Below are 121,896 nucleotides of genomic sequence, written 5' to 3' on the forward strand. Positions count from 1 at the left end.
GTCTAGAGTTTCCTTGAAGCCTTTCCTTGATGGTTCCATATGCTATGCTTCATATTTTGCTCCCCCACTGCTGAATAACCCAGTGTGTCTGAGATTGGCTGTCTCCACTGATGATCATAATTTGATGCTCAAACTTAAGTGGAAAGTCAGTGAGTGGGGTTCACCTCATAGCTCCTCTGTTACCTGCCCAAGATCAAATGGCTAGAAGTAAACAGAGGAGGCTTTCTGAGCCTCAGTTTCCTGACCTGTAAAATGGAAATAACACTTGCTACCTCATCAGGTTGTTATATGGAACATAAGTTTTTGTATTATGTTTTTATTTTAACAGAAAATTATGTGGAACTTTTAATTTTTTATAGCATTATGTGAATGTGAGGGAGTTTTTTGATCCCCACATCCTTGGGGGCTGGAGTAGGTCTTTCTAGTCCTGCTGAGCCCAAGACAACCAGTGACATGCTCAGGGTCCTGAGTTAAACCTTGACTCTTTTCCTAGTCCCACATCTTTCTAGTAGACCATGTTACCTTCAAAATGGAGACCTTCTTCTGGCATTTTAGGTCCTAGGGGAAGACTGATGAGTAGCAACCTTTTGGTACTATAACAGTCTCTCCACATTTTCCTTAGCCTTGCTCTCTTCCCTACCCATGCCTCGGTCAGAACTGTGGGAGTCTATTTCAGGCTGCAGATTTTCTTATGACTTGGGTTGCTGCCACTCATCTTTTATTTGTATGCCCATCTATAAAATGGGAGCAGTAGTTTCTTGGTCTCAGGAAACAGCCTGGTTTTGGTGGGGGAATGGAGGAGAATCAGGCATTGGAAGTATTGAGTGCCTTGAGATTAGATGTCTGATTGGTCTTGCCCTGCCATATTCACAAAAAAGGTTAGTGGCAGAAGGTATGTGGTGTAACAGATTTGGGTCCAGTCTCTGCACCAGCTTATTGCACTGGGCAGGTCATTTCCCCCATGGGCTTTAGCTACCCTATCTATAAGTTAATGGGTTTGAACTGAGCCTCCAAGGCCCCTTCCATCTCCATTTGACCTCCAGCTGCTTACAGCTCTCTTCCTCCCTTCTCATACAGATTCAAGGAGAGAGCCAGGGGGCTATCCGAGCTTCCTCTACCAATGCCCAGTATCGGGGTGTCATGGGCACCATTCTGACCATGGTGAAGACTGAGGGCCCTGGCAGTCTGTACAATGGGCTGGTGGCTGGGTTGCAGCGCCAGATGAGTTTTGCCTCTGTCCGCATTGGCCTTTATGACTCTGTCAAGCAGTTCTACACCAAGGGATCTGAGCGTGAGTATCCCTAAATTGGGGCGCTGAGCAGGGGGAGCTGAAGTCTGGATGTAGAGGGTGGTTGAGATAAGCTCTGAAGGCCGAGTTAGCTGCACAAGGTCCAGAAGGAGATTTCTTGCTTCAGTCTTTTTCTTAGCCTGAGTAGTAATTCTCATTTCTAAAGCACTTAAGTCTTCTAAGCTTTCTCTGCATGCCTGTGAAGCGCCCTTCACTAGGGAAATGAAGCTCAGAAAGGTTAAATGATCTCCCTGTGGTAACCCAGTAGATGTTGCAGCCAGGATTAGGAGTCCAGGTCTTATGGGTCCCTAGGAAGGATACTGGCTGGTTTAGGCAGTCCAAGTGTCATTTTATTGGGGGAAGGGAGAAGAGGGGCTGTAATCTCTGAATCCAAATGATTTCAGGCAATCTCAGCTTCATCTGGTTTACCCAATAGATGCAGGCATCGGGAGCCGCCTCCTCGCAGGCTGCACCACAGGGGCACTGGCAGTGGGCGTAGCCCAACCCACAGATGTGGTGAAGGTACGTTTCCAGGCCCAGGCTCGTGCAGGTGGCAGCCGGAGATACCAGGGTACAATGGATGCCTATAAGACCATTGCCCGAGAGGAGGGCCTTCGGGGCTTATGGAAAGGTAGGTATAGCAGCCAGACTTTACCCTCCCACTCCTCACCTCCACCCCCCCACCCCCCCTTCCCTGGACCAATGCAGTTCCTCCTCTTGTCCAGGAACTTCACCTAATGTTGCCCGCAATGCTATCGTCAACTGTGCTGAGCTGGTGACCTATGATCTCATCAAAGATGCCCTCCTGAAGGCCCATCTCATGACTGGTAAGTGACAAGTATGGGGGGTAGGGAGGAGAGAGAGGAATATCCTCTTTACAGCTCTTCAGATGGGGGCCTGACTTCATAACGTCATCCTTCTGGCCATGGAGCCCTGGGCTTTTAAGGAGATTGGAGCTCTAGCCTTGGTTCTTGAATGCCAACCAGCCCTTTGAGCTCCTAGAAAAGTGGAAATGATGTGTGGCCCTTCAGGTGTGAGGACCCGGATCTCTACTGTACATTGTAGACACACCTCGACATAGGTGGCTGGCTGTCTCTAGAGTAAGTGCCCCTTGTGCTCACGGCCTTGGGGAGGTATCAGTTTTAAATACGGCAGGGGGAAATCCTGGGAGATGGATACCCTTTTAAACCTCATCACATGGCCCTTTGGCCCTAAGCACTCTGAAGGGCGGCTGACCTGGTGGCATGGGCAGTGCAGATACTGTCCTCGTTGTCTAGATGGTGAAATTTAGGAATAACTCCGCTAAGACCAGACGTTTATCTTCAGAGTGAGTTCCCATCTGTTTTGTCTATTAGACCTGTGGCAGTAGGCAAGAAATAACCCCACCTGTGTACTGAGACTTTGTGCCCAGATGTCTGTTGGAGCTTGTTGAATGACCTTGACTACTCAGGACTGATTAATGAGTAAGTGATATTGGGACCTGAGCATCTGTTATGGCAGCCTCCTCTTTTCCCCTCCCCCAGATGACCTTCCATGCCACTTCACATCAGCCTTTGGGGCTGGCTTCTGCACCACCATCATTGCTTCCCCCGTGGATGTGGTCAAGACGAGATACATGAACTCTGCCGCGGGCCAGTATGCCAGTGCTGGCCACTGCGCCCTCACCATGCTTCGAAAGGAGGGACCCCAAGCCTTCTACAAAGGGTTAGTGACTCCTCCTGCCTCAAGGTCTTCACCTCCTAGACTAGTTTAGCAGAGTGTCTGTACCCAGTGGATACTCTACCCCACCTCAGAGAAAAAAGACAAAGACCTAGGTAGCTAGGCTTTGTAACCCAGGACAATTCATCCTAGCAGGTGGGATTGGATGGAGGGGAAGAGAATTCTTTTCTCAGCCTTCTCTTCTTCACATTGATTAATCCTAAATTTTCAGAAACTTTTAGGGGCTTCTAGAATCTTAGCTCACTCTGGGCCAGGAGGACTGCCAGCCTGAGGGAATGGGAATAGGTCTCTCCTCATTTTCCCCTTTTAGTCCCCAGGGCTTGTGGTGTTTCTGCTCCTAGGCTAAATCTTAATGGGTTGTGTTTTCTCCCCAGGTTCATGCCTTCCTTCCTCCGCTTGGGCTCCTGGAATGTAGTGATGTTTGTCACCTACGAGCAACTGAAACGGGCCCTGATGGCTGCTCGCACTACCCGGGAAGCTCCTTTCTGAGCCCTCTCCTGCTAGCTTTTCTGCTTTGAGTCCAGACCCCATCCTGCCTCTCCTCCCCTGCCTTAGCATTGAAGGAACCCCCTCCACCTTGGCCCCATTTAAACCTTCTCCAGCCTACTTCTGCCATTACAGCCTCACCCAGTTCTTAAGCTCCTTCTAATAAAGCCAGACCAGAACCCACAGTGTGCAAGCTGTCTTGATTTCAGATAAGGCAGATTTAGCTAGCTATCCATGCTGTATATACCAGCCCCTGTTTAGACTATATACTAATTTGAAATTAACACGCATTAAGTACTTACTGTGTGCTCTTAAGGACAAAAATAATTCTTGTCAGCAAGGAGAAGTACACAAATCATTAGACTAAGGGTAGAAAATTATTTGGTTCTGCTTTTTTTTTTTCCTACTTTGGGGAGAATGAAGAATGGGGAGAGCTGTCAGCTGCAGGGCTCAGACTAGACCCAAGAAATGTCGGGGGTCACCATGAATGAGACTTGCTCTTATCCATTTCTTTGTGCCAGGGCAGCTCCTTGGGTGTCTGTCCCACCACTCTCCCCTCTGCCCTGAGGAAGCCAGCTGTCTTAGGCTAGCCACCTGGAGACTAGAGGCTTAGCCAACAACTGAGCTGATGCCCCTGCATCCTCTTGGGATTCTCGGCCATGGCCAGGCCTCTTTCATATCCCCTCGTGTTTGTCCAGCCATCTTAGCTGGTTTGGTTCTCATGCCAGTAAACATAGCCTAGTACACGCAGTAGGTGCTTATCAAACGTTTGAATGAATAACCTTTCTGGGGTGCTTTAAGCTTTATGAATTTATTCCCATTTTACAAATGAGGTGGTTTAATATGGTGGGGAAAGGACATGGGTTCAAGTCATAGCTTGGATACTTGATATTTGTGGGATGCTCACAAAGTCTCCTTAATCTTTCTGGGTGTCAATTTTCTTCTGAGGATGACCATTTGGAAGATCCTGTGGCCTTTCCTTGCCCTGCCCTAGACCATGAAAGGATCTGTACACCAACTGAAAGCCGTGCTGGCCCTGGTTCTATCCTCTCAGGTCAAAGCCTTTTCTCCTTCCCTACACAGCAGTGTCCTCCCTCTCCCTATATGGAACATGTCCTTCATGCACCTATGCCGTTGTCTCTAGCATCCGCCGATGCCCTATGCCTACACACACCCATGGCATTGGTAACACTCCCCAGAGTAATAAGGAAGTCACAGCACTAAGTGAAACGAAATCCTGTGAGGTAGTACAAGGATCCCCATTTTAGAGCTCAGGCTTGGATGACTTGCTAAAAGTTAAGTGGCAGAACTGAAATAGAACCCGTATCTCATCTATTTCTGCATCCTATGTTCTCTTCCCTGTGCTATCTTTTTAATAAGAAACAACCAAAAACTGGAGGCAAATTGTTCAGTTCCACAGCTACCAAGTGGTGAAGCTGAGACCAGCCCCTTCCCTCCATTCCCCAGGGCTCTTTGTGCCGTCCTGACTTTTCTATCCACCCCTCCCCCCAAATTCTCTTCCCAATGCCTCCTTCCATTTTGCTGTCACATTTTTTTTTTTGTTACATTTAAGTTCCCAACTGTCTCCTCCTCCCTCCTTCCTCACCCCACCCCCAGAGAAGGCCACTATTTCACGCACACACACACAGATATATGTGCATGCCGCATATCTTGTAAGGCCATTGTGAGGAAAGTGCTTTGTAAACTTTAAAAGCAGCTATATGGCACAGTGGATAGAGTGCTGAGCCTAGAGTCAGGAAGACTGCGTTCACATTCGGCCTCAAGATTCTTCGTAGCTGTGTAACCCTGGGCAAGCCATTCACCTCTTGCCTCAGTTTCCTCCTCTAAAATGAGCTGGAGAGAGGGAAATGGCAAACCATCCCAATGTCTGCCAAGGAAACCTCCAATGGAGTGACGGTCAGGCATGACTGAACAACAAAAACAATCCCAGGGCCGTTGTGACAGTCAAATGGATGGAAAGGGAGTTTGGAAAAGTATAAAATTCTGGATAGATGGAAGGTATCATTGTTACCATAACTAACTGCCCTTCCCTTCTCACTCAAAAATAATAAAGGCTCTTATTCTGATATCCTGGATCCTAATGGATCAAGACCCCTGTGGGGCCAGTGGTCCATGGCCACCCCTGAATAAGCCCTGTAACAAAAAGAATAGTTCATTTCCAAGTAAAAATCTTTATCACTTGAAAACACCTCCTCCCTCCCACCCAGAGCCACCACTACCACCACTCTCCTCCATAACCCTACAGAGGTGACTGTGCCCAAGGCCTCAGAATGCCCACACTCCCATTCCCACCTCCTCTTAAAGGTGTCAGTCCCTTCCCCATATTCTAACATGGAGATCCCCAGGCCCCTTTGCTCCCTGTATATAGTCAGGGAAGGGGGTAGGGGATGAACATCATGTCAGCAGTGCCTGCTTCAACAGCTGCTTCTTGGTTGGTGTGAGATGAGTGGGGAACTGGATGTCAAAGAGGATGAAGAGATCTCCCTTCTTGGTGGGGTCCGAGGCCAATGGCATCCCTTCACCAGGCACCTTCTTGAAGTACTTGGGACTAGATGGAGGTGAGAAAGGAGTCGGATAGCAAGAGAGGTGTCAGGACCTGAGGTCTGACCACACACCTCCCTCCAAGGTCCCAATCCTAGGGATACGATCAAACTTTTATCTTTTGGGTTGGGTTGGGGGAGAGATGCTCACCTCTGGATAGCCCTCACTTCACTCCCCACTCCTAACTCAAGATGGAATTTCAATTCTCTGATTTTAAAAACAAGGAAACTGAGGCAGACCCAAGAACAATAGGATAATTATTAGGTTGAGTAGACAGAGAGCTAACCCTATGAGAGTCAGGAGACTTTAGGCTTAAGTCCTTCCTCTGACATCGGCAGGCTGTGTGCCCCTGAGCAAATAACCTAACCTCTCAGTTGTACAGACCATAGTCTGACCTGCATTTGTAGAGGAAGCTTCTCACCAAGAACTCCCTGATTTATTATACTGATGAAATTATAGGTCTGCTTTAAAAAAAAAGACTTGCCTTGCCAGAGTGCCACCATCTAGCTAACAGTGTGCCGTGCACATAGTAGGTGCACAACAAATGTTTGCTGAATGGATTATACAATAAGTGAATAATGGTGAAGATGATAGAATGAGGAATGGGGTAAAAGAATAATTTAAATATGGCAAAGCATTCCATTTTCAGAAAGGAGGGTAGAGCCTATGAGCTCTATAGTTGAGGAAACTGAGACAAACAGAGGTCAGGTAACTTGCCCAGGGTCACACAACCAGGAAGTATCTGAGGCTGGATTTAAACTCAGGTCTTCCTGACCCCAGGAGCAGTCACTTCCACTTCCTGGCTCTCTGATCAGTGCAGGCTGTGACAGGGTGATGGGACAAGTACCTTTCCACTGCTAGGTGGGTACTTCCCAGGGGCCACCTGAAGGGTACTTTTAGAAGGGAAAGGATGGAAGAGCCAGGGCAATGGACCTCCAGAAATCCTATAAGCCTGGCACCTCTGTCCAGGTGTGTAAAGGCCCAGGGGAGGATCTGAGGCTGATAGGGGAGAATGAGGTGAGTCAGTGATGGGCAGCTCTCAAACCTAAGTACTGCCCCACCGGGTCCCACCCCCAGAAGTTCCACTCACTGGACTATGTCATTGATGGGGATGTTGAGTAGACGGTCGTCAAGGGTCTTCACCTCCACCGTACAGCAGGTCAGAGCCTTCCATGAAGATAGGGTAGAAAGAGGTCTGTTATTTGGGGCCCATGTTCAGTCCCCAGACTTGGGGGTCGGGTTACGTTCCTGGATTCACCATGCATGACCTCCAATGGGTCCCAGCCCCTCCCCAGGCCTCGAGCATCCTGCTCTGCACAGGGGGTGTATGGTAACAGGACCTCGGCAGAGCCTTAGGAGAGGATGAGCTAGATCTTCCCAGATGGTGGGCGGTTAGGAAAGATGCGGGCTAGGCTGGGGGAGAGGGGACAAAGTTTTCAGTAATAACATCTCCTATTTCTATGGTCTTTTTAAACTCACCTGAGCCCTGGGAATAGTGCAAGGCTCACTGTCATCCCGTCATCCCTAGCTTAGCCTAGATCCTGGCAGGCAGTGAGTGGTAAAGGGGAATAAGCACTTATTAAGCGCCTAGTAAGTGCCAGGCGCCTCGTTTGATCGTCACAATGACCCTGAGAGGCAGGTGTTATTATTTTCCCCCATTTGACAGCTGAGGAACCTGAGGCAGATTAAATGACTCGCCCAGGATCACACAGCTAAGAAGTATCTGAGGCTGAATTTGAACTCAGGTCTTCCTGACTCCTGGCCCAAAGTTCTAGTCCCTGTGCCACCAGAACTGCCTTTAAGTAAGTGCCTAAGAAATGCTTGTTAACCGATCTGAGGCTTGGATTGCAGTACTGATTTGCCCAAGTTTGGTCGCAAAGCAAGTATATACTGTCTCACAGTCCAGGCCTCTTGACTCCAAATTCAGGGCTCTCTACTACAGAAAGAAATGATTCTGAGAGCCAGTGTGGTGCAGTGGTTAGAGTGAGGAGGCCTCAATCACTACCTCAGTCTGAGCCCCACTGTCCTCCTCAATTAGAAACAGTGCTGTACAGCCTATGAGATCATGTGCCATCTTGGGGAGGGGGGGATATTTAGAACTCAAAATCTTATAAAAGTGAATGTTGAAAACTAAAAATTAATTAATTTTTTAAAAAATAAACTAGGGACAGTGACAATAGCTGCACCACCTGCCTCAAGGCTAGAGGAGATGGAAGTGCTTTTGTGAACTGGGATGTGCTCTGAGAAGGGGAGCCAGCATTAAGACCTTGGATCTGGAGCCGGAAGAGATCTCAGAGGTCGCTTAGTCCGACCATCTTATTTTGCTGATGAGGAAGCTGAGGCCAGAAGACAGGGGATCTGCCCAAAGATACAGAGGCAATACAGGGCAGAGCCAGGATTCTCACCCAGGCCTCCAAATCCATCCTCTTTTCCTCACTGCGCTGCCTCCCCAAGTCTTTTTTTAATTATTATTATTACTAGTAAGCACACTGGGCCCTTTCTTAACAGGATCTGTTAGTCAGCCAGTAAACATTTATTAGGCACCTACTATGTGCCAGGCACTGTGTGAGCACTGGGGATAGAAGTGAGATCAGAGTTGGACTCACACATAAAGTCCCCACAGAGCATATAGACTTGGGTTATGGGGTGGGGAGGGTTGAGGCTGAAGGGCCCTGTGTCTACAGGCACTGTCTCATGGTCTAGGGGAACGCAGCCTGGGCCGGTGGTGGGTCTTTGGCTCACCTTGCCTAAGGGGATGGAGCTGACAAAGAAGAGGTTGTCATCCTCCCTCCGGAATCTGGGGTGCAGTTTCTCCTTTACAATGAAGATGATGTCAGCTGGAATGATGTTGGGACCCTGGCAAGGAAGTGGGAGGAGGGTTCAGGTCTTCAGTATGAGGAACACAAGCCATTCCGATGACCAGGGCTCCTCCCCTGCCAGTCAGCGCCAGGTGAATTTCTCCCAATCCTTGTTCCAAAAGTTGTGCCCCTTCCCCCAGTCCCACGCCCCCAAGGAGCCTTCAAAAGTTGGAAAAACCAGCAAAGGGAAATTCTACGCTGGATCCGATTCTCACTAAAGAAGACGAAGTAATTGCTGAGGTGGGAATCATGGGCACCTTGAGGGGAAGTGACCGCTCCCCACAAGTCTGTTATAGAGGAGAGGAAATCCAGGCCTAGTCTGGACATGTACCCTCGATGTGAGGAGAGTGGATTTCAAAGGGAAGCCTAGGTAGGGTACTACAGACTAAAATCATACACAAGAAATCAGACTGGGAGGGTTGGGAAGCTAAAAAATGGTGTCCTGAAGACACAAAGGGAAACAAGTCTGATGAGCAAAAGAAATCAGAGCTGTCAAAAGAAAAGGAAGTGGGTACACGCAGAAGTCCTCAGTCCTCTTAGATTTTAAAAAGACTTTTACAGAAGGTGGGAACTGGGGCCAGGGGAGCAGGATGAACACAAAAATATTTCTGGTCCAGGTCCTTTTGTGGGGGTGGGGGGGGGGGTGGAGAGGAGTGAAAAAACAACCCAAAGGCGTTTTTGGTGGTGGTGGTTTTAGCTCTACTACGGTAAAGAGGAGGATCAAAAATGGAATAGGACTGGAGGGAGAGGAGAGCTGGAGATGGCCAATAATAAGCAACAACAGAAAAAAGGTGGGTCTGCTGGATTCTCAGTTTCCTTCTGCTTTCTCTGTCAAGGGCAACGACCTTTGGGCTCAAAAGGACAGAACAAAAATGGCCAATAGGGAATCAAAACTCAAGAGAAGGCAATAATAAGGAGACACTGAGTTCCTCTGCACGGATTCAAGTCACACAGCCCAAATGGGTAGCACCCTTGGGTACTAAAAGAACTGGATTGATGAACCATTGCCTGGGCCCTTGGAAAGATGGCAGAGAGAGAACATGGGAAGCATTGCGTGGTTGGACAAGAGAAAACGGTGTCATGATTTTCAAAAAAAGGGAAGGCAATGGAAACTGCCAAGTCTCTAGGCCAATGAGCCTGACTTTGCTTCCTGGGGAAATTCTAGAATGCTAAATTTAAAGGAACGGGTTAATGAACATCTAGAAAAGGGAAAGGTGATCCCAAACAGCAAGCACCAAATGTACTTTATTTCTTTTTTTTTTTAAATCATTTACTTAGATTTAAGGAAAAATGTTTAAAAGGTACCTTCAAATATTATTCTTGTGGAGAAGATGGAGAGATGTGGGGTAAACAGTAGTATGACTGTATTTACTCAGAACATTAACAATTTAGTCTCACCTGGGAAGAAGGTCTCCTGTGGAATGCCCTAGGGATCTATTCTGGGTCCTATGATACTCAATATTTTTATAAATGATTTTAATAAAAGGAAAAATAGCATTCTTCTCAGAACTACAAATGACACAAAACTAAGAGGAATATCTAGTGGTTGTCCTCCATTCTTAAAGAGGACCAAAATAACATCACTATGTTCGGGTCAGACCACTGTGAGCTCGGAAGGCTCTACCCTAGGTAGGGCACAAATAGTCCATATGAATGTTTGAAGAGGAGATGTCTCTAAATCTGTGCATCTCACGTTAATATATAATATACTGGAGAGCAGTCAGAATGCAAAAAGTTAGGAAACTGGATTGAATCCAAGAAGATGAAATTCAATAAATATAATGTGATAAACATGTCTTTTTTTGGGTTCAAAAAATCAACTCTACAAGTTCATGGCTGGGAAACCTTAAATAGCATTTCACCTGAAAAAGATCTCTGGGTCTTAGTGGACTGAAAACTCAATGAGTCAGTGGTCTAACATGGTAGCCAAAAAGCTAATGCTATCTTTGGCCCAAGTTTCCAGGCACAGTTTCCATCAGTGAGGTCGTAATCACACTGTACTCTACCCTAGCCAGATCACATCAGAAGCATCGTGTTCTGTTCTAGGTTCCACATTTTAGAAAGAACATTGATATGCTGTGGGCACCATCCAGAAGAAGATAACTAGGTCATGCCATAGGAGGATCAGCTGAAGGAAGGAGGGAGCCATTTAGCTCAGAAAAAAGGAAGGTTCAAGGGGTACATGACAGCCGTGTTCAAATTCTTGAAAGGCTGTCAGGGCTTAGAGGGATCAGACTTGTCTTGTTTGAGCCCAAGAGAGGAGTGGGGATTCTTTCTGAGCTCTCTGACTGCCATTCTGTGATTAACACCCCCTGCCCTGCTCCCTATTCCTTGCCCCACCCCCCTTACTATGCATCCTCATGATTTATCACCTCCACGTACATGGAAGCAGCAAATGTAGTGGAGAGAGTTTGAGACTGGGAATCGCAAGACCTGAGTTCGAGTATGATTTCTGGCTTTGGCAGTTCCTATCTATCCCTGAGCCTCAGCTTCTTCATCTTTAAATGGGAATAGCAATCCCTACCCTGACCTCCTTCACAAGGCTCTTGTCAGAAGGATGCTGCCAGGGACTTTGGAGGTCATCTTGTGCAGCCCCTCACAGGATAGATTACGTCTCCTCTCTGACTGGAGGCTTCTTCAGGGCAAGGGGCATGAAGGATCTGTCTCTGTCCCGTCTCTGCCTCACCTGGTCTCCTTCCTTCTCGAACGTGATTCGGGTTCCCTGCCTCCAGCCTGGCTGGACATCAATTGTCAGGATCTTGTCTTTGATGGTAGATGTGAATCTGTCTTCATTCATTACCTGGAGGAAGACGATGGGGAAGAGCTGCCTCAGGACCAGATTGAGATCTTCCCTGGGTAGCTAGAGGGCAAAGCCTAAACCAGGGGGTGGAGACTGGAGGAGAATGTCCCAGGCCCTAGTCCTGGCTTTGCCACTAACTGGCATTGTGACTTTGGGAAAGTCATTTCCCACTCTGGGCCTCAGCTCCTCAAGGGAGCAAATAAACTTCCCAGGGGGCCCAGAATTTGAAGAGACTATGTGGGAGAACCTGACAAAGATGGGATGGTCTGAGCTGAAACAGAGCCACTCAGAACTCAGTCTTTTCTTCCCTTGGTTCCAACAGGGTGTGGGTTGTGAGCCGTGTCCTTAGCAGGGGGGATGAGCCATTATGAACCATCCACATTCTCACCTGTGACCAATTCAACAAACATTTCTTAAGGGCCTGTTATGTGTCAGCCACTCTGTTAAGTACTGGGAATGTAATGACTAAAATAAGACAGGCCTTGCCCTCAAAGAGCTTACATTCTACTGGGGAAGATGATATGTACAGAGCAAAGCATGTAAGGTGATTGAGAAGGGAGAGACACTAGCAGCTGGAGGAATCAGAGCAGGCTTCCTGTAGGAAGTGGTATTTGGGTTGACTCTTGAGGGAAAATGAGGATTCTAATGGGCAGAGATGAGAAGGAAGGGCCCTCCACACAAGAAGGACAGCTTGAACAAAGGGAGACTCAAGACAGAGAATGTTGGAAGTGGGGGAATGGTTAGCATCTGTGCTTGGCTGCAGCACGGAATGCATGAAGGCAAGTAATCTGAAGTAAGGCTGAAAAGGTAGGTGGTTATAGTCAGATTGTGGAAGACTGTGATGCCAGTCCTAAGATTTTGCATTTTATTCCAGAGACCATAGGGAGCCACTGAAGGTTTTTGAGCAGAGGAGATCCATACATTAGGAAGATTATTTTGACAACTGTATAGAGAACAGATTGGAAAAGGGAGACACCGGACTAATTAAGAGACTGTTTTAACAGTCCAGGCAAGAAGCGATAAGGGCTTGAAACAGGGTGGTGGCCATTTGAGCCAAGAGAAATAGTAATAATAAATAATAATAACTAACAAAAGTATTTTATGAACATTATCTCATTTGTTCTTTACAACAACCCTGGGAGGTATCCCCCCATTGACCAAGGAGGAGACGGAGGCAGACAGCAGTTAAGTGACTTGCTAGTGAGTGTCGAAGGATAAACACTTGGGTCTTCCTGAGCCCTGTGTCATCTAGCTGCAGGCACTGCTGCAAGAGGTGCTACGGAGGCGCAGCTGATTGGTTGTTGTGTCGTTTCTCCGTTGTGTACACCTCTTCATGATCTCACTTGGGGTTTTCTTGGCAAAGACACTGGAGTGGTTTGTCATTCTCTTCTCCTGCTCATTCTGCAGATGAAGAAACTGAGGCAAACAGGGTGGAAGTGGCTCGCCCAGGGTCACACAGCTAGGAAGTGTCTGAACTCAGGAAGAGGAGTCTTCCTAACTACAGGCCCAGAGCTCTATCAGCTGCACCACCTAGTTATCCAGCTGAGAAGACTCGGCAACTGATTGGCTAAGGTGTGAGAGAAAGGGAGACCTCCAAGATGACCACGAGGTTATGAACCTGGGTGCCATCAACAGCAAAGGGACAGAAATAAGTTTGAGGGAGGGGAAGGAAAAGGATGAGTTCAGTGTTGGACATACTGATTTTGAGGGGCAGCCGGGAGACCAGGGAGGAGTTGTCCATCCATAGACATGCCTCCAACATCCTCCAGTAGAGGCAGATGGTAGAGGTGGCACAGGGGGCAGGGCTGGCAGGACATGCGCGGTGGCAAGGAGTCATGGGTCGAGGACAGTGGATAAGTGAAGTAGTTCAGACTATGAAGGGAAGAAAGTGATAAAAGGGAAGGAGATTATGATAAAGACAGGTTTAGGAAAAGAAATGTAGATTACGATCAGAGAGAGATGGTTCAGAGTTCAGGATCATGGCTGCAGCATGCTCTTGGGTAAGGCTGTCTAATGAACTGGGAGGACGGAGGGCGGGAAGGGACATCAAAGTGGATGCTGAATTGGGAAGAGGAAGTGATCATTACAAATCATGTGTCTAGGGGGCATAGAACCTCACCCCAATGTAAACAGGTAATGATTGGGTAATTTCAGACCTGACAGCCTGCACAAATACCAGGTTATTCTATTTAGGTTACATGATACTCCCATGGCCTTTAAGAAGTTCATGAATTCAATGTTTTATGATCTGCTGGACCAAGGATTAGGGAATGGGGTCGGGGGATTTTAGTGATGTTTTTAATCTAATCAAATGAGATGATATATAAAGTGTATTGCAAACCTTCAAATTCGTTATTATTATTATCTATTTCTAGTCATTCTAAATTACCTCTGCCAAACTGGAGTAATGCCGATTGGAAAATGAAGAGAGTTTATGGAGCATATGATACGCCCCAAAGAAATCCAGATGAATACACCAAAGGTGGAACCTGTCTTGCAGCAAAGGCCCCTCACCACTACGAAGAGACTTGGTATACTTTGCAAAGACTTTTAAATCGTTAGCCATCTTGCACAACAACCTGTTTGTTTTTTGACTGAATAAAATAGCAGGATTTATTTTTGTTTTTGTTTTTAAACAAAGTGAATACTGGAGAAGAGGACAAGTTGGATACTGAAGTCTTCAACAAAAGCAAGTGAATGACTTGGAGAATGGTAGAGAGTAGCAACAAGGATGTGACCATGGGTGAGACAGAGAGATGGACCAACTTCAAAAGAAGAGCCTTGGCTTAGTGATCATAAGCTGGATTATAGACCTGTAGGTGGGAAGGACCTTGGAGGCCAGCAAGTCTGACCCCCTCATTTTACAGATGAGGAAACTGAGGCCCAGGAAGGTAAGTGACTTGCCTAGATTTAGACAGCTAAGTGTCAGAGGCAGGATTTGAACCCAGGTTTTTCTGATTCCAAGTTCAACTCTCCCAACTATCCACACCAAGCTGCCACTGGGGAGAGGGGCAAAGGAAGGGTCTGTAGGTGGCAGTGGGAGCATGGATTATGCCAATTCCATCTTTTGGGCCAGTGTGTTGAGAGAAGGAGCAGCCAGGAAATGAAAGGGTGCCTAAGGATGCAGGGTCTTGTGGAGGGGACCAGGTGAGAGTGGAGGAGATGAAGGCAGCATGAGAGGAAGAGCTCTAGGATAAAGGAAAGCATTCCAGGTAGAGAGCAAAGGGAGGGCATGGTTGGGGTAGAGGGAGCAGGGGAAGGGGGAGATAATCTTTGACCAATAATACTGAACCCCAAGGAGGAACAGGAAGAGGAGATAGGAATCTGCTTCTCCATAGGGCAGAGACGACCAGCTGAATGGAGTATTCAGTTGACTGTAGTGGGGGAAGGGGGGGAGGCATTGAAAGGGTTAATGGAAATGGTGGCTGGGAAGGGCATGTGGTGGAGAAGGCTGACAGTAACCGAGGTCAGTAGGAGCATTCAGTGAAAGAAGTCTCTCCTATTGGGCAGCCCAAGCCACTGGGCAGCAACAGGACTTTTCCTCTTCTCTAGGGATGGCCCTTACCTTTCACTGGTCATGTGGAGAAGGGCAGAGCAAAGCAGATGTTATTGGCAACCAGGGGACCGTACCATGCAGAAAGCCTCTGATCCCTCATGTTTGCAGGTTCAGTACCTTGGGACAATGCCCAGTCTGGGGAGAGGGAGAGAGACTGAGGCCCAAGGAGACGGAAGTGACCTGCCCAAGGTAACACAAGTACTGAGAAGCAGAATTGAGATGTCTTCTGACCTCAAACACGGTGCTCTTTCCATTATACCGTGTTGCTTTAGGAGCAATTTGGGAGGTGGGGGTGGAATGAGAGAAGAGAGGGGTCACAAGGAGGCAGATCTTAGCTCATTATGGGCAAGCACTTTCTGATCTTCAGAACTGTCCTATATTGGAGAAAGCTGCCCTAGGAAGTAGATGAGTCCCCAGAGAGATCAAGGAAGGTATCTCAGAAGAGGCTAGGTGACACCTACACCAGATGGGAGCCCTTGGGCTAGAAGGCCTATCCAGCTCTTAGGATCTAGCCCACAAACTTTGAGAAACCTAAGTCCTTCCCAGGGGTGGGCAAGGGCAGGCAGGATGGCTGTTCTGCAACCCGGGGGCCTAGGAGGTTCTTACCCTTCGGGAGATCTTGATCTTCTTGGTGCAGCCAAAGAACAAGTCCTCCAAAGACAGGTAGAGATCTCGCTCGATGGGAGGGTCCTGCTTCTTGATCCCACGGCCCCGAAGGCCCCCAAAGTTCAAGTTCACATCCATGCCATCAGGATCAAAGAACTCTACCCAAAGGGCCGAAAGGAGCTTATGGCCTTAGCCCCTGGTCCCACTTGGGGCTAGCAACTCATCCCCCACCCCCAACTCAGACCTGTGGGCCTAGACTCCAAATTCTACAATGTTGACAACAGTGACCCCATATTCCCTGGTCCCAGGCCTTCTTACACACACCAACCAAGCCCACAGGCCTGCAAACCTAAGGATTCAACCCTTAGCTCCTAGTTCTGAATCCTATTCATATTCATTAACCCATACCCTACACCAGGGGTGGAGAACCACATGTGGCCCTCTATGTCTTCAAGTATGGCTTTTTGACCAGGTCCACGTTTTACAAAACAAATGTTTTCATTAAGGCGATTTGTTCTGTGAAGTTAGGATTCACCTGAGGACCTAGAGGGTCACATGTGGCCTCAAGGCCACAAGTTCTCTACCCCTGACCTACACTTACAGCCCAGTTCATAGCCAAGGCTCTGTCTGGGCTGAGGGAAAGGGAAGAAGGTAGACGCTGAAAACTCTGACAGTGACTTTAATTCTGAACTCTGGAGAAATTCTAGAATATATTAGCAAGGAGATAGATTAGTGAGAAAGGGACATGATAACCACTACAAGCGATGGTTTCATGAAGTACTGGTCCTCTTAGAGTAATCTCATTTCTGTTTTTGACAGAGTAACTAGTTTGGTAAGTTGGTGAGAATATGGTAGGAATAGCATACCTAGACTTCAATGAAGCATTTGGCAAAGTCTCTTTCATGCTATCTTTATGGACAAGATGAAGAGAATGTGGGCTGGATAATAATACAGTTAGAAAGATTTGGAACCTGGAAAATGAATGAACTCAAAGAATAGTTATTAAGGGGGGCATGTCAGCGTGGGGAAAGGTCTCTAGTGTAATTCCCCAAGGATTTGTCCTTGATACCGTGTTGTAACATTTTAATCAGTAATTTGCATGAAGGCATGCCAATCAAATCTGTTTGCATCATAAAGCTGGGAGGGACACCTAAGACACTGGAATACAGAGACAGGATTCCAAAGGATGTCAGTGAGCTAGAATGAAGGGCCAAATCTAGTAAAATGAAACCTGATAGGAATAAAGTCCTTCATTTGGTTAAAAAAAAAACTTCTAAAGTATAGGATGAGAAAGCATGGATAGATAAGAACGTTTTTCTATGAAAAAGATCTGGGAGTCGTAGCGGACTAAAAACTCAATAGGAGTCAGTAGTGGGACATGGTGGTCAAAAAGGAGATGTATAGTGTCCAGAACTAAGGAAGTGACCACCCCAGCACATCCTGTTCTTGTCTTAGGAGCACAGGTTTAGAGCTGGACGGAATCAAGTCTGATACCTCATCTAACAGATGAGGACCCTGAAGCATAGAGAGGATAAACAACTTGCCCAGGGTCATACAGCTAGTCAATGTCTGAAGGAAGATTCTATCCAGATCAGGAATATACATCTAGTTCTGGGCACCGTGTTTTAGCAAGGACATTGCAAACAGGCATACAGGAGATTAAAGGGCCTCAAGGTCATGTCATATAAGGATCTGCTGAAAGAAATGGGATGTTTAGCCTGGAAAAGAAGCTCTTTATTTTAACTCTTTATCTTTTATCTTTCTATTTCAAATGTGTTTCTTGTAAACAACATATTTTTAGATTCTGGTTTCTAATCCATTCTGTCATCTTCTTCCATTTTTTGGGTAAGTTCATCTCATTCACATTCACAGTTATGATTGCCAACTGTGTTTTTCTCTCCATCTTAATCTCTTTTACTTTTCCTTCTCTTTTTCTCCTTACCTCTTTAAGAGACTGTTTTCCTTCTGACTAATGCCTACTGAATCTACCCTGCCATCTTATTCCCCACTTTTCCCTTAACTCCTTTCCTTCCTGTTTGCCTAGAGAGTAAGATGTATTTCTGTCCCTAACTGTATATGAATGTGTATTTTCTCTCCTTTAACCAGTTCAGATGAGGGTGAGGTTCAAGTATCATCTGCTTCTCCCACTGTCCTCTTTTTGCTGATCCCATTCATGTGAGATCATTTCCCCATTCTTTCTCTCCCTTCCTTTCTCTCCCAATACTTTCCTCTTCCTTACCCTTTCTTCTTTTGAGACCATCCAAACATAAAAGAATTGCACCTAGGCCCTTTATCTAATTATTTTACAAATGAAGAAACTGAAGCCCAGACAGGTTAGCCAAGGCCACACAAGGTTGAAAACCTTGATGGTCTCTTTCCAGCTATGACAACCTACGATGATGCAAAAGCATTTCTCCTCCCGGGAGGAAGAAGCAATTCTAAGACTTATGACACTTCCTCAGAGGCCAGACTGTAGTAGGGTTGCAATAGGGGTCCTGAGAAGTCAGAAGGTACCAGGATCTTGATAGAATGGGAAGAGAGGACCTAAGAAGAAAGTTTTAACATTGGCAGAGGCAGAGGGAGATAAGTAGAGACAAAGGAGGAATTCATCCTTGAGTACTCAGCTTTTGGAGTCTGGGATGGAGACAGAGCCCTATGTAGAGAACTGAAATTTGGAGTGAGAAGACCCGGACTTCAATCCCAGTTCTGATATTTATTGGCTTTGTGATTTTAGTCAAGTCACTAAGCCTCTCTGGGCTTCAGGATTCTCATTTGTCTAATAATGGATTTGGCCTAGAGCAAGGGGTCTTAACCTGGGGTCCATGAACTTGTTTTTAGAATATTTTGATAAACATGTTTCAAAATAATTCATTTCCTTTGTAAATCTATGTATTCTATTTTAATGCATTTAGAAACATTATTCTGAAAAGGGGTCCATAGACACCACTAGACTGACTGCCAACAGGGCGCATGACTCTAAAAGGGTTAAGAGCCTCTGCCCTATACGATCCTTGACATTTTATAACTCTGTAATGACAGTATTTCCCATTTCTATAGCACTTTATTGCTTTCCAAGGTGCTTTGCTCCCATCACTGTGGAACATGGGAATATTATTTCCACTTGACAGAAGAAAAGACTAAGGCTCAAAAAAAATGAAATGACTTGGCCATTGTGTCAGGGCAAGGGACTGATCTGAAGGGAGAGAATGAAGAAGGGCATGTGGTGGTGGTGGTGGGGGAGTTCTTACCGCTATAGGGGTTGTCTCCTCCAAAGAATTCATGGAAGACTCTGTTGGCATCTCCATGGAAGACATAACCCTTTGTCCATGTCACTTGGGAGCTAAATTCAGGTGGAATCCCACCCTTCAGGCCTTCTTCTCCGAATTTGTCATAGATGGCTCTCTTTACAGCTGTGAGAACAGAGGTCAACAGGGTCCATTCCTAGAAAAGGCTGTGGAGGGGCCAGGTGGCTAAAAAGGTTCAGGGAAGGGGCAGGATATATCTCTGATGTAAGCCTTTCAAATAGAAACTCACAATTACTTAGCACTTTAAGGTTTGTCCCATGCTTTCCTCACAATTCTGTGAGGCAGGTAAAGCAAGTGTCATTGTCTCCACTTTAGAGAGGAGGAAACTGAGGCCAAGAGAAGGAAATACTCAAATTTGAGATGCTGTTTCCAATATACTGGGCCCAGATAAACCCAAAGAGTCCCCTAGCTCTGAACCCATGCCCTGGCTTACAACGCTTCCTCACTTACGGTCACTCAGCACGTCATAGGCCTCTGCTATCTGTCTAAAACGCTCTACTGAATGTGAATCCCGGGCATTTAACCAGTGGTTCTTCAGAGCTAGTTTCCGGTACCTGGAAGGGAAAAGAGAATGCTAATTATAGGACAAGAGATTGAGAGCTGAAGGGGACTTCACAGACCACCTACTCCAAGCTCTTCATTTTATAGATCAGGAAACTAAAGCCCATGGAGTTTAAGAGACTTGCCCAAGGTCACACAGGCAGTAAAGGTCAAAGGTGGGATTTGAACTCAGATTCCCTGACTCCCAAGACTCATATCAAGACCAGTCTTATTCCTTCCTGCCTCTGAGCTCACATTGGTCCATCACAAAGGATTTCCTGACCCTCCTTCAAGAGATTACTTCCCTCCAAATTCTCCCCATCCTTCTAGATTCACTTCCACCGGAAGATTTCCCAAGCTACTGTAGTCCCCAGGGATGACCTTCTATTAGATATAAAATATGACCTTCTCTGATTTTGTATAAGATATAAAATCATTTGCATACAAAGAATTCAGAGAAACATGGGAAGACTTAATTGAACTAGTATGAGTAAAGAAAATGGAACCAAGAAAATAACCTAGACAATGACTACAGTAATGTAAATAGAAAGAATAAAACAAAACTGAATTGGCATGTAATTTCAATGACCCAGATTGGCTTGGGAGAAGAGCTGATAAAATGTATTTCTTTCCCTTCATTGTAGAGTTATGAGGACTATGAGTTATGAGGCATGGAATATTACTTTCTGACAGGGGAAGACAAACACGTAAAAGGGAGGTGAAGGGTGAGACAGTGGGGGGATGGGGGAATAGACATTCTCAACAGGGCATTATGGTGAGATCCAGAGAATGAAGACTGGGCCCTCATTCCAAATAGAGGTTCCAGAAGATACCTACCAATGGGAGAAGGGGGCCTCAGGGAACATGAAGTGGCTGTATCCAAAGCACACTACCCACAATGATGGGATTTAGAACTGGAAGGGGGAATTAGCTAATCCATCTATTATTTTGTAGATGAGGGAACTGAGGTCCAGAGAGGAAAAAGTGACTAATGGCTAACCTCCCTAATAGCTGACTCCCAGGATAAGAAGGGCTATAGGGACAGCCGGTAAGGAATTCAAGATGAACTCCTACTGTCAGTGACATCAGAAATATCAGTGAAACTAGAAGAGGTGTCACTGGAGAAAGGCAAATATTGTACTAATTTTCCATAAAGGGAAAAAAAGTAGAGTCTGTAAATTATGGGCTAGTGAACTGTTCTTCTTGAACAGTTCTAGAATGTGCTATTCAAGCTATCGAGATCTCGGTTTGATGCAGTTTTTGGGGTGCAGGCAAGGTAAAGGTAAATAGGAAAAAAAAACCAACATGCTTTTAATAAGGGCAAACTATTTACATCCCTAGAAGAGAAGATGACATTTAAAAAGAGGTATACATAGACAGAGGGTGAGAGTGTAAGTTGACTTTTATGTAATAATAAAAAAATCTAATTAAGTGGTGAAAAGAAATTGTACTAGGAGAAGAAGAAAGGAGAGGGCAGACAAAGGTAAATTACATCACATGAAAAGGCACAAAAACCTATTATGGTGGAGGGAAGGGAGATGAGCATTGTTTGAACCTTACTCTCATCAGATTTGGCTCAAAGAGAAAAAAACAAAATAACAGGAACGTAACATAACATAACATAATAATAACAGATATAGAAATCTAACTTACACTATAAAGAAAAGGGAGAGGGTAGATAGAAGTAGTAAGGGGAAAGGGGAAGAAAAGGGAAAAGGCTGATAGGAGGGCAGACTGAGGGAGGTGGTGGTTGAAAGCAAAACTCTAGTGAGGAGGGAAAGAAAGAAAGGAGAGAGAAAAGCATAAATGGAGGAAAATAGGATGGAGATAAAGACACAGATAGTAATCATAACTGTGAATGTGAATGGGATGAACTCTCTCATAAAATAGAAGTGGATAGCAGAGTGGATTAAGAACCATAATCCTACAATATATTATTTACAAGAAACACATTTGAAGAAGAAGGATACACACAGAGTAAAGGTAAAAGGCTGGAGCAGAATATATTATGCTTCTGAAGTAAAAAAAAAAAAGCAGGGGTAGTAATCCTGACCTCAGACAAAGCAAAAGCAAAAATAGATCTAATTAAAAGAGATAAGGAAGGAAACTACATCCAGCTAAAAGGCACCATAGACAATGAAGTAATATCATTACTAATATGAAACAAGTGGTATAGCATCCAAATTCTTAGAGAAGTTAAGGGAGTTACAGGAAGAAATGGATAACAAAACTACACTAATGCAGGACCTCAACCTCCCCCTCTCAGAACTAGATAAATCTAACCGCAAAATAAATAAGAAAGAAGACAGGTAGATGAGTAGAATTTTAGAAAAGTTAGATATGGTTGACTTCTGCAGAAAATAGAATGGGGATAAAAAGGAATATACCTTTTTTCTCAGTGATACATGGCACCTACACAAAAAGTGACCATATATTAGGGCATTAAAAACCTCACAATCCAATGCAGAAAGGCAGAAATATTAAATGTATCCTTTTCAGGTCACGAAGCAATAAAAATTACATGTAATAAAGGGCCATGGAAAGGCAGACTAGAAATTAATTGGAAACTAAATAATCTAATCTTAAAGAATAAGTGAGTCAAACAACTAATCATAGAAACAATCAATAACTTCATCCAAGAGAATGACAATAATGAGACAACATGCCAAAATTTATAGGAAGCAGTGAAAGCAGTTCTTAGGGGAAGTTTTATATTTCTAAATGCTTACATGAATAAAATAGAGAAAGAAGAGATCAATGAATTGGGCATGCAACTAAAAAAGCTAGAAAAAGAACAAATTAAAAATCCCTAGTTAAATACCAAATTAGAAATTCTGAAAACCAAAGGAGAGATTAATAAAATAGATAAACCTTTGGTTAATTTAATTTTTAAAAAAGGAAGAAGAAAACCAAATTACCAGCATTAAAAGTGAAAGGAGTAAATTCGCCACTAATGAAAAATTCAAAATAGTAATTAAGAGCTATTTTGCCTAACTGTATGCCAATAAATTTAACAATCTTAGTTAAATGGATAAATATTTACAAAAATATAAATTGCCCAGATTAATAAAAGAGGAAATAAAATACTTAAACAACCCCATTTCAGAAAAAGAAATTGAACAAGCCATAAAAGAATTTGTCTTCTTTTCATTGAACACTTCTCAAATGTGCTATTCGAGGTATTTAGATCTCAGTTTGATGTAGTTTTAGGGGTGCAGGGACCCCAAAACTATTGAGGTTCAGGGCAGAGTCATCTGGAAAAAATTCACAGACACAAGCAGTCTTCCAGTCAAGTGGCAAAAAGTTTATTATAATGCTAATAAAGGTGAGCAGAGCTCTTTAGGGAACTAGCAACCTAACAGGGATGATGCTAAAGTTAAAATAGAAAAAGTTCAGTGAGTAGTATGCCAAGTATGCTAATTGGGTGGTGAACATACAGTTTCCGTAGCTTGGGCACAGGCATCATTCATTACCGGCACAGCTGTCCTATTTGTACAAGATAGCCTTGGGAGTTGATGTCTATAGCTTGTTGTCTGGATTATATAAGGTAATTGAGGGAATCAGTACATGACAGTCCTGCTGGCACAAGATAATACTATTCACACAAGGGAAATTCTACAGAGGTCAGCTTGTTCTTGTAACAGAGAGAGAGAGTTTGCCTCACTGGGGGCCTATTCATGAGATATTGCCAGAGATAGGGTTTTTGGGCTGGGGAGACACATGGTCCTAAGGGGGTCCAAGCACAAGCACTCCATCAAGTTCACATTGAGAGAGTGCTAGGGAGATGATGGTCCTACTGTGCTCTACCCTGGGCAGACCACAGCTAGGATATTGTGTCTGGGCACATTTTAGGAAGAATACTGATAAACTGGAGAGTATCAGAGACGATAAAGGCCTCAAGATCATGCCAGTGGACCTTAACTCTCATAAATACCTTGCTAAAAGTATTTTAGCAAATATGATTGAACAACAAGCAGCAAGATAATCAAAGGAGGAAAAGTACCAGCATACAGGGGAATCAGGAGAGGCTTCTGGCAGAAGGTAGAATTTCAGCTGGATCTTGAAGGAAGCCAGTGGAGCCAGGAGGTGGAGACAAGGAGCAAGAGAAATTCAGGTGAGCGGTACAGTGATGGGAGATAGTGTTTTGTGCAAAGAACAGCTAGGAGGTTGGTGTCATTGGATCACAGAGTACATGGAAAGGAGTAAAATGTAAGAAGACAAGAAAGGTGGGAAAGGGGACAGATTACAAAGGCTTGGAATGAAAGAGAATTTTATATTTGATCCAGGAGGTAATAGGGAGCTACTGGAATTTATTGAATAGGTAAGTACCATGGTTAGACCTGTGCTTCAGGAAGATCAATCTGACAGCTGAGTGGAGGATAAGCTGGAGTGGGGAGAGTTTGTGAAGTGGTGGCCTCCACAATAACAGGGAAGTTAAAAAGAAGAAAGGACTTGCAAGGAAAGATAATGAGTCCAGTTTTGGATATATTGAGTTTGAGATATTCAATAAGGAACTGGATTTACAAGTCTGGAGGTTAGGAGAGAGGTTAGGGCTATATAAGCAGATATTAGAATCATCAGCACAGAGCTGATAATTGAATCTGTGGGAGGTAAGATCACTATATATAAAGTAGTATACAGAGGTACTCAGTAAATTCTTATTCAATTAAGTATTTCATAAAAATGTAGAATGTCAGAGTTGGAAGGAACCTTAGAAGAGACAATGTGAGAGCTAGGGGCGCCCTTTGAACAAAGAATGTCAGATCTGGAAGGTGTCTTAGAGATCACTTAGTCTAGCCCCTCATTTTACAGATGGGAAGACTGATACCCAGAGAGAAGTGAGTTATCAGTTAGCAGTAAAGTCATGACAAGAATCCAGGCCTCCAGATTGCTAGCTTCGGGCTTCTTGAATTGGGCCATTATCCCAAACTCCCTAGAAGTCCTTCCCAACTAGGCATTTAAAATCTCTAGCAATCATCGGTCACAGTACCAAGTTGTCTCTCCCTGAAATAATCTCTATATCTTCCTCCCCAACTCATAACCCCAACAACCTGCACCCCACTCCTGCCCCTGCTTGGGCCAATGGGGGAAGAGAAAGAAGTTAACCTCTGCCCTCCTTGTGGGGGGAAATTTCTCAAAAAGTCTTGGCAGCTGCATCATTTGGCCACTCTTAAATCCTGAGGATAGGTGGATGGAACTAGAGACCTATCTTCTCCTCCCATTTCAAACCTAGAGAATGGGAAGGAAGACAGAGTTCAGAGATGCAGAAAAATGGAAGGAAGTAAGGAAAAGGGAGAGGGGGAAAGATCCAGTGGTACCAGAGCACAAAACTAGGCACCGTATCTCTTGGAAGGCCAAATGTAGAGCAGAAGAGGGTAAAAACAGGATGGAAGAGGGAAGACAAAGAAGAGGAGAGAGAGGAGGTAAGGAAGGGGAAGGCAGGGAAAGCCAAACGGAAGAGAAAAGAGCTATAATAGGAAGGGAGGAGAAAGGAAAGGAAAAAAGGGAAGAGGGTTTTGGAAAAGGAGGAAAGATAAGAAGGAAAAGGGAGTAGAACAAAAGGGGGAGGAGGAAAAGGAAGGGAAAGAAGGCGGAGGAAGAGACAGAAAGGGAGGGAGGAAAGGGAGGGAGGAAAGAAGGACGGAGGAAAGAAGGAGGGAGGAAAGAAGGAGGAGAAGAAAGAAGGGGGAGGACAAAGAAATAGGAGGGAGAAAGAAGGGGAGGGAGAAGGAACGCGGGAGAAGAAAGCAAGGAAGAAAAAGAAGTAGGAGAGAGAAGGAAGAGGAAGAGAAGGTCAAGGAGGGAGAAGGAAGGACAGAGGAGAAACAAAGAGGAAAGGGTGGGGGTGGAATCAGTAAGGAAGAAGATAAGAAACTGAAAGGTCAAAGGAAAGGGCAGAGAAGAGGGGAGGGGAAGGTTGAGGAAGCACGGAACATTCCGCTCCTCCCAAACTTACGCCTTCTTTATCTCCGCATCCTGGGCATTCCTGTTGATGTCTAACACAGTGTAGTAATCGAAACCCATGGTTAGGCTGGACTCGCTGGACCAGAGAAAAACAAGAGACAGCTTCAAGGAATACCCAAGCCCGGCTGTTACACTGTGTTCTCTCGTTGCCAATGACAACCACCCCAGGGCACTGTGGGAGTTGTATTGTTTCCTGATTTCTCTAGGGCAGAGACACCTCATTCACGTGGGACTCCTATCCCCAAACCCGTCTGCTCTGCTCCTTCTACCCTGCCGCACTCTAAGATGCGGGATGTGAGGGAAGGAAGACTAATAAGGATGAGGAACCAAGAATAGGTGATTCTGGTCCTGGGACACCATTCAAGTGGGGAGGACCCTGCTTAGAAGTGCTTTAGGGAGCCCCAAGGCAGGATAGCCCCTGGCTAATCTGTGCCCTCCAGTCCAGCCAAACAGGTGGTAACAGTAACGGAGTCTATGTAACAATAACAGCTCTCATTTCTAAAGTCCTTTAAGCCCTACAAAGTACTTTCCTCACAAGAATCCTTTTGAGTTAAGTAGCACCAAAGCGATCACTTCCACTTTCCACATAACACAACCTAGTCAAACTTTGCACAAATTGCCTAGGACATGGTAGAGTCCCTATGTGTGCCCCTGGTCCAGGGACAGAGAAACAACCACAGCTCCTCTCCTCACTTTTGTCCTTTGCTACTGATATCATTAACATATAATAGAGCAGGTCCCAAAAGTCTTAGTGCAATTTAAAGCTTATTAATTCCATGGATAGTAAGCATTAAAGTTTAACGCTGTACTAAGACTTTTGAGAAACCGTGTGGTGTGTGTGTGTGTGTTGTATGCATGTGTGTAAACATATATACACATATGCTAGGGGTGGGGAATTCAGGTTTCATTATAAATCACCCTCTCTGATCTTTCTTTATTTATCTCATTTATAACTTCTTACCATTCCACTGAAACTGTTCTCTTCCAGTTACCAACGATCTCTTAATTACCAACTCCAATGGCCCTGTCTCAATTCTTATTCTTCTTGGCCTCTCTGTAGCCTTTGATGCTGATGATCACCTTCTCCTCCTTCATCTTCTTTTCCTTCTAGATTTTTGGGACACCACTGTCTCTTGGTTCTCCTTCTACCTATCTGACTCCTCCTCCTCTGTGTCCTTTGCTGGGTTCTCAACCAGAGTATACCCTCTAACTGTGAGTGTCCCACAGGGCTCTGTCCTGGGCCCTCTTCTCTTCTCCTTCTATTCTACTTCACTTGGTGATCTCATCAGCTCCCTTAGATTTAATTAACATCTCTATGCTGATGATTCTCATATCTATTCATCTTGCCTTAACCTCTCTTAACCTCTCTGCTGACCTCATCTCACTCCTCCAACTGCCTTTCAGACATCTCCAATTGGGTGTCTAGTAGAAATCTTAATATGTGCAAAACTAAGCTCATCTTTCCCCCAAACCCTCACTCCCTCCCACCTTCCCTATTACTGTGATGGATCCCAGCATCTTCCCAGTCCCTCAGGCTTACGACCTAGGAGACATCCTGGATTTCTCACTTTTTCTCACACCCCTCCCCCATATCCAATTTGTTGCCAAGGCCTATTGATTTCACTTCTGCAACATCTCTTGAATATGCTCCCTTTTCTCCATCCACACTGCCACCGCTCTGGTGCAAGACTTCCCCACCTCATGACTCTGACTTCAAAGGGCAAGAAGAGGCTTCCTGCTTACATAATGGAGCTGGAGTCGTCAGCCACTTTCCTCTCTGCCTCCAGTCACTGGAAAGGGGAATAACTTGGAGGGGGCCATCTCACCCAAACTGGATTCATCAGGCAGCATGGGGCCACACCTCCCACACCCATGCTTATGCTATCTGCTGTTCTCTTAGTCTTTCTAGAGATAAGCACTGGGAAGGAAAAAAGTTGAAGGAGTCAATACCACCCCTTGTCTCTCTCCCTCAAGAAAAACATATTAGCTTTCCTGTGTGCTTCTCACTTCTTCTACCTTCTTCCCAAAATGACCCACTAACCAATCCCTGTTATCTCCATCCACAGACTGACTCCCAGAGCTTCTCTCCAAAACATCCAGGTCTGTGAATTATGTGAATTTTTGTGCTTGCAAAGTGCTTACAAATAAGGACACTGAGGTTTAGAGAAGAGGGGAATAACCTGTCCAGTGTCATTCAAATAGTGGCAGAGTAAGGCCTTTCATTGTGCACTGGCATGGATACAGGTTATGGAGTCAAAAGTCCTGGGTTCAGGTCCTAGCTCTGTGATCTCCATCCATGTGGTTCTCTGAGCCTCGGTTTCTTCAGAATGAGTAGGTTGAATTGGGCATTCTCTAAGATCTGTTCCAGCACTAAATTCTATGATCCTATTATCTAATTCTAACAATAAGAAGTCACTGATGGGAAAGGGTAGGGGGGAACCAGACAAAATGGAAGAGTAGAAGGAAACAGAAAAGCCCAACTCCCCCACAACTACCCCAATATCAATCTAAGAAGAATGCCAAACCAAGCAGTGATCCAAAACCAAAGTGGATCATGTTTCTAGCCCAAGATCACACATGTGACCTACAGGCAAGTGACCATGGCAGGAACTGTGAAATAGGGGTGGGCCCAAAGTGTTGTTAGGCCAGCAGCAAGGACATGCCCAGAGCTGATTTCAAACTCAGTCCCCAGTCCAGGCTAGCAGCACAGGGTTTCCCAGAGGAGTCAAGAGCATGAACTCAGCATCCAGAGTTCCTAGTTAAGCTGTCAATGCCAGGTTGCCCAGAGTAGACTGTGGACTCAACCCCAGGCTCAGAACAGGTCTAGGCCAGCAGCCCAGTCCTTTCACAGAGCAGACCATAGACCCAGCCCCAAGGACAGAAGAGTCAGGTCAGCAATATGGTTGCTTTAAACCTATTGAGACTTCCTGCTAAATGACAGGGGCAGGGGTCAGCTACTGTATACTAGAACTATCAGAGGAGCTAATACAGTTTGCAAAACCTATGGACCTTTGTTTTCAGTTTTCAGAAACTGGAACAAGTCTGCAGCTATGGTACCTTAATCCAAACTAGGGTGTGGAACTTGAAAAATTCCAGAAGGGCAGCAATCAAACCATGTCTGTGATGTGACTGCGCAGGCCAGCTGAAAGTTTGTAACTCCCTGGCTCAGGTTGTCCCTGTGATCCTTAAGAAACCCATCAAATACCTAATGTATGTAGCAGCAGGACCTCAAATCATACAGGCCAGGACTACACACCACAGAAGTGCACAGATCCTGGCCCTAACACAAAGTCCCAAGAAGCAAAGCTAGAAGAATGAGAAAAGAGAAAAAGATAAAGAAATGTTATGATGCCAGGGACACTCTGGATTCAAACCCAGAAGAGGAGAAAAACTCCAAAATATGTACAAGCAAAACCTCAAAGAAAAACAGGGCTTGGCCACAATATCAATTAAAATTCCTAGAAGAAATAAAGCAAAAGGTATTTTTTTAAAAAAAAGAATTCAAATTACATTATTAAATAAGAGTGACAGAGGAAAGAATTGGAAAGAAATGAGAGCTTTGGAGGAAAGATTTGGAAAGAGAAGTAACAGCTTAATAGAAGCAGTCCTTCTTAGCCAAGTAACAGGTTCCCTGAATATTGGTGATGAGGGTTTGGGGTGAGAGGTGCTCGACACCCCAAAGTACTGACACGCCGGGTCCTGCCGAAAGAATTCGACTCAAGCTTTCTCAGCCAAGGGAAAAGATAAAGTTTATTAAGAGTTAGCCACACAGGCCTACCCCTTGCGACGCCTGTAAGGAAAGCGGGCCAGACCAATCTGAGCTAGATTGGATCTGATCCCCTTCATGGAGGCAAGATGGAGATTATATACACAAAGGTTGTGGGAGGGATTGAGGGGCTGGGGTGGCCAGAAGAGGGGTCTAGGGAAGGACTTAAGGAGGAGTCTAAGGAGGAGCCTGAAAGGACAGGGATCAGATCAGACTCCCGGGTGGGAATAGCTGAAGGCTATATGACAACCCATAAAGGGCTGGGGTAGCGAGCTAGGGTATAGATATTTTGATCAGGTTTAAGGATGGGAAACAGGATTAAGGGCGGGAGGTCATTGGGAAGACAGGATTAAGGGTAGGAAACAGCTGGACAATAGAGGACTGGGCAAGGTAGGCATTTGGGCTTAATGGTTATAGCCTCAGGCCAAGGCCAGGTAGAGTGGGAAGATTCAAGGAGAGTTCAAGGGTTCAAGGGGTTCCCAGAGACTGTGCCCTCATCATTGGTATGTACCAAACATAAGATAAATGACTATATGAGACAAAAAATATTAAAACAAAGTCACAAGATTAAAAAAATAGAAGAAAATATGAGACCTCATCGAAGGAAGGAAAGAAAGAAGCATTTATTTAGCTCCTACTATATTCCACGTACTGTGCAAAGTGCTCTACAAATATTTTCGCATTTAATCCTCACAACAACCCTGGGAGTAGGTCCCACTTTTACAACTGAGGAAATGAAAAGAGACAGAGGCTAGCTTTTTCGCCCGTCCAGCCATCGTGGTGGAAGCTCGGCTGTCATCTCATCATCATGTCCTCTCATAAAACATTTAGAATCAAGAGGTTCCTGGCCAAGAAACAGAAGCAGAATCGTCCCATCCCTCAATGGATCCGAATGAAAACTGGTAATAAGATCAGGTACAACTCAAAAAGGAGACACTGGAGAAGGACCAAGCTCGGATTATAAAGAATGGCCAGCGCAACGAAAGACGAAACACCAGAACCACCTCCCCCACCCTTACCATGACATCCTTCCATCCATCCATCCATCCATTCATCCATCAATCACTCAGTCACCTCATTGCCCCCAATAAAAAGTAAATACCACTACTGCCCTCCCATTTTGGAAGCTGTCTGCCAAGATGCAGACATCAAAAAAACCCCAACCCTGACAAACTGTTAAATTTGTCTTGCCCTTGAATGTTTTCATGACTTGCACCTGCATCCATGCGTTTGGGTACTGTGTGTTTTGTGATATAGTTTAAATTACTGTTATTTGCATCTCTGTGTAGCATTTGTATGTTTGAGGTTATGCTTAAGAGGCAGAGATCATAATGAAACAAGTTCCTGTCAAGAAGGACCAAGCTCAAGCCCTGCCTTGACCAAGCCTTCACAATAACCTCTCTGTGTTTTGTTTTGTGTTCTAAGGAGTTATAAGAGAGCACCTACCTCACAGGGTTGTTGTGGGGATCTAAGATTTGCACGCCTTCAATGTAAGCCTCCAGTGCTGCTAATCAGGAGCTGTCTCAGCCAGATTATGCCCAGCTGACTGTGCTCATTTATCAAACTCACAGTCAGAGAAGTAACCTGTTGACCCCCTGCTTATTTCATACAATAAGCCGTCTTTGTTCCTTGTTGGGAGGTGGTAATTAAGTGTTGGCAACTTCAAAGTTGTCGGTTATTTGTGTGTATGGGAAAGCACAACCTTTTGTTAGGAACTGATGAGGGCACAGTCTCTGGGAACCCCTTGAACTCTCCTTGAATCTTGCCACTCGACCTGGCCTTGGCCTGAGGCTATAACCATTAAGCCCAAATGCCTACCTTGCCCAGTCCTCTATTGTCCAGCTGTTTCCCACCCTTAATCCTGTTTCCCATCCTTAATCCTGATCAAAATATCTATACCCTAGCTCTGTTACCCCAGCCCTTTATGGTCTGTCATTTTCATATAGCCTTCAGCTATTTCCCCCACCCTGGAGTCTGACCTCATCCTTAAGTCCCTCCCTAGACCCCTCTTCTGGTCACCCCAGACCACCCCTCAATCCCTCCCACAACTTTTGTGTATATAATCTCCATCTTGCCTCCATGAAGGTGGTCAGAACCAATCTAGCTCAGATGGGTCTGGCCCTTTTTCCTTACAGGCGTCGCAAGGGGTGGGATCTCTCAGGGCAGGCTTATTTGGCTAACTCTTAATAAACTTTATCCTTTCCCTTGGCTGAGAAGGCTTGAGTCGAATTCTTTCGGCAGGACCCGGCGTGTCGGTACTTTGGGGTGTTGAGCACCTCTCACCCCAAACCCTCATCAGGAACTAGACCTGGTCCAGGTGAATGGCTTCACAATTTTCTGAAGATGCAATTCTGCTAATAAAGGGCTTCTACAAAAAAAAAAAAAGAGACAGAGGCTAAATGACTTGTCCAGGATCATACAGCTGGTACATATCTCACATTTGAATTCAAGTCTTCCTGGATCCAAGCCTAGTCTCTTGACCTAAAAAACAGATCAAGGAAAGATAATATAAGAATCAATAGACTATCTGAAAGCCATGGCCCAAAAAACCAATCTATATATCATAATTCAGGAAATCATTAAAGAAAACTGCCCAGATATGTTAGAACAGGAGAACAAAGTGAAAATAGTATATACCAATCACCTTCTGAAAGAAACCCCAGAATGAAACTCCCAGGAACATCAAAGCCAAAATTCAGAGTTTCTAGGTTAAAGAAAAAATAACTCAAGCAGCTGGAAAGAAAGAATTCAAGCACTGAGGTACCACACTTAGGATCACGCAAGATTTAGCAGATACCATTTTAAAGAAGTGAAGGACATGGATTATGCTATTCCAAGAGGCAAAAGATTATAGGTTTACAACTCATTAAAATAGAGTATAATCCTGTAGGGAGTAAATGAATTTTTAATAACATAGGAGACTTCCAAACATTCCTGATAAAAAGATCAAGATTTGAAATACAAACACTGCCCTCAAAAGAGATATAAGAAGGTAAATACAAGTGAGGAATGGGAAAAGACTTTTATAAGAGTAAAGCATTTGCTTTCTAATGTAAATGGAATGATACAGTCATAGAGGGAGTCAAATAAGACCAAGGGCATGGGAGTGATTTTTGTTGCTTTGATGATAATAAAGTGTAATATTAATTAAGGTGGGACTTTTTTTTACTGTTTTCTCTTTTAGAATGCTAAAGTAGCGGCCTCAGCTTGTGCTTGCGAAAAGGAGGAGGACATGGCGCTCTTCGAGCAAATGCGTGCCAACGTGGGGAAGCTGCTCAAGGGCATCGACAGGTACAATCCTGAGAACCTAGCCACCCTGGAGCGCTATGTGGAAACCCAGGCCAAGGAGAACGCCTATGACTTGGAAGCCAACTTGGCCGTGCTCAAGCTGTACCAGTTCAACCCAGCCTTCTTCCAGACCACAGTGACAGCCCAGATTCTGCTGAAGGCCCTCACCAATCTCCCCCACACAGACTTCACCCTGTGCAAGTGCATGATTGACCAAACTCGTCAAGAAGAGCAGCCCATCAGGCAGATCCTGTACTTGGGAGACTTGCTAGAGACCTGCCATTTCCAAGCTTTCTGGCATGCCCTAGATGAGAACATGGATCTCCTTCTCCTTAATGGCATCACAGGCTTTGAAGACTCCGTCCGCAAATTCATCTGCCACGTTGTGGGCATCACATATCAACATATTGACCGCTGGCTGCTGGCTGAGATGTTGGGAGATCTGTCAGACAACCAGCTGAAAGTATGGATGAGCAAATATGGCTGGAGCGCCAATGAGGCAGGACAGGTCTTCATTTGCAGCCAAGAAGAAAGTATCAAGCCCAAGAACATTGTGGAAAAGATCGACTTTGAGACATCATGGCCTCCTCCCAGTAACTCCTACCCAATGTTGTTTCCCTTTACATACAGCCAGCTTGTTAAATAAAAGCCCTTTACTTCCTGAAAAAAAAAAAAAAAAGAATGCTAAAGTAGTCAAGTGCCTTTGATTAAACCTTACTAGGTGCAAAGCCCCAGGCCCATACCCTTTTGCTAACTAAGTGTAAAGCTCTAGGCTCCCACCCTTTTGCTGATTATGTGTGAACTCTTTGGGGTTTTGCACCTAGTAAGGCTTAATCAAAGGCACTTAATTACTTTAGCATTCTAAAAGAGAAAACAGTAAAAAAAAAAAAAGTCCCACCTTAACTAACATTACATAAAAGAAGGAAGGGGAGGGTGGAAAAGGATACACCAAGGAAGAAAAGGGGAGACATGGAAGGGAATATATTATCTCATATAAATATATCTCATATAAATATGAGCAATATATCTCATATAAATAGGGAGCGTAAGTTGAAATCTATATAAATGAGTAAGGGGCAGGGGGAATAGGTATCAATGGAACCTTACTTTCATTGGAACATGTCAAAAGAGGGAAGAATATACACACAAATACATTTAATAGCTAGAAATAATAATAATATAATTGTTAGCATTAATTTAGAGCCTACTACATGTCAGGCATTACACTAAGCACTTCACAAATATTATGTCATTTTATCTTCACAACAACCCTATAAGGTAGATGCTATTATAATCCCCATTTTACAGTTGAGGAAACAGGCAAATTAGTGTCTTGCCCAGGGTCATACAACTAGTAAATATATGAAGTGGGATTTGAACTCAGGTCTTCCTGACTCTTGGTCCAGTGCTCTGTCCACTGTGCCAAGGAAATAAGGGAAAGGGAAAAAGAAAAGGGGTAAAAAGAGGGAGAGTAGATCTAAAGGAGGATTAGTCATAAGTAAACTATGTTCAAAGAGAGGATTGTGAAAAGGAATTTAAAATAAAAAGTTAAGAATCTGTGATTAGAGTCTTGCAGAGAAGAAGGGCAGGAGAGTAAAAGCTGTTTGCATAAAACGAGGAACACTGGTACTGAGCACACTCCTATGCCACAATCCTCTTCTAAGTAAAAAGGGGCTGGGGAGCAAAGGGAGGAAAAGGAATAAAAGAAAAAGATGAAGGGAAATATACAATTAATGATCATACTATGAATAAAAACTGCATAAACTCACCCATAAAACGGAAGAGGATAGCAGAATGAATTACAAAGTTGAATTCAATAACAGTTTGTTTAAAAGAAACATGCTTGAAACATAAAGATGTATACAGAGTTAAAATAAAAGGCTAGAGCAAAATCTACTATGCTTCAGCTTGTGTGAGGTAAATAAAATGTGAAGACTTCACAGGGAAGATATGTATAAATATATATATATATACACACATATATATATACATATATATATATACATATATATGTATACTAAGAAATGTTTAAAAATCAAGAAATAGGAAAGTGAAAAAAAAATTCTGAGGCCGTGAGAGTCTGATGGCTCAGCCTCTGGGAAAGTTTACCCTGAAACTTTTTGTTCTTTCTTCTGGTTCTGGTTTAAAGATTTGCTCAGTAAGAACAGGGTCATAATGACCTGTTTTTCTCTACTGTAAAGAATGGAGAGGGTCTCCCCCTCCCCTTAGCCTATTCTCCTTCTTTAGATTTATAGATGTCACTTCAGTTGTAATCATTAACGAAGGGAATGGGAATTGGAGTTTCTGTGCCTCAATTTCCCAGTTCTTTGTCTAGCTTTTGTGCTCAGACTGTAAGCCCACCTCCCAGCCAATGGTGAGAAGGGTCAGAGGTGGGCAGGAATTCTCTTGTGTTAGGTATAATTATGGGTGCCTAGCCCCTCATAAAGCACCTCCCTTGCTGGATTCATTCTAGTGGGGGATGCCTAATTCTTGAGAACTGAATAAAATTTATTTCTGTTCCTACCCTGAGATGGCTCCTTATTAACTATTAATTGGTGAGGGTCTTTCATCCCACACAGTCTGAACTCATAAAAGCAGGGGGTAGCAATCATGACTTCAGACAAAGCAACAGCAAAATTAAAGTTGATTTTAAAAGAGAAAATAATTTTGATAGCATTAATATTGTAAAAACAAACAATTTTGAAAGACTTAAGAACTATGATCAATCTTTATAAAAGCTAATTGATATTAATCGGTTAGATGGAATTGGTGCGCTAGTCTCTGGTGGCTAACAGTGAGGTGAACATAGAGAAGTGGAGCTCAAGCCAATGGCATTGGAAAATGGTAGTCCCCAATCCCTTAGGGGTTCCCTTAGAACCCTAAGGGGGTGATATAGCCAGCCTTGTTCTGGGAGAGTGAGGCTAGAGATACTAGCTATAAAATAAAGGAGTTAGATGACAAGAGTTCTGAAGTCCCAGCTCTAAAATTCTAATGATCACAAACAGGGAAATAATTAAAAAGACATCAACCCAAATAGCTAACTTCCAAGACCCTAAGCGGAGGACAGAATGTGTGAGGCTAGCACTCCTCTATTCTGCTCCCTGCCTCATGGAATCCAGTTCCCCTTGTTCTTTCTGCCAGGTGGAAGGCTCCCATTATTAGTCATCTATACTTTGGTGAAAATTTGCTCCATGAAGCGCTCTCCCAGAGAAATGTACACGTTCAGCCTTATGCTTTATTGTGGTCTCACAGATTCTCAGAGCCAAAGTGATCTCAGAGTACTCTAGTCCAAGCGGTTCTTAAGCGGGACGTCTTCTACCATATCCCTGACAAGCGGTGTTCATCCTCTGTTTAAATGCTTCTGGTTATGCTACTCAAGATGGCTCATTCCACTTTGAGATAGCTCTTATCATTCAATCTAATGAAAAGGTTGTTCCCCTGATAGGAGCAGCTATAGTGGAAAGAGCCCCGGGCTTGGAGTCAGGAGACACGGGATCGAGTCCTGGCTTGAAGTTACCTCCCTTTTTATGGAACTCACCTTCCTCATCTGTAAGATGGATTTGATCTTTAAGGTCTCTTCCAGTTCTAAATCCTGTGATCCTATTATCATATGGAGGGAAGATATTTCGGGGGCAGGGACACCATCATTTCTATATATTTGACAGATTTGTTGCAGTTAATGTTTTTTGTTGAATTGTTCTGATTCTGATTTTTCACTCTAGATCACTTCATATAAGTCTTCTTGCGTTGATATGAACTCTTTCACTCATTCCTTATTGTGCAATAATATTCTATTGTGATACCTGAAGCAGCCAGCTATTGCTAGAAAAACCCTGCCCCCAGCCCCTGACTACAAACCCCAGTTTGCATAAGAAAAACCGACTGAGTTCCTGCCTGTTCGGAGTTCAGCAAGTGTCCTGGGCCCTCAAAGACTTTTCCAAGAAATGTAAGCTAATTACCAGAAAAAAAGCCTGATGCAAAACGGTCTTCCTCTATCTAACTGAATGGGTTCAGAGATGTCTCTATCCTGTGTCAACAGACTAAGCTGGAACATCCCTTGGTCTGTCTATGGCCATAAAGGATGAAAGCCTCGGCCCTAGATATTATCTTGAATTATATGGCCTCTGCCTTATCTTGAGCTTTTCCTGTGGGAGTTATGGCAAATTGGAGACAGGGATCCTGGGTTGTAGTTTTGGTTGACACTTTGTCAGCTGTCTGATAAAATGTATCTACAATCTATTGAGGAGGTTCTTTTGATCATGGTCATAAAGGTACAGGTGTGCTGAGCCTGTAAAATAATGTTTCAAGAGATAATTAACCACTGTACCCTGTATTCTCTATATAAACTACACTTTCACTTCAATACGAGGTTATTTGATTTGGGATGTTTCCCCGAATGGCCGCCTTTCAAAACTTCTCCATTCAAAACTTATACTCTGTGGCGTGTCTTGCTCGCTGTCGGTATAACACTATGATATTTATGTACCATCATGCTTTCAGCCATTCCATTGGGCACTTGGCTTATTTCCAGTTTTTTGTTACTAGAGTCACTGTTGTTGTTTGACCTTGGTTCTTGAAGAGAACCATGACATCAGGAAGGTGATGCCGTGACATGCAAGTGAATTGGACTTAAGTGAGGGAGGGCTGTGCAAAGTCACCAGCCTTACTTTCTCCTCTGGAGCCATCTGTGTCCACTGGCGAGATATAGATCAGGATGACTGGAGATGGCCCTGGATGCATTGGGAGACCTTGGCCTTTTTTAAGCTAAGGTCTTTCACGGGTCTCAGTTTGACTGAGGCAATGCCCATTCAGTGATTAAGGATGGGTAAGAAATGAGGCACAGAATGGACTCTTTACCCAGTCAAAAAAAAAAAAAAAGCAATCTAGGAGGGCAAAGACCCTCAGGGTTTCTGGCCAAAAGAGAAACAATCTCTATTTATATTCACTCTGAGCCAGGAGGCCCAAACAATGACCAAGTGGGGTTGGCCTAGGACCTATTTATTATTAGCCAATCAATGAGTGCCAGAGTGATTTGGCTTTAAGTAGCTACTAAGCTCCTTAAGGAAAGGTGCTCTCATGTTTATCTTTGATTCTCCCATGCAAAATACATACCTGGCATATAGCAAATACTTGCTATCTGTAGAACTGAAGTGCTATTAAAAATGCTACTGCTAGAAATAGGTCTTTCCCTCCTGTCAATAAGCTCCTTTAGGTATACTCCCAAAAGTGGAACCACTGGGTAAAAGAGTGTGAATATATTTGAAACTCTAATCTTAGAATTACCTGTTGCTTTCCAAAAAGGTTGAACCAATTCACAGCTCCATTAGCAATGTAAAGGTGTGTCTATTTTTGCCATAGCTGAGTCACCCCTGAATTTGATCATCTTGTATTTACTTTGTCAAAACCAGGCATAAAGAGGAAACTCAAGAGTTGCTTTAATTTATATTTCTATGGTTACTAGAGATTTGTTTAAAAAAAGTTTAATGTGGGTGTTTCTTCTGTCAAGAACTGCTTATTCATATCTTTTGACTCAACTGTGGTAACTTCTTAGAGAAACCACCTAATCTTTCTATCTGCCCCAATTCTGAGCCTACTTTGATCCATGGTCTTCAGGAGATACTGTTTCCTTTTTGCCTCTGTATGCCCAGAACCAGTTGTAGTTGGCTATTGTCACTGAGCATGTAGTAGGTGTTTCCTGAATGTTTCCTGAATTATTTGCTTCAATATAATTTTGGTTAAATCCAGTTAGCTTTTTCCACCACCAGATGGCAAGGATGCATTTGTGAAGCAAAATCTTGACTGGCTACTTTGGGGAAGGTGGAATGCCCCAGACTAAGGTGCAGCACCTGGATCAATGTCCTAGGATGCTGATATGATATGTTCTTCCTTGTGTGTGGGACGAGTGAAGACCTCTCATAAAAGGGACCAAATTAAATAAATAGAAATAAGTAGGATAGTGAGTCTCATTTCTCTACTTAGATATTTTCCTTTCTGTAAAGCCATTTCTCTACTTAGATGTTTTCCCCTCCACAAGCTTAGCTAGTGATCATAAGGCCCCCGAGGTTAAGAACAGGACACAGGATGCTCGCATCCTGTGTATTGACCTAATGGCGAGAGGCCTGAAAGAAAGAAGGGTTGAATAAGTCAGCAACCATAAAATCCTCTGAAAGTAAGGATAGGACACAGGATGCTCACCCCCTGTGTACTGACCCCAGGATAAGCGACCCTCAGCTCAGCAGAAAAATGGATGAAAAGCCAGAAAGCCAGGTGCAATGTAGACGTGCAAGACCAGTTAGGTATGAATGATGGGAGACAAGGTGTAAGGGTACTGGGGATATCCGTCGTAGCCACAGATGTGAAAATGAGGTAACTAACAACTAATTCCTGCCTGTTACCGATAACCGAACTGTTTGTTCAATCGTCATTGTCATTGTCATTAAGACAGATTTACTACCTTGAGGTTGATAGTAGAATGAAATAAGAATGGTGGGAAGTTCATGTTCGTCACCTGCTTGTCAAAAATAACCATACTGTTTGTTCCTTGCCATTGTTCCTGGGATAGATTTATCGCATCCAGATTGTACCCTCAAAGCTTACGTCTGCAAGCTGAGAGGAAGGAGGTTGGGAGGGGGAATTACGGTTAGGGACCTATATAAACACCCCAATTGTCTGTGTCCAGTGCGCTCTGACACTGAGAGGACCCCCAGTCCTTTTGGTGTCCAAGTTGCCCTTTCCTGCGGGATCGTAATAAATTTTCCTTTCTACTTTCACCTTGAGATGCCTCTGTTTTTAATTCTTGGATTTGTAAAATCCATCCCACACACTTGGACCCCCTGTCACTCAGGCTGATCCTTTGCATGGCTCCAGGCTGTAGCCCCCAGGGTTCCATTTGTCAAGAGCTCCTTTGTATCACTTAGCACATTATATAATAGCAATGTAGTGGTATATGGCAGGCACTTAATAAATGCTGCCTGCCTAACTGACTCTTAGCTCAACTTCCCCTAAGCAGTCTCAGTCCCTTGTGAATGAAGGCCAACCTTCATTCCCTTTCCAGCTCTGCTTCTGACTTTTTGAACTTTGCCACCATGCGTCAGCTGCCACCTCGCCCTGGAAACTCACTTAGTACCTAGGACCTCCTTAGCCTAGAATATCCATACATCTCTGTAGCCTTCCCACCCTGAAATATCTCTTCTTCATGTTGTTCCCTTCTTCTATGGCTGAGATCTTTCTGGGGCTGACATTTTGGGGAGGGGCTCAGATGGGCCCAACTTCATTTCCCTCCCGGCTATGCTTTTGGCTTCCTGCCATCTCCTTTCCAGCTTATATTATGTGTATGGCCTTGCTTTCTAATTTTATGGAATCAAAATTATCTATTTTATTTCCTGTAACTCTTTCTATCTTTTGTTTGGCCATAAACCTTTCCCTTATCCATAGATCTGACAGGTACATTTTTCCATGCTCCTCTAATCTACTTATATCAAACCATTTATGTCTAAATCATTTATCAATTTTGACTTTATTTTGGTATACAGTATGAGATATTGGTCTATGTCCAACTCTTTGTGCCCCTATTTGGGGTTTTCTTGGCAAAGATTCTGGAGTGGTTTGCCATTTCCTTCTCCAGCTCATTTTACAGATGAGGAAACCTGAGGTAAAAGTTTAAGTGACTTGCCAAGGCCACATAGCTAGTAAGTGTTTGAGGCCAGATTTGAACTCAGGAAGGTGAATCTTCCTGCTTCCAGGCCCAGCACTTTATCCATTGCCTAGTTTCTGCCAAAATGCCATCCAGCCTTCCCAGCAATTCTTGTCACATGTTGCGTTCTTACCCAAAAGCTTGGATCTTTGGATTTATCAAACACCAGATTACTATAGTCATTTACTACTTCGTATTGTGTACCTAATCTATTCCACTGATCCACCATCCTTTCTTAGCTAGTACCAGATTGTTTCGATAATTACTGCTTTGTAATATAATTTGAAATCTGAAACTGCTAGGCTGCCTACCTTAACAATTTTTTCATCAATTCCTTTGATATTCTTGACCTTTTGTTCTTCCAGATGAATTGTTACCATTTTTTCTAGCTCTACAGAATAATTATTTGGTAATTTGATTGATATAGTACTGAATGAGTAAGTTAGGTAGAATTGTCATTTTTCTTATATTGGCTCAGACTACCCAATTGTTTAGATCTGCCTTTATGTGAAAAGTATTTTGTAATTGTGTTCATATAAGCCCTAGGTTTATCTTGGCAGGTCAACTCTCAAGTATTTTATAATGTTGGTATTTATTTTAAATGAAATTTCTGTATCTCTTCCTGCAGGGTTTTGGTGGAACTATATATACAGAAAGGCTGATGATTTATGTGACTTATTTTATATTCTGCAACTTTGTTGAAGTTAATTGTTTCAACTACTTTTTATTCAATTCTCTAGGGTTCTCTAAGCACACCATCATATCATCTGCAAAGAGTAATAGTTTTGTTCCCTCATTACCTGTTTTATTCCTTTGATCGCTTTTTCTTGTCTTCTTTTTATAGCTAGCATTTCTAGTACAATACTGACTAATAGTGGTAATAATAGACATCCTTGCTTCTGATCTTATTGGGAAGACTTCTAATTTATCCCCGTTACAGATAATACTTTCTCTTGATTTTAGATAGTTACTGCTTATCATTTTAAGGCTCCATTGATTCCTATGCTTTCTAGTGTTTTTAATAGGAATAGGTGTTGTATTTTCCTGATTCTTCTCCATTCCCTCTTCTGCCAGAGTATTCCTCTTTTCTCACATACCTTTTTTTTTTCATCATCCCAATATAATTGACTCACCCACTCACACTCTTTCTTTGTAGAATCTTAGAATCTTTTTAACTGGCCTAATAATGATAAGGTTTTCAGAAGATACATGTATCATCTTCCCACATAGAAAAGCTAAACAATTATTGAGTCCCTTATGATTTCTCTTGAGTCTTATATTTGAAAGTCAGATTTTCTATTCAGCTATGGTCTTTTCTTCATTGTTCTCTTTCATTAAATATCCATTTTTCCCCTTGAAAGATTAAACTGTTTTGCTGGGTATTCTTGGTTGTAATCCTAGTTTTTTGGTCTTCTAAAATGTCATATTCCAAGCCCTCCCCTCCTTTAATGTGGTAGCTGCTTAGCCTTGTGTAATTCTGACTGTGCCTCCAGAGTATTTGAACGATTTCTTCCTAGCTACTTGAAGTGTTTTCTCTTTGATCTGGGAGTTCTAGAATTTGGCTAGAATATTCCTGAGAGTTTTCATTTTGGGATCTCTTTCAGGAAGTGATCAGTGGATTTGTTCAATTTCTATTTTTACCCTGTGCTTATAGGATATTGGGGCAGTTTTCCTTGACAATTTCTTGAAATAGGAGTCTAAATGCTTTCTTTGATTATGGCTTTCAGGTAATCTGATAATTCTTCTCTCTCTTCAATCTATTTTCCAGGCCGGTTGTTTTTCCTATGTGTCATATTTTTTCCCTATATTTTAATTTTTTTGACTTTTGTTTTATTGTTTCTTGATGTCTCATGGAGTCATCAGCTTCCACTTGCCCAATTCTAATTTTTAAGGAATTATTTTCTTCAGTGGGTTTTTATACCTCTTTTTCCATTTGACCAATTCTGTTTTTTAAGGTGTTGTTTTCTTCAGTATTTTTTGTGCCTCTTCTGCTAGGTTGTTCATTGTCCTTTCATAATTTTCTTTGATTTCATTTCTTTACCTAATTTTTCCTCTACCATTCTTATTTAATTTTGAAAACCATTTTTTAGCCCTTCCAAAAATTCTTGTTGGGCTTCTGTCCAATTCCCATTTTTCTTTGAGACTTTACTTACAGCTGTTTTGATTTTATAGTCCTCTGAGTTTGTGTCTTGATCTTCCTTGTCACCATAATAGCTTTTTATGGTCTGGTTCTTTTTTGTTTGTTTGTTCATTTTTTCTACTCTATTTCTTGATTTGGAACTTTATGTTAATGTTAGGCTCTGTTCCTGGCATGGGGGAGGGAGAGGAGAGGCACTGTATCAAGCTTCAGGCTTTTTTGTATTGCTGTTTTCAAAGTTAGCTCTTAAGGACTGGAAGTCTTCTGTGCTTCCAAGGCAGTGTGATCTGTCCAGAAGTGTGGTCACTGCTCTCTTAGTCTGCACTCTGGTCCTTACCCAGGAACGGGCCCTCATCCCTTGGGACTGCAATCAATGTTGATTCTCAGTGCCCTCCTCCCTTGGAACCGGAAGTGATACTTCAGGGCTTCTACTCCCTCTTGACCAAAAGTGTTCTTCTCTGCCCTTGAACTATGACCCAGAAGTGGGTGTATGCAATGAAGTTCCCAGTGTCTGATCCTGTGTCCAGTGCTAGCACAGGGTTACTCTGTAATCTTTTCTGACTAGTTGCTAGGTCCCCTTACCATCTCTGGTTTGAAAGCTCCCAAAGCTGCTGCTGCTTCTGTCACTACTGCCTACTTCTACCACTGGTGTTTCATCCACATGGGCTCTGGGCCAGCCTCCACCACTATGTCATACCTCCCCTATTAACTGTAAGATCAATTATTTTTTCATCTTTATCTCATTCTTTTAAAATAGCCATTTTTGTACAAGCATTATAATGGGCGTAATAATGGTACATTAGCACATGTTTAAATTTAAAAATAAGTAAATCTGCATATTGGGAGTGTATGCTCAATTTTTTTTTTAATTAGAAGCATATATAATCAAAGAAAAGTTTGGAAACCATTACTCTAGACACATCTGCTCTTGTCTGTGTAATAGTCATTATAGTAAGGCTTGGACTACTTTTTAAGGGGAACTAAATTGTTAAAGACCCTTGAAGATGTATTTCTTCCTAGCTTGAGAAGTGACAAAGCTATCACGAGACTGAAACTGGAGAGCAGCATTTTCCATTAGGGTAACAGTTTTTAAATATTATTAAATATTTATTAAATATTTAAATTTTAAATATAGAGAAAAGTATGTGAAGAGTTGGAGAATCCTACAGCAGCAGAAGCAGGAACATATGGAGGATGCTTTCTAGAAGACTTGATCTAAGTCCTGCAGTGGTTAGAACCTTTAACTTTTCCCCAGTTTGCTGCTTATTAAAAGAATCCAACAGTGAATGACCAAGTTATGACTATTTGGAAAAAACACTAGAATAATGATGAATTTACCCTCATCTTTGTTTCTCCCTTCTGTTTTATTGCTATATGCAATGGGTAACATGGCTCATTATTAAGTTTCTCTTTTAAATTTTGCTTTTTAGTTAGTTGCAATTTATACTAAGTTTTCGAGATACAGTTTTAATTGTGTCCTGATTTGGAGTTTTTGTTGACAGTGTTAACTGGGTTATCTGCTTTCTAGTCTGTTATCAGGCTCAGAATGCTACAAATTTTTTAATTTTATTTTTAATATAATTTGGTAATTGTATTTGGTTAGTAATGTATTTTTAAGCTAACTTTTCAGAGAAGAAATGGTACATGGTGTAGAGATCACTGCCCTAGATTAAAACCTTCCTGAGCTAATTTTATAATCTTCAAACCTAGAGACTGATTTACATCAAGAGCCTGTGAGTTTTCTCCAGCCTCTGAGGCAAGATCACAAGAGGAGGATTTGAGACAGAGATTATAAGAGAAGTGAAATCAATTCCATCCACTCCAAAGGGAGGAGAGAAAAGTGCTCTATATCCAAATTGCCCTCTACAGTGACGTCTGATGGGATTTATCTGTAATTCTGGATTCTTCTTTAAGTGAAAACTTTCATGCTCCATGTGGACCTCATATGGTAACCAATCCCTGGCAGAGATGGCAGCTAGGCATGCCAGTGACAATCTGCCTCTCCCTATAAAACTCATGGTCTTCATTAGCACTGTTACCCTGGTGTAGAGATGACGAAGGACACAAGCCTCCCTACCCACTGACCAGGAGTGATGAGAGCTTGGGAAAACTGCATATACCAATTCCAGAGGAAGCCTGTCAAAGAACCATTATCAACCCCCTTTGTCTTCTTTCTCTGACTTGAAGAGAACAGCACAGGAGGCTCAACACTCTCCTTTTCTATGTTCCCTGTTACTTTAGAGGATATCACTATCCTCCCAGTCACCAAGGCTCACAACCTAGGTGTCAACCTCAACTCCTCTCTCTCACTCCCCATAGCTTGTTGCTCATCCTTTGTTTTCAAAGAGGACCAATGACATCACAATGTTGGGGTTGGGGTACAGTGCGTTCTGCTGTGGCTATCAATCCAAATGAGTTCAGAAGGCTCAACCATAGGTTGGGCACAAGTAGTCCATTAGAACATATGGAATGGAGATGTCTCTGGATTTGCACATCTCCCATTTCCTTTGTATTATTGCAATTCTGCTTTGCTCAAGGAGTACTGCACTTTCTTTAATATGGGTATGCCACACTGGGCAGTCCTGTGCCAGTCTCACAACTGATACTAAAGTTCTTCAGATACCTTGGGAGCGTCCTTGTACCACTTCTTCTGACCACTATGTGAATGCTTGCCTTGTGCAAGTTCTCCCTAAAATAGTCTTTTAGATGAGCATAAGTTTGGCATTCAGGCTACATGGCCAAACCATAGGAGCTTAGCTCTCTGTACAAGCGTTTGAATGCTTGGCAGTTCAGCTCTGGAGAAGACCTCAGTGTCCAGTACTTTATCTTGCTTTGCATAATCTTCAGAATCTTCCTGAGACAATTCAAGTGGAAATGGTTCAGTTTCCCTGGCATGGCACTGACAGACTGTCCAGGTTTCACAGGCTTAGAACAGTGAAGTCAGAACAACGCCTCTGCAGACCTTCAATTTCATAGGCAGACTAAAACTTCTCTCCCATACTTTCTTTTGGAGTCTTCTAAATGCTGAGCTAGCTCTGGCAATGTGTGCATCAATCTCATCATCTATATGGATATCCCTGGAAAGTACACTGCCCAAGTAAGTGAACTTATCCATAGAATTCAAAATTTCCCTATTTACAATGACCATGTATGGTTGGTGCACTGCTAGCTAGTAGAGGACCTCTGTTTCCTTGGTGTTGTCAGGCCAAAATTAGCACAAGAGGTGGAGAATCAATCTATACTTTGTTGCATCTCAACCTCAGAGGCTGCACTGAGTGCAAAATCATCTGCAAACAAAAAGTTGCACACCAACCCTCCCTACTCTTTGGTCTTGGCTTCTAGCCTTTTCAAGTCAAATAATTTACTATCAGTGCAGTAGCTGACTTTGATGCTGTTTTTGTCCTTGTTGAAGGCATTGGCAACATTACACAAAACATTATGTTTAAAAGCATGGGAACAAGCACACAGCCCTGCTTCACTCCATTGGTGAATAGGAAAATGTGAGAGCATCATCCTTCATCCAGAACCCATGGGAGCATGCGACCAAGAAACTGATGCACAATACTGAGGAACTTCTCCAAGCAACTAAATTTCACCATGATCATCTACAAGCCTTCATGACTGACAGTATCAAAGGCCTTGGTCAGGTCAACATTGTGTACAGACATTTGTTGCGCTCCTGGCATTTCTGCTGGAGGTGTCAGGCAGCAAACACCATGTCCTCATTCCTTGGCCCTTTCTGAAGCCATGTTGGCTCTCAGGCAGATGACCATCTTTCAGGTGAGGGACTAGTCAATTAAAGAGGACTCTAGCAAGAATCTTGTGAGCAATGAGAGATTCCCCTGTGATTGTCACAGGTCAGCCTGTTCTCTTTTCCTTTATAAAGACGGACAATGGAGGCATCCTTGACCTCCCAGGGGGATAACTTCCTCTCGCCATATAATCTAGAAGATTTCAGTTTCTGTATGATCAGCAGACCCCTTGCCTTGCAGTTCTCTACTGGGATGGAATCAGCGTCAGGTGCTTTGCCACTCAAGAGGAGCCTGAAGACATTTTATGCCTTTTCTTTAGCTGGAAGTTTGGCTACAGAGGAATTGTTTACAACTCAAAGCTTACACAGTCAATGGCTGCAGCACTGGTTGATGACAATTTGTCGAGAACGCTACGGAAGAGTTTGACCCACATCTCTAGGATCATGTCCTTATTACTGATTAGTGTGGTTCATTCGGCACTGAATGATTGAGATGCACCAGATGTCTTTGACCTATAATAGTCTTCAGGGCATTGCAGAAGCACTCTGGATTGTTATTGTCACTGTAAAATTGAATCTCATTTGCCTTCTTACTGAGTCAAGAATCCTGCATCTCTCTAAGCTTTGTTTATACTTTACTCTTGATGGAGTTAGAATGCTGCCTTCTTAGAGACAGAGGAGCTGTCCCGTTGGTAACCGTGGAGTTCATACTTCTTGTTTAGCAGCTTCTGAATATTCCCATCATTTTCATCAGATATGATGTTCGTGAGCACTCTGGCTCAGATAAGCCACTCTCCCTCAGTCCCATAGCTAATTTGTTGCTAATACCTGTCTTTCCTACCTTCACAACACTGCTAGTAAATACCTCCTTCTCTCCTCTGACACTGTCACCACCCTAGTGCAGGCCTTCATGTCCTCACATTTAGACTACTATAATAACCTGCTAGTGAGTCTCCCTGACTCAACTCTCCCCAATATACATCATTCTCCATTCAAATTGAGCCTCCTAATGTACAAGTTTGAACACCTATTCGATAAACTCCAGTGGCTTCCTATTACCTCAAGGATCAAATATACTTACTGTATTTAAGTTTCAACATTTGTTTGATATGTTTTGTTTCTCTTCTCTATTCTGTATTTGTGTTCTGGCCCTTGAGTTTAAAATAAATTTTTTTTAAAAAAAAGAGCATTCTGGGAAGATGGCAGAGTAGGTCAGAAAATTCCAAGCTCTCAAGATTTTCCCCCACAAAGGAGTTAAAATAGCACCTTAGGGCGAACAAACTGTGGGTGGAGACAAAGAAAAACAGAGGCACAACCTGGGTCTTCCTGGGACAATTTGAGAAGATCCAAAGAAAAACTCCAGGACAGCTCTGGTCCCTAGGAAGAGTAAACACTTCCAGGCTAGGTTCAGTTTTAACAACAAGCGGCAAGCCACTTAAATGACTAGTTGGTTAGAGAGGCTGCCTCAGTCCCAGCCACAGGAACTTTTCACCCTGGAATAGTGAGGGGAGTTGGGCATTTGAACCTAGGAAGATTGCAGGAACCTCTGCTGATAAGAAACACCAGACCCAGCTGTGCTGTGGAGAGAGGTGGGGGCGAGAAGGAACCAGCACACACCTGGTGAGTGCAGAAGCAGTCGGGCAGAAAGGCCCTGGCTGTGGGCACTTACAGGAGAGTGAAGGTTTGGCTTTGGTTCCAGGCTAGAGGGAAGAACTGAAGATCTGGGGCAAGAGGCACCATTTCTCATACTCCAGGGCTAGAGGTGATTACAGAAATCAAGTTATTACCACAAAAAATGCACAGGCAAAGGAGAAAGAATCCAACCATAGAAACCTATTATGGGAATAGAGATGACCAGGGTTCATCTTCAGAGGAGGGTATTGAAGTAAAGAAACCCCCAAAGAGTAACATCAAGTGGTCACCTGCCCAAAAAGAATTTATAGATGATCTTAAAAAAGACTTTAAAAATCAAATGACAGAGATGGAGGAAAAACTAAAAGAAATAAAAATAAAAATAATCCAAGAAAAACAAGAAGGTTATGAAAAGAAATTCAACCAATTAGGAAAGGAAATCTAGAATCTTGAGGAAAATAACACCTTGAAAATTAGAATTAGGCAAGGTGAAACCAGTGAAATTATAAGAGATCAAGAAATAAATGAAACATGAATAATGAAAAAATAGGAGAGAAAGTGAAACATCTTACAAGAAAAACAACAGATCTGGAGAATAGATCAAGAAGAGACAATATAAGAATAATCAGAATAACTGAAAGTTATGATCACAAAAAGAATCTTGATACAATAATACAAGAAATAATTAAAGAAAATTGTCCTGAAGCATTAGAACAAGGTGGGGAAACAGAAATAGAGAAAATCCATCACACACCACTTAAAAGAGATCCTATGAGGAAAACTCATAGGAATATCATAGTCAAATTCTGAAACCCCCAGCTCAGGGATAAAACATTAAAACCATCAAGATTAAAACAATTTAAATATGAGGGTGCCACAATTAGAATTACACAAGACCTAGCAACAGAGACATTAAAGGACTGCAGGTCTTGGAACACAATATATTGAAGAGCAAAAGACCTGGGGCTCTGGCCAAAAATATCATACCCTCCAAATTTAAGTATTATCTTGAATGAAAAAAAATGGACATTTGATGAACTCTCAGACTTTCAAGACTTTGTTAAAAAAAAATCCTGAACTTAATAGAGGATTCGACATACAACAACCAAGAGAAACATAAGGTACATAGCAAAGACTGACTATAAGGGATTCAGAAGGACAGACTGTTTACCTTTCATATAATGTAAAATGTATGTTTAAGATTCTTATTAATTATTGGCAAGTTCATAAGAAAGAGGGGGGTAAACCTATGATATGAACTTAAAAAGTAAAACTATTTAGAAATGGCTAAAAAGAGTAACTATTTTATACAAAAGAGGAGCAAGAGGAAGAAACGATACAGAGGAATTAGACAGGGGAGGAGGGCTGGTAGTTCTGATAGACTATTTTCATCAGAAATGGGTTTAAGAGGGAACAATACATATATGTTTAGAAGAGTATAAAAGTCTTCTAAATTTAGAGAAAATAAAATGGTAAGGGTATAGAGAAGGGGTAGAGGACAAGGGAGGGATTTTTAGAGGGGAGAAAGAGGGAATAGGTAAAAGGAGGGTACAGAAGGGTGTTTAAATTTATGGAAATGGGAAGATAGGGGAGGGATGATCCTTGGAGGGGTGTAGGCAAGTAACAGGAGGGCAAGGTAGTTGGTAGAAGTAAAACAGAGGAATCAGGAGGAATAGGAAACAAGAGATATGCACAAATATAAAAACAAAGATCAGGAGTAGAGTATGTTTGGGAAAGTGTAACTATATATGTATGTACATATGTTTATATGTGTGTATATATATATAGCTATAGAGAAACATAGCCAAACTTTATTGTAGCCTTCGGGGATGGGGTGGGAGGAGGAAAAATAAAAAGAACAAAGTAAAAAAGTGCACGGTAGAGAACAAAAGAAAGCTCACAAGGAAGCAAAGAAAAGATGGACAATTCTCAACACATATCATATAGGCTTTCTTGAAATTAAAATCTATTGTTATATATTTTGAATCCTCTCTTACATTCTGCTATGCACATGATGTGCTTTTTCTTCTTTCTTTGTATTTGTTTCAATATTTAAATTTATGCTATGTTTTGTTCCTTTTCTCTCTTCTATATTTGTGTTCTGGCCCTTGAGTCTAAAATAAAATTTAAAAAAAAAAGGATCAAATATAAAAGCCTCTGTTTGGCTTTTAAAGAAAGCCCTCCATAACCCTTGTCCCTTCCTACTTCTTAGTACCCTCCACATACTCTGTGATCCAGTGAAACTCACTGCCTTGCTGTTTCTCCTACTACACATGGCATCTCCTGACTGAAGGCATTTTCACTTGCTGTCCCCCATCCCTGGAATACTCTCTCTCATCTCTACCTCAATATCTCTGGCTTCCTTCAAGTCTCAGTTAAAATCCCACCTTATGCAAGAAGACTTTCCTATTATTCCTTAATGGTTACAGTGCCTTCCCTCTATCTCCAGTGTATCCTGTAGACCTTATCTGTACATAGTGGTTTGCATATTGTCTATGAGCTCCTTGAGAACAGGGACTTTCTTACCTTTCTTTTTATCCCCAGTGCTTGCTCTGGCACGTGGTTGGTGCTTAATAAATGCTCATTGACTGATTTGTTGGTTACTCTACCCTCCTCACCCCCAGCCTCTGGCCCTTTAATACCCACTAGAGGTCAAATATGCTTCTCTGCATTAAGATCCTTGGTTCCTCATTTGCTAGACTTAGAGCACTTGAGAGTAGACATTAAGGTTATGGGTTTGACTACTTAGCAATTAACTGCCAAGTCTTGCTGATTCAAAATACCATGTTAGCTCAGGCTCTCATCACCTTCTTCTTAAGCCATTACAATAGCCTCCTAATTGTTCTTCCTGCCTCCATCACTCTTATAATTCATCCTCTACCAAGTTTGCAAGGTGACATTGCTAAAATTAAAATCTGACCATGTCATTTCCATGCTGAATAAACTACAATGGTTCCCTTTACTTCTCAGATCAAACATAAACTCCTTGGGTTAAGCATTTAAAGCTCTTCACACCTAATTCCAGCCTGCCTTCCCAGGTTTAGTATACATCACTTTGCTTAATGCTCTCTTTGGTCCAGAGATCTTCTTCCTATTCCTCACATGACACTCCATCTCTTATCTCTGTACAGGCTGTCTGCCCTACCTAGAATTCATTTCCTCCTCATCTCCACCTGTTAAAATCCCTAGTTTCCTGCAAAGCTCAATTCAAACACCACTTTCTGTAGGAAGCCTGTCCTGACCCCTCTAACTACTAGTGCTTCTCCCAAAAATCTGTCTCATTTTGTATATATTTATTTACATACAAGCTATCTCTCTCAATAGAATGTAAACTCCTTGAGTCTAAAAATGGTTTTATTGGGTTCTTTTTGGGGGGTATCCCTAGTCCCTAGCCATGCTTGTATGCAGAAGGAACTTAATTGCTTAGTGTTTGATTGATTGGTCATATAATCCAAGCCCTTATTTTACAGATAAGGAAAGTACAGCCCAGACAGAGGAAAAATCCTGCCCAAAGCCACACAACTAATAAGAACATCCGGGGTTGGAACCCAGGGACCTCAGTCTACAAATCTAAATCCACTGTGTTTTTCAGATTTAGAGATATAACAGATCTTGTGGGAAAACATGAAACAAGATTTTTCCTGATGTCTTCAAATGCTTCTCCTTTATTTCCTTCACGGAAGACTGGCGTTGATTCTCTGGTTCCACAGGCACATTCAATGGACTTGATGTCTCAGAAAACTGAATTGCACACACATAGTGAACAAAGTCCTGCAGAGAGAGTTCTGCATCCCTGGGGCCACATTAACTGTTGAATTGAGGGAAGGGGGATGTGCTGGCTGTGGTGCAGGGTAAAGGAGGAGTGGATGCTAATGCTGACAGAAATTACATGTTTGGTCAGATTCGAGTGGCTCTTTGTAGACTGAAACAAGCCAAAGGTCACATGGAGGACAATATTTGGGTCTTTCTGGCCCTGTGAACAGAGCCCTAGCATGCTGTGTGCGCCCAGCGTAGAAGGTCTATGATCCCAATGAGGCCAGTGACGTCTCAGCTCCCTGGTGGTGAAGGATTCTGGTTTCTGACCAATCACTCGGCTCTTTGAATTATCAGAGGTCAGAGAGCTGATATCGGCGCACAAGACCATCTCGACAGCAGGTGTAGATCTGCTTCTCCCATGTGGACACCTAAAAAACAAGCATTTATAACTCATGAGGAAGCTAGGATTCTACTATTTCTTCCCAAACACAGTCACTCCACCAGCCCAATAGCTGTTCCTATTTCTATTGTGTTGTCTGTTTACAAAGGGCATTCCTCACAATGGCCCTACGAGGGGGACAATAAAAATATCACCGTCCTCATTTTCCTGAAAAGGGCAACTAACAGTAACATAGCTAGCAAATGACAGACTTGGACCTGAACCCATGTCTTATGATTTCAAGTCTAGTGTTTTTTCCATTGAGTCATTTTGTTTCTCAAACCCTTTTTTAAAAAATCTCTTTAATTATGGATTTAATCAACCAAAAGAAACATTCCAATACACAAAATGGTTCTGTAGGCAAAAAAAGAGGATTGTGTAGGAAACAATGAACTTGTTACATTTTGTTTACAAGTTCACATTAAATTTAGTAAGGTAGCAACTAGATTGCCCTGTTTGAAAAATCATTGTTTTCTCTGAAGACAGAAAAATAGGAAAAAGGATTACAGATTCTTAGAAGTACAAGAGACCTCTGGGGCCATCCACTCTACACTTTAACTGCTTTTCCTCTAATGTGTCACTGGTCATCCAACTTCCATGTGAAGATCTCCAGGGAGGCAGAACTTACTACTTCCCAGGGCAGGACATTCTACTTTTGTATTGCACCACCATGAGGTTTTTCTTATATCAAGCTGAACTCTTCCTCTCTTCTTCTGCACTCCTATTTCAGTTATCTGGGGTCAAACAGATCAAATCTGATCGATTTTCCCATGACAATCCAGCAAGTATTAGAAAACACTTAGCATGCCCTCACTATGTTTTTTCTTCTTCAAGATAAACATATTTTGTTCCTTCAACCGATTTTCATATATACTCTATCTGATACCCCCTGACTCACTTTGGTCCTAGTGTGATATTTCCTGTTCCTTATTGCCACCTCGTGACCCTCCCTCTACTGCCATCTCAACAATCTCTCTTCCTTTAAGACTTCCTCTACCCAAACTGTGGTTTTTATCTACTGACTCCCAGATCACTCTCCTTCCTTTGACAATGGGTTCAGTGCCTCCTGCACTGTTTCTCTCTACTCTAAATCCTGTACTCAGACAAAAGGACTTCAACATTCATGTTGATGCTTCCTCAAATACTCTAACTTCTAAATTCTTCAATCTATTTAACTCCTATGGCCATTCTACCTCAGCTACACAAGAATGGTTACACCCTTGATCTTGCCATCACCCACAGATGCTCCACTGCCATAGTCAAGAACCCTGAAATTCTTTTATTTGATCATTATCTCCTATCAGTCCATCTTTTCCTTATTCCTTGCTTTTCCTAAATGTACCCTTCATTCTCACAGTTACCTCCAATCCCTCCACCTGTCAGTAATTTTCCAGGCCATCATCACGTACTCTGGTTACATTCTCCCCCCTCCCCATCTATGCTTCTTAGTGAACCATCTCAACTTTACACTACTCCATGCTGAATTTCTTGCTTCCTTGTAGTACCACTGTTCATGCCTTGCCAAATCCCAACCCTAGAATATCTGCACAATTTACCTGCTCCACTCCTACTTGTGAGCTGCTAAATAGGACTAGGGAAAGCCAAGAAACCATTCTGACTGGGTCTTTCACAAATTTGTTATCTAATTTTAATTGGGCATTTACTGAAATAAGGTAATCTTTACACACCTCTCTAATTAATTCTCTATCATATTCACCATAGGAACTATTGAAAACTTTTTCTTCCTGACTCAAGCCTTCCATAGAACTCCCTCCTTCACCCTCTGTTGACTACCTAGCCTCATACTTTACTAAGAAAATTGGGGGCGGGGGAGCCCAGATGGCAGCTGGAAAGCAGGGACTTGCATGAGCTCCCACCCAGGTCCCTCCAAACACCTATAAAAAATGGCTCTGAACAAATTCTAGAACTGCAGAACCCACGAAATAGCAGAGGGAAGCAGGGCTCCAGCCCAGGACAGCCTGGATGGTCATGGGGTAAGGTCTATCGCGCGGACCTGGGAACACAGCAGAGCCTAGCGTGGGCCGCAACCGGGAGCCAGGCGGAACAGGCCCTAGCGCCCTGAATCAGTGAGCTGTAGCAGTTACCAGACTTCTCAACCCACAAACACCAAAGACAACAGAGAAGGTTAGTGGGAAAAGCTGCTGTGGCAGAGTGAAAGGAGTTCGTGGTCAGCTACTGCCCAGGGGGCAGCGGAGGTGGTGCCCTACAGAACTACAGCTGTAGTTGCTTTTGGTCCCAGGCCCACCTGGTGGGAGGAATTAAGTGGCGGATCAGAGCAGGAGTGCAGAGCCTGCTTAGATCTGAGTCAGGTCCTGGTTGGCGGTTCTTGGGGGAGGAGTAGTGCTGTTGGGGCAGAGACTGCTGTGTAGCTCTGAAAACAACAGTGCAGCCCCTCAAGCTTGGGACATAGTACTCTATACTCTACAAGCAGTCACCCTGCTGAAAAACTCAAGGGTCAAGTTGGTTGGGAACATGGCCAGGCAGTGAAAACAGACTCAGATTCAGACTCAGACTTTGGAATCTTTCTTTGGTGACAAAGAAGATCAAAACATACAGCCAGAAGAAGTCAACAAAGTCAAAGAGCCTACAACAAAAGCCTCCAAGAAAAACAGGAACTGGTCTCAGGCCATGGAAGAGCTCAAAAAGGAGCTGGAAAAGCAAGTTAGAGAAGTAGAGGAAAAGTTGGGAAGAGAAATGAGAGTGATGTGAGAAAACCATGAAAAACAAGTCAATGACTGGCTAAAGGAGACCCAAAAAAATACTGAAGAAAAGAACACATTAAAAAATAGACTAACTCAAATGGCAAAAGAGCTCCAAAAAGCCAAGGAGGAGAAGAATGCCTTGAAAGGCAGAATTAATGGAAAAGGAGGTCCAAAAGACCACTGAAGAAAATACCACCTTAAAAATTAGATTGGAGCAAGTGGAAGCTAGTAACCTAATGAGATATCAAGACATTATAAAACAGAACCAAAGGAATGAAAAAATGGAAGACAATGTGAAACATCTTATTGGAAAAATCACTGACCTGGAAAATAGATCCAGGAGAGGTAATTTTAAAATTATTGGACTACCTGAAAGCCATGATCGAAAAAAGAGCCTAGATATCATCTTTCAAGAAATTATCAAGGAGAACTGCCCTGATATTCTAGAGCCAGAGGCTAAAATAGAAATTGAAAGAATCCACTGATCGCCTCCTGACAAAGATCCCAAAAACAAAACTCCTAGGAATATTGTCCCCAAATTCCAGAGCTCCCAGATCAAGGAGAAAATACTGCAAGCATCCAGGAAGAAACAATTTGAGTATTGTGGAAACACAATCAGAATAACACAAGATCTAGCAGCTTCTACATTAAGGGACTGAAGGGCTCGGACTATGATATTCTAGAGGTCAAAGGAGCTAGGATAAAAACCAAGAATCACCTACCCAGCAAAATTGAGTATCATGCTCCAAGGCAAAATATAGATTTTCAATAAAATAGAGGACTTTCAAGCTTTCTCAGTGAAAAGACCAGAGCTGAATAGAAAATTTGACTTTCAAATACAAGAATCAAGAGAAGCATGAAAAGGTAAACAAGAAACAGAAATCATAAAGGACTTACTAAAGTTGAACTGTTTTGTTTACATTCCTACATGGAAAGATGATGTGTATAATTTGTGAGACCTCAGTATTAGGGTAGCTGAAGGGAATATACATATCTAGAGAGACGGAGGGCACAGGGTGAGTTAAATATGAAGGGATGATATCTAAAAAAATAAAATCAAATTAAGGGATGAGAGAGGAATATATTGTGAGGGAGAAAGGGAGAGATAGAATGAGGTAAATTATCTCGCATAAAAGTGGCAAGAAAAAGCAGTTCATTGGAAGGGAAGAGGGGGCAGGTGAGGGGGAATGAGTGAATCCTGCTCTCATTGGATTTGACCTGAGGAGGGAATACCATACACACTCAATTGGGTATCTTACCCCACAGGAAAGGAGGAGGAAGGAGATAAAAAAGAAGGGACAATAGAAGGGAGGGCAAATGGGGGAGGAGGTAATCAAAAACAAACACTTTTGAAAAGGGACAGGGTCAAGGGAGAAAATTCAATAAAGGGGGATAGGATAGGAAGGAGCAAAATATAGTTAGTCTTTCACAACATGAGTACCATGGAAGGGTTTTACATAATGATACGCATGTGGCCTATGTGGAATTGCTTGCCTTCTTAGGAAGGGTGCGTCGGGAGGGAAGAGGGAAGAGTATTTGAAACTCAAAGTTTTAAAAAGAGATGTTCCAAAAAAAAAAGTTTTTGCATGCCACTAGGAAATAAGATATACATGCAATGGGGCATAGAAATCTATCTTGCCCTACAAGAAAGTGAGGGGAAAAGGGATCGGGGGGAGTGGGGTGACAGAAGGGAGGGCTGAGTGGGGAACAGAGCAACCAGAATATATGCCATCTTGGAGTGGGGGGCAGGGTAGAAATGGGGAGAAAACTTGTAATTCAAACTCTTCTGAAAATCAATACTGAAAACTAAAAATATTAAATAAATTTTAAAAAAATTTTTAAAAAGAAAATAAAAAGAAAATTGAGGCGATGGGTTACTTTCCAACTCATCTCACAGTCCCGTGATATTATCTCCCACTATTTCCTCCTTACTCCAACTCTAATAATGAGGTGGCCCTTCCCTTGCGAAGGTCCACCCTTCTACACACTCCTCTTGATATCACCCCCTCCATCTTCAACCAGTAGCATTGTAAACAGAGCACTAAGTCTGGAGTCAGGAAAATCTGAGTTCCAATCTAGCCTCAGATGCTTATTAGCTGGGCAAGTCACTTAATTTGTTTGCCTGAGTTTTCTCATATGTAAAATGTTTGTAATAATAGCATTTACCTCCCAGGGTTGTTATGAGGATGATCAAATGAGATAATATCTGCAAAGCACTTAGCACAGTGCCTGGCACATAGTAGGAACCATGTAAATGTTAGCTATTATTATTACCCCATTCACAACCGTGTTATTTCCTTCCATCTTATTTTCTTACACTTATTCTTCTCTTTTTTCCCCTGCTTCCTCTTTAAGAGTCTGTTTTACTTCTGCCAATGCCTACCTTAATCTATCTCCCTTTTAGTGTCCCCTTAACCTTTCTTCCTTATTTGACTATTGGGTAAAATGTATTTCTGTACCCAGTTGTGTATATGTGCATTCTTCCCTCCTCTAACCAGTTCAGATTAAAGTTCAAGTGTTGTCCATTTCCCCCTGACACACACTGCCCCTTCCTTGTTGTATAAACTCCTTTTTGTGCACCCCATTTATGTGAGAGAATTTTCCCCATTCTTCATCCCTCTTCCCTTCTTTTCTTGGGGCATTTCTCTTCCCCATCCACTGCATTCTTCTTTTGAGATCATCTAAACACAACAGAATCAGACCCACATTCTCTATCTAATTAGACTCCCTCTATGACCCTTGGTGATGATAAAGTTCTGAGAGTTACATGTATCATCTCTCACAAGATATATACAGTTTAACCTTCTTTAGTTCCTTATGATTTTTCCCTCATTTACTTTTTTATGTTTTTCTTAACTCCTGTGTTTGAACTTCATATTTTCTACTCAGCAGTGTTCTTTTCATCAGAAATGCTTGGTAGTCCTTTATTTCATTAAATAGCCCTTTTCTCCCCTTGTAGGATTATACTCAGTTTTTCTGGGTAGGTTATTCTTAGTTGTAAGCCTAGATCCTTTGCCATTACTTAGAAGTACTGGCTGCTAAATCTCGTGTAATTCTGATTGTAGCTCCATACTATTTGAATTCTTTCTTTCTGGCTGCTTGCTGTGTTTTTGCACAATCCAGGAGTTTAGGATTTTGGCTATAATATTTCTAGAAGTTTTCATTTTGGGATTTCTTTCAAAAAGTGACTCGTTGATTCTGTTCATTTCTAATTTACCTTTTGGTGCTAAGACATTTGGACATTTGTCTTTGATGATTTCCTGAAATGATGTCCAGACTCATTTTTTGTTCATGGCTTTCAGGCAGCCTAATGATTCTTAAAGTATCTCTTCTGTTTTCTAGGTCAGTTTTTCCTATGATACATTTTACTTTTTTTTTTAGCCTTTTGACTATCTATGCTTTATTATTTTTTTGATGTTTCATGGAATCATTAGCTTTCATCTGACCAATTCTAATTTTTAAGAAATTATTTTCTTCAGGAAGGCTTTGTATTTTTTTTTCCAAGCTGTTAATTCTCTATTCATATTTTTCTTCCCTATCTCTTTTCCCATTTGTTTTTTTTTAAAGATTTTTTTTTAAAAGTTTTGAGTTCCAAGTTCATCCTTCCCTCCTCTCCCTCATCCTTGCAACAGTAAGCAATCTGATATAGGTTATATGTGTGCAATCATGTAAAATATTTCCTTATTAATCATTTTGTGCAAGGAGATTCAAACAAAAAATGAAAGAAAAAAAGAAGGAAGGAAGGAAAAGAGGGAGAGAAGGAGGTAGGAAGGGAAAAATTGTATGCTTCAATCTATATTCAGACAACATCAATTCTTCCTCTGGAGGCAGACAGCATTTTTCATCATGTGTCCTTTGGGGTTGTCTTGGATCACTGTATTGGATCACAGTTCTTCATTGTACAATCCATTTGGTTTTTAAAATAATTTTAGCTCTTGCTTTGACTCTTCTAGGAATTCTTGTTGGTCTTGTTTCCAAGCTGCATTTCTCTTTGAGGTTTTGCCTATAAAGGTTTCCAAGTCATTCTCTTGTGTTTGTGTCTTGAACTTCCTGTGGCCATAATAGCTCTATATGTTCAGAATATTTTTTTGTTTGCTCATTCTTCCAGGCTACCTCTTGACTTTGGACTTTATATTAGTACTGGGTTCAGCATACACTTTGAGAGCTGGGAGGAATTTCTGTCCTCTTATATCCTTCTGCAGCTAGCCATGGCCTGAAAGTTTTCAGTGAGCCTAAAGTGGCGTGATCTGCTGGAAGGTCTGTTTAGTGTTCTCCTGGTCTCGGTGCTGCAAGTTCATAACCCAGGTCTGGGTCTACTGGCTTGTTTCTGATTAGGAACTTCAGTAACTACTCCTTGATTCAGCCATTACTGGCCAGCTGGGAGAGGGTCTGAAGGGTCAGAGAAACTAAACTGCCAGCTCTCTCTGGTCTGGGATGCTGTCCTCTGCTCCTGGGATCAGAGACACTCACAGCTACCATTTATTTCCCAGAACTTGTTCTGTGCTCAATATACAAGGGTCAACACTTACACCTGCTCCTTTCTGTACTGGGTGGTAGGCAGGAGAGCTGCTAGATGCCAGCTGTTCTGGCACCACACATTAGCTCAAGGATGCCCTGGGATCTCTTCCTGATGCCCTGTCCAGGGCCTCTCTTAATCCCCAAGGGCTGGAATGATACCTCCCACAACCACTACATGCTCTTAACAGCCCCCTCTCCAGTGTCTGTATACCTCTGTGTCCAGCTGCCTAAGCCTAGAAAAATGACCTACTTGGCTTTCCTGATAGGAACTTGACCTAGTGCATTCCCTAGATTTTTGTTAAGGAAGTGTGAGGAGAGAGCAAAACTTCTTCTCACTCTGTCATTTTGGCTCTGCCCTACCCAACCCTCCTCTTTTTCACAGCTTACCCCTAGAAAAAGATGTCATTTTGACTGTTCCTGCTCTTCTTTCACTTCTCAATGCTTTGCTTGGTTTCTCCGCTGCTTCTCCTGTCACTTGCTTCTAAACCCTTTGCAATTAAGCTTTTGACTTCATCAATCAAACCGCTCTTTCCAAGGTTACCAATGATCTCTTAATTGCCAAATCGAATGTCCTCCTCTCAATCCTCATGCTTCTGAGGCATTTAACACTACTGACCATGTTCCCTTCCTAGCTGCTCTTCTTGGAATTTCTGCAACATTTTTCTCTCTTGGTTCTCCTTTGGGACTACTCCTCAATTTCTTTTGTTAGATCATCAAACATGCCAGGTTCCCTAACTGTAGGAGTTCCTTAAGTATCAGTTGAGGGTGCTCTTCTCTTTTCTCCTGACTTGGTGGCCTTATCAGTTCCCATGGGGTCAATTATCATCTCTATCCAGAGGATTCACATATCTCTCTATTTAGTCCTAGTTTTCTCCTGAGTTCAGATCCCATGTAACCAACCTCTTATTGTACATTTCATATGGAGCATCCTGTAGATACTTTAAACACAATAGGTTCAAAACAGAATTCTTATCTTTTGCACCAAAAGCAATCTTCCTCCAAACTTTCCTATTAAAAACCTATTAAAAGGTGGTACCTGTCAAGGGTACCACCATCCTTCTATTTACCCTGTTGGTTCACAATCTTGGTGTTATCCATAATTCCATAATCTCCCTTACTCTACTTATCTAATCATTGCCAAATCTTGTCATTTCTAGTTCCACAGTATCATTTGCTTATGTTACCTTCTCTCTACTTCAAAACTAATATCTTAGTCCAGGCCTTTATTGCCTCCCACCTTGATTCTTTCAATAGCTTCCTAAATGGTCTCGCTGCCTCCAGTCTCTCCCCTCTCTAACCCAGCAATCAAAGGGATTTTCCTAAACCACAGGTGCGACCATGTCAACCCCTATTTCATAAATTCCAGCATAAACTCTGTGGGCAGCATTTAAAGCTCCTTGCAAACTGGCCAGTCTGACTTGTCTCTTCCCTTCACACACTCTTAAGTCCAGGCACACTGCTGTTCCTCACAAATAATGTTCTAACTCTGTGCCTTTGCACTGGCTACCACTCATGCCATCAATGCACTCCCTTCTCACTTCTGCCTCTTGGAATCCCTAGTTTCCTTCAAAACTTAGTTCCAATGCCACCTTCTAGATGAGGGAATCTTAATCTGAGGCCTGTGAATTTGTTGTGGTTGTTTTTTTAAAAAACATTTGATAATTGTATTTGTTCTTAGCATAAAGCCAGGCACATAGTAACTGTTTAATAAATGTATCTTAATATTGTTAGTAATCCTTTTGTAATCCTAAATATTTTATTTTATGCAATTAAGAATATCATTTTGAGACAGGTTCTACAGGATTAACCAGACTGCCAAAGATGTCCATGACACAAAAACGGTTAAGAGCTCTGTTCTAGATGTCTTTCTGATGCCTCTTGGCTTCTATCACCTTTTCCACAAAAAATATCTTGTATTTATTTTGTATAGATTATGTATCCATTTGCACACTGTCTCCCCTATTAGAGTGTATGCTCTGTGAGGGCAGGTCTTTTTTCAATTCTGTCTTTGTATTTCTGGTGGTTATTGTAATTCTGGCTTGTTGATGGATATATATAGAGCAAGTTTCAAATCCTTCAAGCCATCCTGGTTTCTGAACTCTGGCTATATTCCAGCTTATCAAAACTATTACTAAAATCTAGGACTACAAGCCATCCATTGTGGCCTGATCAGAATAAAGAACAGCAGGACTATGTTCTCCTTCCTTCTGGATAGCAGTTGAAGATTATGTTAATAGTGAAGAGAGTCAGCCCAGTATAGTAAAAAGGATGCTGGATTCAATATCTTTGGGACTAAATTTTACAATCTACAATAAGAAATTGGACTAGATCTCTAAGACTTCTTTCAGCTCTATATTCTGAATCTATGACTTAGCACCACAAGACCTAGATTCTAATTCCAGCTCTGATGTTCACTAGCTATGTGACTCTGTGGCAAGTCATTTCCTTTCTCTGAGTCTTATTTTCCCCATCTGTAAAGTGGAGATAATAATCCACCTGATAGGGCTGTTGTGGGGAAAGCACTTATAAACTTTTAAGTACTATAGAAATGGGCACTATTATTTTTATTATTATTTTTCTAGCAGCTGGGAAACTATCAACAACCTAGCCTATGGAACCAACCTACTTGCCACCAGGTGACAGCACTCAGCATCTCCAAACCATCAACCAAGGCTGCATTTGGTGCTCTCCTTGAGACTTACCTTGTACACAGGGTCACAGTCAGCCTCAGTCAACTCAATTACATAGTCCAAGTCCTGCTGCATAATGAAGCAGGTCCCATCACCTGAAAAAGAGGAAGAACGCAGTTCACATGGAATCATAAAATACTTAGACTCTAAGAAGTAGAAGTCTTCTAAAAGCGCAGGACTGCAAATTAGAAAACTGGGTTCAAATGACAGTCCTGAAATTTGTACATTCTGCCACCTTGGGCTAGTTACTTGACCTCTCTGAGACTGAGTGTTCTACTCTATCAAAGAGGGAGAAGAGTATGCATTCAACTTACCTCACGTGTTTGTTCTGAGGAAAATGCTTTGTAAACATTAAAGTGCTATAGAAACGTGAATTGTTATCATTTAGTCTGGTGTCTAGATCATTTGAAAACTTCTGCACAACATGGAAATGCAATCCAGTGTAATGGAAAAGAGGGCATCACCTGGTCATCAGAAGACCTCAGGTTCAAGTCCTAGCTCTGACACTAGTTGTATGACTTCCTATCCTGGAATATTATTGTACTAAAAGAAGTAATAAATATGAGGAATTCAAAGAAACATGAGGAGATCTACATGAAAATGATGCAGGGTAAAATTAGAGCAATATACCCAGTGATCAAAGTAATGTAAATAAAAATAACACTAAAAAGAAGCAAAAGAGAAAATCCTGTAATGGTGGCTTTTACACAAACAAAATTAATGCAGTTAGAATTAAAAGGGAAACAGTTTACTGGGAAAAAAAATCTTTGGAGCAGATTTCTCTAATAAACTTTGATATCCAAGATGTATAGGGCAATGACACAAATATATAAGAATGAAAGGTACTACTCAATAGACAAATGTTCAAAGAATGGGAACAGGCAGTGCTCACATGAAGAAATAAGAGCTATCAATGGGCACAAGAAAAAAAATTCTCCAAATTACTCATAAGATAAATACAAATTAAAAACAACCTATGGTCAACAGATTTACAAAGATGACAAAAAATGAAAATGGTAATTGTTGGAAGGACTCTGAGAGGACAGGCACACTAATTCTTGATTAGTTGAGCTCTGAACTGGTCCAAACATTCTGGAAAGCTACTTGGACCCCAAAAGTCATTAACTTGTACCTCTAAGGCATATATAACCAAAGAGGTCAAATACAGAAGGTAAAGACTGACATATACAAAAATATTTATAGTAGCACTTTTTGTTGTAGCAAATTATCAGAAATAAAGTTGAGTACTCATCAAATGGAAAATGGCTGAGTAAACTATGACACATGAATGTAATGACACATTATCGAACCTTGTGAATGATGTATGTGATGGATTCAGAGAAACCTGAGAATTGCAAAACCTGATGCAGAGCAAAATAAACAGAACCAAGAGAATAATTTAAACAATGACCACAATAATATGAAAGAAAACAACTTGGAAAAACTACAAATTCTGATCAATGCGGTGACCAATTGTGACTTCAAAAAACTAAGGATAAAGCATACTTCTCATCTCTTGACAGAGAAGTAATGGACCAGATGTGCACAATGAGAAACATGTTTTCAACTATGGCTAAATTAATTTTGTGCTTAATCGTGCTTATTTGTTACAAAGGAAGGCTTCTATTTGGGGGCAGGATCAGTTTAGTGGATAGTGACAGAATGCAAAAAAAGATAATACAATACTTTAAAAATACACAGAAGAAAACAAAATGAAATTAAGAGAGGGACACAAACAGGACAATTTTAAAAGTACATTAAATTTATCATATACTTCAGAAAAATGTACTTAACTGATCATAGTTGTATAATACTCTTTTTTGTTTTTTGTATAGTGAAATGATATTTGTTGAAGACTTGTCCAGTTCATCTTTGAGGAAAAGTTGTCAAAATCAAAATAATCCCAATAATGGTTCTGGAGAACAGATAATGAAGTATATCTTCCTTTTTAATCAGTGAAGTGAGGGACTACTAGGGCAGAACATTACATATGTCATCAGAAGAAGTCATTTTATTGATTATGTTTAACTGCTTTTGGTTTCAAGCACAAGGCTAGCAATGGACTGTGACTTTGTGTCTGTCGTCTGAAGACCAGCCGAATTAACTCCTAAGAGATTCATAGCAGAATGGTGACTGCCAAGGAATGAAACTCATGAAGACTGTTTCTATTAAGTCCTAGAGGGGCTGAAAGCTTTATCAATGGAGGGAGCACTCTAACAGATGAAAATACAAAATTTTTTTTAAATACTAGAAGATTACTTAAAAAAAATGATATCACAAGTAAGGGAAAGGAGGACTTGAAGAAGGAGGTAAAGGTGTCAAAAGCAAGAGATGGAGGACAAAGAAAAAACCATTCAATTTAGCTAAAAGAAGGACAACAGGAAGAAAAGAGACATGGGAAATAAAAGGGTTGATTGGATGAAGAGAAAGTGTCATAATCTCCCTCCACCCGTTCCTTAACTATTCCCTCAGGCAAGAAATTCTGAAGTGATGGAAACCTAGACAATAAGGTCACCTTCCAGTGATCTGGAAGTCTTGAAGGTTTAAGGCCTGGTGAGTATCTTTGCTGGATCCCCTTTGCCCTCAAAGTAAAACTCAAATTTTCCTTCCCCCCACCTGCAACATCCCCTCCATAAGGACTGTGCCTACTCGGAGCTCACACAGCACTTGGGTGTACCTTTCTAATGTACTATATGATATATATCTGTATTTGTGCTTCATTCCCCTACTAGACAGTATATTCCAAGAGGAGGAGTCCTCGTCTTATCTATTTTTGTTATGAGCCTCATCACCTAGAAGAGTACTGAGCATACATCGAGCACTTAATAAATGTTTGTTAAATAAGTGAATGAATAATAAGGGATGAGCTCAGTCTAGGATAAGGGGCGGGCATGAGTAAGGAGAGGAATCAGACTAGGAGAATACTCAGATTGCAAAAGGCTTCCCAGAAGTCATTCAGTCCAGCCTCATTTGCTCCTTGCAAGATAATACCAAAACCATGGAATCACAGCTTTGGATTTTAGTTACTTATTGTGTGATCTCTGGCTGCTCACTAGAAAAGTACCTCAAGTTCTGCTGTAACACTTGTTTTGAAAACATGAACTTATTCTAACACAATTTATATTTTGGAAAAATTTGAACACGATGTGAATTTCATGTCTGATTATTTGTTATTTCATATGAGAAAAACATTAGGTGAGTGCAGGAAGCTATATCCAGCTACAACAAGCTGCATAAGAATACACAAAACACATATACCCTTCAAATGTCTACCAGTTACCTCAGTTGACTTCATGTGTTATACTACAAGTTTGTGTTTTGCTATTCTTTTACATTTGTGAATATATATATGTGTGTGCATATACATATACATGTGTGTGTGTCTGTGTGTATAAATAAAACACTCCAACATCCCAAACTTGTCTAAGCATAATGGTTCTAAAATAGCAAGTAGCACTTGCAAAAGGAAAACCTTACACATTGAAGAGAAGTTTGAAATAACAAAGTATTTTTTTTAAATGACAGAACATATTATCTCCTGAGCAAAGATATAAAGCAATCTATGCTGTGGATCATAAGAGACAAGGCTACAAAAATAAAAGAAATGTCATCTACAGCTGGAAATGTTGTACCCCTTGCCCCATTTTCCCCATAAGCCCTGTCATTTTTTATTACATGATTTTGTATGCCATGGTGATTTTTAGAAACACATAAATCACACTGTAGTAGAAGTGATGGTACTGTCATTTTGCCTAAAAGCTAGGCTTTTCATTTAATTCCCTAAATTATTCATTCACATTTTCCCAGCCCTGCTGCTAGCTTCAGAATATCTGAGAAATCATTCTACTCTTTTATACACATCATTAAAACACAGCCCATCCTCTTTGTGTTTCAGTTCCCTCATCTCTAAAATGGGATTAATAATTTCTACCCTGCTTATCCCTATAGGGGATGGCAGATGAGATAATGTATATGAAAATTTTTATAACCTGTAAAGTATGGTACAAATGTGAAGGGTTATTAGTACCCTTAAAATCAAAGGCAATCCTAGAGCTTCTGTTACTAGATAGGATTAACATAAAGTATAAATTCCTCTTGCTGTAATTTGATCAACGGTCTGGAAAAATGAACATAAATAACAATACCAACAGCTCACACTGGGTATTGCTATTTGTGTTCATAATTCCAGACACTTGCGCAAGTACTTAAGGTTTCCAGAGAGCCCTTTCTTGGGAGGGGGAAAAAACCCCTTCATGTAGTACAAAGATTACTATACCCATCTTACAGATGAGTAAACTGAGGCTCAGAGGAGTAAAGTGACTTGCCCAGGGTCACACAGTGTCACCATAACTCAAACTCCATTCTCCTGATTTCATTCCACTAAAACAGAAGCTCAGCCCCAGTGCTAAAATTGACAAGCCATTCATTCTGTACTTATGACTCTAGGGGTACCTTGGCTAGCAGCGAATCCATCTCGGTAAGCTAAGAGAGACAGTACTGGAGCTCCTGATCGGCGAATGACCTGAACTGGAGCCCTGCAGGGAAGAATATCAGGATGATGATCAAAAAGGTTTCTTGAAAAGTGAGGCCAGCATGTGCCCAACATATGTATCAACAACATTAAAGCAAACAGGACAAAGCAGGGAGAAAAATAAAACATTTACAATAACCATTTCCTAGCTAAGATCTCCCTAAAGTGGACTTGAAAGTTGAGAGGCAAAGTGGTGTAGTGGAAAGAGCCCTGGAGTGAGAATCAGAGGACTTGGGTTTGGATCCCAGACCTGTCACTTTAATACCTATGTGACCTTGGGCAAGTTACTTCTCTCCAGTCCTTAGTTTCCTCATCTGAAAAATGAGCAGGATATCTAGAAGATCTATTTCTAAGGGTTCTTCCAGCTTAAAATGTTACTATCTTATGAAAGTAAAAGAACAGTCTATAAATAAAGCTAACCTTAGAATTCAGGTGAGAAAGTAAAAAACTCCCTTCTTTAACAACATTGTTGGTTACCTGATGTACAGTAAGCCCTGTCCCCTCCAATGCAGTTCCTATGTCAAGAATGAATCATTCAAATGTATCTTTTCAGAAACTTGAAGGGAATAACCTAGTGGTTCTTTACTTCTAATGTGGTAGGCAGCAAACTTCTAAACCAGTTATTCAGGCTATGACATCCATGCCAGTTTGGTCCCAAAAAGTACTAACCTAAACGTGAAGGTAGCAAGCATGCTGGAACAAGGTTTGTTTATGCAGCCAAGAGACCTGGGTTCTTATCCCAGTCAGGCCACTTCTTATGTGACCTATGTGACCATGGGCAAGTCATGTGCCATCTCTAAGCCTCGGTTTCCTCCTGTGAAATGGAGATAATAATATTTGCACTGGCTATTTTCATTGTCTTGTTTTGAGGTAAGGACTTTGCAAATTTTAAAGAAATGGGAGATGTTATTTCTGGGTCAAGGGAATTGACCACAACAATAGAAGCAACTACCCCATACCGTGAGAGATGATGGCAAGGTCAGAGACTGGGAAGTGTCAGTGGTGAGAAAGGGGACAAGCAGGGCACGGAATTCAGGGTTAGGTAGACAAACTATTATTTAAACAATTTACCTTTAGGTCCAAGAAGCAGTGTGGAGTAGTGACCTGAAAGCTGGCCTCCGAGTCATGAAGACCTACATTCAGGTCCTGCCTCTGACACAGACTGTTTGTGTGACCCTGGACAAGTCACATGAGTGATCAGTCGCCCAGGCAACAGGCTAAGTTACAGGACAGCTGCTGATCTGCATTGGCAGAAGGAGCCTTTTTAAAGAGTAGTTCCCTACAGCTATGAAATCACAGGTCTGGACAAAACAAAGAACAAAAAAAAATCAGGTCCAGTAGGCTGTGCTGTCTCTACCAGTATAACAAGCAATTTATTAGCAACAGAAAAGCTATTTCTATTTGAAGGGGGGAAGGCAGGGCAATTGGGGTTAAGTGACTTGCCCAAGATCACACAGCTAGTAAGTGTGTCAAGCGTCTGAGGACAGATTTGAACTCAGGTCCTCCTAACTCCAGGACCGGTGCTCTACTGACTGCGCCACCTAGCTGCCCCCAAGAAAAGCTATTTCTTAAATGCGAGCTTTGGGTATGGCCAATTATAAAAAATTATTCTAAATGATAATATTCTTATGTGGTCCCAGAGACTATAACTATAGGAGAGAAAGGCATGCTGCAAAGAGGCAGAGCTGGTCTCATTGAACAGAAACTCTTCCTAGACAGACTCAAGAAGTAATCAGTGTCTTTCCATCGACATTCAAGCAGAGACAGATATCCAGTTTGCCCATCAACTATACTTAAAGCCTTTCCAGTATAGAAGAACTGCGTGAAGATCCAACAGGATTGCTTCAAGAACCTATGGCCCTGGAGTGACTGACTCAGAAACCTGAAAGGAAGCAGCGAGGACAGTGATGCTAAGGGTGGAATAATACCGAAGTATAAACAGACAAAAACGGTAGAAGATCAGCAGTCTGAGGATATTTTGTATAGGGGCAAAGATTCTCCACAGGCAGCACTGTTGTGTGACAAGTTACAGTAATAACTGATCAGTCCCCAAATCTGGAATGACTGAGAACAACCATGTATTTCTAGGGCACTTTAAGTATCTTCCTAACAACAAACCTGGGAAGCAACTAGTACCAGTACTGCTACCCTCATTTTTTTTTTAGTTGAGTCAAGCTTTCTATTTAATGTTACAAAAAATATTTAATCAAACAGACCAAAGGCCATCTCATCATCAGACTCCTCGGATTCTTCTTTTTTTGCTTCCTCTTTCTTCTTCTCCTCAGCTGGGGCAGCACCACCAGCTGCTAGGGCAGGTCCACCAACTCCTACACTGCAGATGAGGCTTGCAATGCTTACATTGGACAGGGCCTTTGCAAATAATCCAGGCCAGAATGGTTCAACATTTACACCTGCTGCTTTAATGAGGGCATTGATTTTATCCTCCATGACTGTAACCTCATCATTGTGAAGGATGAGGGCAGAGTAGATGCAAGTGAGCTCGGAGACGGCCATTTCAGCAGATGGATGAGGAGACTTGTTTGTAGTGGTGCTAGTCTCTGGCTGATGTGAGGGGTCACCCCAACGTGGCCTTAGCTTCCAAAGAAGAACCAAGCACCTTACAGACAACTGAAGAGAAAAGTCCTACCCTCATTTTACAGATATGGAAACCAAGCTTCAGTGAGGTTAACTGTCTTGGCCAAGGAAACACAGCTAATAAAATCTAACTTCATGCTCTTGATACCAAACCATAATTATTCTCCTCACAATGATGACCTTGAATTATCAAAAATAAACTTAAATCATTATGTTTAATACTCAAAGTTACAATGCTTAAAAAGGCAGGGAAGTTATGCAGTTTACTAAGACAGAAAGTTTCGGTGTTTACTGATGTGAGTTTCAGTTACTGAAGACAATCATGTATGGGATCTTTCATTCCCTGATTCAACTGATCATTCGATAAGCATTTATTAAATACCTAGTATGTGTCAAGCACTGTTAGGAAATATGGACCAAAAAAAGCCCCTGCTTACATTCTACTGGGGGAACCATATGTATCCATGTAAGTAAATAAAAAATAGGATAAATAGGAAGCATTTAGAGAAATCAAGAAAAGCTTCATAGAGAAAGTAGCATTAAACTCAGCTTTGAAGGAAGGCAGGGATTCTAAGAGACAGAGGTAAGAGAGGAATGCACTTCATGAATATGGAATGCAAGAGGCATGCGATGTTGTGCATTAGAAACAGTTAAGGAGGCAAAACTGGCTGGACTGCTGAGAAGTAAAGATAATCGAGAAGTCATCATTGTTCCCAGGACCCCCATTCTCTAGTGGTGTTGGATGCTGTGCACACACAGAGTACACTATGACTTTGCTCTCTGACATGGCACCATGCCCGAGGTTAACAGACAGGTGTGAGGATGTGACCACCTGTGCTTAGGAGCAGAGTAAGCCAGGGCACCAAGATCTCAGGTTGCTCCCTATGAGAGGCTGGCAGATTGTTGCTGATTTCTTTCTATAAGCAGGTTTGTAAAGCTTTGGATTTTGATTCAACTGAAAAAAAAAACCACATTTCTTTTAGTACAACAAATATGTCTTCATGTTTCCTTGGTGCTTTCTGGAAAACATTTCTCTTCACTTCTAGGTACTGACAAACTTTTCTTTTTTTAAGGTCCAGTTCAGGACTTCCCTCAGGAAGTCTTCCCTGATCTCTGTAGCTGAAAGTAGCCTTTTCCTTCTCAAATTTTCCTAAAGCACTCTGTCTCATGCTAAACTATCAAGGGCTGAGCTTGACACATGCTGACATCTTGAGATGCATGAATGGTGCAAAGAGAAGCACAGGGAAGCGTGATGAAAACAATAACAACATCAGAACACAGAAATTTCTGGGAAATATTATTTAAAGTATCAGGATCTTTCAAGGAAGCTAAAGCTGAGAAACGATTTAATGAGGGTTACAGAGGCCATAAATGGTGATTTTTTTACAACAGACAACAGATTTTCTAAGGAAAGGATAAGAAAAAATGCTCTTAAATTATAGTGAGAGAGATTTTAGCAAGGCATACAGAATAGTAGCAGCATGAATTGTTAAATCCTGGGACAGAGGGGCTGAGAAATCACCTTTTTTTGTAGATCATTAAGAACAAGAAAACCATCTCTTGAATGGCTTAGGTCAGGTGTTGTGTGAAGGCAGAGGGGTGTATGTACTACATGACCTAGGGAGGTTCCTTCCCGCCTCAGATTTTGACAGTTTTACTACCACCCAGGGAAATGCTGGTAGGGAACCGTGTGGTCCTTTAACCTATAAATGCTAGAGAAGGACAAAAGTATCATGTTTAATGAAATAAAGAGTTGTTCCATAGCATAAGCTTTATTTTCAAAACAACCATGACACCAACGGCCATTTGCTTACTATCTTTCAATATAACTTCAGTTAAAAGCAATGAAATAGATCTGAGACCTAACACTGGAAAAGTGAGAAATACTGCTTTGGATCAGTGTTCATCTGGAAACTAGACTAAATCAGATTTTAGCAAGGCATACAGAACAATAACAGCAACAGTAACAGTAAACCTCCTTGGTGGATCTATAATCTTATCCAAATGAGTGCGCCTTCTACCAACAAAGATCCCAACTCTGCCCCATCCACACTTTCTCCTCCTATATGATTCTTGTCCATGGCTGTACATCAAACTTCAAGAGAGGATAATAGACCAGTGTGTGAAAGTTAGACAGGTAAGTTGGAGGCTGCCTTCAAGCTCTTTTACTATCATAGATGAATCAACGTAACATGTAGGGAAATGACTTCTCAGTCTGCTGATACCACTACATCTAAACTATGATACCCTCAATCTGCTGGCTGATTTGGCCCAAATTTCTGGCCTAAAGTGGAAAGGCAGTGAAGAGAGCATTGGATGTGAAGTCAGGAGATCTGGGTTTGTACCTTTGCTCTGACATTTCTCACTAGCTATGTGACCTTAGGTAAGTCATTTACCCTCTCGAAGCCTCAATTTTCTCTTCTGTAAAATGGAAATAATACCTACTCTCACAGATTTGTTATTAGAGAAGTGCTCACTCTCACTACATAATCAACTCCCATTTCTAAGATCATACATGCCCCTGAAGTTTAAGCCAGACTAACAATTCCAGCTCACCAAAAACCTACATCAATAAAATTTGCTGGGACTCACCTTGGATTCCTTACATCCAACTGATATATGTTCCCATCTTGAGTCCCCGCCAACAGAGAAAAGCCAGAGAGAAAAGTACAGCAGTTGAAGGCATCTGAGCCAACAAAGAGGAACACCTGGAAGAAAGTGGGACAAAAAGAAAGCTGTGTAAAGGTCAATTTACTTCCTGAGATAAGCAAGCAAGCAAGGTCAATTTTATCTATTTTGAGACACTCATTTGTCTCTTCAGTCATTTCAAATCATCTCTTTCCCTCCTAAAATGTTCTCTTAGAACTTCGTCTGGATCTCTGATTCGTCCCTAGCACAGTTATCAATTTGTGGAACTGAACTATCCCCAATAGGGTGCAAGCTCTCAAGGCAGGGGGATATACTGCATCTCAAGCAGCAAGCCCAGGGGCTTGCACAGAGCAGTTTGTCGAACCAATATGAATAAGACTCTGTGTTAAGTGTCATGGAGGAGATGCAGATCAATGAAGCATAATTCCTTTCTTCAAAGAATTCTTTATTATTGTTGTTAATAGCTAGCATTTATACAATGCTTTAAAGTTTGCAAAGCACTTTACAAATATTCCATTTGATCCTCACAACGACCTTGGGAGATACCATCATTATACCCATTTTACAGAAGAGGAAACTGGGGGTAAATAAAGGTTAAGTAATTTGCCCACGGTCACAGAGCTAGTGAGTGTCTGTGGCAGGATTCAAATTCAGGTCTTCCCCACTTCAAGTCCAGCGCTCTATTCACCATACCACCTAGCTGCCTAGAGCCATCCTCAGGTTAACCATCTTAGTTTAGATCCATTCTACCTTTCACTGGGACTGTTGTAGTAACTTCCTAACTGATCTTCCTGTTTCTAGTACATTCCTTCTCCAATCCGTCCTCCACCCAGTGAGACACAAGCAATCTTCCTTAACGAACTGCTCAGATCACTAGCTCTTCATAAAAACCATTAACAGCTCCTCATTCCTTTCCAAGTATAATGTGCTGCCTGGCTTCAACCTACCTTTACTGTTTTCTTTCTTCTTATTCCTCTTTGTCTAACATCCATTCCACTAAAACTGAGCTACTCTTCCTCCCGTTCTTGTCCCACCCTCCCCATCTTTATGTTTTTGTCCCTACACAGTCCCTCATACCTGGAGTGGACTGCCCCTCACCAGCAGTCTGTTAAAACTCCTCTCTTCCTTCATGGACAAACTCAGGTATTATCTCCTCTGTGAAGCTTTCCCTAAGTCTCTCCTCCCCACCCAGGGTAAAGTGATCTGTTCCTTCTCTGCCCTTAACTCACTGTCCTTTATATCAGTTACTTTTGCTCTTGTCTTTCTTTCTTCTAAAATGTCATCTCTATTTATGGGTCATCGATGTTTTGTTTCTTACACATAATAGCTGCTTAATAAAATTTTAATTAATTTGAATCATTTAAAGCAGAATCTAACAACTGCTATGTGGCCTTAAGAAACTGGCCTGGCTCTTCTTGTTCTTTTATCCTAGAATAGAGTATAGAGAGTGGAGTCTCTGATTTGCCCTAGGAGCTCAAGCCATGGGGGTCTGGGAGGCCAAGAAACTAGGCAAGACATTGTCACGGCCCAACTGTGACACCCTGAGGAAAACAGGTCTTGGACTCCAGGCCAGCAAAAGCTGGCATTGCCAGCTCCGGACTTAAACTTGTTGGGACTGATGCTATGTAGGAAGTGAGATAAGCCATGAGCCTAATTCCTTTTTGTCTGATGTATTTCTTTGTTAAATATTTTCCAGATCTGGGCATGAGAGATCCCTCCATGATGCCAAAGGTAGCTGCTCTAGTGAAGGCCAATAGTTACCCTTTTGGTGCCTGGCCTAAAAATGCAGCAAACTTTTCACTGGAGTCCCAGAGGCCAAAGTGGAATGGAGGGAATATGTCCCTGAGGTGCTGGGGGAAATGTACGTTTGTCCTTGTTAAATCTTTGAAATAAACATAAATAAATAATGTTGCACGTAATACAGTTTTTTACTTTAAGTCCTTCCTGTGGTTCGATCAAAAGACAAGCTGGTCCCTTTTTGCATGCAAAAGAGAACTAAAGACTGAAAGAACACTCTACTCTTTGCCTCAGGAAATTGTTTGACTTTTTATTTGTGCACCAGCGGGGGGAAAAGGTACTGGACACTCTTCCCTCTTTAACTGAAGCAGATAAGAAGACATGATCTATAGCACTGGGGTTGAGGAACCCTAATTGGGGGAATTAGGTCATGGTTGACTGACTTATTCCTTCTCCTGGACAACTTATGACTTCATGGAGACGCTAAAGAAAGGTTTGCTGTATTTTTAGGCCAGAGAGTAAGAAGACAGATATTGACCTTATACTACAGAAGAAATCCTTGGCCTTATAGTAGGGCAACCTTGCCCTCACAGTGTGGCCTCTCACTCCTGAATCCAATTTAGACATTCTGGAAAGTACTGTAACAAAGAAATATGTCAAGCAAAAAACTTGAGAGAGAAGCCAAGAATGGATGAAAAATATGCTTGTTAAAGAGGATTCTCAGCAGAATTAGAACTGTGCCTTTGCTAGCCTGGTTTCTTTCCTATAGGATTTAACTGACCTATTGAGACTAATACATTGTCAGAACAGCACCCCTTCTCTTTCTCCCCTCCTCACATTCATTCACTGGGCCATCAGAACAATAAAAAGGGAAGAAATGTAGATTATATTTAAAAAGTGATCTGTTTCTTTTCTGCACTTGACTCGTTATCCTTTATATTACAGTTACTTTTGCAGTTGATTTTCCTCCTGTTAGGCAGGGGCTGTCTCTCATCAGTTTGTAGATCCTAACATCTAGTATTGTGCTTTGCACACAATGACTGCTTAACACACATTTAATTAATTTGAATCAAATAAGGCAGAATGTAACCGGTGCCATAAGAGAGGCATCAAGTGTATACAGGGGTTCAGAAGAGGGAGATATCCCTAGCACTGATGGGGTGCTCACACCCCAGTCCTAAGATCATGTCTCTGGAAGTCTCTCAATTTCTCAGTAGGTCCTTGTCCTGTGAAAAAAATTTCTCCTGCAGAACACATTCTCTTATCAGAACAGACACAGGGGTGCCTGGCCTAAGGATTTTTGTCCCTGGCTAGCCCAAGGACTCTCCCTTGTGCCAGATCCCCAAGGCCCATGCCTCTGGCAACTAAACAAAAAAACTCTTTTCTCCCTCAATGTCTGCAATCAACAAAGTTATCTCTGCAGACTCCCTGCATTTTCTCATCCGTAGCTCCTAGACACCTGCACACTAGATTACCTAATCAGCAGCCTTGGCATTCCTTTCCCTTTTCCATATAAGCCCCAGTTCCATCCTCACTAGCTTGCAGGTTCCCTGAGAACCCTTGCCTGCTTCTATTGGAGTCATAATAAACTTCTGCCACTTGACTAAAAGAAGGCTTGAATGTGAAAATTCATTCTAGGCAACTCTGCCTTGGCATTCTTGGGGTCCCAAACCTCTTCAGCTGGGACGTCAGGGAAGGCTTCATGGAGAAGATGGCTTATGATCTGGGTCTTGGAAGATGAACAGAATTTCAATAGTTAGAAACAGGTATGAGAGCAGAGGAAACAGCAAAGATACATTAATGTGAAAGCTCAAGATGCACTTGGACAATGATGAGTAATCAATTTGGGCTGTAAAATGGTAAAAACAATGAAAGATAAGGTCATGGTGAGCCTTGAATGACATTCTCAAGTTTAGCTTGTTTTTTCTCTTAATGCACTTATACACTGGAGGGACTTTTGCCCATAATGCAAATACGAGGGGAAAGTTTCAAATCCCCTGACTAGGGCTCAGGTGCTATGATGGACCCCTCACCATAGGCTTTATAAAGCCTTCCTCTAGAGTAGTGGTTCTCAAACATTTGACTTTTGACCCTTTAGAGAACTCGACAAATGCCCCCTCCAACATCATGCTCCAGTAAAAAACAACAAAAACCAAAAAACCCCCACAACCTTGACATCGACTAGCCTCCAGGATGAGGGGCCCTGTAATCCACACAAAAGGGTCTTGTTTCCTGCCAGAGCACAGAACCCCAGAGTCCGGAGGGAACTTGGAGGATATGTAGACCAATGAGTACCTAATAATAAGTACTCCCTACAACATCTCTGACAGACAATCATCTGGTCCTGTCCAAAGTCTCTCGGTGATTCGCATTAGACAGTTCTAGCAGTGTGTGAAGGTCAAAAATCTGCCCTTTTTGCAGCTTCCTCCACTGCTCCTAATTTTGCCTTCTGGGGCCAAGCAGAACAAGTCTGACTGAGCTTTCTTTAATGTAACAGGCTTTTCAAAACTTAATCACTACCATGTCTTGCTGAAGTCTTCTGTTCTTCCAGCTAAACATCCCCAAGTGATTCTTAAATGGCATGGTTTTGAATTCCCTCCCCATCTTGGGAGTGTCTCGAAGAATAAACCTAGGCAACAGAGAAGCCCATGTTTAAAGCCATGATTCTCACCCAGGGATTGTAAAACAAAAAGTGCTAAGTGCTCATTTGTTCCATGTTGGTATGTCAAATAAACTAATCCCTTTTCTAAATATTGTTTTCTCTTCCTGTTTTCTGCCAAAAAAGACTCCCAATTTCCTTTCAGAAGTCAAAAGCAACACAGAATCTCAGAATGCAAGGAGGTAATTTTGTCAAAAAACTTGACACTCCTAGAATTATCTTTGAAAAAGAACATGCCATCAGTAGAGGGGGGTGACGAGACCCGCTAGGAACCCAAAGCCTAAGGTCAGATGAAATCATTAGTTATCTGAGTAATGACAATATCAATCTAATCTCAAAGAAGGCAGTTTAATCAAGACACCAGTTTACCTAGGAAAGAGTAACTAATTCTTCCCACTGAAGTAAGATGGTTACTATTCATGGCACATGATTGGAGAAACCTGGTTCAGTCTTGCATTCCTTTCACTAAACTTCTTTCACAGGCTCTGAGATATGGAAGAGAGATAGAGATCATTTAGGCCAGGTGTTCTTAACCTGGAATCTGTGGATAGATTTCAGGGGTCCATGAACTTGAGTAGGGAAAAAATTACATCTTTATTTTCACTAACTTCTGAGATTTTTAGCATTTCCTTCACTTATTTTAAAAAGTTATTCTGAAAAGAGGTTCACAGGCCTCACCAGACTGCCAAAGGGGTCTCTGACAAAAAAAAGGTTTTAACCACTGATCTAGGCCAATCCCATCATTTTACAAGGAAGCCAAGGCACAGACCGGGGAAGTGATTTGCCTACGGTTAAAGAACAAATCAACGGTAGACTCTAAACTTAATTTCATGTTTCCTAGTTCTGAGTTAAGAGTTCTTTCCACTACATCACACTGCCTGTCGGTGAAATCCTGTGATAGGTTTGTATCCTGATCATGGAAAGTATTTCTTCCAACAGTGCAGATGAAACCCCCTCCATACCTTTTCTGTTAGGTGGCATACCGGATAGAGGGCTAGGCCTGGAGTCTGAACTTAAATATGGCCTCAGACATGTACTAGCTGTGTGACCCTGGGAATGTCACTTAACTTCTGTTTGCCTCAGTTTCCTCATTTCTAAAATGGGAATAATAATACTACCTACCTCCCATGGTTGCTGTGAGGACCAAATGAGATAATAAAGCATTTAGTACAATGCTTGGCACACAGTAAAAACCATATGAAAGTTGGCTATTATTATTGTTGTTAATTTCTGACCATATCTTTAGACACAGAGACCAACTAACCAACTGTGCATACATTAAGTGGAAAAACAGAGAAAAGGCAAGGCTATCCCTCATCAACAGCATGTTTAAACTAGCTTTTGCAGAATCTGATAGGTGCAGATTGCAAAAGAAATGCAAGAATGGCACAGTTGGGAAAAAAAACTGAAGAGGAATTCAGAAGACCTGAGTTCAAGTCCTTAATTCATCCCTTTTCCTTTCTCTCTTCCCCCTCACCGAAGCCCTCACTTACTACAATGCATAAATCAAGCACCATCTTTTACATCAGGACTTTTATAGTCCCAGCTGCTAGTGTTCTCCCTCCTTCCCTCTCTTGCCACCTTACATTTAACTACCTTGTATTCATCTTGTGTTTGTTCTACATACATTTAGATACAATATTCTTCCCCAAGAGAATATAAACTCCTTGAAAGAAGAGATGCTTTCATTTTTTGGTCTTTGTAACCGAGCACCTTGCACATAATAAATGCTTAACGAATGACTGTTGATGATGATTGATTATGAATGACTGATGGATGAATGATTCTTCGCTATGACCTTAGGAACGAGCCACTCAGCCTCCCTGAGTTTCACTTTCTTCATCTATAAAAAGGAGAATGAGACTGAGATCACCACTCATAGGGCTGGAGTGAAGTGATCATAAAACAATGTATTCAAAAGCACTTTCTGCTTCTGTGTTATAAAACCCTATACAAGTGTCAACTACTACTATTACAGTACAAATGTATTGTGGAAAGCATTTACCGGCTGCCTGCTCCATAATCCCACACACTGGAGCTTTTTATCTTCCCGGGCCAAGAGCAGCATCTTCCCTTCTGTGCCAATCTCCCGTTCACCTGCAAGAAAGAGAGGTTAAGTTAACCTCCTTAGGGGATGTGGTACATTGGACAAAGCAGTGGCCTGGAACTTAGGAGACTTCAAAATCCTGACTCCATCACTTGCTACCTTGGAAGAGTCACTTCTCTTCTCTTGGCTTGTTTTTCATTTGTAAAATGAGGGGGCTGGATTTAATAATCTCAAAGATCCCTTTCAGCTCTAACATTTTCTGCTATTAAAGATGATCTACTCCATGGACCTGAGAGGCTTATGATCTAAAGGCCATCCTGCTCATAGATAACTGCTACTTGAATACAAAATAGCATTATTACAGGCCAAAATGTGCTCACACTAATACGGGCCAAAGCTGGTTCAAGCCAATGGAGAATGGGATCACCTAGCCCTCAATTACCTTTGAACGCTTCTCACTAATGAGCTTCCCAGTCAGATCTAGAACCATTTGTATGCCTGCTCGTGCTATTATTCCCACTTAGAATAGACTTCCCCTTTCTTTCTGCCCTGCTAAACTCTACCTACCCATCTTTCAAGGACTACCTCAGAAAAACCACAAAGTTAGAAGACTAAAAAAGGCCTCTGGTTCAATCCCTTCTTAGGAGTCCTCTCTACAAACATCTTCAACATGCAGTGACATCATCCAACCCTCACCTGAAGACCCTGCTGCCCTAGGCAGGCCTTTCTACTTTCACAGAGCTATAACTACTAAGTTTTTCCTTACATCAAACAATTCCTCTGAACAAGATGGCTCACAGCTTTATAGCACTTTATAGTTTGTAATACATTTTCCTTACAATCGTGACAAAGAAATAGTACAAAACAAACAACAAACATTTATTAAGCACCTGCTGTGTGTACTGCACTGTGCTAGGCCCTGATGATTACAATGATAAAAATGACCTAGGTCCTGACCTCAAGAAGCTTGTAACTTATTGAGGTGGGGGTTTGGAAGTGAGACGGAGGGACTATGACTTCTACACACATATATATAAAACAAAGCAAAGAGTGATAAGAAAAAGGAAGAGATCTACACAAAGTGCTCTAGGTGTATCTGAGGATAGGAAGAACATTTTTAGCTAAGAAGCTCAGCAGAAATTACACAACGGAACTGGAACCTGAGCTAAGCCCTGAAAGAGAAAAAAAGTGTTTTGATAGGCAGATATGAAATAAGGAGTGATTTTAGTAAAGTTTTGGTAGAGTTCTAGGTACAGGAGATGGATCATACAGAAGCAGGAGATAGAATGTTAATTTGGTGAAAAGCCATTTTTGTAGGAAAGAACATGTGCGTGTAATTTAAAATGAAAATGGAAAAACAGCTTGGTATCAGGCTGTGAATGGCCTTAGATGTCAAGCTAAGGAATTCGTGTTTTATCCTAGGTACAACAGGCAACCACTTAAAGTCTTGGAGAAGTGGAATGGCAAGGTCAAACTTATGCTTTAGAAAGATTATTTTGCTTGCTATGGAAAAGAACAGGAATGGAAGAAATTAAGGAAAAGAAAACCAAGTAGAAGACTATTGTAATAGTGTATGAAAAGAGCTAATGAGGGATTACATTAGGGTAGTTTAATTATGAACAGAGAGAAAGGGATAGATTAGGAAAATAGAACCAACAATATTTGGCAACAGATCCCATATTCAAGGGAAAGGCTAGAGAAGGAAAGAGGAATGTCAAAGTTGATTCCAAATTTTTTAACCTGGACAACTGGAAGAATTATAGTGCCATTAACAAAAGTAGGGAAATTTAGAAGAGGAATGGGTTTAAATTAAAAAAGATAATAAGTTCAGTTTTGATTATGTTGAGTTCAAGGTGCTGAAAGGACGCCCAGGCTGGAGCTAGTGGCCAGTTTCCTGGAATCACCTCCATCTTTGTTGATGTGTCAGCTCCACTGGGGTTTGGGGAAACCTGTGCCTGGTGAAGAGTAACATTCCTGGCCTTCCCCACTGCACTTCCCCCCTGGCCTTGACTACTCCCCCAGCTCCCCTGGCTTCTCAGACCTCACCATGGAGAGCTGACAACTTAGTCAATTGTCTCACTGCCAGATTTGTAACAAGGAAAATCAGAAGATCATAAGAAATGCATAGTGAATTGGTGTTAGTTAGCTTGTCAGAGGTAGAGAATATACCTTCCATTTCATCAGATAAACTCACTGGCTATGCATTTACAACAACAGGCTCCACAAGCTGTTTTTCTGGAGATGAAGAGATCAGCTTAGACAAGATTCGAAACTGTTTCCATCAAAAAAAAAAAAAAAAGAGATGCTTTCACTTAAGCTTCCTGAAAGCGACTGAATTGAAGCTAGAAAGGATTACCCATCAGATCACAGTGGAGTTGGGAATTCTTGTGACAAAGCAGACATATATGAAGAAAAATCTCAGAGAATAACTCATTTTCCTGGTGGAGATTTTGCAGAGCAAGTATCAAAGGCAAATGAAACAAAACAAATACATTGCAAGAATTAAGGTCATCTAAGCTTACAGAAACATCCAATTAAAAAACTTATTCAGAAAGTCCATATGATACAGACTGTACCAAGAAATTTATTTCAAGGATACAAAATGTTTCAGCACAGGAAGATTTGTTAGAAGAAACAGAATCAGAGCTCTTATCTGCAGGACTTTCAAATGAACACAGAGTACCCAATGGAATAAAATATGGTGAACGTACTTTAATTATGTTTAAAAAATGTGTACAAAATAAATATCTGCAGCAGGAATATGCTATAAAGAAGTTAATTAAAGAAAACAAGAAGCATCAGAAACTTATTTTAGAAATTTTTTCAGAAAAAGACAATCTAAGAGAAGAACTACAAAAAACAAACAGAAACAGAGAGATACCATATAAACATAATTAAACAGTTAGAAACAAGAATGGAGGAACTCAATAAAGCCATTAACATTTCCAAAGAAAAACTTGCAATGGAAGATACTGCAGCCAAAAATGCAATACAGCAATTACACAGAGATTGCTTTTAGAATGGAGCAGGCAAACAAGAAATGAGAAGAGGCCCACTATGAAAAAAGAAATAGTGGTGATGAAGTATGTCAAAGGTGAAAAGGAATCTTTGTATCTTAGAAAAGAAAAGGAGGTACTTGAGAAAAAACTCAAAGATGCAAATAAAAAAATTGAGAAACGTTAACAAAGTTAAACAGCTTTCTCAAGAAAAAGGAAGACTACACCAGCTCTACAAAACAAGGGAAAGTGATGCCAGTAGAATAAGCAGAGAAACTGAAGAAAGATATCAACTCTCACATCATCTAAGTAAAATGGGCACAAAGCAAATTAAAAACAGAAATGTATTCGCACAAGGAAACCAAAGATAAATTCAAAGAAACAATAATAAAATTAACTTAGGCCAAAGAAGAGGCAGTTCAAATATGGAAAATTTTTGAGAAATGATAAAAGCATAGCAAGAGTCAGAAAATATTAAATCAGAAAATATTAGATGTAAAATTCAAAGTCTCAAAAGAACTAGAGAAACAAATGCAGGAAAAATCTTATCAGCTAGAGATGCATCATGCCAAAATATAAGAACTAGAAGATTTGAAGAGGACATTTAAGGAGGCTATGGATGAGCTACAAACACTAAGAACAAAGGTGAAGTACCTAGAAAATGAATGGTTAAGAACAGAAGATGAATTATCCAAATATAAAGAGATTATTGATCTCCAAAAAGCTGAAATTCAAAATTTGTTGGATAGAGTTAAAATTGTAGAGAGGCCAGTCTCCAGCTTCAAAGACATAAAAAAGAAATTGAAAACTTGTCTGAAGTGGGGAATCTGAATTCTTTGATTAATGACCTACAAAAAGGCATTGAAGGCAGTAGAAAAAGAGAATCTGAACTGTTGTTATTTACTGAAAAATTAACTAGTAAGAATGCTCAACTTCAATATGAATCTAATTCTTTACAGTTACAATTTGATAAACTCTCCTATAGTGAAAGTCAATTACAAGTAGGTTATTAAATGAAGAACTTCAAAAGAATGAAAGCCAAGCTTTGCAAGGTAAACTGGCTTCTAGACAAATAGAATTAAAAGTATTAAATATTCAAGAAGAAGAGGGGAAAGACAAACTATTTACCCAAAGATGTAAACACGCTTCAAATCTCAAGGACGGCACCAAGCAACTTCAACAAGCACAAAGAAAATTAGGCCAGATTAAGGATTGTAACTATGATAAAGAAGTCAGTAGCGCAGGGAGTCATTCTAGTTCATCAGGGTACCTTAATACTCAAAGCAGTAAAGATTGCTCCTCTGTAGCTGTGGATAATTTTCCAAAAGTGGACAAGATTATGCTGATTGAGAGGACAGTAAAGCTGCAGAAAGCTCATGCCCAGACAAATGAAAAGACTGAATTTATGGAGGATCGTACAAAGGAATTGGTAGAAGAAATTAGGAAAAAAAAAAACAAAATAATTCAAAGTTATATCTTATAAGAAGAAGCAGGCACACTGTCATCAGAGGCATCTGATTTTAATAAGGTCTATTTGAGTAGACAAGGAGGCATCATGCATCCTTGTATACTTCCCATCTGGGTGACAGTGAACTGACATTAGAACTCTCCTTGGCGATCAACTGAAAATTACAGGCTGTTCTGGAGGATACTTTAATTAAAAATATGACTTGAAGGAAAATCTACAAACACTATGATGGGAAATAGAATGTCTTATTAAACACCAGCATGAACTGGAATGGAAGACAAAGCAAACATAACAGAAAGCTCTTGCAAGTAAATGGACAAAAGCCACAGAAGGAGCAGGTGCTACAGACCTTAGTGGTGTTTTGAAGTTTTTCTTATGATCTATGTGTGAATCAGTGAAAGTGTGCTTTACTTGTCTGATACATATCTAAGTCATAACTGAAGTTTTGGATATGATCCATCCTTGCTATTCTCTGACCATATGAATGAATTGCTACATGTACTACCTTCACTGATACTCCCAGTGACTATTTACTATAGCCAGATTTTTATTCTGGTGCAACCAAACCATGCTTGGCTTGTCATATAGATATATCTATGAGATATAATTTTAGTTTTTTCCATGTAATGAATCAATAAAATGTCAAATGTGTGCTATGTAGATAAGCTATTAAATTTCTACATTTATGAGAAATGGAAATGTATTATTCCAGTATTTATGTCTGCATATGTCCATTTGGAGAAATCCTTACTAGGAAGTTAGTTTTTGGAAGAAAACCATTAGAAAGTATAAGTTAACTATATTCTTATTTCGAATATAAATACAAGTAGAAATCATTGAAGAAAATATTTTACTTTCTCTTTTTTAAAATGTTAAACACTACAGCCATATTTATCTGAACAAAACCAGGGCATACAAAAATTCAGATATTCCAGCTAGATATTTGGCTGAATAGAGGACAGTGGATTTATACCTGATCCCCTGTGTAAGCAAGTGAAGTAGGATTTGTATAGACTGTTATTATTTTAAATATATAGGAGAGGACCAGGAGGGAAAAACAGTCCAGAGATCTGGAAAAATAACATCTATTTTATGCTCTTAAAATAATTCATATTCATTAAAGACCCAATACACTGATATTTTCAGCTAGGTATCAGTATTTAAGTTTCCTTGGGTGTACACGTTATCACATCTTAAAAAGTGAACACAAAGCATTAAATTATTAACAACAATTTTCCCATAGTAATTCAATTCTTAGTCCCTCAGCCAGTTAGTTTTTGAGAATTTAAAATGGAAGATTTAGCATCAGGGTAAAAGAATGGGGTGGTTTTTGAATGACTCCCCTAATTAAGCAATGTCTTTTTTTCATGTGTCCTATTTTCCATACTGCACAAATATGAAGAATATGTTTCTATTTCCTAATTATATAATCTTGTGCAGTTTGGACTTTTTGGTGTTTGCGTTTATAGGAACAGATACGTACAAATATAATTATTTAAATTAATTGAATTATTAAAATAAATTATTTAAATATCTAATGATTTTTAACCATGGGTGGGTCACTGATTAATGAATACAGTTCATCCAAACAACTTTAGGATGTCCTGTTTTTAGAGATTATTTCAAGGGTAAGTGCTATATAACTCAATTCTGTCAAGCTGATTAAGCCAAGGGCTTGATATAGGATAACCAAAGGAACTAATTTAGTTTTTATATTTTCAGAAATTCAGTTCTAAGGACACTTGTTATAGATAACATGGCCTTTTATAACAAGTTAGGGAAATGTTAGTCCATGTGTATAGCTGGATGGCCCAAGGATGCTTTGGAGAAATTACTCCTTTTTTTTTTTTTTTTTTGAGGAATGCTTGGTATTATCAAAATAGATCGCTGTGGTTTTACAGATTTTTAAGCATTAAAGAATCTGACACTTATTTTTTTCCTTTAAAAAAACTTGTAACATACGGCATTAGCTTTCTAGAAATGTTTTTTATATTACTAATGCTAGCTGGTGTTGCTGACAAATACATCTAACTATGCTGAAATGAGAAAAAAAAAATTTTCCTTTTACCGTATGTTTAAATTCCTTCCTTACTACAAAGTTTTACATGTAAATGTAAAGCTAGATTTAATAAAACGTCTAAATACTCCACGGCACCCTGGTGAAAATATTTTATAGGTCATCTTTTCATTCACTGTGATTTACTGTTCTTGGGCATATTGGTTCTACTGACTTGTGTTTTTTTTCTCAGTAACTTTAAGAACAAGACTCTTTTGACACTTAAGAACACTGCTCTTTTAAAAATCTTTATTGCCAGTTGGTGGCACTATTAACTAGAATTTCAAAAGAAGTAATTTAATTGAAAATTTATCCAAATATGAAGATTTTCTAACAAAACAATTAAATAATAGTTATAATTATATATGTATATATATAATTATATAGTAAATAATCATATAGTAAAAATATATTTTTGTGCCAGAATGGAAAGTTTTAAAAAAATGTCTGTATGTCCATTGTGTGCAGCAGTGAAATTTGTTTATATTTCTGAATATATGCATAGTCTCTTAAATGTTAATTTTATAGATATGATTCTGTATAAATGAAGTTTTTCAAAAAGTTTTCATAAGTTCATACTGCATATACTGTACTATTAAAAAGAAAACATATGCTACTCTGCTGAAAAAAAAAAAGGATATCCAGGTAACAAGATCCAGGTGATATAGGACTGGAGTTCAGGGGAGACACTGAATGTGTAGATAAGGGAGACATTATACAAGTTATAAATGAACACATGAGAGTGGAAGAGCCAAGGATGGGGGTGAGAATCAAGAGAGACAAGGGCTTAGGACAAAGTTTTGTGAGTAACACTTGCTTAAGGGACAGGGGATGATGAACTGGCAAAGGAGATTAAAAAAGGATAGCTAGTGTAGTAAGAACACTGGTGGAAATGAAGCCAAGATGGTGAAGGATGAACACTGGAGGGCTTCTCCCAAATCCTCCATTATTTAAGGACAGCACCCAGGGAATTTTCATTATATCCCACCAAGCTACTTTCCCTGTACTTTGTTTCCAGATACTCAACATTCTGCAAGATGAAATCAACTCAGAAACTCACAAATCCTTGGATTACTTCCCAACCCAGTTGCACAATTTCATCATTCTCTGCCCTCACTTTTCAGCTTCTTTGTATCTTCAGCTTGGCACAGTGCCTGGTACATAATAGGCACATAATAAATAAATATTTTTTGACTGATTCTGATATTCAAATATAGGGAGATTATATATATATATATATATTTATATATATATCTCCTCTCTGAACCCTATCATCACTTAATAAATAAATATTTTTGACTCTGATTCTGATATTCAAATATAGGGAGATTTTACGTATATATATCCTCTCTGAATCCTGTCATCATCAGGGGCCACAGAGGGAGTACAACTAGATAAGATCTGGCAGTGGGTCTTGATAATCTTATGAAAAGAATAGAGAGAAAAGAAAAGGAATGGTGGGGGCAGGAGGTACAGGGAAGCAGGTCAGGGGAAATTATCTCACATAATCAGGGTACACAAGAGATATCTATACAAATGAGGAGGGGATAGAAGAAAGCAGCTAACACTTGAAACTTACTCTTACTTGAACTGGTCAAAAAAAGGAAGAATAAACACATAGTTGGGTACAAAAATACATTTCATTCAACAGAGAAATAAGGAAAAGGGGAAAAGGGAGGGAGAATTAGAGGGAGGCTTAATCCTAAACAAAGCAAACTCTAGGGATTTACAGAAATATTTATAACTCTTGTTGAAGTGGCAAAAATTGGGAATCTGATGGGGTGTCAATAAATTGGAGACTGGATGAACAAGTTATGGTATACAAATGTCATGGAATACTATTGTGCTGAACTATGATCATCATAATGACCAAGTAGGATTCCAGACAACTAATGAAACACACTACCCACCTCTTGATAAGTAAAGAACTCAGAATGCAGACTAGGATAATTTTTTTTGGATATGGCCAATGTGGAAATTAATTTTAATTGACTATACATGTTGGGGGGTGAGGGTGAGGTGGGATGGGAGGGTGAGAAGGCATATCTTGGCTGCTTAAAATAAGGGAAATATTTTTAAAAAGAAAGAGTACTGGCTTCAGAGTAAGAGGACCTGAGTGCAAAATCAACCTCAGAAACTACCTGTGTGAAAACAGGGAGAACACATCATGGAAATGGGCCTCAGTTTCCTCTTCTGTAAAATTAGAAGGTTGGACTAGATGCCCTCTAAATCTATGATTGTGAGGAAACCAGGAGAGAGCAGTATCATAGAAACAAAGGGAAGAAAGGATTTCCAAGAGGAAGGACAAACCATATGTCAGAAGTAACACAAGTGTGAAAAAGAATTTGGAACTCTTTTAGTAATTAAGACTATCAGCTTTAGTAATTAAGAGATTATTAGACCCTAAAGCTTTGTAATATTATTTTTAATGGAGGCAAAAAACTGGAAACAAGGTGGGTTCCCTGACTCAGGAATGGCTGGACAAACTCTGGCATATGAATATAAAAGAAAAAGAAATTTAAAATATGAGGAATTCAGAACCATGGGAAGATTGGTATGAACTGATATAGTGAAGTAAGGATAACCAGGAGAACAATAACGAAAAATGTGCACACAGTGACTGTAATAATGTAAACATTAAGAACACTAAAAGGAGTCCAAACTTCGAATGACAGTAATGACCAATCTTGGTCTTGGGAGGAAAAATAATGAAACATTACACCCTCCTCTTCATACAGAGGTAGAGGACTATGGGCATGGAATGTTGCATATAATGTCAGATAAGGTGACTGTATTCATTTACATAACTGTTTTTCTTTGTCACAAGGGAAGATTCAGTGTAGAAGTGGGTAAGGGTTAGTCTAGAAATGAAGTACTATAAAAAACAAAAATAAAATAATGGAGTGCGGAGAGAGAGGGAGAAGGAGAGAGGGAGGGGGGGAGAGGAAGGGAGAGAGGAAGGGAAGGAGGGAGCACCAGTCCTGGAGTCAGGAAGACCTGAGTTCAAATTCAGCCTCAAACACTTGACACACTTACTAGCTGTGTGACCTTGGGCAAGTCACTTAACCTCAATTTCCCTGCCTTTTCCTCTCCCAAAAAAAAAATCTTAACTTTATCATCTCATGTTTAAGCATTCACCAGTCAACAATTACTAAATGTCTTACTATGTAGAGAAAACAATGAGACTGGTCCCTGATCCTAAGAAACACATGATCTAGCTGGACAGGTAAAATGAACACACAGGAAATTACATGAAAACAAGTAAATGCTAAACTATGCAGCATCCCAGCACATCACTGAAGCGACAGAGGTCTGAGGGTCTATGGAGTCCACCCCTTGGACGGGTGAGGTAGAATGGAAGGGGACCTCATGGCAGCTGAGAAGGCTGATGAACTGGGGGGCAGAGGGACATCAACATGAATGCAAAAGAGTGAGGGCATGGGCTGCAGTAAAGAAGACTATGTTCTAGGTATTAAATTCCTTGAGAAAGTAAGGGAAGTGGTTTGGAGGTCTGTAGGTGACAGTATTAATGATTTGGATAGTGGGTTACAAACTGAATGAACTCTGTTTATATATTAGTTGTAATATAGAAAATAAAATATTGTTTCATTCACTTACCTGTGTTGTGAAGTCCAGCCTAACTACTACAGTAAGCACTGCTCAGTTTAGCTCTGCAGAGCTCTTTATCACCAGGGTGTTCATCCTACCTGTCCAACTAAACTGGATGTCCTGTACAAACAGGGACAAGTGCTGCCCTTCTGTCTCCCCCACCGAGCGAAGCACAGCACAGACACAATACTTACTGAGGGCTGAAAATAGACGCACTGGCTGTGAGGCAGAAAGAAAACTGAAACTGAATAATACAAACTGAGCAGGGAATAGAAAAAGCACCTTCGGGACTACAGTGAGAAAGAGTAATGACAGCAACATCATCACTTACATAGAGCCTACTATGTGCCAGGCACTGGGCCAAGCACTTTCAAGGATCACCTCATTGGATCCTCACAACAACCTTAGGAGGTGGGGTTATTTTTCCCATTTTACAGTTGAGGAAACTGAGGCAAGGAGTAGTGAAGTGACTTGCCCAAGGTCACACAGTCAAGTAAGTGTGTGAGGCTGACTCCAGGTGCAGCACTCTGTCCACCGTGCCACTTATCCACGCCACAATGAGAGGCAGCCTTAGTGAGTCAGAGTGACACCTGCTTCTCAGAACCAGAGTGGATGCCAACCACACATACTTACTGGGCGCTTTCACAGGGGAGCCAAGATTTATCGTGTTGTCAGCTGCACCCACGGCGATGCCATTCACAGGAGAGCCGCAATCTGCAACGATGCCTAGGCAGGCTGATCGCCCACAATCCCAAAGCCGAGCAGTCCCATCTCGAGAGCTAGAAATCACGTTTCTTCCTCGATCAACAATAGCTGTATCCAAAATACCTACCAAGAGAAAAAGAAAGGGCTCTGAGACAAAGAAAGGAGGGCCCGGAGCCAACTGAGTAAAGACAAAGACATAAAAGCATTAATATCGTCAGGGCAAACTGACCTCTCTGGATTAATTTTGTTTTTGGTCTAACATCCTAGGAAACCAGGCTGCTTCGGTAACAACCCTCCCCATGCTAAGAAAGTAATGTTTTTGAGATCATGATGAGAATATGACCTTATACTTGTGCAGAATTTTGTACTTTTGAAAGCACTTTTCCACATTCATTACCTTGCCTGATTTTCAGAACCTCTGTAAAGAAGTTAGGACTGGAACACCTGAGTCTTACTCCTAGCCTTGGAACTTACTAAATGACCATGAGGAAAGTACTTATATAACATAAAGTTTATGTGTGTGTGTGTGTGTGTGTGTGTGTGTGAGTGGGGGGAGAGGGATAAGGGGACAGATATATAACATAAAGCTTAAGTTGTTATACAAGCAAAAATGTGTGCTATTATGATCTTGACCTTGCCTAACTAGGTGTGTAACCTTGGTGGAGCAGAAATATTTGGGCTAACAAGATTGGGACCACACCCTAGCTCTATTAGTACATTTATGATTTGGGGCAAGTTGGTTCACAGGTTCACAGGTTTCCAGCTGGAAGAGGCCTCCAAGGAAATCTTGTCCAAACCACCCCTTCCTTTTAACAAAAAGATTTCCAGAGGGCTACATCAAGCCCACACAGATGGCAGGCAGCCGTGCCAGCCTCCTTCAGCTGCAGGACACTGCAGTTAATCACTTTAAGCCTCAATTTCCTCCGGTATAAAATGATGAGTTTGAACTAAATGATCTTGAAGTTGCCTCCAGCTCTGACATTCTATGATTCTATAATCATGTAAGGACAGAATACTTTTGGCAATAGGGAAATTTTTATTCTCCCTTTTCTTTTTATTAAAGGAAAGAAAGAAGACAGATGCCCTCCTAAAACTGAAAGTCATAGGGAATTACTTCCAGCTACCCTGATGCAGAACTTACATGACTTTAGGTATCAAGCTGCCATGAAACCCCCAGGCAATATATCAGTCTTAGAAAGGATCTGATTCTAAGCTATAACTCAAGTTGAGTTATAACAACAGTTAAGAATTATCTTTTCAAATTTAAATTATTAATTTAATGTTAGCTATATTGAACTGTTTTAATGGCATGTCAAATTTTTTATTTTGAAAAGGTAAAAAATTCAACATTGTAATCTGGATCTCAGATATAATATGTACTGGGTAATTTAGACAGGACTATGATAGAGGGTGGAGAGAGGGGGAAAAGGGCTTGGGTAATAACCACCTCTTTTTTAGTCTTAGCTTAGTTTTAGAAATGTCTAGACTCACTAATTTTTAAAGCATTTTAAAAATCTCAAGAAATACAAGCAGACAGATAGGTCCTTGAATTGGTTACTTGGTCAGATTCCCTGGACATAATCAAGAGAAGTGCCAACCCCCAAGAGACCCTAGGAATGCCAAAGCTACAAAGTAAAAGTCAAGGTTACCAGGAAATTAACCAAGTCACTGATTCACAAGCACCACCATCCTGGCCATTACGGATAACGACAGAGAAAACAAAGAATTTTCCTCACACGCATCTGAACTAGGCATATGAATAACTATGTCAATTATAATAAGGATAAGCAAAAACAGAGATAATACCGATGTTTAAGTGACATTTAGGGGAAGGGCAATTTCTGCAAGTGTCACGGTACTGAAAGGACAGAGGGATGTAAAATATGAAGCCTATATTCCTTTGGAAAGCAGGAACTGATGTTACTCTTAACTTTAGAAAGCCTCAATCAAGAAAGGGACTGAAGTAAGACACTAAGCAAGTCACTTCCCTTACTGGCCATAAGTTTCCCTATATTCCCAGCTGCAACATACTGTGAATCTATAAATCATCTTTATTAAAGCAGATTCTCTAAGGACTTCCACAAAAAAATTACCAATGACTGTTCTCTTAAAAATTATTTTCTTTTTCATTATGAATTGAACACAGATGGTTAAATACACAAATGACAGAAAAGATTACTGTATATGAAATTGTAAAGTCTTAATGTACTGTGTTTTTAAGCATATATTAAATTTAACCTGATAGTAACAAAATTGCCTTGCTTTTCTGCATCTCCTTACGAACTTCTTTCTGCCCTCTTCCATGTATTTTTAATGTGCCATTGGTATTTTCTTTCTTTTTATTCTTTTTTCCCATCTCTATTACTATTCATGAACTCTCTCCCTTCCCCTAAATAGAAAGCTCTCCCTTGTAACAAATAATTACAGCCAAGCAAAACAAACATACTGGCTAGGTCTGAAAATGCAAGTCTCACTCTATATTTCTAGTCCATCACCCTTTTGCCAAGAAAGAGGTGCAAAGATTGCTTCATCATCAATAATCTTCTGAAGTCATGACTGATCACTGTATTGATCGGAGTTCTGAAGTCCTTCCCAGTGACTCCTTAATTGCCAAATCTGAGGGTCTTTTCTCAATAGTTATCTTCTTGATCTCCCTGCAACATTTGACAGTGATCAGTGTGTGGTGTTTTTTTGGTTCTTCTTTCTAGTGATATTCTTCCTACTTGTCTGACGGCTTCTTCTCAGGCTCTAGGTTGGTTCATCTTCCATATCTTGTTCCCTAACTGTGTTATACACCAAGACTCTCTTCTGGTCCCTCTTCTCTCTCTACAATCTGTCTTGTCAATCACATAATGAAACATGGATTTAATTTTCATCTCTCTTTCATATTGCTCATTCAGCTTTAATCTCTCTCCTAAGCTCCAGTCCTACACAACTTATTAGGCATTTCAAAACGGATGTCCCATAAACATCTCAAACTCAATACTTTTAAAAATAAGAACTAATTAATCTTTCTCACTAAACCCAAACCCTTTCCAAGCCTCCCTATTTCTGTTGGGGCATCAACATCCTTCCTGCTACCCAGGTTCACTACTTTGGTGTTATCCTCAACTCCTCACTCTCTCTATCCCAACAGATCTAATCAGTTGCTAAATCTTCCTGTTTCTATACCATATTCTGCATCCACCTCCCTCATTCACATAGCCATCAACTTAGTTCAGGCCCTCCTCACCTCTAATATGAGCTACTGCAATAGTCTCCTAATTTATATCTCTGCCTCAAGTCTCTCCCCACTCCAATTCATCCTCCACACAGCTGACACTGATTTTCCTAAAATACAGATATAACCATGCCAATATCCTATTTAATCAACTCCAGGAGCTCTCTGTTGCCTCTAGGATAAAATACAAATTCTTTTATTTTACTTTTAATATCCTTCACAATCTGACTCCAATCTGCTTTCTGCAGCCTCATTACCCATTCCTCCCTTTCTTGTACTCTGTGGTCCAGTCACATTGGCCTACTTGCTGATCCTCCAATGTGACACTCATCTCCCATCTCCATATCTCTGCACTGAGTATCTTCCATGCTTAAAATGCCTCTCCCCCATCTCTGCCTTGTGGAATCCTTTACTTAGAAATTTAGCTCAAGTACCATTTTCTATATAAAGCCTCTTTTCCTGAGCCCAAGTGTTAAAAACCTCCCTTCCTAATTATACTTATTTTGTATGAATTTATATGTATGTATGTATATATGAATACACACACACACACACACACACACATTATATGCTGGCTTCCTCATTAGAACATAAACTCCTAGAAGGCAGGAATTATTTCACTTTTGTCTTTGTATTCGCAGAACACAACACAGTGTCAGGTACAAAGCAGACATATAACAAATATCTGCTGACTAAAATAGCATACATATATATTGTAACACTTCTGCTGGATTGTTATATTCCTGATTTTTAAAAAAGAATCATGCTGTCCCAAGGTCCCTACCATATAATACTCTCTCTGTATATGCCTAATAAAATGGACCCTTGCAAAGCCACGTAAGTGGGTGATGTCCCCATAAATATGCTGTACTAATGATAACTTGCAAGGCTTGCCACTAGCTGTGTAGCCCCCTTTTCACACCTTCAACTGTCATGACCAAAGACTTCAAGGCACAGATCTTTTGAGAGAATGAAGATAAGATATGAGAATCATGGATCCCCCTCAGATAAAAATCCGCAGATATCCAGCCTGAATTTGTGGTATTACAGCTATGGGTGTTTCATATTTTGTATCAGCATTAGGTGATGTGGGTCTCCAAAAGAAGTGCCCCCTCATCTCACCCCTTGAGAACTGAAACAAACATGAACTGGAGGGATGGAGGGAGAGCCAGAGGCAGCCATGTTTCATCCTAGATAGGATCAGCACGCTGTGGGTATGTATCCTTGTGGGTATCACTGAATATAAATAAAATGAAAGACTCATAAGTCCATGCACTGCGCTTTCCATGATGAAATTAAAAATACTTTCACTATTACAAACTCACCCATTTTGTCAAAAGCTAAGCATAATACCTGACCTCCTCAGTATAATACAACAGCCACTCTTGCCAGCTGAAAATATATTCACACTACCTACTTCATAAAATGCTGTGAGGAGAAAATGCTTTACAAAAAGTTTTAAAATGCTATTTGTATTAAAATAGCATTGTAAAAAAATTTCACAGTACCATAGGTTACAATTAAACTCTTGGAAATGACTAATATCCAATTATAACACTAGCTTTTAGTTGTATCAATCTGTTTATTATCTAATGGTGTGCTTAACGAATCAATTTACTTTCACAGCATTTACTGAGTGCCTGTGTACACTACATCAGGTTTCTTCCACCTACAAATCCTATGATTCTATGTCCTATGTTATCTGCACACATAGTAGGTCAGAGTTGTCAGGAAGATAAAATGAGACAATAAATGTGCAAGTTGTAATTGCTATATGGATATAAATGAAAACAAATAGGTTTTGAGCACCTACGATAGAAGACAACAGAATGTAACGAAAACAATATTAGACAAGGAATCAGAAAATGTGTATTCTAATCCCAACTCTGACCCTTATTAACCACATCATCTTTTTTGTTGTTTGAACCAACTGCTATTTGACTGATGTGAAAAAACCCCCTCTTCCAGTAATCAGCCCTTTTTGCAACACAGCTTCAAGAGTTGCCTAAGGGCAAGGAGAAGTTAGACCAGCCTCCAGGCCACATGTGGCCTTCTAGGTCCTTGGGTACAGCCTTTTGATTGAGTCCAAGTTTTACAGAACAAATCTTTTTATTAAGGGTATTTGTTCTGTGAAGTTTGGATTCAAAGAACTACACTTGAGGACCTAGAGGGCCACATGTGGCCTGCAGGTCACAGGTTCCCCACCCCTGGACAGCATGTGTCCCTGGCTCTACTTGAACCCAGATCTTCCTGACTCTAAGCCTAGACCACTATCCACTATGCTCTTCAGGAGCTCAGTCCTAATGGAGAAGAGAAATAGGAGATTTCAGCTATGAGTTAGCTAGAAAGTCTAGGTGGTCTCTAGGTCACAGCTGTAAAACATTCTCTTTAAGGTCATTCCCACTGATAAAAACATATTCATTTCTGACTCTGAAACATCTGACGAGGCAGGCACCAAGGACCACAGTGATGAGATCTTTCCTGGAACTGTGGCTGCTGAGAAGGCAGGGGCTGCAGCCCCTATGGACAAGGTTGGAAGCTCACTTCTCTATGAGATTTGTTCCCTTGGAGGACAGCTATAGGACAGGCTGGAAGTTGAGCTTATGGTCCAGTGAATATTGAAAGAACATGTGGAAGACCTCTTGTGGGCTGGGTGGCTCGTGGATTTTTGCCAACCCATGAACAAGCATCAATCACATAAAAGTCATGGAGTGGTTGTAATGTGTATGCACAGCTATGAGATCAGAGATCCACTGAAGTAGATTGTGGGCAATTAAGATCTGCAGGGGGAGAGGATGGGAGGGGGGATGGGGTGAAAGAAAGGAGGCCTGACTGGGGAACCAGGCAATCAGAATATATGCCATATTGGAATGGGGGGGAGGGTAGAAATGCGAAGAAAATTTGTAACTCAAAATCTTGTGGAAATCAATGTTGAAAACTAAAATATTAAGTAAAAATGATAAAATAGAAAAAAATTCTGCAAGGGGGGCAGGGCCAAGATGGCAGCAGGAAAGCAGGGGGTCACTTAGGTTCTCCCCCAAATCTCTCCAAACACCTGTAAAAAATGGCTCTGAACAAATTCTAGAGCTACAGAACCCATGAGATAACAGAGGGAAGCAGGTCTCCAGCACAAGACAGCCTGTATGGTTTCTGGGAAGGATCTATGGCACCCGGCTGGGAGTGGAGCGCAGCCCAGCATGGGGTGCACCAAGACAGACCAGGTGCTGAGGAGACTGGGCGGAGCAAACCACAGGGCCCTGAATCACTGAGCTGTAGCAATTACCAGACTTCTCAATCCACAAACGCCAAAGACAACTTACCAGGTCAGTGGGAAAACTATTGGATCAGGGGGAGAGAAGTGCGCAGTTGGCCCCAGCCCTAGCGGAAGCAGAGGTGGTGCAGCACAGTGGTTGCAGCAGCAGGAAGCTCCTGTGCCTGCTTCTAGAGCTCCAGCGGAGGCTACTTCTAGCCCCAGGCTCACACAGTGGGAGGAATCAAGTGGTGGATCAGAGCGGGAGTGCAGGGAGCACTTTGCTAGTGCAGAGTCAGGGTTCTCTTGCTTTGCCCTGCTTGAATCTGGGTCGAGGTCCTGGTTGGAGGTTCTTGGGGGAGGAGGAGCACTAGCTGTGTAGAAGTAGCTCTGAAAACAGCAGTGCAATACCCCCAAAGCTTGGGACAAAGCACTCGCCATTCTGAAGCCAGTCATACCCTGACAAAAACCTCAAGGGTCAAGTAGTTGGCTAGGAACATGGCCAGGCAGCGAAAAAGGACTCAGACTAAGACTATAGAATCTTTTTTCTGATGACAAAGAAGATCAAAACATACAGCCAGAAGAAGTCAACAAAGTCAAAGAGCCTACATCAAAAGTCTCCAAGAAACATGAATCGGTCTCAAGCCATGAAAGAGCTCAAAAAGGATCTGGAAAGGCAAGTAAGAGAAATAAAGGAAAAATTGGGAAGAGAAATGAGAGTGATGCGAGAAAATCATGAAAAACAAGTCAATGACTTGCTAAAGGAGACCCAAAAAAATACTGAAGAAAATAACACATTAAAAAATAGACTAACCCAAACGGCAAAAGAGCTCCAAAAAGCCAATGAGGAGAAGAATGCCTTAAAATGCAGAATTAGCCAAATGGAAAAAGAGGTCCAAAAGACCACAGAAGAAAATACTACCTCAAAAATTAGAATGGAGCAAGTAGAAGCTAGTGACTTTATGAGAAATCAAGAAATTATAAAACAGAACCAAAAGAATGAAAAAATGGATTACAACATAAAATATCTCATTGGAAAAAACACTGACCTGGAGAATAGATCCAGGAGAAATAACTTAAAACATTATCGGACTACCTGAAAGCCATGATCAAAAAAAGAGCCTAGACATCATCTTTCAAGAAATTATCAAGGAAAACTGCCCTAATATTCTAGAACCAGAGGGTAAAATAGAAATTGAAAGAATCCACAGATCACCTCCTCAAAAAGATCCCAAGAAAACTCTTAAGAATATTATAGCCAAATTCCAGAGTTCCCAGGTCAAGGAGAAAATATTGCAAGCAGCCAGAAAGAAACAATTTGAATATTGTGGAAACACAATCAGAATAACGCAAGATCTAGCAGCTTCTACATTAAAGGATCAAAGAGCTTGGAATATGATATTCCGGAGGTCAGCTCGGATGAAAACCAAGAATCACCTACCCAGCAAAAATGAGTATAACACTCCAGGACAAAATATGGATTTTCAATAAAATAGAGGCTTTCCAAGCATTCTTGCAAAATAAAAGACCAGAGCTGAATAGAAAATTTGACTTTCAAATACAAGAATCAAGAGAAGCATGAGAAGGTAAACAGGAAAGAGAAATCATAAGGGACTTACTAAAGATGAACTGTTTTGGTGACATTCTTATGTGGAAAGATGATATTTGTAACTTATGAAACCTTTCTAAGTATAAGGGTAGTTGAATGGAATATACATATATATAGACAAAGGGCACAGAGTGAGTTGAATATGAAGGGATGATACCTAAAAATAAACAAACAAACAAATAAATAAATAAATGAAATTAAGGGGCAAGAGAGAAATATATTGAGAGAAGGAGAAAGGGAGAGATAGAATGGGGTAAATTATCTCACATAAAAGGGGCAAGAAAAAGCAGTTCTACTGGAAGGTAAGAGGGGACAGGTGAAAAGGAATGAATGAATCTTACCCTCATCAGACTTGACTTAAGGAGGGAATAACATACACATTCAATCGGGTATCTTACCCTACAGGAAAGTAGGGGGAAAGGGGAAAAGAAAGAGGGGATAATAGAAGGGAGGGCAGATTGGAGGAAGGAGGTAATCAAAAGCAAACACTTTTGAAAAGGGCAAGGGTCACAGGGGATAAAATTGAATAAAGAGGGACAGGATAGGATGGAGGGAAATACTGTTAGTCTTTCGCAACATGACTGTTATAGAAGTGTTTTGCATAACGATACACGTGTGACCTATGTTGAATTGCTTGCCTTCTTAGGGAGAGTAAGTGGGGAGGAAAGAAGGGAGAAAATTTGGAACTCAAAGTTCTAAAAACAAATGCTCAAAAAATAAGTTGTTTTTTTTTTTACATGCAACTGGGAAATAAGATATACAAGCAATGGAGTATAGAAATCTATCTTGCCCTACAAGAAAGTAAGGGCAAAGGGGATAGAGGGGGCAGGGAGGAGTGGGGTGACAGAAGGAAGAGCTGCCTGGGGAAAGGGGCAATCAGAATGTATGCCATCTTGGGGTGGGGGGAGGGTAGAAACGGGGAGAAAATTTGTAACTCAAAATCTTGTGGAAATCAATTCTGAAAACTAAAAAATATTAAAGAAATAAAAAGAGAAAAAAAACAAAAAACAAAACAAAAAGATCTGTATGCCCATAGTCAGAATAAACATTTACTCCTCAGAAAATTAGTTATTCCCTAGGCAGAATGGTACACTGAGATGAGTAAAGGACAACAAAAAGCCAGGAGGCCTGAATCCTTATCCTGGTTCTGTCCTGAATCTCCATGAGACACTTAGCCAGCTATTTTTCCCTCTCTGGACTTTAGTTTTCTGGTCTGTAAAAAGAAGGAGTTGGACTTGATTATCAATAAGGTCCTATCAAGCACTGGTATTCAAAATGCCAAGTTTTACTGTACTCTTAGTCCTGAGGATGAACTAATGATAAGGAAATATAGCCAAGCCCCTTTTTCTCTAGCATAGAAGTAAATTACTTCCTGAGGATATACTCTGCTAATCACATCCTCCCAAAGAGTTTGGAGGACTTTTATGAGAAGTGAATGCTGGGGCCAATGGCATGTATTTCAAATTCCCTGGCAAAATGACTCCCAGTCTAATAGGTCAGCTCATAACATGTAGAACTGGTAGAGATAGCCTTGTTCATCAGAAAAGGCAGCCCCAAGGTGACACCTTCCTTGGGAAGGATGTGCAGCAGCTGGGTCCTTTTCCACTGCCTCTGCTCTTACAACTGATTGGGATCTTGGGCAAGCAACCTTGGCTGAGGAAGCTGAACACCTCCTTAGTTGACAAGCTGGAAGCATCTTCTAAAGTTTGTTTTGCTCCCTGGTGAGGCAGGACTATGTCAACAGCATGGATGAAGAAGAAATTTGAATGGGTCTTAGTCAATATATTCAAAATTTTCTAGATATTGCAACACAATGCTTTTTCTTGCGGAAAAGATTACAACTGTCTGTTCAGAAACCAGAGCAAGTAATCAAAGAAGATGTTTCAGAGGTAATAAATGAATCAGAGAAAAGAAGGACGAACTTAGAAGCATTTGGCAAAGATTAGGCATTTGCAACAGATAGTAGAAAATATTAACATACAGCATAAAAACCCTATAGAAGTAACTCAAAGACCATTAGCAAATCTAATGAACTAAGGTTAATTTGAGATTAAGAGGCATCCACTAAAATTCCTGTATCCATGGATGAGACATGACTCTTTTGCCATCTTCAAGCAAAGGGAGTGAACTAACAATTATCTTCATTGTAATGTTAATAGAAGCTGAAAAATATTTTTCTAAAGCATAGTTCTGATCATGTCACCTCCTCCCCCAATCAATCAATTCCAGTGTCTCCCTATCACCTCCAGGATCAAGTATAAAACCTCTGTTTAGCATTCAAAGCCTTTCATAACCTATCTCCCCCTCACCTTTCCAGTCGTCCTATACTTCATGGTCTCTCAATCTACTTTGTGATCCAATGACACTGGCCTCACAGCTATTCTTTTCACAAGACAATCTATTTCTCAATTCCAGGCATTTTCACTGGTGTCCTCAATGCCAGGAATTCTGGCTTCCTTCAAGTCCCAGGCAAATTCCCAACTTCTCCAGGAAGCTTTTCTTGATCCACCTTAATGGTAGTATCTTCTCTCTGCTGAGTATCTCCATTTTATCCTGCATACAACTTGCTTGTACATAGTTGTTTGCATGCCATTCTACTGTGAGTAACTTGAGAATAGGAACAGTCTTTTGCCTTTCTTTGTATTCCCAATGCTTGGGATGGTGCCTGATACTTAGTAAATACTTAATAAATTAAAATTGAATGACTGACTACAAAGCATTTAGTTTTGTATAAAACAAACAAAAATGTCAACTTAGCCAAAGTTTTTTTCCTACATAATAGTTTTATAAAATATATTTCTGTAAATTTTCTGAAATGCATACTATTTTGATAAACTAAGAATAGTGTTTTTTAAAAGCAAGTTTAGTCTTTCACTCGTTTATCACTTAGATTCCTTTTGGTTTTGTCTCCTACAAAGTATCTCATTTGAGCACTAGTTACTGCCATTACATTCACATATTATATTGACCAGTTGTTTAGACTTTCTTTTCTAGAGTGTTGTCCCACCTAAAATATTTTCATTTGAGATAATCCTTCTGTGTTTTAGTTGGATGTAAATTATATAATGGCTTCCCAAATTTATTACAGTACATTTTTTACATCAATCTGAATTACTAACAACCACTCCACATGGATTTACATGTATTCAATAATATATATTTGAGTGTAATCTGAGGTGAAGAAAATTAGTCTGAAAAGCAGGTCAAGACACTCAATCTGGGGGCAGCTAGATGGCGCAGTGAGTAGAGCACCAGCCCTGGAATCAGGAGTACCTGAGTTTAAATTCGGCCTCAGACACTTGACACATTTACTAGCTGTGTGACCTTGGGCAAGTCACTTAACCCCAATTGCCCTGCCTTCCCCCCCTGCAAAAAAAAAAAAAGATACTCAATCTGTTCCCAGTACTACCTAAGAGGCCTCAGTGTTGCAGAAAGAGGATATGCATAAATTCAGGTTGCTACATGTCTAAGAAAGATTTGATATTTGTATATACTGGGGGGGGCTTCTGAAGACCCTATATAAATATATTTTATTACTAAAAACACAAATAAAAGGATCATAAATTCCTCTCCCCATCAATAAACAAGGAAACTTGGGCCCAGAAAGCAAAAAGAACCTATTTATACTCACAAAGGTAGTGAGTAGCAAAGCCATGATTCAAACCTAAGATTTCCTACTGCAAATCACAGGCTGTTGCCACTCCATCATATTATGTGTTTCAGGGCAAAAGAGAGAACGAATGTTCCTAAATCATGCTGTGTTTCTGGGGGCCTTAAGTGAAGCATCTGGAAGAACTACCGATCATACCTCCTTTGTGACCAATGAAGGTCACCACGCAGTTGGCATCCTCTGCTGACCAAATCTTCACCTGTGCATCCATTCCCCCACTCAGAACCACAAGGCCTGATGGGAAAAACCTGCAACAATTCACATCAAATACATGTCCTTCCAGTACTCTCTGGAAAAACAAAAGAAAATGCCATGCTAGTTCTCTTGTCTATCCTTTAGTATTTTCTTACCCCCAGTATCTATATGGAAATAAAAATAACAGAACCATTGAAGAAGGGAAAGTATTAAATTCTAGGTATCTAAGGGACCTATGGTTCATCTTTCTAAGCCATGAGTTATGGAGGAGGCAGATAGCTTGCTTTCTCGGTCTTTGATATTGGATGTCATCAATTTTAATTTTTTTTTCTTGATGTGCTTCCATCTGAGTCCTCGTTACACAACCTGACAGATTCACAAAGGTCCTGTGAGCATAGTGCAAGCTCCAGCACGTCCCATAAAGCAGGAAAGGCTCTAAGGACAGGCCCAATACCAGTCTATGTGCCATCTCAGGACCTGCTTAGCTAAGTTTGAAGAGACTCTTCACCAGGTAAGCCATAGGGTAATGAATTTTTTAAGGTCATAGATCAATCTGCCAAGTAAGTCAAAAAAGAACTTCAATCTGCTCAAAAGGAAAAAATATTCATACTCATGGAATTAGGGACCCTTGAAGTACTAAAGCAAGAATCTTGATATTAAAGCTGTCCCAAGGGCTGATTCTAAGTGTAAAGAGCTGTTGGGATTTGGGATTCCTTTTAAACAGATATTCTCAGGCAGGCAAACCTGGCTTCAGCACATGTGATATGGCCAGGGCAGTACAGTGGTCACAAAACCCAAGAGCTAAAAGGTGTTCACAGCCACGAGGTTGTTCATTTATTCATTCTCTAGTTCTGTTCCTGCATTCCCCTAATCCATTTTATGTCTGATGGACCACAAAATGTCCATTAAGAAGCTCTTCAGTCTAATAAATTAGAAAGAAGACTCCCCTGAAATTCTTTGAGAGAGAATATATTATCGTGGAAAGAAGGCTAGAACAGGAGACAGAATGTGTCAGGTTGTATCCTGGAGGTAACAATGGATAGATACAGAGCCTTGAGCAAATCCCTTAATTTCTGAGCCTCCATTTCTTTATCTGTAAAATAGGGATAATAACATGTGCATCACCTACCTCACAGGGGTAGTGTGAGCAAAGAAAGTGCTTTGTAAACCTTCATGTACTATATAAACATGACCTATCCTTATGAGGAAGTATAGTACAGTGGATATAAAGCTGAATTAGGAGACGAGCTCAGGTGGATTCCTAGCTCCGATGCCTATCACCTGTGTGACCTTGGTTAATCAATTTTACCCTGGGCCTTAGTTTCATAAAGTTGAGTGTGTTGGCCCAGTGACCTCTTTCAAAAGTCCTTTTCAGCTCTTAGGCTTTTGATCCCACTGTTACTTTCATTATTATGATCAGAACTGAAGATCATTAAACCAGCATCCTTTGAGTATGGTCTAAGCACAACCGCCCTCCCGGCCCCCAACCCCCTCATCCTTCTGCTCCTACTATCAGCAACAGTAAATAGCTGGTTCTCAAACTACTCTCTGTTAAGGCCCCAAAATCTCTCCATTCACTTACTCGGAGCTCTCCATTAGCTGCCTGCCAGATTTTCATGGTCCCATCAGTGCTGGTGGATACTCCGAGGCCTCCTCCACTAGAAATGTCCAGGCATGTTATCTGTTCGGAGACAAAACACCTCAGGTTACAAACCTTAATGTGTTCCTTTACACATGACACAGGATATTGACCTTCTTGGTTTTTTAACATCTCCCAAAGTTGTATCAAGTCAATCACATAGCTGTCCACTGTTATCTCCCCTCCCCACTTACTAACCAACTCCTTATACACTGCCAGCTCCTAGGGGCTTGGGAGGATTCTGCCACCTCCTCAAATATTTAGCAATCATTCATTAAGTGCCACCTGCATGTACAACTCAGTGCTAGGGAAACAAAGATGGCAAATGACCCAGTATCTGTTTTCAAGAAGATAGGATATCTAAGCAAATTCAGCATAAAGACATCCTATCACATCTGCACCTGTACTCTCTTGTTCAGCTGAATCCCCCAGTCCCCAATGTCTAGGCCATTGCTTTAAATCTCTTGCTATTATCCTAAAAAAAAAAAAAACACTAAACTTTTCTACTGGTGTAGCAAAAAGAGTCCATCAATCAACAAGCATTTATTAAGTGCATACTATGTGCCAGACATCAGGATAGGCCTGAGGGCTACAAATACAACGAATGAAACAATCCCTACTGTAAAGACATATGAGTATATGAAAAATAAATATAAAAAGAATGACTGCAAGTAAATACAAAGTAGTTTAATACAAGCTAATCTAGGAGGAAAGACGCTAGTTATTGGTCAGGGAAAATCAGGGAAGGCTTCATGGAGACACTGGTGCCTGAACCGCATTCTTGAAGGGAGAAGTGAATTCTATGAGGCCAAGATGAGGAGAGAAGACATTCCAGGCATGGGGGATCGCTAGTGCAAAGGCACTGAGATGAGGGATGGAGTTTAATGTGAAGAAAGAGAAGGTCAGCTTGGCTGGAATGCATAATATGAAAGAGGGAATTTTAGGGGTTGCTATGCTGCATCAGGGACAAGTGACTCCCTAGAGCCAGAAGGTTTAAAAAACAAAGAGTCCTTTTACTAAAATCATATTCCAGTACCCTCAGGTAGAAGCAGTTCTCAAGGCAATTTAAAAACAGTTCAGAGGATTAAACCTCAAGCACAAAGGTTAAAGAAGCAATCAGCCAAGAGGATCCCTAGGGTCTCCGGAGCTTCCTGCCAAAATCTCAAAAATTACTTTACACTCATCTTGCCCAAGGGCCTCCATCTGGATCCTAAATCATTCCACCCATGGGCAAAATTAAAACAAATGCCCCAGGTCTGTACCATAACTTTCTTGCTTGAAACAATCTAGCTCATGTTGTGGGAAGGTAGAGAGTTAATTTACACCTCCGAAGTTTCTGGATTGTGTCTCAGCTATCCCATTTGAAAAGTCTAATAGACAACATTCTTCCCCCAACCCCTGGCCACCAATACCAAAGGCAGGAGTCCTGCCAGGTTCAAAAAAGTGAACTTAATAGCACAACAATCCACCTTCTCAAACACAGCTAAGAAGAAACCATCAAAACAGCAAAAAGGGCCCTACACCCTGTCGCTGGCCCTAATCCTAGTCTGCCCTACTGGCTAGAATGTGCCTCAACCTGTTTATCCCCTAATATTAGCAAGGATTGTTACAAGTAAGGAAGTTATTGTGTGCACTTGGGGTAGCTGGAGGTTAATTTCGTCCCTAGATGGATTGATCTAGAACCCAGCTGGGGACCCTTTAGGCAAGAGGATTATAAAAGTAGTTTTTGAGATTTTGGCAGAAAGCTCCCAAGACCTCAAGGTCCCTTTGCTGAATTATTTTTTTTCAGCCTTCTTGCCTGCAGTGTTTATGTATTTTCATCTTCTAGAATGCTTGAGAATTGCTCAACACAATTTTAGTTAAAAGACCTCCCACCGAATGGTTCATTGTACCAGATACAGGATAGTATAGACAACTGGCTTGTTAACAAAAATAGGATGTCAACAGCCCAAGCCTTTGTCCAATCAGTCTTAAGGACAGTTTCAATACCTTTTAAAGAAACACTCACCAAACTTCTACCACAGGGAGTAAGGGAGTAGTGTTTAATGAGGCTAAAAAGATAGGATTATGCTAGGTTCTGAATGGCTTTAAAACTTTAGAGAAAGTTTACATTTTTTCTAAAGGTCAAATCTGTTTTTAAGGAAAATCACTCTGGCAGAAGTATTTAGGAAGGACTAGAGTGGGGGAAAACTTGAGAAATGGAAACCTTTGGGGAAAGAGGTGATGAGGGCCCGACTTAAAAGTGATAGCTGTATGAGTAGAAAGGAAGGACCAGATTCTAGAGGTTGTGGAGGTATAAAAGGCAGTATCTGGCAAATGATTAAATGCAGGGTGAAGGAGGGTGAACTGAGGTTAATTTGAGCTTAACAGTCTGAGACAATGGAATGACGGTGGTGCCTTGAATAGAAATAATGAAGTCTAAAGAAGGGAGAGTTTGATGAAAACATTAAGTTCATTTTTGGATTTGCTGAGTTTGAGATGCATCTCAGCTATCCAATTTGAAAAGTCTAAATGACAATTGGAGATGTCAGACTAAAGCTAAGGGGTGAGACTGGGACTAAATATATAGAACTGTGAGTTATCTGCACAGAGAAGGTAGTTAAGCCTACGGGAAGTGATCAGATTACAGAGAGAGAAAAGAGGAAGAGAGAGTGAGCATAAGACAGAACCTTGGAGTATGCACATAGTCAGGGAGGACATACTGAGTCAGCAAAGGAGACAGAGATAGCATAGTCTGAGAGACTATGAGAGAAAAATCAACAGAGTAGAGTCACAAAAACACAGAAAGAAAATGTCCGAGAGGAAACAAAGAGTGGACATTAGTGTCAAATGCAACAAATTGGTCAAGAAGGATGAGGATGGAGAAAGTCTTTTAGATTTGGCATTGAGATTACTGAGAACTCTGGAGGAAACCGTTTCAGTTGAGTGAATCAGCCAGATGCTAGAATGAAAAGAGGTGAGGAGGCCCAAGTTGAGAGGAAACATGTAAAGACAGCCAGCGTAGACTTGAAAGAAACCAGAGCTCTACTATCACTTCAGGCCCTTACTGGCCACGTAACAAATGTGAATTGCTTAATCCCTTTGAGCTTCACTTTTCTCATCTGTAAATGAGGGATGACATGAGTGCTTGAGGTAGAGGGGATAGAGGGCAGGAGCTGTAGTTGAAAAGACAACTTCAGAGCAGGCCACAGACACTCAACAGCTGTACAGCAAAATGAAGATGACTACACATCCGAGACTGGCTACTGATAAGGTAGTCATTTCAGAATCAGGTGTGTAGAGTCACATTAGTGCCTAATTAATGCAATCCAAAGGGTAGCAATAAGACAAAATTGTGTGCAATTACAACTCTAACCTGATCATTTTAAACACACTGTTGAGTCTAAAAATGGGAAATGGATAAAAATAAACACTGGCTCTGATTATCATCATTTCTTAGAGTTGTTTAATCAATGTAAAACAATTGCCTCAATAAACAGATGAAAAGGGCCTGTGTTGGTAAGCAAAATGGGCTCTCAGCACTTAGTTCAACAAGTGCCCTTGAAGAGTTTGGCTTTTGTTTCCTTTGAGTAATTCAGTGTATTTCATTGAGTCTTACTAAGTGCTAAGCTCCAGGCTCTAACCCCTATTAGGTGTTAACCTAACCTATGTGGATGTGAACCTCCCAGGGTCCTAAGGGGAGGGGCTAACTCAAGAGCCAATCATGGAGCCTAAGTTCTGGTCATTCAGATGACGTTTGATGACGTCTGAAATTCTATAAGAAGAGAAGACAGAGCCACTTGAGCAGGGCTCTCACTTGAGATGGTGTTGATGGCAGAGACTCCAAGCAGCTGTAGCTAAGGGCCCTCCAGCTTGTAACCTGGATGCTGAGACTTTGTTAAACTCTGGTAACTATGTATTGGGATTTGAATGAGACAAGGTCTGTCTGTCGATGTTTGTACTTTGTTTGTATTTTGCTCTGAAGCTCAGGGTGGTGGTTTTTCCCCCTGAACTAAGTGAATGTTATTTGTATGCTGAATTAAAGTAAGCTTGTCAACCCCTTCACGTAGCTTTCCTTAGTTAAGCAGATCAAAAGGACCTGGGCTTGCAGCATTCTGCGAGCTGGTTGTTGTTGGTTTTACAACCCCCACAGCAGCTGCTAGCCAGATTGTTGAAACAGGGCCCAGAAACTCCCACAAGGAGGAAACAACTTGATTTCTTTGCCAAATGAGGAAAGAGACATAGGAACCAAGAGCTACAGTGATGTGAGATTCAAGTTCCAGACTAAACCAAGATGTTAGTGAAAGAGTATTACAACCTCCCTGGCTAAATGCAGGTTCCCCATCCCTGGCCAAGTTCCTACACAATCCAAAAATGCTAAGGAGTAACCGAATCAACTTAAGTACCAGGAACATTGAGAATGGAACTAGAAACCACACAAGATAACCCAGGAGACATGCACAAAATGATAAATGACATATTCAAAGAAATTAAGAAAAGGAGCCTTCTGGTTAAGATGGCAACATGAAAGGTCATAGGGGAGCCTAGCTCTCTTACACAAACAGAAGGGCACCAGATCAGAAAATAAAGAAATCCAAAGAGAAACAGGTTCCTTCATCCAGCCTCAGACTACACAAAAAGACAGAAGGAAGCACTGGTAAGGTGTTATCACAAAGGAAACCAGCATACATGTACATAAACAGGATAGAAGTCTATCAGCACTCTGATCAGTGATATTCCAGGGGCATCTGAAGCCTGGCTTGTGGAAGCCCAAAGTGCTCTGACAGGGAATCTGTAGGGGCATTGAAAACCAAGATTTTTGAGCATGAACTTGAAGCTGACAGAGTTCAGACTATGAGTAGACAGAGCTCTGATCCTATAAATATATCTGGTTAGCAATAAGACTGCAGTGTTCTGACCTAGGATGATACAAATTAGCTTGAAACTCACAATGGCTCTGAGCACATACACGTCAGTGGGGGCGGAGCTAGCAACAGCAGTCCAGGAAACAAGGGTTAGGACTAAACAAGGACTACCCTCTCTAAGAGTGAAGGAAGGAAGGAAGCCTAGTCTTAGCACAAAGACCCAAAATAGGAACAGAGGCTAGAAATATGAGAAAAATAGAAGATACTGAACACTATCAAGAAATATTATTAGGTCTCGCTTTGGGTCAATGGGAGACAGTGCTACACCATTGTGAACAGCAGCCATAAACACGCTGGACCCGTGTGGTATAATTGCTGCTGGCATGTGTGGAGCCTTTTTCATCAGCTAAGTATTTACTTTGACCAGAAGAGATGGAGGAAGGGACCCTAAATCCAAGAACAGGCTCCAAGAGTGAAGAAAGAAACAGAAGCTTGCTAAAGAGAGATCTGGGCATTCCAAGTTACCTGACCTTAAAGATGCAGCAGTTATTCAGAAGTTCTTCCTTGAAGAGATACAGCTTGGTGAGGCATTACTAGCCCAAGGTGAATATGAAAACGGTGTTGGCCACTTGACAAATGACATTGTCTGTAGGTAGTCACAGCAATTGTTCCAAGTTTATAGCAAACACTTTCACCCACCAGTGTTCCAAATGCCTCTAACTAAGCTACTTCTCCCCAGCATCATGGTGGCATGGTAGGGTGTATGCCTTGGTTGGGGTTTATAACTGGGCTGCTCAAAGCAAGCAATGATACCACCTCTGAAATCAGAACCAGACTAGAATTGTTTACCTCAGCCAAACCTACTTCCCATTACTATCCCAAAGAAGGCTATTATCCGGCCTGGGGCAATTTGGGACCTTAGTACCGTGTGGCATCTAATACAAAAAACAGCAGAGCAAGTCACCTAGGATCACAGAATTTAGAGCTACAAGAAAGAAAGTCTTCTAGTCCAAATCCCTCATTTTAGATATGAACCACTGAGAAGTGACATGAGCCCCAGGGACACACAGCTTATAAGTAGCAAAATCAGAACGAGAGCCCAGGTCTCCTGACTCCCAACTCAGAACTCTTTCTCCTCCAGCATGTTCTATTTCCATCAACAGCTTCATTTACATAATTCATTTCACTAATTGTGAATAAAAAATGAATATTTCCAATACCTTCATAGTCTTCTCTTCAGCCAAATACTTACACTCTTTGTGTGAATTCTGGAAAAGGTGGTATGTGGTGCCAAGAATTTGGAAGACGCATTCTCTTTTGGACATGAAATGTGAATGCTTTTCTAAAGGGGAAGGGGAAAAAAGAGTTCTGTCAGTAAAAAATTATTTAGATGTCTCTTTACAGGAAAATTCACCTCTTTAAGGTCTCCACATTCCAGTCCTTCCTCCTTGCCCCATAAATAGAAGCGCATGCACACACACACACACACACACACCCCTCATCATAGTTTATCACATTTTTCACCATAGCATAGGGCTGCTAGGTCAGTTTGGCAAGTGCTACTATCCTCTCCAAACACTGCTATAGCTGCTCTATTGGCAAACAACAAGTGTTAACAAGCATAATCTCATTAATCCTCAGGGGTAAGTTTAATACCTCTCAATTTACAGATAAGAAAAAAAATGAAAGAATCAACTTTAAAAAGAAACACTTAGAAAGTGTTTACCATGTACATGGCTCTGGAGATTGAAAGATTAACCAAATACAGACATTAACCCAAGCAGCTTACAAATGTCTACAGGTAGACATGAGGAGAGAAGGGGACAATGGGGAAGGGGGTGGAGCGGCATGTGAACAGAACATACACATGTAACTATGATCTTGCCAGGATGTGGCCTGAGTCAGAGGGCAGATGTTCAAATCCTGGCTCTGCTACTTAAGACTTCAGCGTTACCATGAGCAAGTCCCTCTTTGTATTTTTATGTCTTCATCTGCAAAATGAGCAGGTTGGCTGAAATGATGTCTCCGAGGTGCAAACTAGATCTAAATCCCACAAAGGAGAGGTCCAAACCAAATGTGTGAGAAATCTAAGAATTAATATTCAGCTGGAGGGAAGATTTCCCAGAGAAGGTAGCACCTGAGCTGGGCCTTGGAAGAAGGAAGGAGCTTCAATAGTTATATCTGTACGGAAATGGGAAGGCTGGTGGCAGGAGAGTTTCATTCAAGCCTGGAGACTAGTCTGAGCAAAAGCTATGACCCTCCCATAAGACTTTCCTAACCTTTTACTTAGACGCACTAATCCTCCCCTTCAACTGTCCTCTTACTCTGAGCTTCTCTTTACCTCTGGCCCTGGTCTTCTCCCCTCAGGCTCATCCTCATCCTTATAAAACTCAAAGCCCCACACAGATCTCAAATCGTTATCCTTGCCCCACCCCCCACCATTTCCCTTCATTACAAAGGCCGAAGCAAGATGATTGATACTACAAAACCCAGGGGCAGGGCTCTAAAAGTAACCATGAATGATACTGACATTAATAACTTTGGTGAAAACCAAAAACAGAAATTCTAACACTACTGGCCTACTTCATTAAGTTACTGCAAGTGTACAGATAAATACTTGAACAGCTAAAGGAAATTTAGCAGCTTATTATATTATAAACATTCCAATGAAGGAAGATTCTTCAAAGTTCTCTACAAGTTTGGCCTATACCCAATACTGCTGCTAGATGAAAGTCTTAGCATCCCCATCTTCTTTTCATCGTTGTGATGCAAAATGATGTTATTAAAGGTCACAGGATTTAATGCTAGAAGGGTCCTCAGAGCTCACCTAGAAGAGATGAAGGCCTGAACTATAATAGTGGTTTTGTATATGAATGTGCTTCAAAAGATTTATTACATTTTCTTTACATAATGAAATGTTGTGGAGGTAAAATTGACAAGACTTGTCATCTGACTGCGTATGGGGGAGTAGGGAAGGGGAGAGAAGGTGAGGTGAGGAAAACTCAAGATTATAAACCTGGAAGCCTGGAGGGGAGACAGGTTTAGGACGCGAAGATAACAAATTCCATTTTTTTGGACAAACTGAATTCAATATGCCTACAATGCACCTAGTTGAAGCTCCCTAGCAGAAATGTGGTACTGGATCTCAGGAGAGATGGGAGTTACAAGGTGAATCTGGGAGGCATCTGCAAAGAGGGAGTCCAAAGTGAAGAGTGGCAGCAAGATACAGTGGATAGAGAGTTGGTCTTGGATGTAGGAAGATCTGGATTCAAGTTCTGTCCCTGCTACATCCAGGCTGTATGGTCCTGAGCAAGTCATTTTTTGAGAGGGGGGAGGGGTCAGGGCATAGTATTGTCAACATCCATGGTTAGAGAGTAGAACAATCCAGCAAAGGAGATAAAAAAGAAATGGTTAGATAGAGATATAAGAAAAGAACAAGAAGAAAGTAGTGTCACAAAAGCTGGAGAAGGAGGGCATATTTAAAGAGGAGAGGGTGGTCCATGTGGAAAGCTGTAGAGGCTATGAAACATGAGAACTGAGAAAGAACTTAGCAATTAAGAAAATAATTTAGCAATTAAGAGATCCTTGGTAATCAATCAATAAGCATTAAGAATCTCTTGTGTTCTTAGGAGAACATTATACACAACCACAGATATATGGATTCTGTGATGACTAACCTTGATAGATCTTGCTCTTCTCAGCAATACAAGGTGCAAAGACAACTCCAAAGGACTCATGAAGGAGAGAGCTATCTACATCCAGAGAAGGAACTATGGAGACTAAATGCAGATTGAGGCAAACTGTTTGCTCTCCTTTTTTTTTCTTTTGTTTTTGTTTTTTTTTTGTTTTGTTTCTTCTTTCTTATGATTCATTCCATTGGTAATAATTCTTCTTTACAACTTGACTATTGTGTAAATAAGTTCAATGTGAAGTTATATGTTGAAGATATATCGGATTCCATGCTGTCTTGGGGAGGGAGGGTGGGAGGGGGGAGAAAATCTGGAATTCAAAATCATGCAGAACTGAGTGTTGTAAACTAAAAATAAAAAATCTTAATTAAAAAAATGAGAAAAAAAAAGAACCTCTCATGTGCCAGGTACTGTGAACTGTTCTAGAGATACAAGTGCAAAAACAAAACAGTCCTTGCCCTCAAAGAACTTTTATTCTGCCAGGGTAAACAACATCAATAGTTTCACTTAAGTTCAGTAAGGTTAGAAGCCAGAATGCAAGGGGATTAGAAGGGGAGAAGTGAGTAACAAGAGCAAATAAGGAGGAAAGAGGGTGTACATGGATTCTTCTAAGAATCTGGTTATAAAAAAGGAGAGCTATGAAACAAGAGCTTCCTAATTATTCTTACTTGCTAGGTATTAGTCAGGCATGGCAGATCCAGGAGGTAGGAAGGTCCTGTCACACTTGTCTTCTCTCTACCACCATTATCCTCATCAGCATGCAAGGCTATCTGCTATAATTGGAAAACCATCCATCCTTCCAAGTAATTTCGAGTGAAATACGAATACAAGACTCGCATACAGCAAAGGCTAGGCCCCTCTGCCAAAATGCAAAGACAGTGGAACCAGCAGCTTGCCCTTGAAATGGATTCACGCCAAACAGACACAAAGTGTACTATAGCCTAAGGGGGCTTTGCCCTTCTTTTGTCTGTTCTGATCTTATTCATGTTCAGAGAATCAGAGCACTAAAAAGATCAGAATATCAGCACCGAAAAGGACTTTAGAATCATCTAATTTTACAGAAACTGAGATTTAGATAGTTGAAAGGACTTATCCAAAGTCACACAAATGGCAGCAGGACAGACACTGAACCCTAGTTTGTGGTATCCAAATTCACTCAAGACCAACCAAACCACAGAATGCATGGCTCCATCTGAGTGCTTCTCCAATATTCAACCTAGTCACCCACCAACCGCAAACACCATAATGAAAGAAACCTACATGTATCATTGTCCACCCTACACTCATTACTGATTCTAAGTGAGATCTGATTATTCTAACAAAATCTAAAGGGATATGTGGTTACAAGAGGAAAAACACCCAATAAAATTATTCAAATAAATGAAGCATAACTTGAGAAATTATCTGATTATGGTATAGACCTAACAAATGCAATAACCTGAAAGAGAGTAGTGTAGATGAAGATAGTGTAATATATATAATATATGTAATATGGAAGTAATATATGTAATATATAAGTAATATATGTAATATATAGATAGTGAAATCAAAGACATATATATTAGAAACAGCAAAAGCCTACCTTAGTAATTTCATTCACAACAAATCCTTCTGAAGCTGTGATATCTGGGATTCCACTGGAGTCAACTCCCTGGCAAATTAATCTGCCATATAAAGTCGGTTTCCCTACAACATAAAATAAAAAGGTTTCTCAAAAGATTAGGATTGAGCATGTTTGACCCTGAAAGTCCAAGCAACATCTGGAAAGGCAGAGAAGAATCTGTCCTGCAAGACAGGCAGGATATGGAGTTCAAAAGCACAGAACTTGGAGGTTAAAGACTCGAGCTGCATGGAAAGATGGGGATAGCTGTAAGAGACAGTTCATTCAACAACATTTATTAAAAGGAGCATGATTTAGTGGAAACAGTACTACGTGTATAATGGGAAGACATAGGTTTCATTGCCAGCTCAGACATTTAGGTGAGACTTTGGAGAAACTATTTTTCAAGCCCTAGAAACTACAGAAGAATGTTGATACTATTAATGGAAATAGGGAGCCAGGAAAGATAGCAATATGATGAGCTAAATTTTAGACATGCTGAACTCAAGACAATGGCCTCAAGACATTCAAATGGAACTACCCAAAAGGCAGTTGGCAATTTGACACTGGAGCAGCAGAGAATGGCAAGCACTAGAAATACAGATTTGGAGATCACTCTAAAAAGATTATAGTTGAAGTCATACGACTATCTAAAACATATGAGCTCTTTTGTTGATAGAAAGGGAAGAGCCAAGGGATACAGAAATAAAGCACACACTATCAGACATCGCTGAGGTAAGTTTGTTTCTACTTAACTATTTCACTTTGTTACAAAGACAGATTCTACTTTGGTGGTTAGAGAGGTTACTAGGATGTACATGATGTAAAAAAAAAGACATCAACAAAATATTTTTTAAAATGAAAAATAAGGCTTACGGGCTGATTAAAAAGCACAAGTAACATCTTGAATCAGCCAGTGGCTCTGAAAAGGAAAGACAGTCTTGGGATGTCGCAGGATGTCCAGTAAGGAAGCTTGGATACCATCATACACAGGCAGTGAAGGACAGTTGGGGAGCCTCTGAGGAATTCAACAACAACAATGAGGAGGAGCAGTTCATTAGGGTTCTGGGGAGAGCTAAGTGGCTGCATTTGAGAACTGGAATATCTTGCTATTTGAGAGAAGGGTGATGCTGAGAAGATTCATAAGCATTACCTGGGGGGTGACAGCTCAGCCAGGCTTCTCCTTCGTTCCTCCTGTGAAGAGACATGGTAGCCTGGTTAGCTTAGTATTAAGGGGGTGCAGTATCAAGGGAAGAGGTAGAAGAATCATAGAATCTCAAAGAAAGCATTGCCTGATTTCTTCCCAGGAAGAAGTGATTATCCTCAGATATCTCAAGAGCAAATTATACCCATCATATATTTTATCATACTCTAATTTATATTAGTTAAGTAAATTTTATTTCCAGTTACCAGACAGTAAGCTTCCTAACAATAGAGACAATACCCCATTTCATCTTTGTATAGCCCACAGAGCCTAGCAAGGAGTATAATCAAACTGAATCCCCTCCACAACATTACAGAGAAAAAGTCATCTCCTTGATGATGAGTTCTCTTTCTCAGAAGGCAACTACTTTGTTTTATTACCTAGACAACTGCGGAGGAAAAAAAAAACCTATTCACACACAGCTGAAAAATACCTATGGGACTTGAAAACTCAAACAAAACAAATCTAATCCCCATTCAAGGACTTTAAAGACCCTTCAAATACCTAAAGAGAACTACCCTTAACTAATTCTTATCTAAGCTAAACAGAGAGGTTCAAAAGTTTAGCTTTACCCTCATTCCTCACTCTCCCTTACCCCACATAATCCAATCAGTTTGTCAAGTTCTGCAGATCCTACCTCCGCAACATCTTTCCACTATCTCCACCTCTCCACTCATATACTCACCAACCTTGTTTAGACTATCATGGTCTCACTTGAACTACTGCAACTGTCTCCTAATTGCTCTCTCAGTCTCAAGTCTCTCCCCACTCCAATCCAGCCTCCACATGGTGATTTTCCTAAAGGACTGGTTCAGCACAAGCTGCCACCCCAACCAATAAATTCCTTATTTCCAGCCTACATTTCCAGCCCTTCCACATTCAACAGTCCATTCAAACTGACTTTCTTTCTGTTCCTCACATAGGACACTCCATATCCTTTATCTTTGCCTTTGCACCGGTTGTCTCCCATGCCTGGAATGTATTCATCTCCATCTCTTCAATAAATCAATCAACCTTTATGTAATGACCACTTGTGCCAGACACTGTGCTAAGTGCTGGGGATATAAAAAGAGGCACCATCTCTGATTAAGCCTTTTCTGGCCCCTGCATCTGCTAGGCACTCTTCTCAAAGGTTGCTTTATGTATGTTTACATATATCTACGTATGTGAACAGAGGCAGTTATTGTGTGGTGCAGGGATGTCAAACTCAAAACAGAAACAGGGCCATTTAACCACATAAGGATCCCTTCAGGCTACATAACGACTTGGAAACTCAAACGTTAATATTATCTCTTTCGTTGTATTTTTCTTCATTTTGTTAAATATTTCCCAATAACATTTTAATATGGTTCCAGCCACAGTAGTGAATGTTGTACATGTTTGACACCTCTGGTGTAGTGGCTAGAGAGCCAGCCTCGGAGCCAGGAAGGCCTGGATTCAAGGCTCACCTCTGGCACATGCTGCCTTTGTGACCCAGGGTGAATCACTTAATCTCTCAGTGCTTTGGACAGCTCTCTAAAACTGTAAATGGCAGAGAAAGCGCTGACCTGCACTGAACTTAATAAACTAAAATTCCTAAGTCTTTTTCAAATAAACTGTTGTCTCTACTGAACAGAATTTTAAATCCCTTGAGGGAAAGAGTTGCTTCAGTTTTGTCTTTCACCTTCAGTACCTGGCACAGAGTAGATGTGCTGACCGATTAATCAACTGAATCAATCGAAATCTGACTGCACCTTGTGAATAAATTCACAAAATGGTTTACATAAGCACTTTCTTCACGACTCTGTAATAAAGAGTACAAGCACAAGGATTATTAGGGCCTACTTAATGGGGGTGTGGATTTGAGACTCAGGGAGATAAAAGGGCTCAGGGTCTGACACCTAATAAAGTGCAGGGAACCGTCACACAGTCACACTTGATTGATGAGTTCTACTAAACTTTTTTTTTCCCTTTTTTAATCTTTGTTCCGAGGAATGGCTCGGTGGGGAAAAGGGGGGTACATATTTGGAAATTAAGGGTAATATAAAAGATCTTAATAAAAATTAAAAATCAAATCTTCCTTCGTTCTTAATAATAACAACGAGCTGCAGGGCCATAATTCAAATCTTGGTTGTGACTCCAAAGCCACTGAACCACCACTGCCTCTCAACCTGACCCTGTCAAACACAACGCAAGAGTACTGTGTCTACAACTCTCCCCTAATGTGCCTATTACAGTGAAGCCGTCAGGAAGCGACGGAGCTTAGCTGGCATGACCTGGTCTCAATAAACCCCGCCGGCTCCTGGGGATCGCCTCTGACCTAACTACACAGGCCCGGCCCAGTCTTGTGAGGTCAGCCTGAGTCAGTGCAGTCTCCCCAGGCCCGGATCAGGCCCAGCCCACGGCCCGCGTGGGCGACACATAAAAGCTGGTGGGATGCAAGAGAACCGAAAGTATGGGCTTTCACACCCACAGCCCCACCCTCTCCGGTCCGGGTCTGGGTCGACCCCTACTCCCGCAGTCTTCTGGACATATCAGGGTAGGGCCTGTCCCTCGGCAAAGGCGGAGCCTGCCTGGGAGGAGAAATCACCTGAGAGCTTTGGCCCAGTCGCTCTGAATCCTCATAGGCGCCGCCATCTTGTCCCCGCCCCTTTCCCTTGCCTTCCCTTCTTCGCCGGAAGTGGAGCCTCGATGAGCCGGATGCGGAAATTCAGAGGGAGATCGGGGCGGATGAGCCGGCCGGAAGGAGTGGAGGGGAAAGGGAGGAGGGGAAAAGGAAGAGGAGGAGGAAAAAGAAGAGGCGTAAAGGAGGAGGGAGGGAAGGAAGGAAAGAGAAAGGAGAAAAGGAGGAAGGGAAAGGGGTGGAAATGGTGGAGAGGGGCGGAGCAAGGACGGAAATCAGCCAATGGCAGAGCAGCTCAGGCGCGAGCTCCGCGGACTCGCGGGCACTTGGAATCCGGGCTAGGAAGGCGGGGAGTAAGGCGAAGGCTCGGGATCGCGCACGGAGGACGTAGACGCGGGAGCGAGTCCGCTCCACTTCTCTCCAGGGCTCGCTCGGTGGGTGAGGGAGACGCGGGGTGGAAGCTGGCGTGGGGGGAGCGGGTGGTGTGCGGTGGAGTTAGTAACGTAGCTGAGCCGCCCCGGGGGCCCTCCACTCTTCCAAGCCCACCTCGTCCAGGAAACCTCCCGGGATCATCCGTCACCCCTTAGGTCGTCGAGACCATTCCCCCCTCCCCATGGTCCCTGTGGGACACTGAGGCCCAGAGAAGGCCCTCACCAGTGATGGAGACCACCCCCCTTCCCAGAGGGCAAGGGTCGCGTTTGTATTCCCAGCTCATAGCGCACAGTCTCTGGCACGTGGTAAGCGCTTAATAAATGCTTGCTGTGAGGTTAGAGCCGAACCTCATAGAGGGGGCAGATGAAACTCAGAGGGTGAGTCCCCTGTTGAAGGGTCTAAGGCTACGAGCAGGAACTAGAACCCGGGGTTCCTGGCTTCCAGGCTAGGGTTCTTCCCCTTCGAGTCAGGAGGCTGCAGGGTGGCACAGTGGATGGATAGAGCACAGCCTGGGGTCAGGAAGACCTCAAGACTTCAAATCCAGCCCACCATCTGGGTGACCCTGGGCGAGTCACTGCACCTCTCTTTGCCTCAGTTTCCTCATCTGTAAAATGGGAATAGGAATAGCACCTACTTCCCAGGGTTGTTTTGAGAAACAAATGTAATATAGCATTTGTAAAGTGCCTGTATTTGTAATAACTAATTTTATTCAATAGTCATCTGTTTAAAAAAAAAAGTGCCCCAACAGAAACTGAGAAACCCACTGAAAGGTCATCCTAGGACAAAGGAAACAGGCCCAGGAGCAACGTGTGGAACTTAACCAGGAGGCAGCTTTCCTCTCTCAGGTCCTAAAATCGGAGCCACCCCACAGTGGAACAGGCTGCCCTGGATTCCCAGGCAATGGGAAGTGTTCCAGCAGAAAATGGATGACTGACTGCGGGGTGGGGGGGAACTTTTGCCTTAGGAAATAGGTTGCACTGGATGCCTAATGGAGCTAGAACATGGGAGCTAGATGAACCCATCTAGGCCAATCCCCTCATTTTGCTGAAGGGGAGGCAAGCCCAGGGAAGGGACTTGCCTGAGGTCACTCAATTCTGTAAAGATGTTTATTAAGCACTTACTGTGGGCAAAGCAAATAGTGCCAGGCCATGGGAGTACAAAAATGAAAAACAACAGTCCAGTCTTTCAAGGAATTAATCATCTTGGGGTGCAGTAGAGGGGAATGACAACAACTTATACAGGGATACGGAGTACAATGTGAGGTCTAGACAAAGCACCCCAGGAAAATTTGAGAAGGGAGTTTTGGGATCGAGGAAGGTTTTTTTGGAGGAAATAGCACCTGAGCTAAGCTTTGTAGGAAGGGAAGGGAGCAAGCATTTATTAGGTGCCTACTGTATGCCAGGTACCATGCTAAGCATTTTTACAATATTGTCTCAGGATCTTCACAACATCCCTGGCAGATAATTGCTATTATAAGCCTCATTTTACAGTTGAAGAAATGAGGCAGATAGAAGTTAAATAATGTCAGGTCAGACTTGAACTAAAGTGAACTCCTGACTTCAGGTCCTCCACACTCTCCACTGTGCCACCTAGCTGCCTCCTAATGGCAAGAGTTGAGACTACATTCCAGGCATAGAGGACTATTCAAGTATAGGGGCAGGAGAAAGCAGGTTTGAGATCAATCAAGCAACAAGCATTAATTAATGGCTTATTGTGTGCCAGCCACCATGCCAGGCTTTGCCCTACAAAGAAGGGCAAAGCAGCCATTGGTTTAGTTTGTCTGGAGCATAAGCCTATACAAAGGGGAGGAACGTCCAGTAACGTTGGAAAGGTAAGTTGGAGCCAGATTGTGGAGGGCCTAAAGTGTCAGGCACAGGAGTCTGTATTTTCTCCTTGAGGAAAGGAGGAGTCATGAAAGTCACTTTGAACAGCAAATTGACATAATCAGATCTGAGCCTTAGGAAGTCCTTTTTGGCAGCTACACAGAAGATGAACTGGTTAAAAAAAAGGGGGGCGGGTGCAGCTAGGTGGTGCAGTGAGGGCACCGGACCTGGAGTCAGGAGGACCTGAGTTAAAATCTGGCCTCAGACATTTGACACACTGGCCATGTGACCTTGGGCAAGTCACTTCATGCCAACTGTCCTGCCTTCTCGGAAAGAGAGACTAGAAGCCAGAAGACCATTTAGCAAACTATTATGATGGTCTAGGTAAAACATGGTAAGAGCCTAAACTAGGAGAGTGGACAGAGGTGGATAAATGCAAGAGTTGTGGAGGGATGTGCTATAGGATTGAGCGGCTGATTGAAGGTGAGGAAGAAGGCACTCAAAGATAACACCCTGCATTTGGAATCTGAGTGGGAGAATGGTGTGGTATCAACAGATAGAAATTGGAATGATGGGCAGGTTTAGGAAGAAAAAGGATGAGTTGTATCTTGGATGTGTTGTTTGACATGTTGGTGGGACATCTAATAGATATCCAGCAGGTAGCTTGAGATACAGAGGAGTTGTAGTTGAAGGGATAGATTAGGGCCGGATGTATCAATTTTTCTGTATAGAAAAAAGTAATTGAACCCTTAGGAGCAGGGATCACCAGGGGAAAAAAAAGAAAAGAGGGCCCAGGATGGAGCCTTAGTAGATATCCACACTTAGGGGGCAAATATACGACCATGAAGTATTTCTCCAGGGGAAGGGACAGGAGGGATTAGACAGGTAGCTGCATCAAGAAGAGAGAAGAGCATCCAGACCAGGGTCATGGACAGTCTATTAAAGCCTGTGTATGCCTGTTTTTAATGCATAAAATAAAATAGAATTACAAAGGAAACCAATTGTATTGAAATTGAGTAACCAAACAGTTTTGGGGATCTAGGAGAAGTATTGTGGGATGCAGAGTAATCAGTACAGATGTGGAAGGAGGAACTGGGACTCAATCCTAGGTCTCCTGAGTTCCAGTCCAAGACTGAGAAGCAGTGTGGGATGAGGACTAGATTTGAATTCAGGAAATCTGGGTTCTTGACTCGGTTCTATCACTTAATATATTTGCAACTTTGAACAAGTTACTTCTTTAAACCTTGAGTTTCCTCCCCTGTAAAATGGGGATAAGAAGTCATTCCCTACCCATCTCAAGACACTGTTTTGAGATAACATATGGGACTGCCAATTGGAAGTGCTTTATGAGTATGAATTATTGTTATTTCCACTTGGAGAATGCATCCATTTGAGACAATAAGTGAAACAGTCAAGTTACATTAGATAATAAAGTACCTATGGGAAGAGCATGGATAGTATCAGGGATCAGCACAGTAGAAAGAGCCCTGGGTTGGAAGTCAGGCCACCTGGCTCAGCCACTGATTCACTCAGTGATCTCAGGCCTCTTTCACTGTATGAGCCGCACGACTTACTCATCTCTCACATTCTGTGTCCTGAATCCTAAGGTCCTTTCCAGCTTGAACAGTCTACAGCCATACCTTTCTGTCTCATCCAAGGCTCACTTAGCAAGATGGCATCTGCTGCCCCTCGAGGTCACAACTGGACACATTCTCAGCCAGCTGCAGATGAAGATAGTGAGGACCCCGTGGATCAGATGATCTCACGAACAGGTTGCATGGCCTTTCACCACGCTGTGCAGGAGTGTATGGCTGAGCACCAAGACTGGAGGAAGTGCCAGGACCAAGTTAAGGCCTTCAGGGAGTGCATGAGCCAGTACCAGAAGCACAGACTGGAAGAGCTGCAGAGGAAGCAGAAGCAGGTCCCTACTGACGGCTGAAACACCCAGAGAACTAGCCTAAGGAGGCGGACACCTACCTAACTCAGTATGACAGTAAGGTCCTGGGAAACAGAAGATCTGAACATATGGAGGGTGCTCCTAGAGAGAAGACAACTCAGAACAGCCAATTCAATTCAATGCAAATTAACCAATGTTTATTAAGCAGATACTGGGTTAGAATCCAGTACTTAGGGGAATAAGAGGGAGATGAGGAGGGAGAAATGTGCTAAAGAGGCCTCTTAAAGACTCTTACCCATACCATGTCCCTGTGCCCAGGACTATGTTGATTCTTTGGAAATTTAAATAAGGAATAAATTCATAACCCAAAATCCCAATTTTACTGGTTCTTTTCAAATCTGAAAAGCAGAAAATGGGAGGATTATAAATTTTCTATCTTTCATTCATTCTAATTAATTTCACAATCATTTAGTACTCACAGTGTACAAAGTACTGTTGGATGCTGAAGATGCAAAATAGGTAGTTAAATCAGATTGCTTGCCCTCATGTAGATCATGCACAAATAAGGAAAATGCACAATATCTCATGAAAATTGCATCAGAGAACATAAAATACTGTCTTATTCTTGGAAGAAAAAAAATTGTTGCTAACAACAAAGTGGGAAACAGGAAAGGCTTCCTGGTAAGGGAAGCATTAGAATGGGTTTTATATAATAGGGAGATCTTCAACTCTTGAGGAGGGTGTGGGAGGGCATCCATAGGATTTAGCACTAGAAAGGTCCTTAGATATGATAGAATCCAACCTTAACATTTTACAAAGAAAGCAAGATGTTGGTAGGGGTTAAATGATTTGCCCAAGGTGACAACTAAGGTTTGAACACAGGTTTCTGAATCTAAATCCAGGGTTTTCATGATTCCATGATGGCTTTTTAAAGATATCTACAACAGTTGGGCAAAAGGACATGGGCAAGTACAGGGCATGGTGAAGAAGGCAGAGTATTATCCAGTTTGGCTGGAGTTTGGAGTGCATGAGGTGGATTAACATAAAATAAGCCCAGAAAAGTAAACTGGTACTAGATTAGAGGGCCTAGAAT

General features: G+C 41.5%; 6 protein-coding genes and 1 pseudogene across 8 annotated transcripts in view; 5 read left to right on the plus strand and 2 right to left on the minus strand.

Moving 5' to 3' along the window:
- The window catches only part of UCP2 (uncoupling protein 2), an 11,055-nt gene extending 7,377 nt beyond the window's left edge, over positions 1-3,678 (plus strand). The window contains exons 4-8 of the mRNA XM_036747388.1: positions 1,078-1,291; positions 1,725-1,919; positions 2,014-2,115; positions 2,812-2,992; positions 3,382-3,678. Of these exons, the coding sequence (XP_036603283.1) occupies positions 1,078-1,291; positions 1,725-1,919; positions 2,014-2,115; positions 2,812-2,992; positions 3,382-3,496 (807 nt within the window). The 3' untranslated portion in view covers positions 3,497-3,678. The remainder of the gene's footprint in view (positions 1-1,077; positions 1,292-1,724; positions 1,920-2,013; positions 2,116-2,811; positions 2,993-3,381) is intronic.
- A 2,230-nt stretch (positions 3,679-5,908) lies between these two features.
- On the minus strand, positions 5,909-25,744 carry DNAJB13 (DnaJ heat shock protein family (Hsp40) member B13). The gene is made up of 8 exons (XM_036747744.1): positions 25,677-25,744; positions 19,631-19,734; positions 19,124-19,285; positions 15,876-16,033; positions 11,600-11,713; positions 8,798-8,911; positions 7,146-7,222; positions 5,909-6,062 (listed from the first exon to the last, which is right to left on the minus strand). Exons 1-8 carry the CDS (start codon positions 25,742-25,744, stop codon positions 5,909-5,911), a joined length of 951 nt encoding a protein of 316 aa, XP_036603639.1.
- A 4,467-nt stretch (positions 25,745-30,211) lies between these two features.
- On the plus strand, positions 30,212-31,158 carry LOC118838446 (60S ribosomal protein L39). The gene has a single exon (XM_036745741.1). The coding sequence runs from the start codon at positions 30,259-30,261 to the stop codon at positions 30,412-30,414; it is 156 nt and encodes a 51-aa protein (XP_036601636.1). The 5' UTR covers positions 30,212-30,258; the 3' UTR covers positions 30,415-31,158.
- Positions 31,159-32,653: 1,495 nt separating this feature from the next.
- Positions 32,654-33,384, plus strand: LOC118836738 (eukaryotic translation initiation factor 3 subunit K-like). Its single transcript, XM_036743933.1, has one exon. The coding sequence runs from the start codon at positions 32,683-32,685 to the stop codon at positions 33,382-33,384; it is 702 nt and encodes a 233-aa protein (XP_036599828.1). The 5' UTR covers positions 32,654-32,682.
- A 17,895-nt stretch (positions 33,385-51,279) lies between these two features.
- On the minus strand, positions 51,280-116,926 carry PAAF1 (proteasomal ATPase associated factor 1). The gene is made up of 12 exons (XM_036745339.1): positions 116,619-116,926; positions 113,999-114,039; positions 112,828-112,931; positions 108,809-108,898; positions 102,656-102,754; positions 101,017-101,167; positions 89,058-89,252; positions 78,254-78,345; positions 71,796-71,911; positions 66,530-66,612; positions 62,090-62,172; positions 51,280-52,135 (listed from the first exon to the last, which is right to left on the minus strand). The coding sequence occupies exons 1-12, from the start codon at positions 116,663-116,665 to the stop codon at positions 52,058-52,060; spliced, it is 1,179 nt and encodes a 392-aa protein (XP_036601234.1). The 5' UTR covers positions 116,666-116,926; the 3' UTR covers positions 51,280-52,057.
- Positions 80,598-83,051, plus strand: LOC118839873 (annotated as a pseudogene).
- Positions 116,927-116,935: 9 nt separating the features above from the next.
- LOC118838127 (cytochrome c oxidase assembly factor 4 homolog, mitochondrial) lies at positions 116,936-121,174 on the plus strand. 3 transcript variants are annotated; one of them, XM_036745340.1, is made up of 2 exons: positions 116,936-117,085; positions 120,514-121,174. In XM_036745340.1, the coding sequence occupies exon 2, from the start codon at positions 120,579-120,581 to the stop codon at positions 120,843-120,845; it is 267 nt and encodes an 88-aa protein (XP_036601235.1). In that variant the 5' UTR covers positions 116,936-117,085; positions 120,514-120,578; the 3' UTR covers positions 120,846-121,174. The 3 variants fall into 3 exon arrangements, with proteins under 3 accessions (XP_036601235.1, XP_036601236.1, XP_036601237.1); XM_036745341.1 differs by lacking the exon at positions 116,936-117,085 and adding an exon at positions 117,184-117,388; XM_036745342.1 differs by lacking the exon at positions 116,936-117,085 and adding an exon at positions 118,653-118,914.
- Positions 121,175-121,896: the final 722 nt, after the last annotated feature.

Source organism: Trichosurus vulpecula, chromosome 2 (genome assembly GCF_011100635.1).
Source record: "Trichosurus vulpecula isolate mTriVul1 chromosome 2, mTriVul1.pri, whole genome shotgun sequence".
In the NCBI taxonomy this organism is placed as follows: Eukaryota; Metazoa; Chordata; class Mammalia; order Diprotodontia; family Phalangeridae; genus Trichosurus; species Trichosurus vulpecula.

Excerpts from the sequence above, each read along its gene's own strand:
- LOC118838446 (XM_036745741.1), top strand. The coding sequence starts at position 30,259 with ATGTCCTCTCATAAAACATTTAGAATCAAGAGGTTCCTGGCCAAGAAA.
- PAAF1 (XM_036745339.1), bottom strand. The coding sequence starts at position 116,665 with ATGGCGGCGCCTATGAGGATTCAGAGCGACTGGGCCAAAGCTCTCAG. Across the intron at positions 108,899-112,827 it reads TTGTGAATGAAATTACTAAG|AAAAGCATTCACATTTCATG; the intron begins GTAGGCTTTTGC and ends CTTCCCCTTTAG. Across the intron at positions 66,613-71,795 it reads TTGGATGTAAGGAATCCAAG|GGCTCCAGTTCAGGTCATTC; the intron begins GTGAGTCCCAGC and ends TCTTCCCTGCAG.
- LOC118836738 (XM_036743933.1), top strand. The coding sequence starts at position 32,683 with ATGGCGCTCTTCGAGCAAATGCGTGCCAACGTGGGGAAGCTGCTCAAG.
- DNAJB13 (XM_036747744.1), bottom strand. The coding sequence starts at position 25,744 with ATGGGTTTCGATTACTACACTGTGTTAGACATCAACAGGAATGCCCAG. Across the intron at positions 16,034-19,123 it reads AGGAGACAACCCCTATAGCG|AGTTCTTTGATCCTGATGGC; the intron begins GTAAGAACTCCC and ends CCCTTTGGGTAG. Across the intron at positions 7,223-8,797 it reads GCTCCATCCCCTTAGGCAAG|GCTCTGACCTGCTGTACGGT; the intron begins GTGAGCCAAAGA and ends TCTTCATGGAAG.
- LOC118838127 (XM_036745340.1), top strand. The coding sequence starts at position 120,579 with ATGGCATCTGCTGCCCCTCGAGGTCACAACTGGACACATTCTCAGCCA.